General features: G+C 38.9%; 1 protein-coding gene and 1 long non-coding RNA gene across 2 annotated transcripts; one reads left to right on the top strand and one right to left on the bottom strand.

The window, feature by feature from the left end:
• The first annotated feature begins 41216 nt into the window (after positions 1-41216).
• Positions 41217-50136, top strand: LOC306659976. Its single transcript, XR_013763508.1, has 2 exons — positions 41217-41408; positions 47434-50136. It is a non-coding gene; the product is annotated as an uncharacterized lncRNA (long non-coding RNA).
• Positions 50137-74299: 24163 nt separating this feature from the next.
• On the bottom strand, positions 74300-108813 carry TNFSF11 (TNF superfamily member 11). The gene is made up of 5 exons (XM_079136125.1): positions 108425-108813; positions 101151-101318; positions 81757-81802; positions 81581-81679; positions 74300-75828 (listed from the first exon to the last, which is right to left on the bottom strand). The coding sequence occupies exons 1-5, from the start codon at positions 108653-108655 to the stop codon at positions 75407-75409; spliced, it is 966 nt and encodes a 321-aa protein (XP_078992251.1). The 5' UTR covers positions 108656-108813; the 3' UTR covers positions 74300-75406.
• Between the last annotated feature and the right edge of the window lie 35366 nt (positions 108814-144179).

Below are 144179 nucleotides of genomic sequence, written 5' to 3'. Positions count from 1 at the left end.
CTTTCCATCTCCTAAGGTTTTCTTTAATTTCTTTCTTTAGTGTTCTGTAGTTCTCATTGTAGAGGTCTTTCACCTCTTTTGTGAGATTGATTCCCAAGTATTTTATTTTTTTCGATGCTATCGTGAATGGGGTAGTTTTCCTAACTTCTCTTTCTGAAGATTCATCACTTATGTATAAAAAGGCATTGGATTTATGAGCATTGATCTTGTAACCTGCTACTTTACTGAATTCACTTATGAGTGCTGAGAGTTTTCTGGTGGAATTTCCAGGTTCCTCTAAATATATAATCATGTCATCAGCAAACAGGGATAGTTTGAATTCTTCTTTTTCTCTTTGTATCCATTTAATTTCTTTGGTTTGTCTAATTGCTCTGGCTAGAGTTTCAAGAATGATGTTGAATAGAAGTGGTGAAAGAGGGCATCCCTGCCTTGTTCCAGTTTTTAGGGGGAATGCTTTCATATTTTCACCATTTAGAATGATATTGGCCATGGGCTTAGCATTGATGGCCTTTACAATGTTAAGGAATGATCCCACTACCCCAATTTTCTCTAGTGTTTTGAGCATGAAGGGATGCTGTATTTTATCGAATGCTTTTTCTGCATCTATTGAAATAATCATGTCATACTTAACTTTAAGTCTGTTGATATGGTGAATGACATTTATTGATTTCCTGATGTTGAACCAACCTTGCATCCCTGGGATAAAACCCACTTGATCATGGTGCACTATCTTTTTAATATATTTTTGTATGCGATTTGCTAAAATTTTGTTGAGAATTTTTGCATCGATGCTCATTAAGGATATTGGTCTGAAATTTTCTTTCCTCTATGTATCTCTGTCTGGTTTAGGTATCAGGGTGATATTGACTTCATAGAATGAGTTTGGGAGGGTTCCCTCCTCTTCTATTTCATGGACTACTTTGAGGAGTATTGGAATGAGCTCTTCTTTAAAGGTTTTGTAGAACTCGGCTGAGAACCCATCTGGTCCTGGACTTTTCTTTGTTGGTAGGCTTTTGATGACCTCTTCTATTCCATTGCTTGAAATTGATTTATTTAAATTGTGTATGTCCTCCTGATTCAGTTTAGGTAATTCATATGTCTCTAGAAAACTGTTGATGTCTTTGAGATTTTCTGTTTTGTTGGAGTATAGATTTTTCCAAAATAGCTTCTAATTTTGTATTTCACTCCTGTCTGTTGTGATATTTCCTTGTTCATTCCGAATTTTAGTAATTTGAGTTTTCTCCCTTTCTCTTTGTTAGTGTGGCTAAGGGTTTATCAATTTTGTTTATTTTTTCAAAGAACCAACTACTTATTTTGTTAATTTTTCCAATTGTTTCTTTTGTTTCAATTTCATTTTTTTCGGCTCTGATTTTAACTATTTCCTGTCTTCTACTACTTTTGGTGTTGGTCTGCTCTTCTTTTTCTAGGGCTTTGAACTGGTGTGTTAGGTCGTTTATTTGTTGAGTTTAACTTCTTTTATTGAATGTGCTCCATGAAATAAATCTTCCTCTATGTACCGCTTTCATAGTGTCCCAGAGATTTTGATATGATGTGTCTTTGTTCTCGTTTACTTCTAAGAATTTTTTTATTTCCCTCCTGATGTCTTCTGTTATCCATTCATCATATAATAGCTTATTATTTAATCTCCAGGTATTGGAGAGGTTTCTGTTTTTTATTCTGTCATTTATTTCTAATATCAATCCTTTATGGTCTGATAGACTACAAGGTAGTATCTCTATCTTCTTGTATTTGCTAACAGTAGCTTTGTGGCATAAAACATGGTCTATTTTAGAGAAGGATCCATGTGCTGCTGAGAAGAAAGTGTATTCGTTCTTTGTTGGATGGTATAGTCTATATAAGTCGGTTAAGTCTAAATTGTTGATTGTGTTATTAAGATCTATGGTTTCTTTATTCAATTTTTGTTTGGAAGATCTGTCTAGTGGTGAGAGAGGTGTGTTAAAGTCACCTAGTATTATTGTGTTGTGGTCTATTTGATTTCTGGAATTGAGAAGGATTTCTTTGACGTACATGGATGAGCCACTTTTCGGGGCATAGATATTTGTGATTGTTATGTCTTGCTGATTTATGCTTCCCTTAAGCAGTATGTAATGTCCTTCTTTATCCCTTCTGACTAGTTTTGGCTTGAAGTCCACATTATCTGAAATGAGGATGGATACTCCAGCTTTTTTGTTGTGTCCGTGTGCATGGTATGTTTTTTCCCATCCTTTCACCTTTAGTCTGTGGGTATCTCTTTCTATGAGATGAGTTTCTTGCAGGCAGCATATTGTTGGATTTTTCTTTTTAATCCAATCTGCCAGTCTATGTCTTTTGATCGATAAGTTCAGGCCATTAACAATCAGGGTTATTATTGTGATATGATTTGTATTCCCAGTCATTTGACTCATTTTTGTTTTTTGACATGATTTGTTTTCTCCTTTATTTGGCTATTCCTTTAGGCTAGTTCCTCCTGTTGCTGATTTGCATCATTGTTTTCATCTCTTCCTCATGGAATATTTTGCTGAGAATGTTCTGTAATGTCCGGCTTTCTTTTTATAAAATCTTTTAGCTTTTGTTTATCATGGAAGGATTTTATTTCGTTGTCCAATGTGAAGTAAGTTTTGCTGGGTATAGATTCTTGGTTGGCATCCGTTTTCTTTCAGGGCTTGGTATATGTTGTTCCAGGCCCTTCTAGCTTTTAGGGTCTGGATTGAAAAATCTGCTGAATATTCTTATTGGTTTCCCCCTGAATGTAATTTGATTCTTTTCTCTCACAGCCTTTAAAATTGTCTTTATTTTGTGTGTGAGGTATTTCATAATAATGTGCCTTGGTGTGGGTCTGTTGTAATTTTGTATATTTGGAGTCCTATAAGCCCTCTTGTGCCTGGCTTTCCATTTCATTTTTCAGATTTGGGAAATTTTCTGATATTATTCATTGAATAGATTGTTCATATCCTTTGGTTGTTTCTCTAAGCCTTCCTCAATCCCAATATTCTTAAATTTGGCCTTTTCATGATATACCATAATTCTTGTAGATCCTGTTCTGATTTCTACTATCTTCTCTGTTTGGTTACTTTTGTTTTCAAGATTAAAATAGTTTGTTCAACGTCTGTAGGTTCTGTCTTCCAGGTGTTCTATCCAATTGGCTATGCTTTTCTATGGAGCTTTAACTTGGTTATTGTTTCCTTTATTTCAGGATCTCTGTTTGTTTTTTTTCAGTATCTCTAACTCTTTATTGAAATGATCTCTTGCTTCCTGTATTTGCTCTTTTAACTGTTGATTGTGTGCGATCATTTAATGCCTTCATTGGCTCTTTCATCTCTTCCTTCAATGCCTGCATTTCCTCCTTCATCTCCTCGTTGTTTCCCTGATTGTTTTAATTATGTACATCTGAACTCCTTTACTGACATTTCTTCTGCTGTGCTGTCATTGGGTTTATTGATATAGTATCTAGGCTTGTTTGGGACATTTTCTTCCCTTGTTTTCTCATATTGGTCAGATATCAGAGAGTCCTCTGAGATATTGCAGATTTCCTCTATTGGCTTATAGTATCCCCAGTAGATTTCCAGTATATTCACCTCCCAGCCTTCAGTAGCCTGAAATCTTGGAGTGAAGTTGACAATGCCAATGCTTCTGACGATAGCTGACCCTAGCCTTGCTACGGGGTCCAGGGCTGGGGGCTGGGTCTTTGTGGAAATCCTCTCACTGGGCGGGCCTGGTCCAAGGAGCTGGCTGTAGATCAAGCCTGCCACCAGATGGGAACAGGGCTGCTTGGGGAAGCCTCTAGCTGCCCTGCCCTGGTCCCAGAAGCCCCTGCAGGCCGGGGTCCACCTCTGGGTCTAGATTTTGGAGTTGGCTCTGTGCGGAAAAGCTCTCACTGGGCGGGCCTGCTCCTAGAAGCTGGTTGTGGATCGCGCCTGCAGCCGGAGGGAGCAGGGCTCTGATTGGGGAAGACTCTCACTGCCCTGCCCTGCTCTGAGAAACTGCCCCACTGTCCAGGCCTGGCCTGCCTGGGCCGAGCTCACCCAGTGGGGAGAGACTCACCCTGCGGCTTCCTATGTTTTGGTCCGAGTCCTCTCAATGCCTCCTCTTCTTGAATCCTGAGTTCTGGAGCAATGGGAGATGCAGTCCCACCCTCTATTCCACCATCTTCTATCTCCCCCTGTTCTTATTGATTTGATTTGACTTGATAGTAGAACAGTTAGCCTGAGATTTACCCTCTTTTTAAACATTATTTATTAATTATTTTTTACAGACTGCATTTTGATTCATTGTTCACAAATGGCCTGTGAACATCATTTCATCTCTATGGTTGTGCATGATGTAGATTCATACCATTTGTGTAACATATGGTGTACATAGGGTAATGATATCTGTCTCATTCACCAGTTTTCATACCCCCTCTCCCTCTCATTCCTTCTATATAGTCTAAAGTTTCTCCATTCTTCTTCTCACTCCCCCACCCCTCACCCCATTATATATCATCATCCACTTATCAGGGAAAACATTCAGCCTTTGTTTTTTGGGGATTGGCTTATTTCACTTAGTATGATATTCTCCAATTCCATCCATTTATTTACAGATGCCATAATATTATTCTTCTTTACAGCTGAATAATGTTCTATTGTGTATATATACCACAGTTTATTTATCCATTTATCTGTTGAAGAACATCTAGGTTAGTTCCACAATCTAGCTACTGTGAATTGAGCTGCTATGAACATTGATGTGACTGCATCACTGTAGTATGCTGATTTTAAGTCCTTTGGTTATAAACCAAGGAGTGGGATAACTAGGTCAAAAGGTGGGTCCATTCCACGTTTTCTGAGGATTCTCCACACTCCTTCCAGAGGGGCTGCACCAATTTACCCTCTTAACAATTTTTAAGTGTATAATACATTACTATTGACTATAGGTAAAATGCTGCACATAGAGTTTATTCATAGTACTTAACTGAAAATTTTTGCCCATCGATAGTAACTCCCCATTTCCCTCCTCCTCCCAGCTCCGGACAATCACCATTCTACTCCTCCAAATCCATTTAATACCTCATATAAGTGGCATTAATACAGTAGTTTCTCTCACAGTGGTTTTTGATCTTTAGCATTGCTTTTGGGTTTCTTTCTTAGAATTGCCATATATCTGAGTTACAAATTTGTTTTTGTTTACTGTCTGTGCAATAAAGCCCTTAGGCATATCAATCATGGTTGCTTCAAATTCCTATTACAGTAGTTCCAGCATTCCTGCCATATCTGAATCTGACTGTACTACTTGCTCGTCTCTTCAAGCTGTTTTTATCTTTAGTGTGCCTTGTCATTTTTTTTTCTTATTACCAGACATGAGGTACTGTATAAAGAATCAGCTATAAACAGGTCTTTTGTTATGTAGTAGTAAAGTGTGGGGGGTGGAGAAGGCCTTCTAACGTTCTATAATTAGGCCTCAATCTTTTTTCTGAGCCCGTGTCACTGGAACGTGAACTGCTCAAGTGCTTCTCAGACTCCCTCCCTTAGGAAGGACAGGATAGTTGGATGCACTGGAGTTGGGTGTTTCCTTACTCTATGTCAGGTGGGCTCTGATAAAAACCTCAGCAGATTAGGGCTCTGGTTAAACAGTTTTTCCTGAGGGTTAAGAATAGAATGCTCTCACATATTTCAAATGGTTCTTTTTCCTTTTTCTCTGCTGGAAAGCATGAGGGATTTCTTTTCTCTGATATTCACTATAGAAACCAAGTTGAGCTCCAGTAAAGTAAAATTCACAAAGTGTAGGAGTTCCCCTGTGACTGGGTTCCCCCAGTGTTTTTAATTGTCATTCTTGTCTACAGTGAGCCTCCAGCAATTTGTCAAAAATACTAGGACTTCCAACTTCAGTACAGTTTCCTGGGTTTTTTGCTCCTGGGGTCTGCTCTTGGTAAGTTGTAACTCTACCTATCATTGGTACTCTCCAGTTAGGGGTGCCAGTGGTGGTCCCTGTGACTTCAGAGATTGTTTATAGTTTTGTATCTTGAATGTCCTCAAAGGCCCATGTGCTAAAGGCTTGGACCATAGCCCAAGGCATTACTGGGATATAGTGGAAGCTTTAAGAGGTGGGGCTTAGCCAAAGGAAAATTAGTTCACTGGGACATAATTCTGGAAAAAGGATATTATGACCCTTCCTTTCTCTTTGCTTCTTGGCAGCCATGAAATGAACAGGTCTCCACTACCCCCTGCTCCCACAAAATGTACTGTGCCATCACAATGCCAGAAAAAAAAAAAAAGAGCCAAATGACCCTGGACCTGAAGACTTTAAAACTGTGGGCCAAAATAAACCTTTTCCGATATTAAGTTGATTATCTTTCGGGTATTTTGCTACAGCAATGGAAAGCTGACTAACACTCAGATCTAAGAAGAGTTGTTGATTTTTCAGTTTGACTCATTTTATTTGCTGCCTGGCGGAGAATGGCCATTTCCAAGCTTCATACGTGTTGGGCCCAAAAACTGAATTCAACTGTCAATCTCGAAGGAGTAGGAAGTTGCCCTCCTCCCACAACCTTGCTGCGAGTTTTTTGGTGGTGCATGTTTGAAAAAAAAAACCTGAAGTGTCAGTGCTCAGAATCTCATAAGGATTTTACAAAACCCCAGGTTAGCATTTGGCAGGTTTTGTGATGGCTAAATTTGTAATTAAAAAAGGGCTGAGGAACTGTGACTTTAGGCCTTATACTATAGTTGCTGTTGGAATAAAATTAAGCAAACTGAGTATGATATGAAGGATTTAATAGAGAAGGCTTGATCTTGAATCCCAACCAATGCAACTACAGACATGGCTTGCACTTTTCTCTAAACTTCAGTTTCCTCATCAATACAATGGATGACTAATGATTCCTTCACAATGTGATGGTTCATACATGAAGCCTATCATCATCATCATCATCCTTATCATCATCATCCATATCATTGTCATTAATGAAGTTTGTTAAAGCAGGAAAGAGGAAGAAATTGATAGAATGAGGACCCTTTAAGGACAGGAAGGAGTAAGAACTTTTCCCAGGGCAACAGGAAGGATACCTCTTCCTCTTGGATTTAATGACAGGTAGGTACTGAGCATACACACCTTAGGTGAAACTTATCTGGGTTAGCAGGAAAAGCTAAGTCTACTTTATCTTGGCTTAGGAGAAATTATAAGATGATATTCTGCCTGGTTTTTCTAATCATGTTCACTTAGGTGATTCTAAGCTTCATTTTCATTTTCTGATCCTTTATTATATAACTGCAGGAACAAGGATCTACAAGATTTTCACTTGTCAGGGGTAGGGGCATCCATCTCAACATGGAACATTTGTGTCCAAAGTCAATAGCTTGCTTACACACGCTGAGATAGCAATGGATGTCCCTCTTTCAAGGTCTGTATCATCATTTGGAGGTCTGTATTGTCAGTTAGTGGCATATGCTATCTTTCTGAAAAGGCAACACAAAATCCTAACTCAAAGACCATCTGAGGCAGTAAAGCTATTTAGAGGAGGCATCTGTTCTGCATATTGGCTCCATCTCCTATAGTAACCATATATAGTTGGAGCTCAGAGTATGCACAGACCAGGGCTAGGCCTGCCCCAGAAGGAATATTCTAGGGGATTTTACATTATGCATTGAATTAATCAGAGTTTTCCAGAGAAACACAACAAATGGGGGAAGGGAAAGACAGAGGGAGATGATTTGAATTGGCTCATGTGATTATAATAACTGGCCAAGTTTAAGATTTGTAGGGAAGACCAAAAAGTTGAAAACTTAGGGAGGTGTTTGTGCTTTGGTTTTGAATTAGAATTTCTTCTTCTTCAGAAAACCAGTTTTTGCTCTTAAAACCTTTAACTAACTTAAGTGAGGTCCATTCACAAATGGAAGGTAATTTTTACCACTGAGCCACATCCCCAGTCCTTTTAATTTTTTTTTTTTTTTTTTTTTTTTTTTTTTTTTTTTTTTTGAGACAGATCTCACCGAGTTTCTTAGGGTCTTGCTAAGTTGCTGAGGCTGGCTTGAACTTGTGATCCTCCTGCCTCAGCCTCCCAATCACTGGGATTGCAGGCATGTGCCACTGTGTCTGGCCCAAACTCACTTTTTAATGAGCATCTAAAATGCAGTATAGAAGGCATCAAACAGTTCTAATTTGATGTGCAGCATCAGGGAAACCAAATGCTCAACAACATCAATGTGTATATGCCCAGAACATTTTGGGTAAACAAGTCTATGCTTGTTAGTTTCACAGTTTTTCCAATATTTCTTCTGCATCTAAGCAATTTCCCGATGTCAAAGAGTCCTGTCTTTGCTTACACTCAGTTCTTCAGGAAATACAAAATGTAACCAGATAACTCTAATACAAGTTAATATACTGAAACCACTGAGAGAAGGTTGCAAAGTATTATCAATATAAAAAAGAAGCAAGACATAAAGAAAAACCTCAAACTTTCTGATATTTTCATAAAATTTCAGCCATTATTTAATATGCATAAGTGAAATCTTTATTAATTTTTTTGGTGATTATTTGCTACAAAAATCTAGCACCCCACTCCCTTGCTGCTTGCACATTTCTGGAAATAATTGACATATTTGAAATATTACCTATCATAATAAACATGTCTTAACACTGCTTTGACTGGTATCAGAAAGGGTATTTGTTCTCTGAACATTGTTTTTGCATAAAGTAGACATGCTTTCTGCTCTATAAAGTCTAATCTAGTCTTGGCTGTAAGTGATTTTGTAGGAGTTGGAATAAAAAACAGTCCCACCCAACCAGGTATGTGCATTAATCCAGTGTTATTTCCTTATGATGAGCCTTTGCCATTAGGGTAAGGTGTTTGTCAGGAATTTTATTTATCCCCGTATCTAACAATCCCTACCTCCTCCAACTTGGTGAATCCATTCACTGGCTTCTGCTTCATGGTCTATGTAAACCAAATCCTGGTTTAGGTAATAGTACTCATTATCTGAACATTTGGTTTTCCTCCTCTTACAGGAACCTGGTAGTCCTGCCTTTCCTTGACTCACTGAATTTAGGCTTGACATTTAACTTGTTTTGATCAATGAACTGTGAATGAAAGTGTCTTAATGGGGAATGTGATTTCCTAAACACATGCTGGACAGGCAAAAATATTTGTGTCCCACAATGTCAGAATAAAAGATCATCTGTCATTATTTTCCATTCTTACACAGAAGTACCCCTGGTATATCCTGAGAGTAAACAATGTTATTAGAACTGATTTGCCATTTGCCCTAATAAAGTCACCTTTTACTTCACAAGTAATTTAAAAGAACAATGCTTTTTAATATCAAATAACCTGCAACTACCAGTTGTGTGTTTCCTGTGTAGTCACACATTAAAAATCAAGTTTTCCCTTCCCCCCACCCCTCCCACCCCTCTTTTCCCTCTATACAGTCCTTCCTTCCTCCATTCTTAACACCCTCCTTATCCCTAACCCTAAACCTAACCCTAACCCTAACGCTAACCTCTCCCACCCCCCATTATATGTCCTCATCCACTTATCAGCAAGATCCTTCGTCCTTTAGTTTTTTGAGATTGGCTTATCTCACTTAGCATGATATTCTCCAATTTCATCCATCTGCCTGCAAATGCCATAATTTTATCATTCTTCATGGGAATTTACACAGTTTTAAAGTAAATTTTAATTACGTGTCCTGATTAGATTCTTGATTTTAAAAACTGAATACATTAAAATATTTATATTAAACACAAAAGCTTTATTCAAAAAAAAATCAAGGAGGACTTATATTTCCAACCTAGCCATTCAAGATTGGTGAATGTGTCAGTCACCCATCTTCTGCAGTGCATCTACAGCAATTTCAAAAGTGGATTCTATAACCCCCTTTAAAATAGAAAACAGAAACCCAAGTATTTAGTAAGTGAAAGTTTTGCTGATGATGCACTTATTAAATTTAGTAGCTTGGACATATTGCTTTCTGAGGAATAAGATGAAGAGTTTGAAAAGGCCAAAAATAATGTGGCAGCTTGATTTGTATGGAAGATGATATCTTTCCTCCATCTTAATTTATTTCATTAAATGTGCCCAGATAGTACAACATTTGCAATTAAGCATGATAGAAACACAAACAGTGCCACCTTTTGGACAATGCCTAAACTTGATGCAAATACAGAGACATACATACCTGTGTCAGGTTACATACTCAAGGGTCCACCAGCATCCATCAAAGACAGCAATAAGATCTTGCTCTTACCATTAGTAAATTTCCAGAGAAGAAAAACTTTTATTGGCACAATGGAATGCAGGCCACTGTGCCTAAAAACAGTGTATAACTTGCACTGTCTGGCTTACTTGGAATCATACAATCAGAATGGCTTTTTAACATCTCTCTGGAAATGCCACTATGGCCATGAGTTTGTTTCTTGAAGCACATGAGGACAGTTTTTCCCCCAATCTAAGTTTCTCTCTAAATCTAGGATGAAATGTATTTGGCTCAGGTGTCAGGTTTCAAAAAGTAGGTGGATGGATGTCATGTATAAAAATAGAAATGCTATTGCTATTCTGCTCATAACTGTTATTCATAACTGAAATGGGAGAATAGACAAGATAAACCTGTTTCACCAAAATTCATTTTCTGTTGAATACTGCAGATCAGGATAGTATTGGGCAATCTGTAAAAGATGACCGGTGCATAAAGATGTAAGTATTTTAAAAGAGGAATCTCAAATTGTCATTCTAGTTCAGCATTCATCTAGTTCAGCATAGCCATCTAGCACTATGCTAAAAACTGCATGAAACCACCCTCAGGCCCCAAAAATTGTTGAGGTAATTATTGCTAGAAGACTTGGTTGGAGGAAAAATGTGTCAAAGGGTGATTTTAAAGAGGTGGAGAATATAAAATTAAAATGGAAGCAATTTTGATGATGATCATGAAGGGGAGGAGAATAGCTAACATTTACTGGGCCTTTATCATGCACCAGGCACAGTTTAAACATTGTAGGTGTTTGAGCTCATTTAACTCTCCTGAAAACTTAATAAGGTAGATCATTTTATAACTGCCATTTTTCCAAAGGGGAAACTGAGACAGAGAGTCTTGATCATTTGTCCAATGTCCATAATTAGCCAGTGGCTGCTTACTAGAAAATCTCACATAGTGTCGCTGGAATCATAATGTTTGCCTTGATGAAGAAATAATGGTACAAAGCCAGAAAAAGGGCATAAATGCCAAATGCACTTATTTATTCATCCAACAAATGCATGGTTATTTGAGTACCTATTCTAGGCAGGAATCTTGTCAGAGCTGAGGACTGAAGAAAACCAACTACTGACTACATGAAACTTGCCTTGGAGCAGAGCAGACACCACACAGAAGAATACTATGATGTCTTCCAAAGAGGAGGAAAGCACAGAGGTGGGGACACTGTGCCAAACTCAGTGAATATGAGATGAGATAGTTGATTCCTGCCTCCAAGTTTCATTGAGTCTGATGGTAAGCACAGAGAGATTGAAAATAAAAATGTGGTGACTCTTGCTATGGGAGAGGTAAGCACAGAATGCATGGAAATATGCAGCCCCCCCCCCCCCACACACACACACACACACCTGGCTGGAATGGAGTTTTCAAAGGAGCCCTTTCAGAGATTGTGAGGTCTCCACTAAGAATTATAGAATGATTAGAGTTAACAAAACAGGAACTCAGGGGACACTTCCAGAAAGAATAAGCACAAAACAAAACCTGAGAATTGGGTAAGATCTAGTAACCACACAGTGGGCTTAGTAGATCTGTCAGGAAGTGGCTGAACACAGGGGTCTGGAAGGTGGAGCAGAGGTCAGCTCACACCAGACCCCGTTTGTCCTGAGATGGAGTGGGTGTTAATTGTGAGGGCCACAGAAGACACTGAGGGTCTGGTCATGGCAGATGATGCCATAGATTCCATTTTCTGCAGAGATCATTGAGGTGAAGATGTAATTCATGACTGGGAACGGACAAGGTAAAGGCAGAAATATAAGTATGGAGATGGTCACAGCTGCCTAATAGAGAGAAGAAGGCATTGGAGAAGAGCAATGCCATTTCCAAGGCTCTGAGAAAGACAGTGATTTATTGGATTTGAGGGAGGAATGGAAAAGAAGGAGAACAGGAGGGTGTGCAGGTCACTTCCCTGAGTGACTGGAAAAATGTCAGTGTCATTCACAAGAAGAGAAAACTCAAAAGGAGAAACACATGGGATTTTCAAGTGCCTTAAGATTGCTAGATATTCAGTAATGCCGAATCTCACTGTTTCTTCATCAAATATGCCATAATCAATCGCTATCACCTCCAGGCATTTGAAAAGCCTGTGGCCCCTATCTGTTCTTTCATCTTTCATGGCCTCTATACCTTAACTTTCCTTGGGTAATTCCATCTCATACCTTAGGTCCTTGCTCTGACATCATTTCCTCCCTGGGTCCAAAACCCCAGGCAGGGTGGAGCTTCTGCTGCGTGACCCAGCAGCTCCAGACTTCTCTCTCCCAGCCGTATTAGAGTTTCTCTTTACTTGTCTCTCTTCCAAACTCAACAATAAATTGTCTGGATTCTTTACTACACAGTCCCTGCTGCATGGCACACCCTCCAGAAATACACGGATGTCTACATGAATGAGTGTCCTACAAACCTATAGATATACCCATGCCAGCCTCTAAAGAGGGATCTGAAGTTAGAGATATAGATTTGGGCGTCATCAACTGGCAGAAGCAATTTCCCTTCAATTGATGATCAGACAGCCCTAGGAGAGGAAAGTGTTTTTTCAACATCATCCTGAAGGGCAATGTTAAAAAAAATATATACCATATATTTATTATGCCCAAAGCACCTTATATGTATTTTCTTTGAGCACTTTCTATCTTCACAGGAAAACTGGTGATGTTGTGCCTTCATTTTCCTTCCTTTTTTTTTTGCCTCTCTCTCCCCATAGGTTTCTTTTCAGCTCACATAAAAGCCTTTTCACGCTAACTCCAAAGATAACATAGACTCACTGGAATGATACATAAACAAAAAGGTCTCTCCCCTCAATATCAGGTAATGAGTTTTCTTCAAGGAAAATGGTAGAAACAATCTTCTTTCTTCCCCTCCCCTTTTGTCTTTGCAAAGTCTCACAGTCCTCTATATCCCACTCAGCCTTTTTTCTCTTTAGGAATAGTCACCTCAGTCCAGGTTCCTAAGCCTTAAACACTTTCCACTTGTGGAACAGGATTCAGCACAAAATTTCATAGCATCATTTTCCTACCAAGTTCCCCCACTGAGGTGGAGAGATTTTTTTTTCTTTTCTGGAAGGTTAATGGAGATGCTGTTTCTGTGCACACCTTGTGTTCGGTGCCTAATCAAGATACAACCTGGTATGCTAATGAATGCTAATCAGGGTGGGTTATGGAGTGGCCATCTGTCACATCAGTTTATATCACTGTGCCCCTCTGCTGGAAGGAATTACACTTTCTTACTCTGGCGAAGATTATTTAAATTCAATGTAGAATAAGGAGATTTTGTCCCTGGTTCATGTCTCAGTAATCATTCTCATTATTCGCATTTATTTTGTGCCTTATTCCAAAACCCTAAGGATGACTGAACATCATACTGTCTGAGGACATGAAGACTGACACAAGACTAGTTAATAAATATTAAATTCACAAAGGAATTATGAATTCTTACACAAACAAAGAATTAAGTACACAAGAGATCTTTCTGAAATACATAACTGTGGATCCTCTGAATGAAAATATGATTCTTAGTTGAATGGGTATGTCTTTCTCAAGTCTATGAAAATAAAAGTAGTATAATAGAAATTGTGAGATTTTTTTTTTTGGTAGCAGACTTTTTGTCAAAAAGAGAATTAGAGTGTAAATGTGGGTCTGTTCCAGTGGTTAGAGAAGTGACTTCAGTGTAGGTTGAAGTGATTTATCTGTTTGCCAGAATGCTAACATGGGTCTCTTCCTGGTTCAGATACTACAGTATAAGGCAGACCACTAGATGTGAAATTTCAATGTTCTTGGACACCCCTCCTCAACTTTCACATAGAAAGAGAAACGGGAAGAAACTTTTGGAAGCTATTTAATTGAAGAGAACTTTTGCTATGCTGGTTCTCTGCCAGTGCTCTCTGTCCTAACTCCCCAAGGGAACCTGGAAGGGTGCTAGTTCCCTTACATCAAGCCTGATGGGGAACTTTCTGGAAATTACATAAAGAGTATTAAGCATGAAGAGGAGACCCAATTCTGGGAAAGCTCAAGTTTCCTATGACAGAAGGATATTGGTGGCAGCATTATCATGGCCTATACTACCAGAGCTGTCAGGGCAAAGAACTTGTGAGTGTTTTCTAAGCACCAGTCTTGGGCCATGCAGAAGATAGGGTTGTTGTTAGGTCAATATTTCACAACAGTTGGTCAAATAAATTTTGGTTGGTCAAATAAATTTTAATCTTTATATAAGTTTTCTGTAAACTCTTTAGTACAATGTTGACATTTCAGAAATCCACACATTTTCTTCAACACATGTGGAAACTAAAGCCCAGTGAGTGATTTCTCCAAGTCCACACATGTGTAGTTAAGACTCAGAAATGAGAACGTCCAGCAGAACTGTAGCTAGAATCTCTGGCCAGTGCAGACCAAATTTAGATCAACACATACAATTTACCATTCACCATGCACCTCTTTGTGTGCAGAGGTCTACATGGTTGTCCTTTAGCAAAGGATAGTTCCTGAGCACAATCAAACAAAGGTGAATGTACAAAGGTAGTGCTTACCATTGGCTCACAGTATGTTCTAGTAATGGATGTGATGGGCTCATTTTGATCTCTATTTGTGTTGGAGGGGAAGAAACACTAGCTATGAGGCCTGCCTTTTAGACCTGAATGCCTGAAGCAATCTGATTGAAGTGGAATGAAATAGAAGATAGAGAATTATGACTCCTTGCTACACACAGGCATTTTTCAAGACCTTTCATTTCTGCCATGACAAAACATCCCAGGAGAGGAAGCATTTTGCTACTGCCCAGTCAATAAGAAGAAACCAGAAAAGCAAAGCCACCAGAGCCACACTGACCACTCTAAACACCCAGATCTGGGAATAAGAGGTTTTCAAAAGAAAGACAAATCATATTTTAACACCTACAGACACACACTCTTTTGCAAGCTTACTAGCATTTGAGTCAATCTCACAGAAACACCCAGGGACTCAAAAATCATACAGATTCCTTTGGTCATTTATTCCCATATTTTTACATTTTTGCCTTTTGTATCAGCATCTGTAGCTTTGAAGCACAGATCCCCAGAGGCTGTAACCCGTCCTTCTGTTCTGTAAATAGCAGGGGAGCTGTCAGAGGAAAGGGGAGATATCTGAATTTCTAAAAAATTAAAACTTTTTATTAATAGGCAACTTATAGGAAGAGTTTATTGAGTTCTAAATATTAAATATGAAGGAATTTCAAAGATGAGTAAATAGAACTTCATTTAGTGACCAGTCTGCTTTACTATATAATGAAGACTTTCCCTTTAGTCTCATTACTAAAAACTCCATTGCCTTGGAGGGAGGAGATTGCAGTTGATGTTGGTCAAAGTTTATGAAATTTCAATTGGAGAAATAGGTTCAAGAGATCTATAGTATAGCATGAAGACCATAGTTAATAGTAGTGTAATGTATACTTGAAAATTGCTCAGAGAGTAGATTGTTTAAGTATCGTCATCACAAATAAATAAGCGCGTGTTATAGTTTGGGTCTTGAATATCCCACAAATATCTTCCCTTGTGTAAAAGACTTGTTCTCCAGAGTGGCACTGTTGGAAGACTGTAGAACCTTTAAGAGGTGGAGTCTAGTGGCGCATCTTAGGTCATTGTGGGTATTTCCTCAAAGAAGAAGGTCCCTTCTTCTTCCTCCTATTTGCTTTCCAGTCAGAAGGTGAATGGCTTTGCTCCCTACCATGATGTATTGCCTCACCACAGGCCCGAAAGCACAAAGGCCAACCAAGCACTGATCAAAACATCTAAGACTATGAGCCAAAATAAACCTTTCCTCTTTATAGGTTGATTATCTCAGGTATTTATTATGGAAAACTAACACAGTATGTGAAGAAGTACATATTAATTAGATTTATTTAGTTATTCCACAATGTGTGTGTGTGTGTGTGTGTGTATATATATATATATATATATATATATTAGAATGCCAAGTAGTACGTCAGAAACATACATAATTTATTCCACATCTTTTTATATGTTCCCCAGTTTCTTTTCTTTTTTCCCCTTGATGATTGCTTTATTATCTTCTCCATAAAATTATTACATTTGTTTTCTCTTACCATTCCTCTCTATACTCCAAGATATATTTTGAGGAAAGAGGGTATGACTTTTCCACATCACTTTCTATTTGAAGGCTTCTTTGGCTCATGTTGACTTCACCTAGGGCCAGGCAGATTAACCCAGGAAATGCATGCTCCATGACCCGTTACTCATCAAGCTGTTTTTCAGACAGTCACCACATTAACCTGTATTTAAATTTTTGCAAGACCAGGCCAGGTCCCACATTGTCAAGAACAGTAATAGACATCCTGAGTTGGCTTTTGTATTGTGCTGGCCCCTAGTTTCTTTTTTCTTTCAACTCAACAGAAATCCATGCAAATCAGAAAGTGCTTGCCTGCTGCATGATTTATTACTCTATCTTTGAAGGATTCCTACATTTTATTTGAATATTTGCAATGCAGGCATGTTGTGCCCAATGCTCTCTATCTTGAATGCAGGAATCTTTATTGCACTAACTAAGACATATTATTCACTGCTCTAAAGGTAACAGAAGGATTGATTTATCCAGGTACATACTGCTTCACCCAGCAGCTGTTGGAATCAGAATCATTTGCTTAGAAAATCCATCATAATTAAAGAGCAAATTTCCAAAATAAATTGTTATTGTTTTCATCTGCAGCCTGGCTGCATACCCCCTGTGAAGTACAAAAGACCTTTTAGCCTAACCATTTCTTTGAACCCCTTCTTAGGAACAACAGTTATGAAAGCAAGGGCCTTGGGAGTTTTTTGAGCCACAACAATGTTTGACCTCCTGATGATGAGGTGGGCTTTCAACTCCATCTGACTTATGTTAACAAGCTGGTTCACCGGAATGAATCAGAACTCGAATTATCATACGTCTCCCAGTTCCAAAGAAGCAAACAACCTAGAAAAGGAAAATGGCTGCTCATCCATCCTGCTGAGTAATGACAGGAGCCTAGTTCAGTGTCCCACATAGTAAAGCTGTCCTTTTGCAAAGCATTTCCCTATGCTTGGATGTTTCTCAGTAGAAATGCTGATTTGCTTTTGTCTCCTGGTCCATTCAGCTCATATAGCTCTTCCAAAGCATCCTACAAAATAACCATGGTAATCTTACTGATTAAACTGCAGAGTATGAGATTCAAAGAGGAAGACACTTTCAGAAATATGGTCACAAATGCAAAACTAAACTTCGCTTAATGAAAACTATTGCTTTCTTGTGGTGACTCACATTGTCTCTGGCAACTTTGAATATGATTTGTGGTCCTAGGATTAATATATTGAGAGCTTGATCCCCAATGTGGTGATGTTGAGGGACGGTGGGGCCTTTAAGAGGTGGGGCCAAGTGGGAGTTTATTAGGTAACTGGGTGCACTGCCCTCAGAAGGAATTAAGGTTGGTCTCATGAAGCTCTGAGTTAATTCTCAAAGAGCAAATGGTGATGAGAGAGCCCCTCCTTTCCCTCTGGCTTCCTGTCTTGCATGTGATCTCTGCATCACACACACACCCACTCCTGTCACGATGCCATCCTCCACAAGGTGATGCCAGGGACCCTCACCAAAGCTGGACTCTGTTCAGACTTTCATCCTCCCAAACTGTGAGTAAACAAGCTCCTTTTTCTTTATAAATTATCAAGCTTCAGGTATTTATTTATATAAAAAATGGACTAATGAGAAATGGACTAATACACCATCTTAGGCTTTAAATATCTTTTCTTTGTACTGTCCTGATGTAATTTGCCTTCCATAGCTTATCAACTCCCTGCTAATCTTGACTTCATGCTTACCTTCCCTCTCTTTTAGCTAAATATAGTAAGAGCTAGGTTAAGGTCATGGGCTTGGGAGTAAGATGTCTCAGATAATTTCCACTCCACCACTTTCTAACACTATGACACATTATCAGAATAAACCATGTGAGATATGAGATTGCCATATATGTAGGTCAAAAACAGTCAAATATTAACAATTTCATATGGTTGATCTTAATTTCTCTACATTTTAGTTTCTTTTTCTGGGTAAAGAGACAAAGTAAAAGAATGGACTTTCTTCGAGTTACTTTGAAAATCAAATACTGTCAAGACAGTATAGTTCTTGGTATAGGGTGAGTGTAGCTGTTTTTATTATGGCCAGTAATCAGGAGCCATAATTTCTGCTGAGTCTGGTAAAAGAGTTATTTTGCCAAATTTTGGTGTTCCAGTACATTGTACAATCTTTCAATGTGGAAATACTCACTTGTAAAGTTTGTAACATCAAAAATCTGTAATCCAAATTACAAGCTGTACCTAGAGAGTTAAACATTGAGTTAAAATTTTAGATCAAAGTTGCCATCATTGCGAGGGCAGCCTCTACAACGAAGAACTCTATGCAGAAAGAACTTTATGTTGCTTTAATTTCCATTTATTGGGTCCTTGGCATGGTTGAGTGCTTTTCTCTATTTTTGTTGGTCATTTGCATTTAAATCAGAACTGTTTGGGACCCAAACAATTTGCAGAAGGAGGGCAGGTGAGAAGATCTCAGGTAGACATTCTGAGTGTTACCACCTTCCTTCCCCATAGGGAATGTTTCCTAGCCTTTCTCCCCAGGGTCTGAACAAGGCTCACAGTATCTAATCTTCCCTACAATACTTTGTTTTAACTGAAACCTTCTTGAATCAATATCATAGATGAGATTCAAGCTGAAAGGACAAAGTCTTGGCCCTTGCTCTTCATGGGTAGCAGACTTGGAGAACAAGAGGAAAAGACAAAAGTGGCCACATCTCAATTTAAAAATGCTAGCATGGAGCAAAAATAAATAAATAAATAAATAAATAAATAAATAAATAAATAAAAATACCAGTGTTAACATTTTGCACTAATATTCAAACTAATGTATAGTAATTCCTGTGAGGTATACCTTATAATCCAAATAAAGTAACAAGTCGATCCTGGTGTGAATTCCCAAACACAAAGGTGGGAGGTGCAGAAATCATTGTATAACCTCTTCTTCCTCTAGAAAAAACTTTCCTTCCTGGTAGGAATCTTTGAGTTGCATGACATTTGTGTTAGCCATGGCCCTGCATGTTGGTTTCATGTAATATGAGCAGTTAGTTAAACCAGTGAAAGATCAAGTGCTAAATTAGTGGTTACTGGTATGCATTGTAACTACTAAAAATGTTCAGAAAAGGAAGAGGGATTGTGTGCACCATTGAAGAGCTGGAACTCAATGTCTCTCCGCTGAGTGATCCATAATGTGCCTCTTCTCTGTTCTACTTCTGTATTTGGCTATATGCTATGATGTCTGGCCCTTTCACAGAAACCTTTAGAAATGTCTATCTTTTTTTTTGTTGTTGTTGTTATTTTCTTTTTTAAATTATTTATTTATTTTAATTAAAAATCATAAATTTACATAGGGCAATATTGTTTGATTCATTCTCTTATTTTTTCCCTCCCCCCCCCACTCCTCCCACCCCTCTTTTCCCTCTATACAGTTCTTCCTTCCTCCATTCTTACCACCCTCCTTATCCCTAACCCTAAACCTAACCCTAACCCTAATGCTAACCCTCCTACCACCCCTTATATGTCCTCATCCGCGAATCAGTGAGATCATTCATCCTTTGGTTTTTTGAGATTGGCTTATCTCACTTAGAATGATGTTCTCCAATTTCATCCATTTGCCTGCAAATGCCATAATTTTATCATTCTTTATGGCTGGGTAATATTCCATTGTATATATATACCATAGTTTCTTTCTTTTTTTTTATTTTTTTTTTATTGTAAACAAATGGGATACATGTTGTTTCTCTGCTTGTACATGGCATAAAGGCATACCATTTGTGTAATCATAAATTTACACATAGTTTCTTTATCCATTCATCAATTGAAGGACATCTAGGTTGGTTCCACAATCTGGCTATTGTGAATTGAGCAGCTATGAACATTGATGTGGCTGTATCTCTGTAGTATGCTGATTTTAAGTCCTTTGGGTATAGGCCAAGGAGTGGGATAGCTGGGTCAAATGGTGGTTCCATTCCAAGCTTTCTGAGGAATCTCCATACTGCTTTCCAGAGTGGCTGCACTAATTTGCAACTCCACCAGCAATGTATGAGTGTACCTTTTTCCCCACATCCTCGCCAACATCTGTTGTTGCTTGTATTCTTGATAATCGCCATTCTAATTGGGATGAGATGGAATCTTAGGGTAGTTTTGATTTGCATTTCTCTTATTACTAGAGATGTTGAACATTTTTTCATATATCTGTTGATTGCTTGTACATCTTCTTCTGTGAAGTGTCTGTTCAATTCCTTAGCCCATTTGTTGATTGGATTATTTGTATTCTTGGTGTAGAGTTTTTTTAATTCTTTATAGATTCTGGAAATGAGCGCTCTATCTGAAGTATGAGTGGCAAAGATATTCTCCCACTCTGTAGGATCTCTCTTCACACTACTGATTGTTTCCTTTGCTGAGAGAAAGCTTTTTAGTTTGAATCTATCCCAGTGGTTGATTCTTGCTTTTATTTCTTGGGCTATGGGAGTCCTGTTAAGGAAGTCCGATCCTAACCCAACAAGATGAAGGTTTAGACCAACTTTTTCTTCTATAAGATGCAGGGTCTCTGGTCTGATTCCGAGGTCCTTGATCCATTTTGAGTTGAGTTTTGTGCAGGCTGAGAGATAGGGATTTACTTTCATTCTGTTGCATATGGATTTCCAGTTTTCCCAGCACCATTTGTTGAAGAGGCTATCTTTTCTGCATTGCATATTTTTGGCCCCTTTGTCTAGTATGAGAAAATTGTATTTATTTGGGTTTGTGTCCATGTCTTCTATTCTGTACCATTGATCTACCTGTCCATTTTGGTACCAATACCATGCCGTTTTTGTTACTATTGCTTTGTAAAAGAGTTGAAGATCTGGTATTGCGATACCCCCTGCTTTGCTCTTTCTACTGAGGATTGCTTTAGCTATTCTGGGTTTCTTATTCTTCCAGGTGAATTTCATAATCACTTGCTCTATTTCTGTAAGGTACATCATTGGGATTTTAATTGGAATTGCATTGAATCTGTATAGCACTTTTGGTAGTATGGCCATTTTGACAATATTAATTCTGCCTATCCAAGAACATGGGAGATCTTTCCATCTCCTAAGGTTTTCTTTAATTTCTTTCTTTAGTGTTCTGTAGTTCTCATTGTAGAGGTCTTTCACCTCTTTTGTGAGATTGATTCCCAAGTGTTTTATTTTTTTGATGCTATTGTGAATGGGGTAGTTTTCCTAATTTCTCTTTCTGAAGATTCATCACTTATGTATTTATGAGCATTGATCTTGTAACCTGCTACTTTACTGAATTCACTTATGAGTTGTAAGAGTTTTCTGGTGGAATTTCCAGGTTCCTCTAAATATATAATCATGTCATAAGCGAACAGGGATAGTTTGAGTTTCTCTTTTCCAATTCTTATCCCTTTAATTTCTTTGGTTTGTCTAATTGCTCTGGCTAGAGTCTCAAGAACGATATTGAATAGAAGTGGTGAAAGAGGGCATCCCTGCCTAGTTCCAGTTTTTAGGGAAAATTCTTTCAGTTTTTCACCATTTAGAATGATATTGGCCATGGGCTTAGCGTAGATGGCCTTTACAATGTTAAGGAATGATCCCACTACCCCAATTTTTTCTAGTGTTTTGAGCATGAAGGGATGCTGTATTTTATCGAATGCTTTTTCTGCATCTATTGAAATAATCATGTGATTCTTAACTTTTAGTCTGTTGATATGGTGAATGACATTTATTGATTTCCGGATGTTGAACCTAGCTTGCATCTCTGGGATAAAACCCACTTGATCGTGGTGCAATATCTTTTTCATATATTTTCGTATGTGATTTGCTAAAATTTTGTTGAGAATTTTTGCATCGATGTTCATTAAGGATATTGGTCTGAAATTTTCTTTCCTTGATGTGTCTCTGTCTGGTTTAGGTATCAGGGTGATATTGGCTTCATAGAATGAGTTTGGGAGGGTTCCCTCCTCTTCTATTTTATGGAATACTTTGAGGAGTATTGGAATGAGCTCTTCTTTAAAGGTTTTGTAGAACTCAGCTGAGACCCCATCTGGTCCCGGACTTTTCTTTGTTCGTAGGCTTTTAATGACCTCTTCTACTTCATTGCTTGAAATTGATTTATTTAAGTTGTGTATGTCCTCCTGGTTCAGTTTAGGTAATCAATATGTCTCTAGAAACTTGCTGATGTTTTTGAGGTTTTCTGTTTTGTTGGAGTATAGATTTTCAAAATAGCTTCTAATTATGTTTTGTATTTCACTCGTGTCTATAGTGATATTTTCTTATTCATTCCGAATTTTAGTAATTTGAGTTTTCTCCCTCTTTCTCTTTGTTAGTGTGGCTAAGGGTTTATCAATTTTGTTTATTTTTTCAAACAACCAACTACTTATGTTGTTAATTTTTCCGATTGTTTCTTTTGTTTCAATTTCATTGATTTCAGCTCTGATTTTAACTATTTCCTGTCTTCTACTACTTTGGGTGTTGGTCTGCGCTTCTTTTTCTAGAGCTTTGAGCTGTAGTGTTAAGTCATTTATTTGTTGATTTCTACTTCTTTTGTTGAATGTGCCCCATGAAATAAATCTTCTCTAAGTACTGCTTTCATAGTGTCTCAGAGATTTTGATATGATGTGTCTTTGTTCTCATTTACTTCTAAAAATTTTTTTATTTCCCTCCTGATGTCTTCTGTTATCCATTCGTCATATAATAGCTTATTATTTAATCTCCAGGTATTGGAGAAGTTTCTGGTTTTTATTCTGTCATTTATTTCTAATTTCAATCCATTGTGATCTGATGGAGTATAAGTTAGTATCTCTATCTTCTTGTATTTGCTAACAGTAGCTTTGTGGCATAAAACATGGTCTATTTTAGAGAAGGATCCATGTACTGCTGAGAAGAAAGTGTATTCGTTCTTTGTTGGATGGTATATTCTATATAAGTCGGTTAAGTCTAAATTGTTGATTGTGTTACTGAGATCTATGGTTTCTTTATTCAATTTTTGTTTGGACAATCTGTCCAGCAGTGAGAGCGGTGTTTTAAAATCACCTAGTATTATTGTGTTGTGGTCTATTTGATTTCTGGAATTGAGAAGGATTTCTTTGACGTACATGGATGAGCCACTTTTCGGGGCATAGATATTTGTGATTGTATGTCTTGCTGATTTATGCTTCCCTTAAGCAGTATGTAATGTCCTTCTTTATCCCTTCTGACTAGTTTTGGCTTGAAGTCCACATTATCTGAAATGAGGATGGATACTCCAGCTTTTTTGTTGTGTCCGTGTGCATGGTATGTTTTTTCCCATCCTTTCACCTTTAGTCTGTGGGTATCTCTTTCTATGAGATGAGTTTCTTGCAGGCAGCATATTGTTGGATTTTTCTTTTTAATCCATTCTGCCAGTCTATGTCTTTTGATTGATGAGTTCAGGCCATTAACATTCAGGGTTATTATTGTGATACGATTTGTATTCCCAGTCATTTGACTCATTTTTGTTTTTTGACATGATTTGGTTTCCCCTTTTTTTGGCTATTCCTTTAGGCTAGTTCCTCCCGTTGCTGATTTGCATCGTTGTTTTTCACCTCTTCCTCATGGAATATTTTGCTGAGAATGTTCTGCAATGCTGGCTTTCTTTTTGTAAATTCCTTTAGCTTTTGTTTATCATGGAAGGATCTTATTTCATTGTCCAATCTGAAAGTAAGTTTTGCTGGGTATAAGATTCTTGGTTGGCATCCGTTTTCTTTCAGGGCTTGGTAAATGTTGTTCCAGGCCCTTCTAGCTTTTAGGGTCTGATTGAAAAATCTGCTAATATTCTTCTTGGTTTCCCCCTGAATGTAATTTGATTCTTTTGTCTTGTGGCCTTTAAATTTTGTCTTTATTTTGTATGTTAGGTATTTTCATAATAATGTGCCTTGGTGTGGGTCTATTGTAATTTTGTATATTTGGAGTCCTATAAGCCTCTTGTACTTGGTTTTCCATTTCATTCTTCAGATTTGGGAAATTTTCTGATATTATTTCATTGAATAGATTGTTCATTCCTTTGGTTTGTTTCTCTAAGCCTTCCTCAATCCCAATAATTCTTAAATTTGTCCTTTTCATGATATCCCATAATTCTTGTAGATTCTGTTCATGATTTCTTACCATCTTTTCTGTTTGGTCAACTTGGTTTTCAAGATTAAATATTTTGTCTTCAACATCTGAGGTTCTGTCTTCCAGGTGTTCTATCCTACTGGTTATGCTTTCTATGGAGTTTTTAACTTGGTTTATTGTTTCCTTCATTTCAAGGATTTCTGTTGGGTTTTTTTCAATATCTCTAACTCTTTATTGAAATGATCTCTTGCTTCCCGTATTTGCTCCTTTAACTGTTGATTGGTGTGATCATTTAATGCCTGCATTTGCTCTTTCATCTCTTCCTTCAATGCCTGCATTTGCTCTTTCCTCTCCTCGTTTGTTTCCCTGATTGTTTTAATTATGTACATTCTGAACTCCCTTTCCGACATTTCTTTTGCTGTGCTGTCATTGGGTTTTATTGATATAGTATCTAGGTTTGTTAGGGAAATTTTCTTCCCTTATTTTCTCATATGGTCAGATGTCAGTGGGACTTTGTGATATTGCAGAATTCTTCTATTGGCTTATAGTGTCCTTGTAGATTTCCAGTATATCATCTTCCTGCCTTCAGTATCCTGAAGTCTTGGAGGAACTTGATAATGCAGTGCTTCCAAGGAAAGCTGCCCCTACCCCGCTACTGGTTCCAGGACTTGGAGCTGGCTCTGTGTGGAAAGGCTCTCACTGGGGGGCCTGCTCCAAGAAGCTAGCCTGGAAAGGCGCTTTCTGCCGGAGGGGGCCGGGCTGTGGGCTGCTTGGGGAAGTCCCTGGCTGCCCTGTCCTGGTCCCTGAAGCAACCTGTGGGCAGGAACGCGCCACCCTGGCTCAGGGACTTGAAGCTTGGTTCTGTGCAGAAAGGCTCTCACTGGGGGGCCTGCTCCAAGATGCTGGAGAATCTGGCCCTGTGGGAGAAGCCCAACGCCAGAGTGCACAGAGTTGCCTGGGGAAGACTCTAGTTGCCCTACCCTACTCTAATAAGCCACCCGAATCTGGGCCTGCCGCCAGGCAGTGCTTCACCTTGTGGGGTAGACTCACCCGGTGGCTCTATTTTAGTCCGAGTCTCTCAATGCCTCCCCTTTTTGAATCCTGGGTTCTGGAGCCACTAGAGATGCAATCACCCTCTAGTCCACCATCTTGGATCCTCTAATTATCTTAAGAAAATTCAGACTTTCAATCTAGAACTTCCAGATTCTAGACTCCATAATTTACACTTCCCATGATACCAAATTGTCCTCACTCCCAGTGCTAGGCATATGGCTCAATTTAAGCAAACTTATGAAGGAAATTAATATGTATCACCCCAAATTAATGACTCTTTAACATAAATATTTGGGGGCTTAAAACAATTAAGAAGCAGCAAATGCAGGAAGACCTTTACAGTCCCACTACCTTTTCCATCTAAAAGCATTAGATAAATCCTCCTTCACTGGCCTTTAATCAGCTCAGAGAGAGGCCTAGGAAAGGGCCTGACTTTGGGGAGTCTCAGTAGATCACGTCTAGCTACTCACCCCAAAAATTAATTTGGAAAAGTAATGTTGAAGTAGGAAATAAATTTATTTAGGATAGCCATATGGGGAAAGACCAGGGGTACCAAGCGTCCTCAGCCCTGACTTTGAGGAGCTTCGGGTTAAATAAGAGAAGTATGCATAGTCCAGCAGTCTTGGTCAGACTGTGGTCTAGGTGATCATTATCAGCAATAAGAAAGTTGATTGGGTGGGGATGTTGAGGGGAGTTTCCACTGTTATCACAGAATGTTTGTTGCTTGGATTCTGGTTGTTGCTGGAATCCAAGATAACAATAGGACAGAATGACTCAGAAAAAAAAAGGACAAGTGAAAAAGGCAAGATGGAGTTAGATCCATCAGGTTTAGGGAAATGACTGAAACTTCTAGGCACCACTCTGTGGGTATGGAATGGGATATTGTAATAGCTGACGGCTGATAATCTGTTGATTATGATGTCCCTGCAAATCTCAAAAATATCATCATTACTCTTATTTTGGTGTCTTCAGTCTCGAGAGGGAAGAATTACCTGCTTTAGATGCTCAAATGGAATCTGAGCCAAAGTTTAAGGAAGCAAAGGAAACAGAAGCAGAACAAAGATGGAGATGCTAAGCTTTTACCCAGCTTTTGGTTAATGATTGGACATCTTCCAGCCAAAGTGAAGAACAGGTGCTTTTACCAAAAGCTGCCAATTCCCTATGACAGTTTTATGAACATTGCTTCTCCTTCTCCTCCTCCCCCTTCTCCTGAATCTCCACATTTCCATCCAACTCAGAATCTTTGCTCACCCAATCCCTCAAACTTGACACAGTTAACAAGTCATGAAAATGGTGGTGGCCTGGGATTTTTCTTTTGGTGTGGTGGCTTGGTTGCCTCTCTCATTTGCTTTCTCACATAGTTCGGTTGTGTGCTCCTGACTGCCCCAGTAAATTTAAAGCTCTTCAAGAACAGAAGCTGTGCCCTCTCTGTGTTCTGATGTTCCCCGTGGTGCTCCATGCTTCACACACAGTGGGTGCCCCAGAGTTGTTGCTAACTGATGGGTGTAATGAAAGTTTCAACAGCCTCACGAACCAATGGACCACAGAGTAGTGTCATCACACTGCTGTTTGTCTCAACTTTGAAACTCTGGGCAGAAAGCCAAAGCCCACCCAAGATGTTGTAATGGTCTTATAATGACACAGTATTTGTTTACAAGCCTCCTTAAGAGAAAGTCAATTTGTAGCATCAAAAGGCTCCTAGACATATTGTCTTATTAGCCCTCCTATGGTGACTTGAGAACAACATAACCCTTTACAGTAAAAAAGCAACCACAGAGGGAATGGATCCTGGGTTACATGTGTTCATTCCTTAGCCACACTGGGCACTCCTAAGACAATTGATAGGGAAACCTCTGGTTCCTCTACTCCTTGATGCTTCCTTTGATTTCCTTAGCCAGTGGTGACCATTCCATTTTTTAAAAACTCCTACAGTGTCTGTTGTCTGGTGCATGTAAATTGGTCTTGGATGTTTTCCAGCAATCAGTAAACAATGCTGGCCAATAACAATAATGATGCTGAAGAAATTAAGTAGGACATTCCTGTTAATTATCCCCTGAGGCAGAGTTCACAAAACACCTTTTTCTTTTCAGTTTTTACCTAAAATTAGATGGCATTTAGAAAACAATAATCTTGTTCTTGATCAACAACAGACTCCTGAGATGAAAGAGGTGCATTCCCTGAATTCTCCTGTGTGGAGCCACAGCTTCCCTCTCTGCCCCCAGGAAATGAAAGTTAGCTGGGCTGAAACATAAAAAGTCTGTCATTGGGTGGTGATGATATTAAGATACTTAACTTGTTTTTGCAGATCTGATATGTTTCCATGGAAATAACAGTTGGGAGCCAGTAAGTGAAAAGTAAGAATTCTGGATTGCTCTCAGCTTCTGGTTGCTGACAGAGAGCCAGATTTCCAAAGGAACGAAAGAATCTCAGAATCTTGGATCTGAAACTATGTTATTTACTTCATTAAAATAATAATCCCATAGTTCCTTTTTTTTCAAACTTTTATTAATCTGCATGACTTTTAACTAATATTTAGGTCAACTTACAGACCCAGTTGTTGGCCCACTGTGATAAAGAAAATAGCCCTGGTGTTTAGTCCACAGCATACCCAGGTTCAAATCTCACACGGTTTCAGCAACAGAAATGCGGACAAGTCATCTGGGCTCTGAGAGTCTCCATTTCTCCTTTATAAACAGTAACTTATTATTTCCAAGGTGATTATGACATTAAATGAGGGAAAATGTAAGCTACATTTGGTATAGGATACTCTGTAGGAGATCAATAAATGTACATTGGACCATAAAGAAAAGACATGAAGCACAGAATACTTACTTGTTTCTGCTTCAGTCCATTCCTGTATTCATCAATATTTTCACCAGGCTGAGAGACAAACTGCCCTTCCATATTAGATTGCAATCTCTGACTCCAAATAAACTTATGACATGTACCAGTTTCCTCTTGCTGCTGTAACAAATGACAATACACTTAGTGGCTTAACACTACACAAATTCATTAGCTCATTGCTTCTGGGGATTGGAAGTTCTGTACCTGCCTGACTGGATCCTCTGCTGAGGGTCTTATAAGGTTTAAATCAAGGCACCAGTTGGAGCTGTAGTCCACATTTGAGGTTCAGGGTTTCTCTGAAGCTCACTAGCAAAATTTAATTGCTTCTCATGTTTAGTACATAGCCCCTCTATCTTCATGCCAGTGGTGATACATCAAATCCTTGTCATAGTTGGAATTTCTCTGTCTCTGTACCAAGCTAGCAGGAAGCTCTGCTTTCAAGGGTTCATGTGACAACATTGGGTCCAAACAGAAAATTCAGGTTAATGTCCCATCTTAAGGTCACTGATTAGTAATTTAATTACATCTGAAAAGTGCCCTTTACCATATAGCATGGTACATTCATGGTTTTCACACCAGGATTGATGTTTATGGGAGCCAAAATTCTGCCAAGCACATGATGTGTTACGTAGAATGAGAATATGACATTAGGACTCTACCTGTTATAAATGGGGAACTAGAAAGCAATGTGAAGTAACTATGGTCACCCATTGTCCAGGAGCAGAACCATCACTATAATCTGATTTCTTTTTAAGTATTTCTGATATACTTGGGATCTCCATGGCAAGCACGTGACCTGCTACCCCTCCAAGTTTGATTCTTCAAACATACTTTCACTCTAAACATTAGCACCTACTTTCTCATTTTGATTCAAAGACAAGAAAAATAAAATCCAAAAAAAATCCCATCATTTTCTTAAATTTGTGTGACATTGAAAAAAAATAAAGAAAGAAATCCAAAGGTGAAGTATACTTCTCTTCAGAGAAACTCAATGGAGACAGATTTCAGTATTGTGACTGACTCCATGGCAGACAAGTTTTCCAGACCACTCTTCATGTAAATGCCTTCACACATGTTCTGGAATACTTGTCAAAAGTCACGGGGCCAGTGAAGCTCCATTCTTGATTCTCCCATCCACAAGGAACAGTGTATCATCTCTATTAAGTAAATAAGAAGGCTGGGCAGGAAGAAATTCTGTAATGGGTGAAAAAGGAAAAGTCTAGGCTAAACACGTGAAGTCAAAGAGCCTCAATACTTTGCACAAACCATCAAGATGACATGAACACTTGCATGCTGGCAGATCTTCTGAATGTGCTCACATTTAATTATTCATGAGGAGGAGAATAATGTCTCCCTTGAAGCTCTAGGCTTCTTGAGGGGAATCTCAGAGATGCTACCAAGGTTGTAGTCAAAATGGAACTTTCCCAGAAATGGTTACCTGATTCTGAACTACATTATCGCTAGGTAGGTCAGGAAACAAGACCTAAATTGAAAATGTGACCCACTTAGAGAAAACATCCCCTAAGGTCCCAACACTAAGCCCTGAACACTAGCTTTGAACACTGATACTCTGCAAGTAAGCTGTGTTGTTCCTTTAGGCAACCAGTCCAGGACTATAAATTTGCTTAATTGCTGCTTCCTGTGAAGGTGTGATTCACATCTTCCCACTCTGAGTACATCCCCATACTAATGGACAGATGTCCATGGTCCCTTTGTAAAATAATTCTTAATTGTCTTGGAAAACAAGTATCCTCCAATTCCCCCAAAGCATTTGCATTTTAGTTTATAATGTGGTCCCCCAGAGAATGCTCTTGCTTACTCTTTAAATATTACATTGATGCAGAAACACCTATCTCTAGAGAAAAACCCCTTACTCGTTGTCTATGCCTTCTTGGGGTATTATAGATAAACCAGGTCACCAAAACTGGAGACTGACTCACTTAATGCTAATTTTCCATGAGAGAGAGAAAGCAACATCCAAAGTGAAGCCAAATTTGGATTAACAAAAGCAACCCCAGTGATATTTCAAGAATATGGAAGTCGCAGGAGTCAGGGCAGACCAACTGCTGAACTAAACAACTCCTCCAAATCAGTGGAATGTCAAAGGAAAAATTTATCTCATTCCAGCCACAGACCAAAGCAGGTGTTCCTTGTTAAATGGTTCTCAGTGCCTCTCCTTCTCAGCGACCCAGGCTCCATCTGGTCTTCACAATCCCTTAAATCCTCAATGTTCTTGCCATTCAACTGGCAGATGGGAAAAAAACAAGTGAGCCATGGTTTCCAAATTGTGCACCAAGCTGCTCTGGGGTACTGCAATGAATTAATGGGTATGTTGTCAGATATTTTTAAATGCTTAGGGAAACCCAACAATATTCAACATCTGGACACTGCAAAACTACTAGCTCAAGGTAGTTTTCAATTTCATCATTAAATCATGCTACATTAATTTTGATAACATTGTATCTTTTTGAACCTGAGTTTTCAGCTATTGCTGTGATTAAAAAAACAAAACAAAACAAAACAAAACTTGTCACATGAAAATCAATGTACAACAGGAAATGAGGGCAGTGTGTCCAATCTGATTTCTAGGTTTAGGGAGTTACACATGCCTAAAGCATACACATCCCATTAATAATTGTGAGTATTTAAGAATGAAATAAATACATCATTTGGCTTTTTCTTTTGAGGGGTGACTGCTGATACCAGGGATTGAACTCAGGGGCACCTGACCACTGAACCACATCCCCAGCCCTATTTTGTAATTTATTTAGAGACAGGGTCTCACTGAGTTGCTTAGCGCCTTGCTTTTCTGAGGCTGGCTTCGATGACCCTCCTGCCTCAGCCTCCCGAGCCACTGGGATTACAGGCAGGCACCACTGTGCCCAGCTAAAAATATGATTTGGCTTTTAATTCACATGTACCATTTTTTAGAAGCACAAGTTTTGAGGCCATAAATACTTGTTCAGTTGTTTGAATCTAACCATTTTGTAATTGTAACTGTTAAGTGTACCTTAGGCTGAGGAGTACCAGGAAAAATACACTAAGTCTCTGAGAGTACTACAAACTGAGAATAGAGGATTGTGCTGAGAAATACTTAAGTGCCAAGTCCAGAAGTAGTATATGTTATGGTTTGGATGTGAGACATCCCCTAACAACTCCTATGAATGCACGAATTTTTAGAGGTAAAATTATTAGATTATGAGAGCTGTAACCTCATCAGTCCATTCTAGTTTGAATGACTGGGTGGTACTGCAGGCCGATGGGGCAAGGCTGGAGGAGGTGGGTCACTGGGGGCATGTCCTGGAAGGGTGCATCTTCCCTGCGGCCCCTTACACCCCTCCCTGCTTCTCTTGCTCTTTTTTTTTTTTTTTTTTCTTTCTATGTGCTTCCTGACCCTGCCATGAACTGAGCAGCTTCCCTTCACCTGGCCCTTCCCTGTGATGTGCTGCTTCACCTTGGGCCCAGAACAATGGCATCAGTCATCTATGGACTAAGACCTCTGAAACCATGAGACCTAAATAAACTTCTCCTCCTCTGAATTGTTCTTATTAGGTATTTTTGATCATGATAATGTTAAAAAAAAAAAAAAAAACTGACTAAAACAGCATACACCATCTTCAATCCAATTCCACTGCTCAGAATTTACCCAAATAGCTATATCTGACAGTAAGGGAGGATGGGAAATGTCTAGCTGTATGCCTAGGAGAAAAAGGAAAACAATTTAATGAAAAACTTTTCATTGTCTATTGCAGAAATGGAGAGATGGGCACAGGACTGTCCCATGCCCCGAGTCTGAAATTGCACTGAAATTGATACAGCATGTATTGAACATCTTTGAGCATCCTCATCACCCCTTCTAGAGCCCTTAGGAACTACAAAACACTTAAAAATCATAATTTAGGACTTCATAAGCTAGGCAGAGCAGAATGGTCCTCTTCTTTACTGATGAAGAGATAACTTGCATGTGCTTGCTGAATTATTTCAGGTCACCCAGATAGTATATAACAGAAAATCAGACCCATATCCAAGTCTGACACAGCCTGGGGTTCTTTCTACTACAGTCAATGACCAGGCCAGCAGGACTTCAACTTGACAGGTGTGAGGCTTGCACTTAATGACAGGAAGATGATCTCTTTGACAGAGGGCAAGCAGAAGCAGGAAAGAGGAAAAAGATGGTCAGACAAAGAACCCTTGTCCTACAAGCAGAGGATGATGGTCACATCCCAAAAGTGATAGTACTCAGGATGAGCAACCATTATCCAAGGTGTAATCTTCAGCTCCTACTCTCCTGAGCAAGTGCCCTGACTGTGCCTGACTCCCCATGCCCAGTCTTGCCACTTCCACTGGCCTTGTACAGTCTGCTCTCAAACACAGAAACCTATCAGGAGAAAGCACTGCTACTGGGCCTGGTCTACCAGTTGAATTGCTTTATGACTTTAGCAAATTTGTCTCAAGGACTTTTTTCTGATATAATTGAGACATGTAAAAAGTAGTCTCTCTCTTCTTTAAGGTTATTATTTTTAAGGGAATAAAGGAAGTTGATCAGAAGCAGAGCAAAGCTTTTCTGGGATTTGGAATCTTTATTGTGGAAAATCCCTGTATAGCATGTCCAAGCATGTGACTAACAGAGGCAGCTGCACAGCCTCTTAAATTCTCTTCTGCTCCAGTAGACAAGCGGTACAAATCTGGAAGCACTGAACCTGAAGAAGTTGCAATCTATAGTTTTCCTTCTCTGACTGGTGGGCATGTGGTGAGGGATGACTGAACTATTGAAGATAGTTGAAAAGGAATTCTCTTGCATGGCCAAACTTTATGTTACTGTATTTTCTGTTTACATTCATTTTCTTCTTACAGGCTTCAAATGAAAGTGTTTAGAATCAGAGATTTCATCACCGGGTGTGGGTCAGAGGCCAATTGACTTTCTGATATCTTCTTCTTTTTCAGCAGTCAGCTAAAACATGCCCATTTGGGAACATGTGTAAGAGATGATTTGAGACCAGGCTCTGGGAAGAAATCTGAGTTCCCCTGTGCTCATCAATGATTTATTGTTGCTTGAACCAGAGCTAGCTTGCCTCCGAAGCTATACTTACAGCCAGGCCAATTGAGTCTGACAGGGCAAAAGCTAAAATTATTGATGAAAGGATCGAGGACCACATTTGAGAAGTTTATTCCTCTGGTGTGGTTTTTAGATGTGACTTGCTCAGAACGTTTACACCCTGCAGCTTTCTCTGGTCCAAAACACAAGTCCTCTAGGTAGCTATGTGGAATACCGCATAAAGAATTCCCAGTTTTCTTTCCTGCCATTAATGAGAAATCTTGTAGACATTTTCATTCTTGAAAGGTACATTCACAGAAATTCAATATGTGTTACTAGCAATCCATTGTACTCATAAAGATTTCTGGAGAGCCAGGGAAACAGCCTGATCCTTGTTACTAATCATAGAAAAGAAAAATCCTAAAGTTTTCAGTGATTTGCATAAACTCATTTAACTGGGAAGAGAAGGGAACAAACAGAACCACTGATTTTCCAAGGCCTAAACAGTTTCCCAAGCCTGAGAGCATTGTCAGTCTTAATCCTGTTTCATTCATGCACCCACCTGATGCTCAGTATAGGGCTTGTTGGAACTGCCATAACGAGGCATCACAGACTGCAGGACTTAACACAACTGTTTTCTCCTAGTTCTGGAAGCTGCAAGTTCGAGAGCATGGTTCCAGTGGAGTTGTTGTCTCCCTGGCTTGCAGATGGTCACCTCCTCTCTATGTCCTTCCTCACATAGCCCTTCTCTGTGCACATCTCCCGGATATCTTTTCTCTTCAAATAAGGACACTGGTCCTATTAGATTAGGGTCCCACCCTTATGACTCTATAATCTTAATTACCTTTTTAAAGGCCCTACCTCCAAGGATAGTCCCATTGACAGGTTAGGGCTTCAATATATGAATGGAGGGAGGGGTGCACAGTTCAGTTCATTACACACAGCAATCAATACTTTTTAAGAACTATCATTTACTATATGGCAGTTGAGGTGCAAATGTTTTATATTCCTTGCATCACTTAATGCTCTCAACAACACGAAGGGGTGGTTGAAGCAGAAATCAATGCCGAGTGTAGGAAGTGGTTAGGGAAGAGGCAAACATGAGCTCTCTGACTCCAGCATCCACACTCCAACCCAGGGTAAGAAAAGACTCATTTTGTCCGGCTGAAACAGTATCTTGTTAATTCTTTCATGTTTGTGACATATTTTCTCAAATAACAGAACTTTTGGAGGTAACCTAAAGGGATTTTAAGATTCAAAACTGCACTGTCAGAATCATCAGATATAATCAGTATTTGATATTACACTGTGTCACAGATTTCAATAAAAACACTCACAGTGATCACACTATTCACTTGATGGCCCTTTGGCCTCAAGTCACTGTTTAAGCAGAACAGCTATTGCCTTGACCAAGAGGCCAAGTTCATATATATTCCAAAAAGCACTGAACTGATGCTGCCTGTTGTACCACACCCTGTTTCTCCCACCTGGTAATTTGTGCCCTGCATGATATCCTGCTACATAGCAGGGCCAGTTCCACTAATGGTTGTCTTTGTTACAAAACACTTCTTTAATTACAAGATTGAGTTTTCTGCACTGATAAAATTTGGCAGCCCACTTATGGATGCACCAATGTACTGCTGCAGACCAAGTGAAGATCCCTGAGCTAAAGCAGAATTGGAAATAACCCGGTTGAGCCCTGCTCCTTTGGTTTGCAAAGGAAACAACTCTGAAATATCCAACTACTTTGCATTTATAAATGGACTTCATCAAGGCAACAGCCTTACAAAGCAAATACAAAAAGCACAAATTCAATATCTGAGTTTGCTTAGTTGCAAGGAGAGACATATTTGTGCATGATTTATGTCCTTCCTCCATGTACAGGCTTATAGTATGGGTATGTGTGGCTATCACACCTTACTGACAGGCTATAGTGTGTTATTTGCATCTGACGTCTATCTATAAAACCATCTTGTCACTTCATGAAGAAGGGGGTCTTCATTTCTTCAGCATACTCCTTCTACCCTTTCATCCAAGTCATGCTTTGTAATTCTGTGATCTCTGTGAGATTCACAGTGATACTGAAGATTGAATGAAGTCATTTAGGGCAGCACAGCTTTGAAAGGTGAAGGTTTCAAAATAGTACAGACCTTTAAATTATAGGACTCTGAAATTCTTGGGACCTGGGTGGGCTTGTGAAAGTAACTTAATATCTCTAAGTTTCAGTTTCTTTATCTTAAGAAAAACTAGGGGAAATAATGTCAACCTGAGAGGATTGGGCTGGAAATTAGAGTCAAGTGCAATGACTGCCAGTTCTCCAAAAGCACAGATTACTGAGCAAGTAGATGAGTGAATGGAGTGTGGTGGGTTATTCCAGACCACATTCTCAGGCATTGAGAAGTTCTCTGTTACCACTTCTTCCCAACTAGAAGAGGTCAAGCAAATCACTGAAAACTTTAGTATTCTTCTTTATTACACTTAGAAATCAGGACCATGCTATTCCCCTGGCTCTCTAGGAATTTTTATGGGTAGAATAGATTGCTAGTAAGACACTGTGACTTCCTGAGAAGGAACAGTACCTGCCCATCATGATCTCAACAAATGATAGCAATTCTATTATTGTCATCACAGAGTAAGGATATGCCTAGGTAAGAACATCTCTGGACTTAGGATGGAATGCAGGGACAATGAAAGAACATTCGTTGAATGAACTATTCTGAGAAGAAGTCAACATTTGGAGTTAATTTTGTGTAAAGAAATGAGAGGGTTACAAAGTGCAGAAATGCATTTTATTGTCATGTATAACTAATTAGATCAAATAAAAAATGCATAAATAAAATTTTTAAAAAAGAATTGGGAGGGCACCAAGAAACCTTGGTTAGTTAGCAACATTACAGAATTCATGATGTGTACCAAGGCTCTGGATTTAGGATGGAAGAAACATAAATGAAACAAAAATCATGACGACATTTGACCCAGTATCTCACTCCTCTGTATATATCCAAAGGAGTTAAAATCAGCATATTACAGTGACACAATCACATCAATGTCTATAGCAGCTCATTTCATGATAGCTAAGCCATGGACCAACCTAAGAGCCCTTCAAGAGGATGAATGGATAAAGAAAATGTAGTTCATAAACACAATGGACTATTACTCAGTCATAAAGGAGAATAAGATTATGTCATTTGCCAGTAAATGGATGGATCTGTAGATTATCATGCTAAGTGAAATAGGACAATCCCAAAAAACCAAAGGTTGAATGTTCTCTCTGATATGTGGATGCTAACACACAACAAGTGGAGGAGGGGAAGAATAGATGTTCAGTGGATTAGACAAAAGAGAATGAAGAAAAGGGAGCAGGGACAGGACTAAGAAAGAGTGGAATGAATCTGACAGCTTTCCTTGTGCATATATGAATACACCACAGTGAATCTCCATATCACGTACAATCACAAGACTGGGATCCTAACTAGAATAAGATATACTCACATTTGTATAAATATGTCAAAATATATTCTACTGTCACAACTAAAAAGAAAAAGTAAAAAAAAAAATTTTGATGAATAAAAAAAGATTATGATGAATTCAGAATAGTCATCAAAACACATAAAACACATTAAATGGAGATTAGGCAGTACATAATAAGGGCCCTGTGGTACGTATTTGATATAGTTGATTGAGTACATCTGTGGCAGGAGCTATGCTACATTGTCACAAGGGTGACCAGGCACAACTAGTCACTGACTGTTTTAGTCAACTTAGATTAACTGTCCCAAAAGGCCTGACAAAAACAACTTACTTAGAGATGGAAAAATTCATTTTGGCTCATGGTTTCAGAGGTTCAGTCTATGTTCATTCAATCAACTCCATAGTGCTGGACCCAATGTTACATAGAACATTATGGAGGACAATTGTGGAGGAGGAAATTAGCTCAGGACAAGGCAACTAGGAAGCAGAGAGAGAGAGAGCTCCACTCACCAGGGACAAAATGTAAACCCCATAGGCAAAACCCCAGTGATCCACCTTGTGCCACCATTCCCTTCCTGCCTACAGTTACCACATGTTAATCCATACCAGCAGAGAGTTAGGTTATAACTCTCATAATCATTTCACCTCTGAATCTTCTTGCATTGCCTCACATGTGAGCTTTTGGGGGACACCTCATATCCAAACCTTAACACTGACCTCACTAAACTCAGAATCTAGTACATAACATGGAGAAATAGTCATGTCTAGTATAGGACACAGAGAAATGGACATGTGGAAGTAAGAACAACACATACTATGTGTTATGTAAGTTGCTTCCCTCTGCCACATATTTCTACCTTAATGTCCAGCCTCACTTCACTCCCCATGGAATGGATCCTGCCTTCTATGAACTAAAAGCTCTGAAACTGTGAGCCCTAAATAAACTTTTCTTCCTCTACAATTGTGCTGGTCAGGTCATTTAGTCACAGCAGTAAAACAGCTGACTATTATGATAGAAAATAGTGCTAGAGAAGTTCACAGGAGACAATTATAACCTACTGAGAACTGTTAGAAAAGACTTCCCAGAGGAAGTGATTTCTAGGCTGCACTTGATAAGTGAATAGGATCTACTGGGGTAAACAAAAATGGAACCATGTTCTAGAATGCTGGGACAACATTTGTGTTGGGTCCAAGAGATCAAGGACCCAACTAATGAACATCTGAGGAATTAAAAGGCATTTAGTGGTTGAAAATATGTCTATACAAGTCCCATTCATTGATGTTTATAGTAGCTTTACTCATAATTGTCAAACACTAACAGAGAGCAAGATGTCTTTCCATAGGGAAATAAGCACACTATGGCACACCTATATATTGGTATTAGTCAGTGATTAAAAAAAAAAAGAACCAAGCTACCTAAGCCATGGGAACCTTAAATATACATTCATAAGTGAAAGAAACATCCTGGAAATCATACATACAGTATGATTTCATTTGTGTGACATTCAGAAAGCTCAATCTGTGGTCACAGTAAAAGACCAGTACTTAACAGGGGTCGGGGAGGAGGAAGGGAAGAAGATGAATAGTTAGAACACGAGGATTAGAGCACCAGCATGATGAAAACATATGATAGCACATTTGTCACAACCCAAAGAATGTATGACACAGGGTGAACCCTAATGTAAACTATGAGCTTTAATTAATAGTAGTGAGCCAATATTAGTCCATCAGTTGGACAAGCGTGCCGCTGATACGAGATGTTACAGGAGAAACTAAAGCGGAGGCAGGTGATATATGGGAACTCTCTGTATTCTCCATTCAATTTTTCTGTAAACTTACATTGCTTTAAAAATAAAGTCTATTAATACATAAAAATTTTAGACATTCAAGGGCTGAAGCTACACTCAGTTGTAGAGGGCTCCCCTCACATACACAAGGCCCTGGATTCTATCTGCCACACTGAGGAAAAAAAAAAAAGACATTTGTATAGCTGAACCACTCTGTCCCAGATATGCTGGCATTTGCTATGGGTTAAGGTGAATAACATCTGGAGAGGAGACTGGAGAGGTAGACACTCGTTGGACCATGAATAGTCTGAGTCAGTGCACTCCACCTTAAAAGCAATAGAAAGCCATCATATACAACAGTGACAAAATCAGACATGCCTTTTTAAAAGGCAACTCTGATTGTGGGGTAGAGGCTTTTTTAAAAGGAGGAAGCATGAGAAGAAGGAAGCCAGGTGCTTTATCATCAACAGATAAAAGTGGAACAAATCATAGCAATAAGGACACAGAGAGGGGATGGAGAAAAGACATGCTTTAATCTAAAATAGATTTATTTTTTGGATGGTTGGATGTAGGTAGGAAGAGAGAAAGAGGGTTCTGAGCACATTAGAAAAATGCTTTTAAAAAACAATCATAAAAACCACATATGAAGTATAAAAAGCATGTTTGTCAGAGGCTTCTGGAGAGAAAGCAAATCCAGGCAGGTTCTTCAGTAGTCATCTGTCCTCCCTGTGATTAGCTGCCCACACTGTGATCCAGGGGACCTTAGTGGGTGTCTGAGGATCTTTGGAGAAGCTGTGAAATTATTACTCAAGTTTCACATGAACTTTGAAGTAACTCTGATAGATGTTAACCAAGTGTTGACTAGGTCTCATGGCATCAAAAGAAAAGAAAATGTACATAGAGTTTCTGCAGGAAATTTATTTATTCTAATGACCTTGACTTTGAAAAATTGTCACCATTGGAGAAAATATTGGTAGTTAAGTGCAAAGGAAAGAAATGAGGGGAGTATAGTTATTTATCTTTTTTAAATAGCATATATTGGTGCCTAATTATAAAAACAATATATGTGCAAAGTAAAAAATTGGAAAATGTGGAAAAACAAAGTGAAAATATAAAGTAGTCATAATATCACTTCCAGAAAAACGTTTTGATACTTAGCTTTTTAGGATTTTTTCTATGCATACATACCTTAACTTTAAAAAAAAAAGAAGCTTGAGATCATTATGCAAATCTTGGTTTGTTTTTTTTTTTTCTTACCTAAATAATTGAGTTATTAGGGTAGATTGATTATTGGTAGATGCCTGTCATAAAGATATAGTAGTTCCAGCAAGATATAAACCTTCTGCCCTCTCACATATGGAGCAGAGATGGCATGTGTCTCAGTTGCTCTGCACCTCTGTTCCTTCAGTGGCCTAGAGACCCAGATACATACAGTTGGCACTTCATATCCTCAGGTCCTCCATCTGTGAATTCAACCAACTGCAGATAAAGAATATTTGAATTATGTATAATATGTCCAAATACACTCTTTCTGTCATGGAAATCTAAAAAGAACAAATAAAAAGAACTGATATAGTAAGATATGCTACCAAATGTCAAATATCAGAAACTACTAGAGATGTTGAATCAAATGTCAGCTCAAAAAAATATACATTTAAGTTGAAAAACAACCTTCTTTCCATCACTTTGCCTCATTGTTTAAATTACATCCTTTTCTCATGCTGCAAGAACACTTTAGAACACATATGTGAAAATGAACAGCTGTTAAAAAAAGAATATTTGGGGGGAAATGTGTCTGACGTGTCTGCACTCAACATGTAAAGATTTTCCTTGTCATTATTTTCTAAACAAAGTAATATAATGACTAGTCACACAGCATTTACATGCTATTAAGTATTATAGTAATCTAGAGATAGTTGAAAGTATATAGGAAGATACACAGGTATATACAAATGCTATGTCATTTATATAAGGGACTTTAGCTCATTTGCAGATTTTGATATCTGAACAAGGTTCCTAGAACCAGTCCCCTGTAGATACTCAGGAACAACTATACTATCTTGTTGTTCCAAATTTCTTCAAATGTTGCCTTTGTCCACATAGTTAGAGCAAGCCAGCAGAACCCACTCACCAATCAAGCCAAAGTGGTAAGGAGACACTAAGGAAATGGACAGCAAGTTGCTTTCTCTGAAGAATGTGCCCTGGTAGTTACTCACTTATTTTCTTCTCACTTGCCATTGGCCAAAATTCATCCATTCATTCAAAATTCATCTTGTAACACTTAGTTATAGGAAAGGTTGTGAAAAGTCGATCACCCACTGCATGGTTATCTGTTGCATAACCCCAGTGTGAAAGAGTTTGTTTCTAAATGTAAGAGGGAATGAATCCTAGGGATGATGGTCAGCATCTGCCTGAAGAACATCCAGTTATGGCTTCCACTCAAAGTGCAAAATTTCTCAGGAATGCAAAGTCTTCTCCATGAGGACAGGAGGTGGCCAGATCTAGGGACTTATAAACTATAATAGGCATTAGTTTATCTTCTCCATACTTCAGTAGTGTAGTCAGACAGGATGGTTGCAATAAAAACTCCCTATTTTAGGAAAGAGTAAAGGAGAAACAGAATCATTGTTTCTTGAGAATGATGAAATCTTATTGGGAAAGAACTGGGACAAATCTCAGCCAATGCAGGACCTTCCTTAGGCTTTGATCACTGGTTTGCATCTCTGGCAGAAATGCCTTTGTCCACTGACCTCTTGGAGACTCTCTGTTTGTCCATGAACTTCTGAGGCCACAACTAAAGCAGTGTGGGAGACTATGACCTCCTTGGGGATGCACAGCTTTCCTGGGAGTTTCTTTGGGGATCAGCAAATTACAACTTCTGCAGGCCAGGTTTGTGGTTTCTTTGATCACATAATTCTTTCAAAATTCCTAGCAGTTTTCTGAACTATTTGCTTCCAATTGTTTCTATGAACATGTAAGTATAGCCAAAGGTCTTGTCTGCATAAACCTTAAGTTTCTGGACACTCATTTATTTACTCATCTCTGTATTTGGGCTCCTTTCTCTCCAGTAGCAACTTTGAGGGCATCTTAAATAATAGGCTTGCATGAGACAACAGTATGCTTAATTCTATATTTGCCGTTGGATTGGCTTCCATGATTCCATTAACAGGTCCTGGAGAAAGTCTCATAGATAAAATATTCTTTCTTTCTGCTTATGATACTGAAGCCATATAATTTTTCCAGCTCCATGACACCTAAATTACTGTACAGTTAGTAAGTTCAGATTGTAGTCCCAAATACAGCAGACATCCCTATCAAAGCTGTATTTCCTTCCATCTCTGCTTGCAAAATGGTGAATTATTGCAAGATTCATCTCCTTTATTGAAAGCAATAAGGAGCAGCCAACAGAAACCATCATTCATATTTTTGTCTCACCATTTCTTCTAGAATTCCAAGCATGGTAAGCAGGTAAACCACCTTCAAAGTTATCACAGGGACCAGTTTTATCAAATATTTTGCCATGGTTTGAGGAAGGTCACCAGCTTTCCAGACTGCAATCTCTTTTTTATTTTTTGCCAACTATCACAAAATTGTTAAATAAGAATGGTATAATTTTATGTCTCTGTTACCCCTGAAGGATACTATTTCTGATATAGATTTGTATTTAGTTACAATTCAGACTTAAGTTATTATTACAAAAGACCTCAAAATACAGTATTGCAAAATCAAGTGATTTTTCTCTCACAAAATAAGGAGTTGGGGAACTGAAAACATCTCTGTTCATGAGGTCATCCAGGGACCCAGGACTTAGAGTCTAGATGCATGAGCCAAACTTGCTCACAGATGCATTCCAGCCCAGGACAAGTGACATGAAAGTGGAGGGAAAACAGTTCCTTTCTTTAGATGATTGTTACTATCAAGTTTTTCACATCACTTCAGTCACAACTCCATTTTCAGAGAGAAGTGGAATACCATGTTCCTTTTCAGGGGTTTGTGGTGTGACCATCTACTACTAAATGTAAGAAGACTAAATAAACAGATTCTAAAAGCAATTAGAGCTCTTCCATACCAGTGCCTGATGACTATTTCTCAGTATCCTTAAGTGATTTTGCAAACAGAACTTTCATTGACTGTAAAATATTTTATCATATCCCTCTTTCATTAGTTTTTGTTTCCTGATTTATGCTGTAGTATAGGATGCCTTATTGAACATCTTTATTTAGTAGTCTTTATATACATCTCTGGATCATTTACTTAAGAGAGATAGATACTTAGATATGGAAATGTTCTGTAGGAGCACTTTAAACAACTGCCTAATTGCCATTTTGAAAGATTGTAGCAATTTGTAATTTCAGCTGCAGTATGTAAATCTACTTCCTCCCCAAATAAGCTCCAATACTTAGTATTTTCCATTTTAAAACTGTTTCTTAATTTAATACATTCTTGTCTTTGAAAGTGTTTTTACTCTAACAAGTGAAATCATCAACCTCAAATTATTTATTGACCACCTGTAAAATAGTTTCTCTAAAAGATCAAGGTTAACAAAAGGATTTTTAAAAGGCTTTTCTTGTTTTAAAGGAAATGGGTGAGGATAGAAAAGTTAGGCTGGAGCCCTTTAAATGAATTTTAAGCTGTATGTGTTTGTGTGTGTTTTCTAATTTAAAAAATAAATAGTCTCCTGGGAAATTTGGAAAAAATAGGATAATAAAAAGAAAATTAGAATCACCCCTAATTGTACTAGAATGGAAAATCACCTTTAACATTTCATTGTATGTTTTCCTATTCTTCTTCTTAACTATGTGTATCTACATTTATATTTATCTTTCACAAAATTGTTTTCTCATTGTATATATCATGTCCTAGTCTTTCTTCTTCACTTAGAAATATATCTTTCTCATGAAATCCTTCAAAAGTCTAAGTTTTAATGACTATACTATATGGTTATAATATAATAGAAGCTAGCATTATTAAACACATTAAAATAACAGCAATTGAATTTAATCCTTTTAAACACAGTATAAGGTCAATATAATAACCGCTGTGGTGACAGATTTTATTATTGTACTTAATTCTTCACACACACACACACACACACACACACACACACACACAGTAGAGTAGGGACCAGTTCTTTGCTCCTCAGGAGACATTTGGCAATGCCCAGAGATATTTTTGATTGTCACACTGCAGGGATGCTACTGACATCTAGTGTGTAGAGAGAGGCCAAGGATGTTGCTATACATCTGGTAATGTACAGGACAGCCACCCATAATAAAGAATTCTCTAGACCCAAGGTCAAGAATGCCAATGTTGAGAAACCCAACTGCAGATCATGCCCTTTACATAATTATGTGCTTTTTCTTCTTCTTTCACCCTTGGCTTGGAGATGCCAGTGTGACTTGCTTTATGCAGTATAATAAGGTGGACATTTCAAAATAACATTATTTTATTTGTTTTCACTACACTCTCTGGCTCTTCTATTACTGTGTAAAGAATATGTTCATTCTACTCTCTAGCCTAAGAGAGGAAGGTGACAGACACATGAAGCAGGGCCACCCCCACAGACATAGTTTCTCTGCAATGAGAGGCAAAGCTGTCCAACCCAATTCAGTCAACCTGCACATGTATGAGATATGATAATAACTGTTGTTTCAGGATACTGAATTTTGAAGCAGGTTTGTGCATGTGTGTGTGTGTGCATGCACACACAAAATAACTCATACATTCTATGAGAAAACCAACTTGTCCCCACATCATAAATTTAGTAACTGAAAGAGTTAGTTTTCAAACTCAGAGCTGGTTGACTTAGAGCCTACTCTTAACCTTTTGACTGTACAGTTGGCTCTATTTCCACAGGTTCTGCATTCTCAGATTCAACCAACTGCAGACTGAAAATATTCAGGGGGAAAATGTGTTTGTACTGGACATGCTCAGAATTTTTTCTCTCATCATTATTTCTTAAACAATAAAGTATATCAACTATTTACATAGCATTTTCATTGTATTAAATAACATCAATCATCTAGAGATGATTTAAAGTATACAGAACAAGTGCATAGGTTAATTGCAAATATCATGCCCTTTTCTTCCAGGGATTAAGCATCCACAATTTTTGGTACCTTAGCATCTGTTGGGGAGTGGGGATGTATCGTGGAACCAATCCTCCACAGATACCAAGGGACTACTGCTCTGCCTTTCTAACACCATTACTTAGGTAGCTCTTCTTCTGTTGAACACCTGGTTGTTTCCTGTGTTTTGTCATCACAAATAATGCTTTAGTAAACATCTTTTTATGTAAATGTTTATCTCCCATTCTGATTTCTCTAGGTTAGAATTTCTCCACCAAAGCGTATGGACTTTTTAAAAAATTCAACTGCATAATTTTTAAGAGAATTGAATCATTCAAACAGATCTATTAATTAACAAAAACTCTTATTAGTTAATTAAGAGTTTACTATGTCCTATAATTCTTATAATTTAATATAACATATATAATATATCATAAATGTGCTCTTAGGTGATGTTCAAAAACTTAAACTGCATGTGGAAATTTTCTTACAGCTAGCCAAAGGATTTTATATAAAATGCAATATTTTCATGCTTTTGTATTATTGTATAGTGTTAACTGCACTTATACCCAGTTATAAGTTGGTTCTTATGTCTTAAAGAACATAGCCCACTTCTTTAGTAATTCTTTTAGAGGAGCTATTTTTAGGAAGGAATCAGGTCCTAAAAAGTGAACCTGTCTAAACAAGAGAGTTGCTGAAGGTGACAGTGTTAGCGACCATTGTGTAGCAGTGGAGAAGTTAAAGCTGGCTGCAGCATGATGTTTTCTAGAGGCCTGTGTCTAATAAAAGGCATGTCTAACAGTGACATGTGAATAATGCTACCTCACCAGAGTAAGCCTCTGTAAAAAAGAGATGGATGCAAATGGCTCCCTAAAGCCAGCACGTGGTCCCAGAGCAGAAGTCAGGATTTATTTGCGTTGATTTTTATTTAGCATAACCACTTCAGCCCACAGAAGATCACTGTCAAAATCCTCCTCCCAGCGGGTGATGGTCAGCTGAAAACAATCCAAACACCATCTAGGTGTTCCTAAAGGGAGGGTGAAGCGGGGAGAGGTAGATCTGAGGCAAGGGACCTAACCAGGGCTTTACTGCTGGTGCTGCCCTTAAAAGAAGGCAGGGTCTGAGCTGACACCACCTCCTCTACCAAGCCCAACTAATCCTGGAGTGTCTTACACTGGGATTTTCCAGTGCAAGACAGAGACCTGAGACTAGTATGGTCCCACAGGGGCCTGCACCCAGAATGTCCCTGTGCTTGGAGCTTAAGGCCCTGTCTTAGCTGACCTAAAATTCTCAGAAATTTGATCTGGTAATTTGTGTTTTACAACTGAAGGCTGATAGGACAATGAAGCATGCAATCCATGAAGCATGGGCTGGGTGTATGCTCCGCTACTGGGACCCGTGCAGCCACAACCTGAGGTGATGGCCCCTTTTTCCTTCATTCCCATCCTTCCTTCTCCTCTTTCAAATATTCCTTGGGTAGCCCCGAGTGGGTACCATGTACACAAAGATGAATAAGACACAGTCTCCACACCAGTAAGGGAATGACAGGAAAATAAATAATTACAATACAACTGAAGAGGCTGAACCAAAGTGCCAGAGACACCCAGAGGAGGGACTGACTGACTGACATCCATGAGAGGAAGAAAAAAAATAAATCTTTAAGGGGAAGTCAATGCATGGGTGTACTTCAGATAATGAAGCAGAGAAAGAGGAAAGGCTGCCTGACCAGCATGCATAATTACAGAGGTGTGCAAATGTACATATGGTCCCTGAGGCAGCAGGTGGCCCTGTGGCTTGACTGGGCTACAGTACGCAGAACTCTGCCAGGGGACAGAAATTTCAGAAGAAAAACCTGCAAAAAGAGGCTGATGCCAGTAGACATTTTTCACTCAATCTGCTGGCATCAAGAAATGATGTGAGGCTCGGAAGAGAGTGAGTGACAGGCCGGTAACCCTGTTTTAGAAAATTGTCCTGCTGAACGCAGTGAAGACAGATTTTGGGAACCTCATAGAAGCAAGAGTCAGGTAGGAAGAGCAAACTGGGGCTTGGCCACATCAACTTGCTGACACAAAATCGACTGTTGCTCAGTTCAAACATGTTTCTCAGTCATCTTAATGACCAATTTCTGCAGCCATTTGGACCAGTTGTACAGTTGCTCTAAAGCAGTTGTTAAGTCATCTAGAAACGAAATGATTATTGATCTCGTTTTGAGCAGATCAAATAAAGGGGGGAAGCAAACCTTAAAGGGGCTCCATCAGGCTAAGAAGGGCTGATACTAAAGGAATGAAAAGTTATTATCCCAGATTCTCAGTGTATTGAATAGGGAAGAAATTGCCTGATTTTAGTACATTGTTCATGTGCCATAAATTCAGCCCTGGAGGCATTGCTGGTAAGCCAGGTATGTGTGTGGGGGGGGGGCAGGGGAAGTGGGGGTGAGGAAGGGATGGGTGAAGCTCACACCTCTGTGAGGGAATTAGTAACTAGTGGGATTTTGCTACAGAGAAACCTCTCATTTGTGTGCTGTACACTAAAGTGCCCTAAAAGTCCTTATCAGTATTGTTCTCCTTAAGCTAAGCATACAGCTCCCTGTGCTCACATTTGGCATCTGGTTGGAGGCTGGTTTGTGGGAATTGCAAAACATTATTTTTGCCACCGGGAGCCCTTCAGGGGCACTGGTCAGGCCTGGGCCTATTTGCTTATTATGGTTGAACTGCCTTAAAGGGGCAACTTCTCATGTTCGAGAAAAGAGGTAGGCTTTCTGTGTCTCTTTAGGTCAGTTCAGCTATGCTGCAATAACAAACATCTCCAAGTTAAAAACAAGAGTTTATCTTCTGCTCACTCTACAGGTCCATCAGGCATCAGCAGAAGTGTCTGCCTCACCTGGTACTCATTTTGTCTGCTGCTCAGTATGCCAAGCCCTGAAGTGATAGGTCTTGCAAATGAGAAAGTTTCATTCATGAGGGACAAAACATGAAGAGAAGCAGTCCCTGATTCATAACTGCCTTCCCAAGGACAGAGTTTAGAGGAATTTGTGGGATGAAGAAAACAAGGCAGTCTAAGGTGTGGGGAAAGGTAATTGGAAAAAAAGAAAGGAGAGTAATCAATGGTCTGAACAAACATAAACAAATTTCATGTCTCTTTATAGGATGCATGTTTTGAAAAATGGTGGTGTCAGTGTGATCTAAGCGTGGAGTTTTCAGTTCTGTGACATCTAAAGGTCACTCATCAGACAACTAAGCAGGGTGCAAGTGAAGGGTTGGTGGTTTCAACCAGTTTGAGACAGACGAAAAGCAGCTTCCAAGTTCCTGAAAAACTACTTCAACTATTGTTACCATAGTGACTGTACATCAGAGGAGTTACTAATAGCAAAGCTAATGGGAATATAATGCTAAGCAAGGTGACCTCTACCATTTGTGAAAAAAAACAAGTAAGTAAAAGCAAGTGAGGCTCAAGGGTTGATTCAGGTTTTCCCTTAGTTTTACTTACTCTAGAACCCAAGATATGGGAAGATATGCCATATATAAAGCTACTGCTTTCATAGCAAAGGAAAGAGACCAGTAGAGATTTTTGCACCAGAAATCAAATGCTCCTGCTTAGGTGTCACTTAGCCTGCAAACCATGGTCTAGAACTAGTTATGTGAGCCCATCCGGTAAAGACGTGCAATTTGCCTTTAAGTGGGAAAGAAGTTAACTGAATGCACATGAAGTCTAATAGCTGCTATCACACCTTTCAAAAACTGATGTAAGTGCCTACTGAGCTGAAGCCCTGGGAAAGCTTCTCACCGTGTCTTGCATGAAAAGAAACAGGTCTCAGAGGGGCTGGTACCCAAAGACCTTGAGTGTGACAGCTCTGCTTTGTGACCTGCACCTTCTAGCCCTCACTCACTTTCCACATGAGTATACACCTCACCTTCTGCCAACCAAATGAAGCGAATTACCCTATCGAAGTTCAAAGGAATCCCTTCTGCAGGGAAAAACATCACTGGACTATACTTTTGACTATTAGGAAGGGTGGAGAACTGCCTCCTGGGGTGGCATAGGGAATCAGGAAAACATTGCACCTGCCATTGGTCCTCATCTCTCACATCTGTTTGCACCCCTCCTTCTCCACTCCCCCTCTCTTGGGGCCCCCTTCCTCTCTTCAACTTCCCAGTGGTTTCATATTCCTTCAGTGTACATCTCATCTTGCCAAACCCATTCTATTCCCCCTGCTTCTCTCTCTGATCCTTTACCTGCTGAACTCCTGTCCTTACTTTAGGCATTACTTCAGCTGTCATCTCCTTGACATCCTCTCCAAACTTCCTGGGATGGATACCATGCCTCTCTTCTATATGCCCAAAGCCTCAAAGGCATATTTTTATATTACCCTATGTGGAAATTTAGTCTCCTCTTCAACATTTCTAGAAGTCAGGAATTCTTTGGTTCATCTTTTTTCCTCCACTGTCTGTTTGACCCTAGTAGATGTTGAATAAATACAGGACTAAATTGCCACAAAGCCTCTTGGCTCAGGATGGGGGCCCTCAGATGCCCTGCAGAGGCCTCTCTTGCTGCTTTCCTCTGGATGGAAATTTCAATCCAGAGTCAAAGTTTCAAGGCTGACAAGGTTGTGGCATTTTTGAAATATGGCAACACATCTCTAATTCCTACAAGAAGCACTATACAACAAATGGGTTTCTGCACCAGGAAGACTATTTCCATCGTGAGAGTTGAAAGTTTCCTGAGCATAGCCAACTATGTTTATCATTCCATCCCAGACCTTTGTTCTGGTGTCAACTCGTCATGTGCTAAATGAGAAGCAAAGGGTAAAGGAGCAAGAAGATCATGGGAATCTACTGTCAAAAGGGACTTGGACAGCTATGGGTTCACATGAGTCCTGCCTATGAACTGAGTAAGAAAGTAAGAAGAGGAAAAGAGATGCCTGTTCTCAGAAGAGTTGCTCTGTCAGTTTAAGGCATGCAGCTCTTGTTGAAAGAGTAAAACTAGCCAGATCCCCTGAACTCCAATTCCCAAATCACCCAATCATACTGGAGTGAAAGCTACCCCCATGAGAATTCATTCTCCTGTTTGTCAAAGCTTCCACAGTTTCTTTTATTAGCTAAGGAAGTCACTGTTGAGTATTTCAAATAAGCAATAAGCCAAATTTGTTGCTTGCCCAGATCCAAAATAACTCTTTGAAATTAGAGGGACAAGAAGAAAAGGAGTTAACTCTGTTCTGCAAAACAGGACATATGTTGACTGTTCTAAAGACAAGAATGTTTCTTACTCTATGATGAGAGAGTCTAGTTAGTCATATGGAAAGCTGATAATGTGTTCCTGTTCTTCATATTGGACTTATTCTGTATGTCCCTAATAATTAGGGCTAGGGATATAGCTTAGTTGGTAGAGTGCTTGCCTTACATGCACAAGGCCCTGGGTTCAATCCCCAGCACAAAAACAAAAACAAAAACAAAAAAACCCTAATAACTTATGTTTGTCTTTGGAAGGTGTGTGGTTGATATGTATGTATATATGCATGCGTGTGTGCGCGCACGTGTGTTATTTAATAGTTACTCACTGAAAAACTAGTAGATGACAGAAGAATGCCTGCAACTCCTACTATGAGGAGATCTTGAAGGGAACTGGACTAGGTGTTCCATACTCTGGACCTCTCTGTAGAACTCAGAATACAAAGAGCTTTCTACCCATACTCCTGCCTCCACCAACAACTCCAGACTTGGTTGAATGACTTGCAAGACCAGAGACTCAGGACTGCCTGGCATGTGTCAAAGTTAAGGAGATGTGCCACTTGTAAGCATGTGCTAAGATGGGAGATGGTGTTTTCTGATAGCGTATGTGTAGGGGGGAGGTTTGACATATAAGAACTAGACTAAGGAGACACTCACACTGAGGTATGCAGAACCTAGGACAGAGAAGTAACATTAGATGTTTGGGATGTTCATGAAAAGAACTTTAAGAAGTGCTCAACTCCTAGGTGCTTTTGCTTTAAAACACGGTGTGTTAGTAGGGTAATACTAGCTGCAATAACAAAGAATTCCCAAATTATTATTTTTATTTTTTAATTTTATTTGTTCTAATTAGTTGTACATGACAGTAGAATGCATTTATACATTTTGATAGATCATACATAAATAGAGTATAATCTCCTATTCTTCTGATTATACATAATGCAGGATCACATCAGTCATGCAGTCATACAGGTACGTGAGGTAATAATGTCTGTTTCATTCTGCCATTTTTCTTACCTCCATACCCTTTCCCCTCCATTTACTCCCCTCTACTTAATATAAAGTAGATCTACTCTTCCCTATCCCCTCCGCTTATTGTGAATTAGTTTCCACATATCAGAGAAAACATTCAGCCTTCAATGTTTGGGGTTTGGCTTATTTCACTTAGCATGATGTTCTTTAACTCTAGCCATTTACCAGCAAATGCCACAATTTCATTCTTCTTTAAAACTGAGTAATATTATCAGTGGCTTAACACAATACAAGTTTACTTCTCACTTATTTAGCAGGTGTTACTGACAAAGAACTTCATGTTTCCTCTACATGAAGATTGGGAGTTCTAGTCTCCTCCTATCTTGTTTGCCAGGTATTCCTTGGACCATCAAAGTCTGCCACTCCCAGTCTGCATAGAGAGGAAATAATGTTTCTTAACCCTCTTGGCTTGGTTGGTGGTAACATTTTACTTCTACTGGTGAGAACTTGTCATGTGGCTCTATGACATGGGCCTTAGAAAATGGAATCCCTGGCAAGGTAACCACTTCCCATAAAGAAGAAGCACACACTTTTGATGGACAGGTAGGTGTTTGCAGCCTAGGTCTGCTGGAGAAAATGTAAATATATAGTCCTTACTCAGTGCTATCAGTCTTCCAAGTGGTTTGGTAAAAGGGTTTAAGGATATCCAAATGTGGAATATGATGCCTCTGAAATCCAAATTTGGTCACCAATATTGGGACATTTTCCTAGAAATAGGGAATTTAAGATGTTGCATCTCGTCCTATATCTTGAACTCTCAGAAGTTTGAGACCTTGTACTACGTGAAATTTTAGAATGGACCATTGATCTGAACCATGGCCAATCCCTGGAAGATGACCCATGTGATGTCTGAGGGTGGGGTTTCCTTGCTCCTTAGAAAGGACTGTGAAGGGACAGTCCCTTTCTTCCTTGGAACATCATCACATCTGGTTAGGATGGATGAAACTGCTGGGATCATTTTGTTACCATCGTGAAGGTAAAGCCAACATATAAATAAAAACAGAACAGAGACAAAGATTCAGATCAGGAGCCCTGACACACTTCGCCAGTAACCACAGTTTCTGCTGGGCTTTTTATTACATGAGGAAACCAATTTACTAATTTTCTCATGATTGAAATCACTATGAGTTGGGTTTGTCTATTACTCGCAAATAAAATCAAACTAAGCTATACCTTCCAAATACCTGTGGACACCCACCCACCCACATACACACACCCTATCCACCTTCTCTAACCAATCCTTGCTGTGTGAAGTGCTACTCCATAGTGAATTATTTCTTTAACTGGGGAATTTTCTTTCTACCATAGTGCACATATCATTTGGAGAGTCTCTTGAAGTCTTTTTAAAAAAAAAAAAAAGTTAAAAAATTTGTTCAGTATTTATTGAGTCCTTACCAAACTTTCAACACTCCATGCTGGAAGAATGATAGCATAAAATACAGAATAGGGATTGTCTTTAAAGGTTTCTTTTTATGAGAATGAAGGATTATATAGGCTCCCATCTTCTTGGTCTCTTCTCACTTTCACCATGAGGCTCCCCATACACCAATCTGCTCCATCAGGCAGAGAACAAAGTATAGACAAGCTCAGCAGAGAGGGAAAGGATGAATTTGGCTCTGAGACTAATTCATTGATGCTCAGAGGACATTTTCACTTTGCCTGCAAGAGGAAGAAGGTGATACATTGCAACTGTGATATATGGGTACTTCCCTTCCACCTTCCCCCTTCTCTTCTATTTTAGAAAAGGAAAAGATGAAAGCAATAAACTAATTCTCAAGGAGGTGAATCCAGAGTTCAACAGGAGAAAAACCATTTGAAATGCCAAATCAAAGTAGAATTTATTTTATCTTATAGTTTTTTAATTAACTGGCAAAATTGCATGCATTTGTCATGTACATCACGACGTTTTGAACTATAGGTTCACTGTGGGTGGTTAAATTTAGCTAATTAACAAATGCATCAGCTCTCATAGTTATCATCATTTTGTGTGTGGTGACAAAACTTATCATCCACTCTCTTAGCATTTTTCCAGAATACAATTTTTAGCCATTAACTATTGTCACCATACTATCAATAAATCTCTTGTACTGATTCCTCCTATTTGTGATTATACATTGTTTGTACAACATTTTAATGTGAATATGTGAGACATTGGAGAGGTCAGAGCAAGAATTGACCACTCTGACTCTCTGAGTCTTCCTCGGAAATGATTGCTGATCTGGAAATTGGCACCAAATCCTCAGAAATGATTGCTGGCTCTTGGAGGATGGGGACGATGATAAGGAATGAGAAGGTGTGGGAAAGCAGCTCAGGAAAGCTGCCAGAGGTCCATCGAGTCACACAGTATTGCTTGTCTTGTTAGAGGACAGAGAGATGTGAATGGTGGGAACATAAGGTTAAGAGAATAATTCTGTAAAATGGGCTGACTCTCACATGCTTTCTTTGCCAAGAAGCAATTTACCTGAAGCCCTACCTGGCCTCTGTGGCTAGGGTATGTCACATTCCTCAACAAACTACCTGTTATCTGCAAGGAAATGCAGGCAGGAAGAAACATTGACAAGAGGAACCCAAGTTACTTTGAAGGGAGAAATTTTTGTGACCCTTTCCATAGACCAGATTCCAGAAGATAAGAATAATTCCTCCTAATCATAAAACCTGTAAAAATGATTAAGAATGCAATTAGAACATGTCAGTATGGGTCAAGATGACCCAGAGTTGTCATGGCAGTGGGGACCTGAAAGCCAGTCATCTTGCTGTCAGTCAAAAGTCAAGAGGTGAACCTGGGTAGTACTCTCTGGAAACTTCCCTGGGATCCCCAATAAAACTGGAGTGTGAAAGAGGCACATTGTCTCTCTCCTCTCTGAGAAGAACTGCTCTCTTCCTTCAGAGTGTACCCTTTCCCTTTTCCTATCCCTTCGATAAATTCATTCCCATTACTTCGAGCAATATGTCTGAAATCTCTCTGACTTGATCACAAGACCTGGGGTTTGAAGGTGGTCTTCGGGCTGCCTCCGTTTCCTGGAAAGCCTCAGCTCTGTAATAGACTGACCAGCTTCACAAATAGAGGCACTCTTCAATCCCCATCATAGTGTATTCTTGTGTGTGTATGTGTGAAATATGCAGATGGATTTAATATAACAAAGCACAAAATGTTTATCAACACAATTTTAGGATTATATATAGAGAGATAACATTAAAAAACCTAGACTGGTGTAGATTCAGAGAATATTCACAATTGTATTAAAATATTCCTCCCTTTCAAAACTACATATGTGTGTGAGGCTGAATTTTCTTCATATACTTGACTCAAATATAATAAAATGGACTGAATATAGAAGCAGATGAGAATACAGCTATCTTCTATTAATCCTATTAACACTTCCAGTCTTAAAAAAAAAGAAAAAAATCATAAAGAACACACACAACAATCTTCCCAGAAACCCACAGATAAAAATCTACATTTAAATGTGCTTAACATATTTTTAAACTAAGAGTTCTTTAAGGTTGAGAATGTAGCACAGTAGCAGAGTGCTTGCCTAACATGCTCAAAGCCCTGGGCTCAAATTCCAGTAACACACACACACACACACACACACACACACACACACACGTTTCTTTGATTAGTTTAATCAAACAAAATTTCATTCAGATCAAATATGGTATAAGAAATACATTAAAATTTAAAAGTATTGTCAATTATTTAATGCAGAAGTGGCATCACAGTTTCTTGAATGATTAGTCACAGATCTTTGGAGTTGTCTGCTAAGAATCAGGCTATAGCTGAATGATTATAGTCAAGTTGAAAGTAGAATAGAGCAGGTAGATGTGGGGAGATGGTAGAAATATGCAGATGGCAGAATTGATAATAAAAATATCACAAGATTTTCTCTAAGATCTCACTTTAACTGTTAAACTTTTTGGAATCAGAGGTCCCTGGCAATAGAGTAGGTGCTAATATAAAGCTTGTTGACTAGCTAAATAATTTTAGGTTATCATCTCATTTACTGTTACAAAACCGTATTTCCTTTTCTTTTGTCTCTCAGGCACTACTTATGTGTCTTAATAACTCCAACATTTTTAGTCTAATTACCCCTAAGTTTCTTCCTTTGAAACATTTGCATTCAGAGAAACATATTAACGGATGCTACAGGAGGTAGTCAGTGGAATCAGTAACCATGGGGTGAGGGGCAAGAATTTTAAAAATAACCTAGTTTCTTTAAAAACTAAAAAGAAAACCAAAAAAGACAAGGTTGCAAAGATTTAATAGGTGCTATCAATTAAATAGGACATATGAAACTTTTTTGTATTTAGATTGAAATAACTCCAGAAAGATAATTCTGAGATTATCAGAGAGATTCAAATACTGATTAGACATTAGATAAAACAAAGAAATTATTAATTGTTCAACATACTCAAATAGTAATAATTCTTTAAAAGTCCTTATCTTTTAATAATACATACTAATGTTTTATAGCTAAAATTACAATGTCTTGAATTTGGTTTTTTTTAAAACATCCAATAGGTACCTGCATGAAAGTAGAGCAAAGGGGTGGAAATTAAACTTGACTTGTCATGTGCTAACAACTGTTACAATTGGGTGATAGGTACACAAGAAGGGCTCTGTTTTTCTACTTTTTACCCATTACATGATTACATGGTATTTTTTTTTTTTTTTTTAGTGAAAGTACTTCCTAATTTATGACTTTTATTGAATTAGTTCAGAATTCGGTATTCTTGTTTGATTTTATCTTAGTGATTTGACATTGAAGAATCTAAGATTAGGGAATAATCTTAGTCTTTAAATTCAATTTGATGAACTTTTGAAGAATTCCTACAACAAATACAGCATTGGTACATGGTGTTCTTTATGACATATGTGCACATTTATTATTTTACTTGAACTCTCCACAACTCAAAAAGTAGGCGATGTGGCTATTATTATTTCAATTTTATGGAAAAAAAAGAATTGGAGTTACAGAATAATTAAGTGTTTTATACGAAGTTATGAAATGATTATTGAAGAGATAGGACTATATTTCTGATCTCCCAATGTAAAAATGACTTCCCTGTCATGAGATTATGGATAAGACACTACACCTGAGAAAGTTCTCAATGCAAAAATGGCCCCCTGGTCTCCATCCTTTCCCTGACCTCTCATCCAATTTTATGTAGCTCCAGTAAGAAATTGGGATGAGAATTCCAAGGTGTCATACCACAAAGAATGGGCTGTGTTTGCTCATGATTGACAATGGTGAATTCACCAATCATGTATTCAAGGAGTCTGTACTGTGTTCCTCTCATTTGGAACTCAGCTCCTTTGGGAACACAAAAGAAGTACAGAGAATAGACTCTCCCAGTACTAAAGTAGTTCTTACTTCTCTTGAAAGCAAGAGGAAGACTCAGGGAGTAGAGATAAGACATGCCTTATGATTAAAACACGAAACACAATGGGAACTCTCAGAAGGAATGGATCACTGCTGGATTCATGGGAGAGGTGGAGCTAACTCAAGCATTATGGTGAGAACCTGGCCAGGTGAGAAGTGGGAGGACATTTCAGATAGACCGACACCAATCATATTGTCTGTGACAGCAGGACTGCAGAAGAAAGCCCTATAGTCTTATATTCACACTTCCACACACATTCCAGATGTCACTTAACTTTTATGAGTCTATGAAATGGTATAATAACAGTTGCTGCATAGAAATATAGTGAGAACTCAGAGAGATTATGTCTGAGAAGAACCATAATGGAATGCTCAGTGCATAGGAGTAGCATGTCTTACTATTACCCAATTCCCAATGTTTAACCACAGACACATGCTAGCACTGATCTCCAAAATGGAAAGAAACAAGTCCAGATGTCTTAACTGTTGATCCAGGCAAGTGAAAATACATTAATAGACTATTGATAATTTTTGACAATTTAATGTAATGTAGTACATAAGTCCTTTATAGTAATAAGAAGAGAAATTGGGGGGTTTTCGTGTGTGTGTGTGTGTGTGTGTGTGTGTGTGTGTGTGTGTGTGTGCGCACGTGTAAATGAAACCAAAATTTTGAGATGAGACTAGATTCCCTGCTTTGTCAACTTCCTTCTGGGTTCTTGACTCACATATTTTGGAAAATAAAATCCACAATCACAGAAGGGAAGAGTAAACGCAGTAGGATTTATTTAAGCAAGAAGAGTGAGAACTCACACCACGCAGGAGGGTGCCTGATAACAGAAAAACCCATTTTGGTTTGCTAGCTTGGGAGCTCTTATAGTTCTGGGTAGAACTTGGAGCAAAGTCTGCATTAAACAGGCTTTGAAAACAGGACCAAAATCATTGATCACAATCATGTAAAACAGGCATTGAAAATAGCAACAAGACGATGACTTTAGAGTTTTAATTCTTCTTCTCAACTTCCCTTTGGGTTCACCTCCATTTTCTGTTCACTTCCATTCCCATTTTTCTGCCTCCACATTTGGTTTCTGCATTTGAACAAGACCTCAATTGGGGTTCATCATTTTTGATTGCTGACCTCTGATTATTCTTATTAAGACAGATGACAACATTGCTACCTTTAACAGGGCAAAATTGAGTGGTCCAAAGGGACAGGCCCAGGCACTCAAAATGTAAGAAGCTGGAGATGGAGAAAATAGATGTACTTCTCAGTATGCTGGGAAGGAATTCATTTTTGGCCCTGAGGGGCACCCATAGGGGTCAAGTTCCTGAAGGGAATCATTGAGGAGAAATAATGAACTCCATAGATTCTTAGTTGAAATGAATCCAACTAAAAAATGATTAACAAGAGAAAAATAAAAAGAAGTTCATTAACTTGTTTATTTTATATATACAAAGGAGACAATTTGAGAACAAGTAGCTCTCAAAAAGATGACTCTGAATTCCAGCTTACAAAGTATCTTCCACTACTACATAAAAACAGTAAATTTTCAGAGAAATGACAAGGCAAAAGCTTTTCTCCATCTTCTTCACTACCACTTTCAACTCAACAATCCCTCATATTTTGGGAAGTCATATTTTGATCTCTCAGAGCATTTTCTCTAAATGAAAGGGAGATACTCAACTATGTAGAGGGATTCTGATGAACTTCAGGAATCTTTTTACTGACTGATATGCAAGTGTGGACTAGATCTGAACTGTTCATGACAGTCAATAGGAGGCTTAATTCTGCCACCAGCAAATTTTTCTCTGCCCTTTCATATACATCATTCTCTTCTCTGCTAAATACATCTTGGACAGATTTTTAAAATACTTATTTAAAGTAGATTAAGCTGGTCTGCCCCAGGCGTTTCAGGACCCACAGGCTGGTAGACTCAGGACATTGAATGAGTCTTTCCTTCCAGGGAAGGAAACTCCCTAAGTCCCCAGTTAAGATTATGTCAGAAAAATTGCTTGATTTAATGACATTCTAACAGATAATGAATTCAAAGGATTTTATTGTAAGTCACAAATAAGAAAGGCTTTCTATTTTTTTCTCATTTCTTTATTTATTTATTTTATTCTATTCTATTCTTTTATTGTTTTTTCTATTTAGTTTTCTAAACCATGTTTGTTTCCTTCCCTGTGATGGTTAATTTTTGGTGTCAATTTGACTGGATTAAGAAATACCCACCTGGAACTGGTAAGGCATTATCTTGGAGTATGTCTGTGAGCATGTTTCCTAGGTAAGTCTGAGTGGACTAAGCAGAGAGGATCCACCCTCAATATGGGAGGGCATAGTCCAATTGGCTAGACTCTAAGATGGAACAAAAACAGGAAAGGCAGACTTGTCTCTCTCTCTTGGAGCTAAGATACACTCTTTTTCTCCTGCCCTTAGACATCAGAACTCCAGGGTCTTCAACCTTTGGACTGCAGGACTTCACCTAGTAGTCTCCCAGGTTCTCAGGTCTTCAGGCTTGGATTGAGCCACACTATTGGCAACCCAGGGTCTTCAGTTTACAAATTACTGGTCTTGGGCCTTCTCAGCTTCCACAATGGCATAAACCAATTCCTTTAATAAATCCCCTCTCAGGTACATAGATAAATCCTATTAGTCTCTCTCTCTGGAAAACCCTAATACATTCCCTTTAACCATCTTTTTCTAATTTAAAAAAATTAAAATCAAATTCTTGCTGTCCTGTTGGACCTGAATCTTTACCATTTCTCAGGCCAGTAGATACACTACAGACATTAGCAGCCTGCAGGTCTGGGCTTCTCAGGGACAATATTTCAGACTTTCATTGGAATTCTTAGGTTATTATACTGTACATGCACACACACACACACACACACACACACACACACTCAAATATATCTGACTTTGAATTCCTTTCAACAATCCATTAAAAACACCCATAGCTGGTTAAACAGCCATGCTGCAAGGATATCATCTTCACCTAAGCAGTTCCATGCTCAGGGGACATTTCAATTAATTATCTCTGCTTACTCTCTTGTCGATGGCAGAAAACAAGTTGTCAAGCCATTTTTAAAAAATTAACTCTGAGACTCTTTGTAAGCTCATGACCCACAAATGACAGAGACAGGAGATGGGAAGCAAACCCAGATCAGTAAGCTTTCCTTTATTCTGCAGCAAAGTCAATCGATCAGGCATGGGAGGGCTCATTTTCTGGGTATGGAGATGGCCTCCAGGTTACAGAAGGAGTCTGGGTTTTATAGTTTCATTGGAGACTGGTGCAGTTTGGACAGTCAGGGACCTAGTTCTGCAGGTTAAAATTCTAACTCAGGAAGATTGTTGTAAAAAGGTTGAAACCTCATCACTGGGAAAAGCTCACAATTCAGTGTTCACTGCTTATCTCCCTTCCTCTGGGATCCATTGTTACCTAGAGCTTCACTATTTGTTTTTCTCCTTCCTAGACTCATCTGCAGTGGGGAAGGAGAAAAGTCCAGGGCCCAGCATTTTCAATATTTGCCTCTTTCCTTCAAGATCCACTGGAGTCGGGAAGGGATAAATGTTTGCTTTTGGTGGAGATGCTGGGGATGGACCTGGGAAGGGATGGAAGTTTGCTTTTTCCCCTCAGGGCCCATTGTTATTGGGAAAGGATGTACTAGGAGAGGTTTAATGTTTGGCTAATTTCCCCTCCCTCCTCCAGAGCCACACTGTCTCTCTGTTTTTCTTGGGGAGCTGTCTTGTAGGAATATTATTTTCCATGGCCCTTCACTCTTTGCTTTGTTTAAGGTGTGCCTTTCAAACTGTATTGCTTCTTCATCTTATTTTCTAAAATCTGGAAGAATGGTGAGATGTCAAGGGTTAGGAGGGAGTGGCAGATATTAGATACTGAATGGGCCAGAGAGGCAGATAGCCTCCCCTGTGGGGCAGATTCTGGAAGCCTCTTTGCGATCCTGTCCTTGAAACTGAAAAGCTTTTACACTCCATGTTAATTTGCTATGGGTGCCATAACAAATTACCACAAAATCGGTGGCTTGGAAAAACAGAAATACGTTCTCTCAGTTTTGGAGTCTGAAGTCAAGGCATTGGCAGGATCATGCTTTCTCTGGAGGTTCCTGCAGGTTGCAATCTAAGACACAGGCTATGAACAGCAAAAGGCAGCTCACGGGGGAGAAGTCACTTCTCCCCACTCTGAAAAGCTGGTGCCTCATTCCTTCAGCCGATGTGCTTTTCCCAAGCCCCTAGGGCATTTTGTTTCAAAAGCACATAGGCCCACTGCCCAGAGCTCAGATTCATTCAGTTCCAAAAGCTGCAATCTCTTTTCTTCATTAACAAGATCAGTTTCAATGTGCTTTATTATTGAATTCAATGGCAATGTAGCAACAGTAGGAAAATTTTGAAAAGCAGAAAACATTCATAATCCCACCTCCCTAATACAACAACATACTCATGTTTATCTGCTCGCTCTGGGATTGTCTCCATGTGTTCACACTTTTAGAAATTTGCAGATCAAGGAATTTGCATCATTCTGTATTTTACTTGTTCATTGTTTTCCCAATCTCCAACTCTTCCTAGTAGGTTCTCTGCCCCTCCCCAGAAGCTATGGCCCCAAAAAGTTGGATAGCAAGGTGACTGGCCCAACAAGTTAGGACTTAGACAATATCTCTTGGAAAGTATAGTACACAAACTGGAGACTGCCCCCCACCAAGGTACCTCCATGTCCTGAACCCCAGAACCTGTGAACACTTAGAAAAAGTTCTTTGTAGATATAATTCAGAATCTTGAAAAATCATCCTGGATTATCAGGAGGACCCTAAATTTAATGACAAGGATCTTTATAAGAAATAAAAGCAGAAAATAGACAGGGAGAAGTGAAGAAGGGCAGGTAAGATAGAAGCAGACATTGGAGAGGCACAGCTACAAAGAACTTCGAGAGCCACTAGAGCCTGCAGGAGGCAAAGGACTCTGCTCAAGAGCCTCCAGAGAAAGCATGACCCTGCCAATGCCTTGACTCCAGACTCCAGACTCCAAAACTGAGAGAACGTGTTTCTGTTTTTCCAAGCCACTGATTTTGTGGTAATTTGTTATGGCACCCATAGCAAATTAACATGGAGTGTAAAAGCTTTTTAGTTTCAAGGACAGGATCGCAAAGAAGTTTCCAGAATCTGCCCCACAGGGGAGGCTATCTGCCTCTCTGGCCCATTCAGTCAAGGATCATTAGCACCTGAGGTTTCTTCTTACACTCAGGGCTCCCTGGTATGTTGGCCTGTATCCCCAGCCACCTGAAGTTCTGGTTCATTTTTGAGGATCCTATCAGTCTCCATCCAGAGCTGAATCCCAGTTTTTGAGCTGTTGTTTACATACTAAAATCAAATCCACATTAATGGCCTTCAGACCTGAATAGACCTTGAGCCTCACACCTAAGCTGCACTCCTATCTCATTTCCACGCGCACTCCCTACCACTCCTATTCTATTGATCTGACCCTGAACTTAGATGAGACTCACATTTTGGATTGTGAGTCACCTGTGTTGACGATGTAGAAATTAGGGGAATTGAATGTGCCGCACTTGTACCTTGTACATATCTGGTATTCTCTGGGGGTATTTTCACCCCAGCTGTTCTAGATGTCTTCCTGAACTTTGGATAAACTCATCTAAACTCCTATCCCCATTTCAAGATTCAATTCCTCATTTAGGTATTTTCAGTAAGTCTTATTTATTATTTGTGTTTCTCATGAAGTTGCATGTGAACTTTTCTCCTTTCATCTATTAGGGTTTAGGATATGTTCCTTCTAAACTTGAACAAGCTACTTCATAACTGACCCAGGTATCCCAGCACAGTATGATGATTACTTTTATGTCAACTTGACCAAGCTAAGGGATGCCCAGATAGCTGGTAAAACATCATTTCTGAGCATGCCTTATGAAGGTGTTTCCAGAAGAAATTAGCATTTGAATCACCCTTACCAATGTAGGTGGGCATCATCCAAGTCATGGAAAGGTCTAAATCATACAAAAAGATGTGTAAGACCTAACTCACACTCTTTGCTTAAGCTGGGGCATCCATCTTCCCCTGTCCTTGGACATCAGCACTCCTGGTTTTGTCCATATCTAATAATATCATATTGTTCCTACAAATATCCAGAACACAAGATGCAATAACAGCAAGCTTCTGCAAAGAAAATGTTCCAACATAAAAGAGGAGAAGGGAGGGTAATGACTAAAAAACAGAATTTTTAAATTACAAAAATAGAGAAGTAAGAAGTATCATAAAAATCTTATTAATCAAAAAGGTAGTTTTCTGTTTTATAGCTAAAACCCAACATTCACTGTGTATACATTTTATTATATAAAAAGTGACACAAGGCTAAATCATCATAATGTGAATCAATAACTAATTAGCATTTATAAATGCAGCTACTGGGAAACATATTTCAATTTCATCGCAAGGAAGCTTGAGAATCAATTAATAAAGCTGGAGTGGAAGTAAGGACATATGTTGCCTGCCTCTGCTGACTCCACAGGCATGGTTGGTTTGCAAGTTAAGTCAAAACTGTGCCCCCAACATACAAGTATAACCTGATGCCACTATCCCAAGCCAAAACAACAAAATACACACACAGAGAAAAGACAAGGTCCAAGACACTCAGCTTCCCACCAGAGTCAATGAGGAAATGGTCATTTGCTCTGGATATTTTTCAAGATGGCTTCAAGGAGATGGAGACAAAAGGAGAGGGAGGAAAGAGGGAAAGCAAGGACACTACACAAAACTGCTGCACACAGACAGAAGCAGCGCAGCCAGCTCCGGCCCACCCCGCTGCCAGCTCCGGCCCGCCCGCAGGTTGCTTCAGTGACCAGCACAGGGTGCCAGGGACTCCCCCAAGCAGCCCAGCCCCCTCCGGCAGGAAGCGCCTATCTAGGCTAGCTTCCCGGGGCAGACCGCCCAGTGAGAGCCTCTCGACGCAGAGCCAGCCACAAGTCCCCAAGCCAGTGGAGATATTCGACACACAAGTGGCTTCTGGGACCAGGGCTGGGCAGCCAGAGACCTCTCCAGGCAGCATTGTCCCCCTCCAGCTGCAGGCTTTTTCCACGGGGCGATCCAAGATGGCGGACTAGAGGGTGACTGCATCTCCAGTCGCCCCAGAATGCAGGATTCAAGAAGGGGAGGCATTGAGAGACTTGGACTAAGATAGAACCATGGGGTGAGTCTCCCCCACCCAGCGAAGCTCAGCTGGGCGGCAGGCCCGGATTCAAGTGGCTTAGTAGAGTGGGACAGGGCAGATAGCGTCTCCCCCAGGCAGCTCGGTGCAGTCTGGTGGTGGGCTCCACCCACAGGGACAGATCCTCCAGCCTCTCGGAACAGGCCCCCCAGTGAGAGCCCTTCTGCACAGAAGCAGCGAGGCCAGCTCCGGCCCGCCCCAGCCAGCTCCAGCCCCCCCCCCCCACTGCCAGCTACAGCCCGCCCACAGGTTGCTTCAGTGACCAGCACAGGGCGCCAGGGACTTCCCCAAGCAGCCCAGCCCCCCTCCAGCAGGAAGCGCCTCTCTAGGCTAGCTTCTCGGAGCAAATCACCCAGTGAGAGCCTGTCTACACAGAGCCAGCCACAAGTCCCCAAGCCAGTGGAGACCTCCAACCTACAACCAGCCTCTGGAACCAGGGCTGTGCAACAAGAGACCTCTCCAGGTCTCTCTCCCTGGAACCGGTAGCGGGCTAGGGGCAGCATTCTTCGGAAGCACTGCATTATCAAATTAATCCAAGACCTCTGGCTACTGAAGGCTGGTAGGTGATACACTGGAAATCTACAGGGTCACTATAAGCCAATAGAGGAAATCTACAATATCACAGAGTCCCATTGACATCTGACCAATATGAGAAAACAAGGGAAGAAAATGTCCGAAACAAACCTAGATACTATATCAATAAAACCCAATGACAGCACAGCAGAAGAAATGTCCGAAAGGGAATTCAGAATGTACATAATTAAAACAATCAGGGAAGCAAACGAGGAGAAGAAAGAACAAATGCAGGCAGTAAATGAACGCACTAATCAACAGTTAACAGAAGCAAAAGAGCATTTCAATAAAGAGTTAGAGATACTGAAAAAAAACCAAACAGAAATCCTTGAAATGAAGGAAACAATAAACCAAGTCAAAAACGCCATAGAAAGCATAAACAATAGGATAGATCACCTGGAAGACAGAACTTCAGATATTGAAGACAAAATATTTAATCTTGAAAACAAATTTGACCAAACAGAGAAGATGGTAAGAAATCATGAACAGAATCTACAAGAATTATGGGATATCATGAAGAGGCCAAATTTAAGAATAATTGGGATTGAGGAAGGCTTAGAGAAACAAACCAAAGGAATGAACACTCTATTCAATGAAATAATATCAGAAAATTTCCCAAATCTGAAGAATGAAATGGAAAACCAAGTACAAGAGGCTTATAGGACTCCAAATATGCAAAATTACAACAGACCTACACCAAGGCACATTATTATGAAAATACCTAACATTCAAAATAAAGACAGAATTTTAAAGGCCACGAGAGAAAAGAATCAGATTACATTCAGGGGAAAACCAATAAGAATATCAGCAGATTTTTCAGTCCAGACCCTAAAAGCTAGAAGGGCCTGGAACAACATTTACCAAGCCCTGAAAGAAAATGGATGCCAACCAAGAATTTTATACCCAGCAAAACTTACTTTCAGATTGGACAACGAAATAAAATCCTTCCACGATAAAGAAAAGCTAAAGGAATTTACTAAAAGAAAGTCGGCATTACAGAACATTCTCAGCAAAATATTCCATGAGGAAGAGATGAAAAACAACGATGTAAATCAGCAACGGGAGGAACTAGCCTAAAGGAATAGCCAAATAAAGGAGAAACCAAATCATGTCAGAAAACAAAAATGAGTCCAATGAATAGGAATACAAATCATATCACAATAATAACTGTGAATGTTAATGGCCTGAACTCATCAATCAAAAGACATAGACTGGCAGAATGGATTGCAAAGAAAAATCCAACAATATGCTGCCTGCAAGAGACCCATCTCATAGAAAGAGATACCCATAGACTGAAGGTGAAAGGATGGGAAAAAACATACCATGCACACGGACACAGCAAAAAAGCTGGAGTATCCATCCTCATTTCAGATAATGTGGACTTTAAGCCAAAACTAGTCAGAAGGGATAAAGAAGGACATTACATACTGCTTAAGGGAAGCATAAATCAGCAAGACATAACAATCATAAATATCTATGCCCCGAACATTGGCTCATCCATGTACATCAAACAAATCCTTCTCAAATCCAGAAATCAAATAGACCACAACACAATAATACTAGGCGATTTTAACACCTCTCTCACCGCTGGATAGATCGTCCAAACAAAAATTGAATAAAGAAACCATAGATCTCAATAACACAATCAACAATTTAGACTTAACCGACTTATATAGAATATACCATCCAACAAAGAACGAATACACTTTCTTCTCAGCAGCACATGGATCCTTCTCTAAAATAGACCACGTTTTATGCCACAAAGCTACTGTTAGCAAATACAAGAAGATAGAGATACTACCTTGTACTCTATCATATCATAATGGACTGAAATTAGAAATAAATGACAGAATAAAAAACAGAAACTTCTCCAATACTTGGAGATTAAATAATACACTATTATACGATGAATGGATAACAGAAGACATCAGGAGGGAAATTAAAAAATTCTTAGAAGTAAATGAGAACAAAGACACATCATATCAAAATCTCTGGGACACTATGAAAGCAGTACTGAGAGGAAGATTTATTTCATGGGGTGCATTCAACAAAAGAAGTAGAAATCAACAAATAAACGACTTAACACTACAGCTCAAAGCCCTAGAAAAAGAAGAGCAGACCAACACCAAAAGTAGTAGAAGACAGGAAATAGTTAAAATCAGAGCTGAAATCAATGAAATTGAAACAAAAGAAACAATCGGAAAAATTAACAAAATAAATAGTTGGTTCTTTGAAAAAATAAACAAAATTGATAAACCCTTAGCCATGCTAACAAAGAGAAAAAGGGAGAAAACTCAAATTACTAAAATTCGGAACGAACAAGGAAATATCACAACAGACACGAGTGAAATACAAAACATAATTAGAAGCTATTTTGAAAATCTATACTCCAACAAAACAGAAAACCTCGAAGACATCAACAAGTTTCTAGAGACATATGAATTGCCTAAACTGAACGAGGAAGATATACACAACTTAAATAAATCAATTTCAAGCAATGAAATAGAAGAGGTCATCAAAAGCCTACCAACAAAGAAAAGTCCGGGACGAGATGGGTTCTCAGCCGAGTTCTACAAAACCTTTAAAGAAGAGCTCATTCCAATACTTCTCAAAGTATTCCATAAAATAGAAGAGGAGGGAACCCTCCCAAACTCATTCTATGAAGCCAATATCACCCTGATACCTAAACCAGACAGAGATACATCGAGGAAAGAAAATTTCAGACCAATATCCTTAATGAACATCGACGCAAAAATTCTCAACAAAATTTTAGCAAATCGCATACAAAAATATATTAAAAAGATAGTGCATCACGATCAAGTGGGTTTTATCCCAGGATGCAAGCTTGGTTCAACATCCGGAAATCAATAAATGTCATTCACCATATCAACAGACTAAAAGTTAAGAATCACATGATTATTTCAATAGATGCAGAAAAAGCATTCGATAAAATACAGCATCCCTTCATGCTCAAAACACTAGAAAAAATTGGGGTAGTGGGATCATTCCTTAACATTGTGAAGGCCATCTATGCTAAGCCCATGGCCAATATCATTCTAAATGGTGAAAAACTGAAAGCATTCCCCCTAAAAACTGGAACTAGGCAGGGATGCCCTCTTTCACCACTTTTATTCAACATTGTTCTTGAGACTCTAGCCATAGCAATTAGACAAACCAAAGAAATTAAAGGGATACGAATTGGAAAAGAAGAACTCAAACTATCCCTGTTCTGCTGATGACATGATTATATATTTAGAGGAACCTGGAAATTCCACCAGAAAACTCTTAGAACTCATAAGTGAATTCAGTAAAGTAGCAGGTTACAAGATCAATGCTCTAAATCCAATGCATTTTTATACATAAGTGATGAATCTTCAGAAAGAGAAATTAGGAAAACTACCCCATTCACAATAGCATCAAAAAAAATAAAATACTTGGGAATCAGTCTCACAAAAGAGGTGAAAGACCTCTACAATGAGAACTACAGAACACTAAAGAAAGAAATTAAAGAAAACCTTAGAAGATGGAAAGATCTCCCATGTTCATGGATAGGAAGAATTAATATTGTCAAAATGGCCATACTACCAAAAGTGCTATATAGATTCAATGCAATTCCAATTAAAATCCCAATGATGTACCTTACAGAAATAGAGCAAGCAATTATGAAATTCATCTGGAAGAATAAGAAACCCAGAATAGCTAAAGCAATCCTCAGTAGAAAGAGCGAAGCAGGTGGTATCGCAATACCAGTTCTTCAACTCTATTACAAAGCAATAGTAACAAAAACGGCATGGTATTGGTACCAAAATAGACAGGTAGATCAATGGTACAAAATAGAGGACACGGACACAAACCCAAATAAATACAATTTTCTCATACTAGACAAAGGGGCTAAAAATATGCAATGGAGAAAAGATAGCCTTTTCAACAAATGGTGCTGGGAAAACTGGGAAACCATATGCAACAGAATGAAATTAAACCCTTATCTCTCACCCTGCACAAAACTCAACTCAAAATGGATCAAGGACCTCGGAATCAGACCAGAGACCCTGCATCTTATAGAAGAAAAAGTAGGCCCAAACCTTCAACTTGTTGGCTTAGGAGCAGACTTCCTTAACAGGACTCCCATAGCCCAAGAAATAAAAGCAAGAATCAACAACTGGGATAGATTCAAACTAAAAAGCTTTCTCTCAGCAAAGGAAACAATCAGTAATGTGAAGAGAGAGCCTACAGAGTGGGAGAATATCTTTGCCAATCATACTTCAGATAGAGCGCTAATATCCCGAATCTATAAAGAACTCAAAAAACTCTACACCAAGAGTACAAATAATCCAATCAACAAATGGGCTAAGGAAATGAACAGACACTTCACAGAAGAAGATGTACAAGCAATCAACAGATATATGAAAAAATATTCAACATCTCTAGTAATACGAGAAATGCAAATCAAAACTACCCTAAGATTTCATCTCACCCCAATTAGAATGGCGATTATCAAGAACATAAGCAACAATAGGTGTTGGTGAGGATGTGGGGAAAAAGGTACACTCATACATTGCTGGTGGGGTTGCAAACTAGTGCAGCCACTCTGGAAAGCAGTATGGAGATTCCTCAGAAATCTTGGAATGGACCCACCATTTGACCCAGCTATCCCACTCCTTGGCCTATACCCAAAGGACTTAAAATCAGCATACTACAGAGATACAGCCACATCAATGTTCATAGCTGCTCAATTCACTATAGCCAGATTGTGGAACGAACCCAGATGCCCTTCAGTTGATGAATGGATAAAGAAACTGTGGCATATATATACAATGGAATATTACTCTGCCATGAGGAATGACAAAATATGGCATTCACAGGCAAATGGATGAAATTGGAGGGTATCATGCTAAGTGAGATAAGCCAATCTCAAAAAACTAAAGGACAAATGATCTCGCTGATAAGTGGATGAGGACATCCGGGGGTGGGGGGTAGGAGGGGTTAGTGTTAGGGTTAGGGTTAGGTTTAGGGTTAGGGATAAGGAGGGTGGTAAGAATGAGGAAGAAAGGAATGTATAGAGGGAAAAGAGGGGTTGGAGGGGAGGGGGGAAGGGGAAAAAATAACAAAATGAATCAAACAACATTGCCCTATGTAAATTAATGATTTTTAATTAAAATTAAAAATTAAAAAAAAAAAAAACTTAGATCCATCATGGGTGGATGTGGCACATCTGTGAAGCCCAAGGAAGGGCCCTAGTGTAGGCCTCTGGCCACTGGCTTTGAGTCCGATTCTCTCTCTGATTGGAATTTGCTGTTAGGAAAGGGGTTTGTGCTTGAGAAGGCTGCCTTCTGGCTCTGTAACTGTGGGCATCCTGTAGCTACTAAGAACATGACCTAGAAGTCACATAAGTGGGAATATCCTGGCCCTGTGTTACTTTCTGCCCCTGCATAGTTGCTTTCCGTTCATTTGTAGCATGCATGTGTATGTATGTTAGGTGTCTTCAGCATGTCCTTGGCAGAAAGAAGAGAAAGACCTCTTAGCTTGAAGTTCCCCACAGCTAATTAAAACATGCACATTAGTTAGAACAAAGCATTTTTCAAAAAATAAAAGAAAGAAAGAAAGATCTCATCCTTCAAGAATTCTCATGAAAAGCATCAGAATTACTAATTTGAAACCATTTTCTACTGAGCCATTATGGAAGGAGTGAGGAACCCAAGATAACTGGAAAAACTAAATATTCTCATTATTTCTAACTGAGTAACAGAAATTTGCTTAATTGGATTAATGAATTGGCATTTTTATCTTCCACTGCTATTTATTTTGCAGGGCTAAAATTTTTCAAGTATGGACTTTAATGATACTAAATGTTGTGCATGCAATAATGTAATTCTCATAATAACCTTGGAATTGGTGAAATTGTCTCCCTTATTTTAGATATAAGAAAACCAAAATCTAAATAAGTTTAGAGAAGAACTTCCCCAAAGTTCTGCAGCCATTGGTGTGAAAAGTCTGAATCTGAAATTCTTTCTCCTGATCACTACAATGAATAGTTACATTGAAAGCTCTGGATGCAGGCCACAGGAGTTCTAATTTTGACTCCCTTTCTTACTGGCTGGATAGCAATGGACACGTTTCTTAAACCATCTTACCTCAGTTTCCTTGTCTATAAATTTGGAAATGACAAAATGTAACTCACATGGCTGGTAAGAAGCCTTGGCGATAGTAAATGCTTCACAAATGGTAGATATTTCAATTTGAATTCATTAAACAGAGCATTTACTAAATTAAGACAAATTAAGCACTTCTGGGAAGACAATGCTATGGCCTCTATATTCAGAGATCATACTTGGAAAGAAGAGAGATATGTGACCCAATAATTCAATATCAGGCAGACAATGAGAGAGATGCAAAATTCTATGGGTACATCTAACTGGAGGAATTCAAGATACTTTAATGGAAGAAATGACACTAGAATTGGACTCAAAATGTATGCAGCATCTAAATAGCTGGGCATAATTCTAGAAATGGGGATCAAAGGAGAAATCTCACTGTCTAGTGGTGTTTTATGTTTACAAATTAGATTACAAAACCATAGAAAACAGACTGCTCATTTCTTCCTGAATACTCCAAAACAAACATGGGGACTGTTTTAAGTGTTCAGAACACCGCACTCAACCATCAGCTCGGTCTCAATCTTGGCAGTATCCTGTACCCAGTACTCTCAACCCCACTCCCTACCAAGCCTCCAGAAACTAAAAAGTCATTTGCATCTGTGGGCAATGGAAAGTGGAGACAACATTGTAAGGACAAAGGCCCGTATGGAAAGTCAGAGAGGTCTACATATACCATAGTGAATGTTAAGAGGTCTACAAAAAGAAATGCTTTCTCCTTAGATTCAAAACAATATAATAATTTTACATTTCAGTAGTTCCGAAAGATTGAGCACTTGATTTTCTATCTGCTCCTTCCACTCGAGCCTCTCCTAAGCCAGATGTGTATTTCCAATTGTTTAATGTGACAAATGAGACTTGCATGTCTCACTGTGAGCTAAGGTGTTAAACTCTCGAGTTGATGAGCTCTCTCCCTTATTCCTTCCTGGTCTTCCTTTTCTAATGCACCATGGTTCCAGTTGTCTAGAATCTAAACATGTGTGGTCCAACAGAAATATAATGAACCACATATATATGAACTTGTATTTTCTAATATCCATATAAAATTTTTTAAGAAACAGATTATGTTTATATTTGTTTTAACCCAATGTATACTAAATATTAGCATTTCAACATGTAATCAATATAAAAATAATGCAATATTTGCATTCTTTACTATAGCATTCTTAGAAGTTCAGAAGTTCATAAATTTACACTTATGTTATACCTCATCTTGGACTAACTGAATAGCTAGCTCTAAGTGGCTACTAGCTATGATATTAGACAATGCCTTGGTGCACACCTCAGAGTTACCTACCTTCACTTTCCCTCTTGCCTGCCACTTCCAAACAGTTACAATGTTTCTTCAGTGTCTCTCATAACTATCCTGCTATTCCAATGCACTGCTTTACTTTTTTTTTTTTTTTTCTACCAAGTACCCTAATTACCTCATAGTTCCCCCCTTTGTTTCTTTGGCCAATCCAAATAAACTATTGCAAGACTATAAAAAAAAAAAAAAAAAAAAAAAAAAAAAAAACTGCTGCACACACTGTTTTGAAAGGAGGCAACAGTGCAGGGTCTGGTGCAGTCATAAAAAACCGTTTCAAGAAGACAGATGGCTTTGAATTTGGCCTGCTTTTCTTCTTTCTTATTTGACATGAAGATTGAAATGGAGGAGTTAAAATGAGCAACAATTCAGTTCGCCATTGCATCCAGTATTCGTTGGTTTCCTGGCATGATTTTGTCACCACTCAACACATTTACTCAGCTGTGGCTGAGTGGTGACTTGATCTAGTTCCATCTCAATCAAATGCAGCAGCCTCTTTATACCCTAAAGGCCACCAGAGAAACTAATTGGTCCTCCAGGCAAGAGCCAAGCATAAGGGGGAAAAGAAAAAGATTGAAACACACACAGAAGAGTAATATGGAAAACAGGAATGAGTGAAAAGAAAGAGCAGAAATGAGAGTGGCTTAAGAGTGGGAAAAGCAGGGTATTTCTTCCTGCATTTTATATCTTACTGCTCAGAGCCTGCCGTGTCTTTTCCATACCTCTGCCATATCCAATTGTTATAGCTGACTCCTTCCAGACATAGGCTAATTCACACCAATATTTCATTAGTCATTATTCCACCAAAGCTCTAAAACCCTCACCTACCATGGTGATAATGTACATAAAATCCACAATAGATTCTGGCTGAATTCTCAAGGTCTACTTTCCAGCTCTCTTAGTATTGCAGACCATCTGCCATGCTGACTCCCTGTTTGGCTGGTGCTCCATATACCCTGGGTGCTTTCTATTCCTAGACCTTGGGTTTAGCTCATCCTTGAGAGATTGCAAGTCGGTTGCCTCTAAGTACAAAAAAAAAAAAAAAAAATGGTAATTTGTCGCTGCCCACCACAACAACTGCGTGGGTATTTATCGGAGGTAGACTGGAAATAAACTACTTTTCCTATATTCACTAATTTATAGAGGAAAAGAGACTTTGAGAAGAAGAGATGCTTTGCTTAGAGGTTAGAGGAAGAGAAACTTTGCTTATCAGGAAGAGAGACTTAGCTTAGAGGAAGTTTTTAGAGAAGAGAGGCTTGCTACGCTTATCAGAGATCTATTTCTTCTTATAGTTCTGTTGCTTCTTCTGAGAGGTGCGTCCCGCATCCTGTAAACTAGGTACTATCTATCTGAGGGCTAGCTGCTTCTTCTAGCTGCTTCTTCTCTCTGCTAGCTTCTTGTTTTCACTGCCAGCTGCTGCTTACTGCCGCTTCTGCTTACTGCTGCTTCTTGCTTGCTGCTTATATTCCCTCCAGGAGGCGGAGGGCGGGGCCACAGCAGTTGAGTTCAGGCGAGGAGCCAGCTGCCCTATCAAGGCAAAGGTTAAAACGAGCAGGCCTGAGCAGGAGCACTCGGGAACACCTGTGCACGCATTGTGTGCATGGACTTAATTGAATACGGCCAATGGTAAAACACCTGAGTGTGCTTATGTTAATCAACCTCCTCACTGCCGATGTGATCAAAACAATCTCTGGCTGGCTGCCAGGCGCCATCGGCACAGCCCACATGGCACAGCCCCCAACAGTAATTGATATTCCATGTCCACTTTTGAAGCTTTTCATCTCACTTCCTATCCAACCTGATTTTATTTTCAGACCTTCCAATTCCCAAGATTGAATTCAAGAGCCTCCATGCAGCCCACACCCTGTAGCTTACTATGCCTTCCTAGTCTGGTACCTCACTGGAATGGAAATTCAGGTGTCAGGAGAGTGCCAAGGTGTCCACAGTGCCTGGTACCCAGCATATAGTTTATAGTCAATAAATGAGACAAATAAATGGATGGATATTATCCACCTTTAGAAATGACAAATGAATATAAGAGGTAGTTAGCTAATGAGGTCATAAGAAAATTCTGTCCATGGGAAGCAGAGAAACTGTGATTGCAGCTCATCAAAATTAATTTTTTCTGAAGCCAGGAAGCAGCAACCAGATGTGCAACACAGAAGACATCCTTTGCACCCATCTACTACAGATTTACTAACAATCTTAAAGTAATAGGAGTATTTTGGCTAATGATTGAGTCCCACCATTATAGCTCTGCCTTTTAAAATTTATAATTTCTATATTGCAGTATCTGCTGTACTTCTCAGCTTCTATTGTCATAACCATCAAGAAACATTGTACCTTCTCCAGCAGCTCTTTTTCTCTTTTCTCTCTTACACGAGTAGCCACCCTGGTTTAGACAGCTCACCCACATACATTTCCATGAGGACAAGTGTCCAGGTCACCATTCTTTACTGTGTCAAGGTAGAAAATGTTCAGCTGTTCCTCTGGTTAAACAGTTATTTTTCCAGGATGTTATGAACTTGTATAAAACACCGTATTTTTCTCCTGATGTAAACATAACATAAATTTTTTTCTTTTTTTAGTGAAGTGTTTTCTATCTGGTTACATCCTTGCATACAAATCCCTTGCAAATTAATTTTCAAATTCTAAGGTTCATTAATTTAATTGAATCTGTTCCTAGTTTTTAATTAAATCTGCATTTCTCCCAGTAACCTTCAGAAAAAGATAGGAGCCACATTATCATAGTGGAGAGAACAGGATCACAGAGCAAGACAGACATAAAAGAAAAATACAAAATCACAAGGCAGGTTTCATATAAATTTATTTTTGTACCAAAAAATTAACATTCAAAGGCAATGTTTTATTGTACAGTATAAAATAATTCCCACTAACTTAAAACTTGGGTTATTCTTTGCTGATAAACCACTAGTAACTTTTCTATTTAAAAAACATTTACAATTTGCAGCACTTGTAGAAAAAGACACCTGTTCAATAATTACATAAATACTCTTGACAGATTTCAGTAGCCTATTATGTATCCTTTTTGGCAATGTCAGCTTTCTAAAGTCAATTAGCTTCTAAATTTGAAAGGCACATGGTAGCCAACATCCCGCTTGTTATTCAAGGCATCCATTTTAATTTTTTTACACAGGTTTGACAAGTCTGAAAAATCTATTAAGTTAAAAAAAATGAAGAAATATACTACATTTGATATTAGGAAACAGTATTTTTCCCCCTTAGCTGCAAGTTTTCCCCAAGGGATTTACAAAGTGCACCAGTTAAATATGTCTGTACATTTAAAACATTAAATATGTCAACAGTGAGACATTATTTTTAAATATTTTGAATCAAATACTATAGCACAAATATAATTTACAATACTTTGCACAGAAAACAGAAAACATTACATCTGAAATATAACTTTAGATATTATATAAAAATACATATATTTTCTCTCCTCACTAGAAAAAGTATTGTTTGCAGGTTCCAGCATGATGTAACAATTCAAAAGAACTTAACCCTTCAGATGGTCATCTGTTTACAATGAGATGATACCCTCTCTACTTGAGGTTTACAGTGGCCCATAAATTGTGAGTTTGATCCAGAAAGCTCACCCCTCTTCTAGCCCAAATGCAGTTGTTCCCAAGAGCAACCATACTTGCTACAATCTGGTTTAATTCTAGGAATTCATTACAAAATTGTAAAACCATTGTGTAACACACCACAAGTCCAATCTCACCCATTGGCTGTACATATGCATATTGTCTACAGGGTTGAGAGCATGGATAATGAGTTTGTGCCATTGTGGGCCATGCCTCTTAGTAGTCTTACACACCTATATACATATTTCTTGGCTTATTTAAGAAAAGTTTCCAAATATCTACGAAATATGTGATAATGCTCCACAAAATGGATCTCAATCTATATCTCGAACTTTAAAAGCCCCAAAGTACGTTGCATCTTGATCTGGATCCAGCAGGGAAGGGTTAGACACTTCAATGCTTATTTCTTCACCAGACCGTAGCTTAAAAAATCCTCCAACATTTATGGAATAAAAATGGAATTCCGAATTCCCTGACCAATATTTGGTGCTGCCACCTTTCATCAGGGTGTGAGAACTCGGGATTTTGATGCTGGTTTTAGTGACATACACCATCAGCTGAAGATACTCTGTTGCTAGGTCTCCGGAGGTTTCATGATGTCGAAAGCAAATGTTGGCATACAAGTAATAGAAGCCATCTTGGTTAACCATTAGTTTTCCATTGCTCAAAGTCATGTTGGAGATCTTGGCCCAACCCCGGTCATGGTACCAAGAGGACAGACTCACTTTGTGGGAACCTGTGGAGAGAGAGGCACTTGATTTACAATTCACCCCTTGAATGAAAAAGACAGTCTCACAATTCCATGAAGTTAGAACAGAATGCAGTCTGTCATTGTTCCTAGGGGAGAATAACTTCCTGAAATTTATTTTCTATATGGGGAGAAATACATTCAGATGGAGGCACATCAGATGATACAAAGACCCCAAATCCCACTTTTTCTGCCTCAAGGAATCTACAGTACACTAGGGTTAAGTATGAAATGGGTTCAGACAAGAAGCAAGGTGTTAGAACTGAAAGGAGAGGTGCAGATAATTGCTACGGAAATTCAAAGGGGAGTGAGAGATTATTTCCACCCAAAGGGATGAAAACTGAATTTGTAGAGTTGCTGACTGAAACTGGAAACTTAAAAAGAGGAACAGGATTAAGCACCACAGACAAGAGCAGAAAGGTCATTCCAGACTGAAGGAAGAGGATTAGTCAAAGCCAACCACAACAGGAAAGCAAGAAACTAGCAGAGAAGAATCCTCCCACCTCACGTTTCAACCTTTTCTTTTATTCCATAGTGAGGGATATGTAGGAGATGAAAATCTGGGTCACAGTAACTTTGAACAAATGGCCAAACTCCTTAAATCTATTCTTATCACCATCTATTTTCCCCACCTCTAAAAACCCATATGTCTCTCAGGCTCACACAACTAAAAAGTTATTCCCAGAGCAACTGGGAAGAAAAAAAAAAAAAAAAAAAACCACAATCCATTGTGACTGAAGTATAGTAAAATCTCTCCCCAATGGCCAAATGGTCCTTTAGTCCCTGCTCATTCCTGGAATGAGGGGACAACTGATCCTCATGCTTTTACCAGAACAGAGAAAAGTTTCCAAAGAATTTTCTAAATCAGCAGCATATCCAGTGCTTTTCATATTACAAGTCTCTAATGTATTTTACTGGCTTTAAAAATTGGTAATACCTTGGGGCTGGGATTGTGGCTTAGTGGTGGAGCACACACTTAGCATGTGTGAGGCAATGGGTTTTCAATTCTCAGCACCACATTAAAAATAAATAAATAAAGATACTGTGTCCATCTGCAGTTGAAAAATTTTCTTAAAAATATTGACAATACCTCTATGATATAACTAATTAATCAAAGATCTGAATTTATGTGGACACCTATTATTCTACTGGAAAAGGTGATAACTAATGGGACGTAAGTAGAAATATTATAGAAAGTCTAGAAACATTTTTTTTTTTCCTTCAGGGAATTTTGTTCATACTTAGGCTAACTGAAGGTCGTCATCTCTCTGACATCAAAAAGACAAAACAGAGCTGAATCTCTGCCTGGGGTTGGGATTAGTTTCTGCAGCTCTGAGTTCTTGGCTACTTATTATGATCACCCATAACTTAAGTCAGGTCTTGAGACAGTGAGGTAGAGAAATCAGCCCAGAGTCTTAGTAGATTCCCAGGGTTCATCAAAGCTGACAACTCTCTGATTAGATAAGTCTAGGAGATCCCTGTAAACTAAGACACCCACTCTAGATACGTTCCCAGACTTGCTGAGTCCTGGAGAATGTTGAACACCTGAACCTTTCCCAAGAGAGCCACAAGTTGGTGAATGTTCTACTGTTTCTAGAGTATAGTCTGGGACCTCAAAAGAAGACTGCTCCGAAAGTCAAGCAAGAAGTGAGACAAATTGGGGGGGGGGATGTGACAGTGGCCAGTCTATGGTGGGGCAACCCATCATGAGAAGACCAAGAATCCAATGATTACAATCCCCCTATGCAGAAACAGAAGAGTTCCTGAGCTCTGCAGCTATCCACAGTGGAACCATCACAGTCACTGTGGCTTCCAGGGCCTTCCGCAGCAAGCTGCCTTCTTTTTTCACAGGAGGTCTTATTTCATGGTTCACTCTAGATTCAAGACCCCAAATGTACATACCATCCTATAGTCCCTATAGGGAGTCAACATGAGACAACATGACTATATTCACCACATTGTCAGGAACACTAGTCAAGCAATGCTTCCAGTTTGGTAAATAGCTGCCTAATTCATGAACATAGTTAATGAAATTCAAGATGTTTCCCACCTCAAATTATCCCATACTGCCTCCTTCCTACCCAACTCCTGTATTGTATTCAATTCTTCAGTTCATTATCTTTTATCTCAAATCAGAGAGAAACAATCACTGACATGAAGTTTACCTATCCAATGAGATGGATTGGTTCACATTAAAGTGGGATATGATCAGAGAAGGCAAGGAAGGAATCTAAAATAAGAACTTTAACAGAATACCACTCCTATGGTTAGGGAGGTCAAATAAAATAAGTGTCCTTATTTTCTATGAAACATTTCTGTTTTTAAGCATTCATTGACTCATGTATTCACTGATTCATTCTGTTGATTTGTCACGAAATAACAGTGTGGTGCTTTCTATAGACATTCATTCTGTCCATAATAATTATATCAAGTAGTATACCCTCAAGACACCACTAATCATAGAGGAAATGAAAAATGAGCATACAAAACATGACATTTTCATTTCTGCTGTTGTATAGCACATGGTTGACATTCAGTGAGAAGAAACTGCCAAGCAATAGCTGCAGAAATTCATGGTGATTGGGAAAGTTGAGCTCAGTGGGAGGTAGAAGAGCCAGACAACAGGGAGGATTTGGGTCAAATCTGGACAGGCTGAGAAAAGGGAGTATATTGTTGGCAAGGGAAGGTGTTTGAGTGTGCCTAGCATCCACAGGAGAAAGGCAGGGAAGCCAAACAGTGAGAAGAGAGGACTCACATGTGGACAACAGTGGGAAAAATCATGAGAAAAATGTGCTGTGATTTGGTTGGAGGGCCTTCATGTCAATCAGGGTTTCTGACACCCACAAGGTGTGCTATCGGCCTCCTACCCCAGGCTCCCTAGCCTCTCCAGCCCTATGCTATGATCCTTGCTGGTTGATGTTACAGAAGAGACTTCTGCAAATAGTTAGCCTGAGCAGCCTAAGGAAAGCCACATATTCGGACCCCACAAAATACTTCCCAATGCATCTTGTTCAAGAAGCTTTGAAAATGCACAGTCCATGTAAGGCAGATTCTAATTTCATATATGTAAACAAATGTAAAACAAAGCCACAAAATTAAAATGCAAAACTAAACCACCTGGCTGTGAGGCATCCAGTATTGGTCAACACTGGGAGATCAATGGACTCAAGGGGTTGTTGACCCAACCAGGGCATCAAATTCTATTTTCTTACACAGAAGCATATACTGACTCATTTCCCTCAGTCACAAACCCAATAAGTGTCGGAAAATAACCAGGAGTTCTTTCTTGTATTTTTGGCAATGATTTGATTCTAGGTGCCTGCAGAGAGAGAGCTTTGCAACTAAAACATGCTTGCTATTGCCAAACAGTCTTTGGCACACAGTCTAATGCAATATTTATCATATGCCATTTAAATGAACTGAAAAGATAAATGTAGGGTACATTCATAGCACACACAGTCGATGCATAAGTATTAATTTGATTGCCTTGCTAACGTGCAAAATAGTTTTCCACTCAGGGAAAATTAGTGTAGCTCTGCCATGAGGGACACACAGACAAAGAGAGAAAATTTGTTTATGAAGCAAATATCTGGGACAGGAATAGGTAGTATAGAAAATCCTCTAAAACCCAAGAGTTAGTTTCTTACTTTCTAATGTCTCCAATCAGGAAATATACCTCCATGGCCCATGCTATGATAATGGCTTCAAAATCATTTACTAAAATCTGGTACTTTTTTAATTAAAGAAAAAAAAAAAAAAAAGAACTTGTCTTAAGTCATTTGTGCAATGAAGTGGAATAAGTATGATTATTTAAGTAAACTCAAATAACAAATCACATTCACAGAGTGCTTTCCATATGTTACAATCGTCACAACCACCCCATGAGGTAGGCACTACCCCATGCCCAATTTAGACATGATAGAACTGAGTCTAGTAATTTGTACATAGTCACAGATCCAGTAAGTTGTCCAGTTGCAGTCAGATTTTAGAGTTCCTGTCCTTAGACACTCCACTAATCTAATTCTTACAGGAAAAGAGAACGTAAGGGTTTTGAATTATTTTCCTGTGACAAAGCCAACTTGCCACAAGTATTATGTAGCCTGCTTATAGGATAGTATAGCATTAAAAGCATAGATTTAGGGATTAACTGAGTGGAACTCAACTTCTAATCCTGCTACCACTGTGGCCTTGAGCAAATGACAAAGTATATGAACCTGTTTCCCTGTCTGCAGACTCTGAATCACAATCACTGTGCTGCAGCGTTGGAGTAAGGACTACAGATAATGAACACAGATCAAAACATCTGATCCATAAGTGGATCAGATGTGTTCAACGTGTGTTCAATGAGTATACAATAAGTGGCACTGAATAACTGACAATGGTATTCAATTATCACTCTATCTAGCATCCCTGGTAACCCTTTGTCCTTACCTAGCACAAGGTGAGTAAGCAGTGGGGTTGGATGATGGAATGCCTGGGCATTCAGGTAGCTGCAAGCACAAAGCTCTGGGTTTCCCCTCACTTTCAGAAGGTAATCAGGTCTCTGGGCTATTGAGCTAAACCCTCACCCAGAGGAAATGACAGGCCCCTAAAGAAGGGGGAGAAGGTCTCATTTTTCCAGAGGACTAGTGTCTCTTAAAGACCATGCTGTTGAGCTCCTCTGTGTAACTCTGCAGCAGATGGTTGAGTATCTAACCACCTGGAGGAACTCATCCACCTCAGAGGTCAGAAATGGGGCTTTGCTCTTTAGTATGGGCAAAAATAGATGAGCCTATCAAGGGATTGTCCCTCCCAGTTATGTGTTCTCAATCAGCAGTCATTTAAAGTAACTACATCGGGGCTGGGGTTGTGGCTCAGTGGTAGAGCGCTTGCCTAGCATGCACGAGGCACTGAGTTTGATACTCAGCACCACATATAAATAAAAATAAAGGTCCATGGACAACTAAAAAATTTTTAAATAAAATAAAATAAACACATAGTCTGATTATCTGAAAATGAAGTCTCCTGCTCCAGAATGAGAAGGGCTAGCTCTGGGGAGAGGGGAGAGCAGGGGCTCTGGGGTGTGGTGATACTCTGAGAGATTCTCTCTTAGCTGGCAGTCAAGGCCAGAGGGGAGAGAGCCATTGCATGGCCAGACTTCTCCCACAAGTCTCAAAACGACAGGTGTCAAGCCAACGACAATCTCACTCAGTTCCTTAGAATCTCTGGCTTAGGACTTTTCTTGAATGGAAACTCTGGGGTAATGCAGTCAACAGAGTCTGTCTTCAAGACAAGGGCAAGGGCAGATACTCCCCTCCAGCTGTGGGGACTTCAAAGTGCTGGTCTCAAAGGCCCTGTCTACAGATACCAGGTGGGCCAAGGCTGCCTCCAAGGGCACAGAGGGAAGACCTGTTTCCTGGGTGCTGGCAAACAGCATAGGACACAGTGGTTCTGCCACATCATGTCTGCCACAAGGTCACCTGGCCCAGACATGGGCATCTGGCAGCTGCCCTCTAAAGGTTGAGGAATCCTCCTCTCCCACTTGTCCAAGGGAGTTCTCACTTGTCCTCATCCTCTGGTCTCTCTGGGAAATGATAATGTCCATTGCCAGGACATGGAACAACTGAAGACTAATGATCATTTTTTTTCTTTTTTTGACTCTTAAATTTTTCAGTAACAGGCTAATAATACTTTTGAATGTGTGAATGAACTCGTAAGTGATTCTTGAATAGTTTTCAGGCTAGATGTAATTAAAACTTACCTGATGGGATGTTGGTGGCATTAATAGTAAGATGCGCAAAAGGCTGAGTTTCAGGCTTGCCCCTCTTGGCCAAATCAAACCAGGAACCTTCCATCATAGCTGGAGATGACAGAAAGCACATTAGCCCAAGACCAGTGACCCTATGAGATCTCAAATATTCATAAATTCATGATTACCTTTCTCTGCTCTGATGTGTTGTGACCCGACAATATGTTGTAATTCCTGAAATAAAAAGGAAAAAGTGATTCATTTATAAGCTCATCCTTTCTGTAATGCAGTAGGACTATTTAGGAGTGTGAGATATGAGATAAATTAACCCTCCTTTCCTTCAAAAGATGCCAGACATGTAGAGGCAGTGAAATTTCTGGATTATCTCATTAGCTGTCAGAAGAGATTCACCCCAAAGAATTGGACGTCAATGTGCTTAAAAAGTCAACCACACACACCATCCAACAAAATCCTTTGGACAATAAGAGGAAATAAAAGACAATGTAAATTAGAAAACACAAAATAATTGAACATAATTAAAAACTTGTAGCAGGTACACAAATGGAGATGAAGTTAACTAGGAACGTAACAATTACACAGAATATATGACCCTCTTAAATCCTCAGGGAGGCTCTATTTATGTCTATTTCATTAGTGAATTCCTGTTACAATGCTGAAGCTCAGCCCACAGGAAAGAGAATGATGCCTGGCTCCCAGTGGTTAATTTTTTATTTTAAAGTCGCAGTGTATTTAAAGTACTATATGGAAGTCTAAGAGCTTTTAGAGTACCAATAATTAACTTAAAATATTGCTCCAAATAGAGGTCTAGAAGCACAAGCCAGAAAATGAACGAACACGAGTGCATAAAGAGTTTAGGTAATTGCATATCTCAATTTGAGCCCTGAGAATGAAGGTTCCGATAGGTAACACATGCCCACCTGGAGCTACGCATTAGCTAGCATTAAATGTGCCATCATGGGATATAATAAGGTGGAGTGGATGAGAGCCCAGGCTTTCACATGGTTCAAATCCTGCATAAACTAGGATATTAACAGCACTTCTATCAGGTGGTTAAGAAGATTAAAGGAGATAATGCAGGTAGGCACTTAGTTGAGTGCCCAGTAAATTCAGATATATAAGTACTAGAAATGATAGTGAGATTCCTAACTTCTGTTACCAGGATAACCATTCATGCTTCCCCCTACCATGATGTTGAAAAGATAGGCCATATATATAGCTTGAGTTCTTTGAGTGTTTGGATAGGAAGGTTTTGAATAGATCAGGCAGATAGGCAGACAAATTTCGATAGATGGATGCACATAGATGTAACAATACAACTTCAATTGTTATAAGCTGGAAGTGTAATGGAGATAAGATAATATTCATTCCTTTCTGTACCTTCAGGACCTGTCCCCCACTGGGACATGAGAATCTATTCCTTTTATTTGGGGGGCAGGTACTGGGCCATTCAACCACTGAACCACATCCCCAGGTCTATTTTGTATTTTATTTAGAGACAGGGTCTCCCTGAATTGCTTAGCACCTCACCATTGCTGAGACTGGCTTTGAACTCACGATCCTTCTGTCACAGCCTCCTGAGACTCTGAGATTACAGGAGTGCACCATCACACCTGGCTTCTATTCCATTTTTAATGGCCACTGGAGGACACAGCTCAACTGTCTTCACTTACCTATTTGAAAGTCCTAAAGTCATTCTGTGCCTGACTTTTAGAAAGGAACCCTAAGGTTTATCTAAAGTCATCTTCTGCCCTGTCCTAAACCCAGGACACTGCACAGCCCTGAGGGTACCATTTGCAGGGTATTCTATAAGAAAGTAGTTTTGAGTTGAACAATGCAGTGGCTTCTTTCTCCTGCTCACCTCCAGCCTCCCAAGTCCCTTCTCAAGATCTCTCGATTCCCAATAGTCCCCCAATGTTTGGAATTTTCTGGTTTGGGCTCCTCAACATTCACAATGGAGATTAAGATTTCACACACATACTGAATATTTTCACACATTTAAATACACGGTGTACTTGTATACATTGTATATATTTTTACACATTTATATAGATGCAGTGTATCTTTATTCTGTATAAATTTATGCATTTTTGTATACAATATATCTTTATGTATTCAATCTCATATATATATATGGTGTCTTTGTACATTGTATCTCATTATACATTTATATATACACACAATGTATCTTTATCCATTGTGTATATCTTTACACATTCATAAATACACAATGCTTCTTTCTACCTGATTACTAGCTTTTCAAGGTTGGAATAGGAACCTTGGAGATTTAAAGCTACCCTCTCATTTTCCTGCTAGCACTGATCTGCCTCACCATCAGAGAAGAAAGGAAGGAGTACCAAATGAAGCAGAGCTAAGTATGGCATATGCCTGCAAATGCCAGTTTCGTGATTTTCTCTACAAACACCCTTATTACCTAGACAAACAAGGAAAGATCCTTGGTTCCTGCTCAGTGGTTTCCAAACTTGAATGTGCTTGACCACCTCGGGGAGGACATTGGAAAACAGACTGCAGGGCCAGCCCAGGGTTTCTGATCCAGGTCTGAGCTGGGACCTGAGAACTGCCTTTCTAGCAGATGAGCTGGTGCTGTTGGCCTGGGACCTCATTTGAGTATGACAACCCCTTTCACATTCCCAAAGATTCACAGATGAGCAAATGAAGAGATTATCTTGAAGTTTTGGGACTTGGGCAGAAGCAGCAGCAGATTCAAGCCACTGATTAAACAGGCAGGGAATATGTTCGTTCTCACCTGGGAATGAACCCTTCTCACCCATATAATCAGTGACTTCTAGGTCAGAGCTACCACAGACACATTTAGTTACAAAAAAAAAAAAAAAAAAATGATAACTAGCACCTCTCAGAAGTACTTTCAATGCCTGCTTTAAGAAAAAAAAAGACTCCATGCTCTCTAGGATGAAGTCTCTAGAGACTCAAAGGGTAATGCTGTTATATCACTCAGGTATCCAAGAACTGCAATTCCTTTCAGAATTCTAAAGGAAAATTTCAATTGAAAAGAAAAGAAAAGGGGGGGGGGCTTATATGTCTACAACTTCAGGTTACAAAAAAATGTAGTCCCAAGTCGGGGTGTATCACCACCCTGACCTTTTGGGTTCTAAGATCATTGTTATTTATGTACAATCATAATATAGCATCCTGTAAGAGAACACTTTTAGGGTGTTTGGGGTTTGGACACTGTAAAAAAAAAAAATGTTAAAAGTTAACACAGGTAGAACTCAAGAATACCAGCGAGGAAACTGGTCATACTTTAAGGGAAGTTTTGGGTTGCCTTGGCCCCACCCACAGTCGGTCTAACTCAATAGTCTGATATAACGTGATATTTTTAAAAAGATGCTCCCAGGTGATTCTATTATGCAGCAGGTGTTAGGAAACATTATTGCTAATTGAGTGTTCCCAAGAAGAGCTGTTTGGTGACACCTCTATTTAGTCAAAGGTTTATTATAATCTCACAAATTATTTTTCTATTCCATGTACTGAAAGTTAAATAACTTCTTACATTTCTAGCCGACCAAATGTTTCCTTGTAGGATCATATTTTACTCTTATGAGAATCAGAGCCTGGGTAACTATTATTAACCTCATTTTTCAGACTGAGAAATGGAGCTAGAAAGAGATTAAAGTCTCAACCAACAAAACTGGGACTTGAACCTCTGTCTTCCAGAGCTACACCCATGCCCCTTCCTAAGGCGTCATCACATATGCTCTTGAGAGTTGCAACCTCAGAGCATGGTTGTTTCTCGGCACCAGTTAACTGTGAGAAGGAGGCACACCTTGACTGGGCATCTGGTTGCTGGGTTCCTGAGTGCTACAGGGCAGAGACCTGCCACAAAACTGAAGCAGCCGCAGAAGTCCCCTCTTCAAACTCTGATTCTTGCAATCGTGCCAGGAAGATTTCAGACAAGTTGCTCAGAGTAATAGGCATGGGTTTATTAGAAGGGATTATAAAAACAAAAGGGGGACACTCTCAAGGGAGAAAGTGGGTCCTCTCAGAGAGAAGGAGGATGGTGTGTGCCCCTCCTGCCCTCCAGTTTTATTGGGGGGTCCCAGGAATGTTTCTAGAGAGTCCCACCCAGGTTCACTTTTAGACTTTTTTTAAATATTATTTTTAATCTTTTTTATTTTCAGTTGTAGATGGACACAGTACCTTTATTTTATTTACTTATGTGGTGCTAAGGATCAAACCCAGTGCCCCATACATGGAAGACAAGCACTCTGCCACCGAGCCACAATCCCAGCCCCACTTTTTCACTTTTGACTGACAGGAGGATGACATCAGACTTTCAAGTCCCCACTATACATGACAACTCTAGGTCATTTGGTCCATGCTGACCAGTTCTAATTGAACCTAGTTTTTACAGATTTTATGGTTAGGGGGAATTATCCTTATCTCCCTGAGTTCTAGTCTGTGTGAGGGTCACAAAAGTGGATAACTTATCATTATTTCAAGTCTTTGCAACATTGCAGATAACTGGTTGTTTGCTGAGGAATGTGATGTGTCTGTGGACCTGAGCCAGGCAGGGCTGCAGGTAAATTGCTTAAAAAAAGGAAGGAAGGAAGGAAGGAAGGAAGGAAGGAAGGAAGGAAGGAAGGAAGGAAGGAAGGAAGGAAGGAAAGAAGGAAGGAAGGTAGGTAGGTGGGGGTAGTCACAGTAGACCAAGATTATAGAATTATTCCCTTAACCCTATGTCCCCCACTTGCATCTATCAGTTCCCTATCATTGGAGACTGACAAAAGGAGCCTAAACACCAAGAAACATGATCCCAGAATTTCCAGAATCTTCAGAACATAACTGACTCAGAACTGGTCAAATATGTTCTGGGCTAGAATGATGAATCTCCCAAACTAAGGCCTGTGGGTCCTACAGATAAGGAGCAGGAAACCTGCAAACATGACGGTGTCAAGTTCATTCCATAGAGTATAACCACTCTGCTTGGTCACCTCTTCAAGGATCAGATACTTTGCTACATCTATCCCAAGCACAGATCTTTCTTGAATGTTCCCCAATATTTTTAATTGTCAAGATTATAGAAACCCTCCCAAAAAGGTACACAAACTTTGCCCCAACTAATAATTCCATTTATTTTCTAAGTTTCACATGTACACTGATTTTCATCCACATTAGTCCGGTACATCTCAAGTTAATTAGAGTGTTTTTAAATGTGTAGAGTTCTTTATTCCTAAATCTTATTCAGACATTGCTTCTGGTTTCTTTGAATTCACAAAGTTCTGATAATCTAATTTGGGGAAAACACTACAAAGAGCATCCTAATTCCTTTTCTTCTGAACAAATAATTCAGATGAAAGAGATCTTTTAAAAATGTATATTTGTTTTATCTTACTTGAAACCAACTATAAATTAACAAAACCAGTTAACTGTGAATAAACATCCAATGCAATCACATTACCTTCACTAACAGAATGCCCACAGATTTGCATAAAGACGTGCAGGTGGCTTTGACACAACTCCCAGAAAATAGGACAAGAGCAGAAGCTCTACAGAAACAGCTTTCAGTATGAGCAAGCTGGACAAAGGGCACTCCCAGCCTTCTTTTGGCCTCCAGCCACATTGAGTTATCTTCAAGAGACCTTAACGTTCTGCACCTCCGCCCTTTTCAAAGCTCAGTGATCTGCTTTCTCAGAATGCAGCATAGTTATTATCTGCTACTTGCAAAAAGCAAAAAGAATTGGCTCTTGATTACTATAAACTATCCATGACAACTAGGATCATTACCTACAATAAGTTACTAAGAAAGTTCCCATGAATGAATGAATTTATTTGCGGCTACTGTAAAAACTAGCCTTTTCAGACAATTTATTCATTATTAAGTGAACATAATTTGGGCTTAAATATTTATGATAGCTTCCTTTCACCCTTCAAAACAGGGCCACAAGAGGAAAACTCAACTACTGCAGGAAGCCAAAGAAATCAGCTGCCAATTCAAGGATAAAAGAAAGCCTCTGACACACTGCCACCTAGTGGACACTGTCAAAAATGACAAGCCTGGCACAACACGGGTCTAAAAACAATAAAGAGAAAGTTTCTGGATGTTTAAAAAATCTTTTCATTGTGGTATCTTCTCTTTAGACTGCATAACTTTTCATCTTTGCTGTCAAAGTATATTTGAACAGACAGGAAAACAACCAATATGATTTTTTTTTTTTTTTCTTTTAAATCTCAACTTTCACTTAACTCAAAGAAAAAAATGTTGGAATTTCACAATTTCTCCTCCAGGAAACAAAGTACACAAGAGATCAATGTGATTGTGTAACTGTGGTCTCCAGTGCTGCCTCTCTTCAACTCTTCTTGAACTCAACATCCAAGAAACACAAACCCTGTGAGTGTAATAGTAAAACTTACTCCAGTCTGTTAGGACTGGGCTTTCTTCAGAACCTTGAACATCTTTTAATATATTTTTAGGATCTCTTGCTAAACACAGGGAGGAAGGAGACATTCCAAAGCTGGCCCTATCTTGATTAAGTTGGGCCCCCTTAGGGGAGGTTCTACTCTATAAGAATAAATATAAACACTTATGAGTACTTTTAAGTCCTTGGAGTAGTTATGGGAATTTTGCTCCAGGTAATGTAAACATTTACTACAAACACTAAGCCTGCTTTGCAAACTCATCTGAATAACTGCCCCAAACAAGACTTGTCAACATTTCAATTCAGGAGTGAATATTATTAAATTGGTCTTAAGTTTGTTTGACTGCAATTTTTTTCATCCTATGAAATAATATAAACAGATTTAAGTTTGAACTGAAGACATTCCCAGCTGCAAAGATTCCCTGAAAAGGTCAAGTTGCTGAAGTTTAGGTGTATCAGACTAAAAACCCCACCTGTGCAATGTGATATAAACTCTGTGTTCCGTGTGGTATCTGTCAATCAGAGCACAGAAGAAGCAATTTGTAAAACCAGATGCTTTGGAAACCACTGGTTCCAGCCCATAGCTGGGGTCTCAGGTGGCTGCTTCCCTCTGCAGTACCGGTAGCAGCTGCAGGGACATCTGGCTGGTTGAACAAGGATTTAACATCCCGTTTGCCAGATATAATGCAGGGTTCATACACTTGTTAACATATGTAATGCATTCATTTTAATATCTTAATGATACCCTTCATGTAATTCTTCTCCAACCTAGTTACAAGAATAGTGCATTCATCAGCGAGTTAGCACATGAATACCACACATGGGTTGTTTCTGAAAATGAATAGCCAGTTTCCTATTCCTGCAGAGGAGCCCTGCAGTCTTCCACCTTGTAAGTAGTTCAGAAATTCATCCCCTCCTCTCCAGCTACCACTGCTTTCAAGCTTCAAGCTTTCATCACGTCTTAAATTACAATAACAGCCTCCTACCTCTTTGCCCTGTCTCCTGCCCTCCTCACACTGATCCATTGCTACTAGAATGAGCATCCTAAAGTACAAGTAGAAGGAAGTTGCTTCTCTTCTTAAAATCATCCAGGAACAGTTGCACACCTCAGGAATAAGTCCATGTCCCTTACTGGGGCTTATGAGGCTGTGAATGACTGAGCCTGTGCGACATTGGGATATAAAAAGAAATATATCATTGGTCTTCATCCCAGGTTCCTAGCACAGAGTTCCTAAAATTATTGGAGTTTCCTAATGGGTAGAAGTGATGAAAGCATCTTTTGTTGTTTATAAGCATCTTCCAACTAGATCTGAATTTATTCTAATGAGGTGACTTATAGAAACCAACTACAGGATTAAAGGACTGGAGCTTTAGCCCCATCCTCTGACCTCCAGGGAGGGAGAGGGGCTGGAGATTGAGTTCAGTCACAAATGGCCAAAGATTTAATCAATCATGCCTACCTAACATCGCCTCCACAAAAATGTTATGTAATAGGATCGTGTTCTTTATAATAAATTGGTATTAGTGAATAAAGCACTTCCCTGAAATTTGCAAACTGTTCAAGCAAATTACTGTACCTGAGAAAGAGGTCACTTGAAAACTCCCCCACAACACACACATTTGTAACTAGTTGGTCAGAAGCACAGGTAACAGCCAGTCTCAGATGTGGTGGCTCAGGCCTATAATTCCAGCAACTGTGGAGGCTGAGGCAGGAGGATCACAAGTTTGAGGTCAGCCTCAGCAACTTAGCAAGACCTTCAGCAAATTTAGTGAGAGCCTGCCTCAAAATAAAAAGGACTGGGGTTGTAGCTCACTGGTAAAGTGCTCTGGGGTTCGATTCCCAGTACCAAAAAAAAAAAAAAAAAAAAAAAAAAGAAGAAGAAGAAGAAGAAAGAGAAGGAGTTGGAGGAGGAGGAGAAAGAGGAGCAGCAGCAGCACAGGTAACAACCTGGGACTTGTTGCTGGGGTCATAATTAAATTATAGAACATGCAGCTATTGCCTAGAGAATTAGAAAATTAGAAGCCACTTAAGGTAAGGAAAAACCTCAAATATTTAGTGTCAAGAGTATTGTGTATCCAGAGAATGCAGCAGCTTTTCCTTTAGCTAGGTCACACTCTGGGCTCTCCTGCTATTCCTCCCCTGCACCATCATCCTCAAGGACTCTCTGGGACGCCATGGGTTCCAGCCTCCAGGAACTACTGACAGTTCTACCTGTGAGAAGCTTGGCTCCAGCTCATGCAGACCTTCACACACTGCTGTCATCGCCAGCTCTTCCTTAATCACAGAGCTGCCGTCTACCCGCGTTCTCGGTCTGCAAAGCACAGGAAGAGCGGCCACCACGTGAAGGGGAGCAACTAAAGAGACAGGATTTGGAATCTCTATCTCAGCTTTCCTCCCTTCCCCTAAAACTCATACTGACCTTTTAATCCATAGGGCCTGGGTGGAGGGAGGATATGATGTATGATCTGGAAGGAGGAGGTGACCCCCCAGGTCCGTATGAAGTCAGTGGAGACCGTTCAAAAACATCATGAAGCAAAGAACTTTTAAGAGGAGAGTCCATTGAGTAGTGAGCTGCCTAAACACAAGCAGGCTGCAAACCGTGCTTCTAACCTTAGAGCACAGACCACAGGATAACTGGAAGTGGGGAGCCAGGAGCGTGGAGGAAGGAGTCAGGGATGTAAGGTGGGTGAAGGTTCCAGCAGTCCAGGAAGAAGAGGGGAGGGGAGAAGGTAGATGGGGTGTAGATTCCACTAATCCCGAAGGTAAGAAACATCTCCCACCTAAATTTCTAACTTATTGATCTCTAAAATTCTTTCTTTTTCAATATAAAACTACTGACTACCAAAATAATTCTCTCAAAGCCATTATCTCAACACGGATTCTACCCACCCTCCATCTTAACTTCTTAATCTCTCTACCTCCTACCTGATCAGACACTGCCATCCGACAGCTGTCTACGAAAATTCTCAGTGAAGAACTTGACCAAGATATGGGCTGAGCTCCTCCCCCAGCCCAAATACAGTCACCAGGGCATCATTTCTGCCAAGAGAAGTCTGCAGAGTAGAAGAGACACGTCTTCACAAACTGATAATGAACCCTATCCACTGAAGGGCTGAGGAATAGTGTGTCCTTGTTTTCATAAAGCAGAGCGATGCTTTTCCTGGCAGTGCGATGGGTATGCTGGGAATAGAAAATTAGTTTTTATTGTTTAACCTTCATGGTTTAAATGAGGAAGATTCTGCTACAGTTAAAGTTCCCCTTGGGTATTCATAAAGGAGCCGTATGACAGCAATATTAGTCTTCATAAAGAGCCCAATTTTAAAATGTCTGACATCATGCTACTTGTTTAAGAAGTTTAATCAAGGGGTTTGGCAGAGTAACTGCAATGTGGCATCTTAGGCTAACTGCACTATTTACCACATCTCTGCTTTTTCTTTGCCAATCAAAAAATAACAACGCCACCCTTACCTTGGCAGTGCTTTCTACACTTACAAAGCTTCATCTCCTTTGAAAAAAAGGCTTCATCTCATACACACTCTCCCCCAAAAAAGTGTTTCTCACCACTAGGAAGCAAAGTCAAAGGGGTACAGAGAAGTTGAGTCACCCATTAGAGACAGAGAGGCCAGAAAGGGAAGAGGCCATGGCCACCGGGGAAGAAGAGTCCTAGCCTCAAGGTCCCTAATGTGTAGAAGCCACAAGGAGGTAGAGAGCTCCCCTCTCAAAGAAGCAGGACAGCACTGTACTTGGGAGTGACCTCCAGCCCTCCAGGAATCTTATGATTTACAGTGTGGCTGGCTTATGATAACAGCAAGCAATTAGATACCCAGGATACCTGCAGCAGGGGTGGGCATAGACTATTCATTCATTAAATTTGTTCTTTAAACTTTCATTGGGCATCTATTATATGCCTGCCACTGGGTCAGAAATGAAACATTACATGGTCCCTGTCCTTGGAATGCCCACACTCCTGTAAGTCAGAGCAAGCCCCGGCTCAGATGGTTAGTGAACCCCAAGATGTGCCCAGGAGGGGCTACTAGCCCACAAGCAGGTGGGCAGGTGTCAGTGGGAGCCTCCTTTGGAAAATAAGGCTTAAGTTGAGAGATAGGTAAAGAGATGATCACACAAAAAGGGCCCTGGGTTCAATCCTTGGTACCAAACAAAACACAAAAGGGGTGGGAGAGGGCTGGAATGGAATTTAAAGACCAGGCTCAGGGCTCCTAATTCATTCATTCATACATCGATTCAACAGAGGTTGGCGATGGCTCTAAAAGGTCAGCCTCCTGTGAGTCGTAGGAAAACTGTGATCAGAGGACAGATACCCTCTTCATCCTTGCGGTGCTTAGGAGCAGAGCAGAAAGGTGGAGAGGTGAAAGAATGCAGCCAGGTGAGGAAGGGTCAAGCACATTAGTATGGTGGAGACACCGGGCACAAGTTGAGGTGCAACTGATGAGATGGAGGAATCAAGGTCATGAGCCCAGGGCAGCAGAGGTCGGATAAGGGTTTTCAGAACGCGAAGTACTGGTTCAGCAGCTCAGATTTTCATCCTGACTACAAGGATTCACTGAAGAGTATTTTAACCAGGAAGGTAAGTGATATGTTCAGACGCATTTTAGAAGTCACTCGGCTATGGAGAGGACGGACTAAGGCAATGAGGACATGCACAGGGAGGTTATTTGCAATGATCCAGGAAGAAATGATAATGGCCTATGTTTATGTGACTATAGTAAGAAAGAGGATAGAGAGAAGAACATGAAAGCTGTGTACAGAGGTAAAAATCACAGGATGGGGGAGGAAAGACTTAGTGGGTAAAAGCATAAGACCACCTTCTGGCTCCTGGTGTGGGTGATGGAGATGATGGGAAGTCCTTCAACATGGAAGGGTGAAGCAGATGAGCAGCAGCTGTGGGCATGAGGACAAGGGTTCCAATTCACCCAATCATTGGCGAATATGAGCTTTTGAGGGTATAATTTGGTATTTTCACTACTGTCACTGCTGCCCCCAATCTCTAGTGTTCTCAAAGGTCAAATATTGTAGGCTGGGGTAGCACCCCAAGAAGTTCCACAGGAATGCCCAGAAGGCAACTCTAGACTTCAAACAGTTCCAGCAAACATTATTCATCTGATCGTCTCAGATACAGACAGCTCTCTACCACTTCCAAGACCACCCTTCCTATACAGCGCAGCCTTGGTTCAACTTCACAGCAGTCACTTCATTCACAAACGGCCAGTCTGTCCAGTGGCTCTCACCCCTTTTTAGGATGCTTCGAAGAAGTGACAGGGGCCATCCCCAACCAACCAAGTCAGAATCCCCAGTGATGCATTCAAGAGCTCTTTTATGATATTATTAATATTAACATGGGCCTCAAATAAATCTTCAGATCCAGCAAGCTAGGGAAACTCTGCTGTGGGAGACTGCTTTTTCCCTAACTGCAGAGACTTTCCCTCTCCTAGGATGCTCCATGCCTGGCAAAACAATCCAATCTGTCCCTCACCAGTGAAGTACCCTCAGTCCCATTTACTTCTAGAATCAGCCCAAGATCTCAGGTCATATAATGAATGCTCCCCTTTCAGGCATATTCTTCCAATTCTCTGTTTCTTTAAATATGTCTATATGGACTGCCTTTTCTTCTCCCCTGGGGTACATGTAGCACAAACATAAGCCCATCTCTGACAATGTCATTCACTGGTTATCTCCCTCTTGCAAACCTCTTACCTCCTGCCTTCTTCCCTGGGTCTCTCCGGAGAATGAGCACACTGCCAAGTCTATTGTTGCCCAAAAGGCAGTAGATGGCCTTGGTTTTATAGGAAAATTCTGTGGGCCTGACTTCAAATTTCCCATAAAGACAGCTTTTATAAATGCTAAATATGATTGGGGTTGAATTGCACTTCCCAAAACTGTATGGCAAACAGAGACAAAATCCTATTGGAAAACCACTACATGACTAACATCTTGATTTGGGAACACCAGTGCCCCAAAACTCAAGTTTCCTTGTGGGTTTATGAGAAAATTTCTTGGGCACATGATCTTATATACAAAGGCAAAGAGACAATGAATAGGGTTTAATAGGTTTTCTCTTTGTCTTTCTTTTTGTTAACCAAAAAGCAAATGAGAAATAATGACTATAAAATAAGTCTATGAATTACAATTTTATAAGCAGATACAATCTATTTAAATTTTAATTGATTTCTTATTTACTTTGTTTTAAAGTTAGAAATGGCTTCTTATAATAATCATGACTAAAATTCTAAGGAATCCACATTACATATGGAGAAAACACAATCACTTCATCTGATGAACTTTTTGGTTTTAAATTAGTGTTCTTGAATTCACAAAACCTAGCAAAAATTGTTCAAGTGACATTAAGGTTTATTCAACATCATAAATGCATATATCTAAATGCATATATCCATAAAACTTCCTCAAAAAGATAAAGGGTGTTACATTTTCTAAATTCCTTCCGCTTGTAATGCAAACAATTCTACTATATTTTAACATTTAGAAAATAAAACCTTGCTGGGCTCAGTGGTGGCACACCTGCAATTCCAGCAACTTGGGAAGATGAGGCAAGAGGATCACAAGTTCAAAGCCAGCCTCTGCATCTTAGTGAGGCCCTAAGCAACTTATCGAGACCCTGAGTCTCAAAATAAAAACAGTTTTTTAAAAAGGGCTATGGATGTGCTCAGTGGTTGAGTGTCCCTGGGTTAAATCCCCAGTAGGAGAGAGAGAGAGAGAGAGAGAGAGAGAGAGAAGGGAGGGAGGGAAGGAAGGAAGGAAGAAAGGAAAGAAGAAAGGAAAGAAGGAAAGAGAGAAAGAAAGAGAGAGAAAAAGGGAAGGAAGGAAGGAAGGAAGGAAGGAAGGAAGGAAGGAAGGAAGGAAGGAAGGAAGGAAGGAAGGAAGGGAGAGAGAGAGAGAGAGAGAGAGAGAGAAGGGAGGGAGGGAAGGAAGGAAGAAAGGAAAGAAGAAAGGAAAGAAGGAAAGAGAGAAAGAAAGAGAGAGAAAAAGGGAAGGAAGGAAGGAAGGAAGGAAGGAAGGAAGGAAGGAAGGAAGGAAGGAAGGAAGGAAGGAAGGAAGGAAGAAAGGAAGGAAGGAAGGAAGGAAGGAAGGAAGGAAGAGAGAGAGAGAGAGAGAGAGAGAAGGGAGGGAGGGAAGGAAGGAAGGAAGAAAGGAAAGAAGAAAGGAAAGAAGGAAAGAGAGAAAGAAAGAGAGAGAAAAAAGGAAGGAAGGAAGGAAGGAAGGAAGGAAGGAAGGAAGGAAGGAAGGAAGGAAGGAAGGAAGGAAGGAAGGAAGAAAGAAAGAAAGAGAAAGAAAGAAAGAAAGAAAGAAAGAAAGAAAGAAAGAAAGAAAGAAAGAAAGAAAGAAAGAAAGAAAGAAAGAAAGAAAGAAAGAAAATCAAAGCAAAGCAAATCTTGACCACGGAAACTTTAAGACCTGTGTCTTCAGAGTCCACTCTTGCTCATGTAATGAGTCCACTTTCCAACCTACCCAGGGCTTAGTGAATGTCAGAGACTCCTCAATCTCCTCCATGTTCCCCTACACTCATGCCCTCCTTTTCTCTATTAGTTACAGGCGATCTGCTTCCTCAAGTTTTATGGGCAAATTAGCTATCTGCTGGAGTCAACATTGTCCAGCCTCCCCTGCAGCAAGGTGTGGTCTTATGAGTAACTTCCAGCCAATAGGATGTTATTAGTAGTAGCATCAACTCTCAGGTACCACCCTCACATTTTCTTTAATCCATTCCCTATCTAGAAATGACAACAAATGGAAACACAAATTTGGACACACAATGAAGGGACATATTGAGGATGGAGAGGCATCCCTACTAACCCTGGGGGGCTCCCCTCTGGATTCTTCAGGGGATACTGTGCATTTACAATCTTGAAGGAGAGAAGGCCAAATACATACCAATGCCCCAGGAATCAAGAAAGAACTCCAGGTAAGAATAACTTGTTCAATAACTATGGCTACCTAGTCATTCTCCAGCAAGTTGTTCATTAGAGATTCAGAGGCTTACTCTCCAGGAAATGCCAATGAGATGACCAATTGGTAGTCATTATCATCATTGGCTTTTCCTATTCTGGAGTGCAGTTACAAAGCTTGATAAAACCCTACCTATATGAGAAGCCAGAGTCAAGTTTTTAAGTTCCCATTGTAGACCTGCCTCTGCATTGTGAGCAGGCCAAGGAGAGGTGAGCAGACCTGAGGACAATGTGGCCCAAGTGAGAAGTCTAGCTGGAGACAGCATCTAACAAAAACTAACCTGTGTTATGACTGTATGAAGCATTATTGCCTTGGCCCATATAACATTCAAAATTATCAGTTTTAGCTCTGAAGAACTATCACATAAGAACCAGGCTTATATATTCTTGAATGGCTTTATGAGTTGATGAGTTGGTGGATGTCCAGCTTCATTTAAAAATACATTTCTGGAGTTCAATAAGTCATTCATCACTTACTTTTCTTTTTTAAGTTAATTCCTGAGAATAAATTAGGTACAGCATATCCAAATGTGTGCAAATTGACTACAGTCCTTGTCCTGATGGATCTTGCAGTTTTGTTCCATAGTCACTAAACATTTCTGATGATTTAGCTCTACCAGAGAAAATATTTTAATGCTCCCAAATGTACATATATATTTACTTAAAATAGTAAATAAAAACACTCCTGGGTATTATGCACACCACAAAATATTCACAATCTAAGACATATCTTTTAAAAGCTAGTACCAAAAAATAAATATACTGGTAGGTACTTATGCTTCCTCTCTTCCTCCTAGGGGATAATCTTGAATTCTCAGGACATCCCATTTCGGTGATTTGTGTCATCTGTATATTGATCTTCTATACATCATTCTTTCAAATATCTTTGCAAGTAAGTTTCAGAGAGTGTTTCAAAAACAATAAGCCAACGTGCAATCAACAACCTGGCACACTAAAGTCAGGCAGAGTCAGGGTCTCACCCTGAGGGCACAGAATGTATAGTTAGCACATAAACAGATGGCTCTCCATTGAGACTGGGCAGGAGGGGTGCCCTCCCTGCCACGCAGGGCTGTCCTCATTAAGGCCTGAGCTCACCACTCTCCCCACCCCGACCCTGGCTAGCAGAAGCCAAGGAGGCTGCCAAAACTGAAAACAAGAATCACTTTACAAATCAGACACTATTATTTATACCAGTGTTTTCTTTATTGTCATAGACTGTTATGACAGACTTTATAAACTGTGGTTGGTAGAGTTGGATAACTGAGAGGCTCTCCGAGCTCTGCGCTAAATGGGCAGGAAAAGCCAGAAAACCCAGCCACAAACAAAAAAAGAGGGGAAAAAAAACTGCATTACTTGTCTGACCAGAGACAGGCTGGGTAAACACCACTTTTTGCACACATATAATGCGATATTGTGCTTATGTCTGGTATTCGTTACCACTGGATGGGTTGATCTCTCAATAATGATTGCAGCCACACATGTAATTTTGCTTTATGGGTTCACTTGATATCTATGTTAGAACTAAAACTAAGTTACAAACCTACTAATGAATGCCTAATACATCATACTATTTTTAGCAGTGGCAAGAGAAATAAGAAATCTGATTATATTGGAAAAGTTGTGCAGAATGTCATATTAACCAATAATCCCCATCAAAGGATAATACATTTGGCATATCATGAATTTGGCTAAGATAAGAGAAAAGTAAATCCTTGAATATATATAAGAAAAGGTGTGGCATCATGCCTAGGGCAGTATATATACTTAACAGAAGCTGGTTGACTCTAATGATAAGATATGGATATCACTCATCTCCCTGGTCTAGGGAAAAGAAATGGTATCTTATATCCAGTACATGTTGGTTTATTATAATTGGCATATTTCACCAATGCACATTAGTATATTATAGCAGATCTTTGTTTTTAAAAGGATTACTGCATATATTAGTATCTACATGAAAAAGTTAAAATCCTATGGCACAACAAAAACAAATATGAAATAATTGAAATAAAGTTCTACTCATCCTGTTAACCATAATAACCTATTACTATAATTAAAACTATAACAAAAGAAGTTGATTATTCTCGCCTGTCCCAAAATCTTTGTCCTTCTAGTTTTCCAGGTACTGAATCTCTCATAATTAGTATTACTCATTTGGAATACAGAAACATATCTCCAAAAGTCTCCCCAAATAGTCAAAATTCTGCCATTTTTGCTTATCAACACCTTTAAGTACAAATTGGTTTTTATACTATTTAAGCAGTCACTCAGAAATCTTGAAGGAAATGGAGGGGGAGGGGATAGGAAGGATAGTAGAGTGAATAGACATTATTACTTCATGTACATATGGACTGTATGACCAATGTGATCTTACAATATGTACAATCAGAAAAATGAGATTACACTCCATTTTATGTAAGATTTATCAAAATGTATAAATGCATTCTACTGTCATGTACAACTAATTAGAACAAATTAAAAAAAAATTTTTTTAAAGAAAAAAGAAATCCTGAAGAAAATGGGTAAGTTCTGATGGGGCAGGTAGTAGAAGAAAAGTTGTATGAACAACAGAGAGTGTTGGAGGGCCATCAGATGGTCTGGATTTGCTTTCCCTCAGAACATGATGGAAGGTCATGACTTTTTTAAAAAAGTAAACAATTTGTTCCAATCCCCTTTTTAATATCTAATATGTTCACTTATTTAAAATAATTATATATTAAGTTATATACACACCAACACTCACATATAGAGACACACACAATAAGATCGACATGAAGCTATTTGTTCCTTTGTGTGAATTTGTCTTCTACCCTTTGCCCAAGTTATATTGCTGTAATTATTATGTCTGTACATAGTTATATGTGTACATTATGCAATTCTATTTTAAATGCCTCTGTAGAGTTTTCTAGTTTTATTCCTATATACCCTGTACATTTCTTGTTAAATTTATTTTTAGGACATTTTTTACATATTATATGTGGAATCTTTCATTCATATTTTCTAATTATTGATGGAAATGGGACAACTAGTGATTATTACTTATTAATTCTTATAAACAGATTTGTTTTGCTTTGCCTGTAGCCTTTCAGTTTCATTTGAATTTTTCTAAGTACATAATCATGCCACATGCAAATTATGCCTTCTACTCTTCTCTCTATATTTTTCTTATTTCACTGTTTGGCGTAATTATATTTGCTAGCACTTCCAGAACAATGTTAAATAATGTGGGGACAGTGGATCTCTTTCCTGTGTCCCTTACTTTAAGAGAAATACTCCTAATTTTCATCCTTAGCTAACTTGCAGCTTGAGATGTTTATGAAACATCAAGAATTCATCTAATTATGTGTTCTAATGGATTTTAAACATCAGAAATAGATACAAAATGTTTTCAGTCACTTCTCAGGCTCTAGGAAATAATGTGGTTTTCTTCTTTGACCTGTAAAGATGCATTCTTGGATTCTTACAGTAATGCTAATGGTATCTACTCTTAATATTATTTATTTTCAAAATTATCTTGGCTGATCTTGAATAATATTTCTTTGATAAGAAACTCAACGAACACTTTTCAGGAACAAAGGCATCAAGGAAATTAAGTTTATCTCTTCATTTTAAGGAGATTAAATATGGATTGATCCAAACAGAAAAGTGACACAATAATTTACTTAACCAAAATTATTTGAACAAGGGATTCAGCTTTCAGTTAAAGATTATTCCTAGTACATGTAAACAGTTGTTTGTAGATCGATTACCCAGTTTTTGAGAGAGGAGTTTCACAGATGGAGTAAAAGATAAACTACTGACATGAAACAGAACAATGAAAATGAATAGATTAGCAGAATTGCTGTTGCTATAGCTCAAAAATTATAATGTGAAACAAAAACAACAATGAATTTAAACCCACATTTTACACATCTACTGCATAAAGCTAAGCATTTACTAATTATAATGAAAAACTAATTTTCATAAGTAACATGTTTTCTTATACATATCACAATATGTACTTTGATTCTAAGATACACATTGTTTACAGTATAATATCTCTGAAATTAGGATGTAATTAGAATCTATGATGATCATGTTTAACTTTTTCTTTCTTAGTGATGAATAAAATAATGAAGAAGCTGAAACTAGGTGATGTCTTAAATTTAACCAAGTCTAGCAAACCTCAACTCTACATGGGTTACAGATATTTACCTCTATTAGTTTTACCAAAAACAGCTTCATCTCCCTACCTCTACCTCTGACTGATAGATACACTCATAAAAATATGCTATTCCTCTAGGTGGAGTTTTTAAAAAGTAAACTAAAATTAAATTTAGATTTAATGGTTTTGAGGACTCCAGGACTTACTCTAAGATGACAAGAGATAATCCAGGCAGTTTCAAAATAGAAGTTGGATGTATAGATGGATGCATGAATGTATGCAGATATGATGCAGAAAAGCAATACACACTGTTTGTTTGTTTGTTTGTTTGTTTTGTATTGGAGTCACGGTTTGGGTTCTATCCAGTTTGGTAGAGCCAATAGGCAAAATAATTCTAAGCTACAGAATTCTCAGGTGACTTTCTTCAGGAAATAGAACAGGCAGTTATGACAGTGTTTCTCAATTGAAGCTGTTGGTGTAATAGAAGCCATTGGTCTTCTCTGTGCCCATCTTTCTTGTCGTCCATCGGTTCCATAAAATGAAGAAACAGACAGAATTTCCATCCCCACCACCACTACATTTTCTGCTGTGCATGCTCCTCACATTCATGACAATAAAGGCCCAGTTACAATTGGGTCTCATCAAGCCCTGGATCTCAGATGTGGAAGAGGGGATGCTACCATTTAAAAACAAATGGAAAGGAAATAGCTACCAGAAAGTCCTGTGAATCTGGGGAATGGTTTCTATCTTCCGGAATTCAAACTAGCAACCACAGGGCACCTTTGTGCTCTTTCCAAGTATGAATTTAAATCCCTCATCTTAAAAAGAAAGGAAAAAGAATTTTGTATGAATGTCTCTGGATGCCATAATTAACCACTACCAACTTTGAAAGAATTCTGCTAATCTCTTTAAAACATTCTCTTTAACTCTTTTACAAATCACTAAAATAAAAAGAACAGAGTCAATAGCACTTGGCAAGTTTTAATATTTGCTAATTGTAGAATCGGCAAGGGCCCTTAACTTATTCACCTCAGTGTGGGCTTACCTTTTGCACAGCTCCTTGAAAGGCCTGTTTAATTCTCCTACATGAATCAGGTATTAATTTTGTGTCTTCGTTCTCCAAAGTTGTGTCTTGCAAATCTGCATTTTCATGGAGTCTCAAAATTCTATAAATGCAGTGAGTGCCATCTTCTGATATTCTATTAGGATCCATCTGAGCAGGGAGAAAGGAAGGACATTGGGGGGGGTTACTGTTAATTATTCTTCTGTTTAATAAAGTGTGACTCGAGAACAAAAAGGTTCATTCTTGCAAGAGTTTTTATGTCCCCGATGATTAACAGTTAATACAATTACCCTCCAGTTGATGAAAACATTGACTTCTAATTCATTTTGATGAGTATCTAACTATCATCCTCAACCAAGTGAAGTTCGGTGGTAGATTTTCAACATCAGAAATGTGTGATTCACAAGGTGCTTCTCAAGGTTGCCTAATAACCTGAAAGTCCTCAGAGGGAGGGCATCAAGGAAATCACCTGTGACCAGTGCAGGTAGAAAAAGGTTTTGTCTCTAAGACATATGCAGCAGGCTAGACGGGATCTTGAAGCCCACTTGGCTATTCAAAGCATACATAAATCAGGGGAAATTAACATCAACAATAACCCCTGTGTCTGCCTGGTCTTTTCCTTTAATCAGTGAATATTTTAATCATCCAAAGGGAGAGATAAATCTATTTCCTAGCTATAAACCAAACCTGAAGCCATAAGTATAATTCTTCATTTGAACTGAAACTCTCATCAGTATTTCTCAACCTGAATTAGTACATCAGAGGGTGTTTGGAAATATGGGTGAGATGTGGTGTCACATTAGGGTGGGAGGGCTGTATGAGCATAACCTTGTAACAAGGTATATACTGGAGAATGCTAAAATTCTTGTAATGTAAGGGATTGTGACACCCACAATATATTCCCCTGGGTTCATTAGCTGATCACCTGGTTAGAACAGGTATCCAGCACAAAGCACTTCTTTGAGCACTGCTATACATTGCTTGCTAGTGTTTTCTGCAAAGGGCTCTGGCAAGCTTTTGCAGTGGTTTCAACCACTAAATAAAGAGTAGTGATAATTAGCCACAAATATTTTAATAATAATAGTTTAATTTATCCTTTCTTTTAAAAAATTCAAGGTGCTTCATGTGCATTTGCTTATTAGTAGATACAAACTAGACCCCAAAAAATGAAAAAAAGGAAGAGCTATATATGTTTACATTAACCAAAGGTACCATAGCTCAATCAGAATTAATACTAAGTCACTCTCCCTGATTTATTTTTTAAAAAGTATTCAGAAATATATGCAGGTTTATTAACCAACCACCAGAAATAAACTGGAAAGTATCCCATCCATATCTGAAATTCCAAAATGTGAAATGACAGCCTTTTAAAAATACGCACTCAGGACAAATTTTATTATCCCAGTCTTGCAAATATAAGAATGACCTATAATCAGAAAATGAGAGGGAGGAGGGGATGAAAAATGGTGGAATGAGACAGACATCATTGCCCTATGTATGTGTATGATTACACAAATGGTATAAATCTACATTGTGTACAACCATAGAAACGAAATTATGTACCCCATTTGTGTACAATGAATCAAAATGCAGTCTGTAAAAAATTAAAAGCTAAATATAAATAAATAAATAAATAAATAAATAAATAGAAAAGAAGTACCACCATACGCACACCTATAATCCCAAGAAGCGGCTCTGGAGGCTGAGGCAGGAGGATCACAAGTTCAAAACCAGCTTCAGCAAAAGTGAGGTGCTAAGCAACTCAGTGAGACCCTGTCTCTAAATAAAATATAAAATAGGGCTGGAGATGTGGTACAGTGGTTGAGTGCTCCTGAGTTCAATCCCTGGTATCAAAAAAAAAAAAAAAAAAAGAAGTACCACCATAAAGCAAAACTATTTGCAAACTATATTTCTCATATTTTCTTTAGAATAATTCATTTGAATCAGAATTATGATTGTTTATAGAAGGACAGCTCTCAATCACATCCTTTTTTTTTTTTTTTTTTTTTAAGGCTCATGTTACGGTTTAGATATGAGGTATTTCCCAAAAGCTTTTGTGTGAGACAATACAAGAACATTCAGAGGTGAAATGACTGGGTTATTGGTTATGGGTTATGTTATGAGCATCATCGGTGCATTAATCCACATGAATGGATTAACGATGTAGTAACTGTGGCCGAAGGAGATGGGTCCCTGGGGGCATGCTTTTGGGGTATGTACTGTGTCCTTGTTGAGCAGAGCCTCTTTCTGCTTCCTGATTGTGATTTACTGAGCGTTTTCCCTGTGATATGTCCTTCTATCATGATGTCATGCCTCACCTCCAGCACACAGCAACAGAATTGTCCACCTCTGGGCTAAGCCCTCTGAAACCCTGAGCCCCAGATAAAGTTTTCCTCCTCTAAAGTTGTTATTGTCAGGTCTTTCAGTCACAGCAGCAAAAAAAAGCTGACTAAAACAGCTCATTTATGCCGATAAGTATCTACAAAATCAGAAAAACTTGGGCAACCCATATGAAGGGTCAACTGCGTTCAGACCTCAGAAAAGAAAGCAGAATCATTCGAAGACCTCAGTTGGCTCAACACCAGAAAAGTGTGGAGCTGAAGGAACAATGTGTCATTCATAGGGCATTGCCTGGGAACCCTAGAGTTGGTTAAGCTTGAGTCTTGCTGACTAACTAAGCTGTCTCACAGGAGCAGCAGTCCCCTGCCTTCTCAGTACTCTGTAAGTGAAGTCCAAATAGCAATAGCAGCCTGGGCTCACTAGAAACTTGTCAGAAATGTAGAATCTCAGGCTCCACTCTGGCACACTACCACAGAATGTGCATTTTAACAAGGTCCCAGGTGATTTTTACACATATTAAAGTTAGAGAAGTGACGTCTTAAAATGTCAAATATACAAGCATATACAGATTTTCTGCTTTTAATATGACTCCAAATTCCCCTGGACACTGATTTTTAAAATTAGTATCACTAATTAGTAAGAAAATACTGACTCATCAATAGTGGTTGATGATTCAATACTATTAAATAGAATGCAAAGATCTTCCCCTTTATCTCTTAAAAAATGCCTGAGCCCAGATCCTACCCCACCCCCAGGCCAATTTCATCAACATTCCTAAGAGTAGAGTCCAATCGTTGAATCTTTTCCCCAAGTACTTTGAAAATGCAGTTGAGATTCACTGTTTGGAATTTAAGTACGTTTAAAATCTCAATTGTTTTTCCCAAAAGAAATCATGATTGCATGGCATAATTAATTTTGATAGACTCATTTATTTTGTTTACTTAAGGATCACTTGTTAGAAATCTATTTTTAACTTACAACTAAATATCTTTCTCCTTCCAGTGTACAGGAAAAAAGAGGTGAACAGAAGTTTGGGGCATATGAGGTCAAGCACATACACAGGCTAAGGATAACCTCTATGTGAAGGAAATGCTAAGCAGGGAACAGAGTTGCAGGATTAGTGGCGGAGACACAGCAAACACTCTTTGAGCAACTGAATGAAGGTATCTCCTACCCAAACCCTATATCTTGGCACACAGCAGTCTAGACAGAGGATTTGAATGACTGAAAATCTGTACTATTTTAGCTACTAATTAGATAATATGCACATTATAAATTAGAAATGAACATATGGGTAGTGTTGCAAATCACTGAAGGCATCTTAAATAAATTATATATGCCAGGTACTATGCTAGGTACTACAAAAAAGGCAGTGAGCAAAACAGGTAGTGTCTATCTTCATGAAAATTACACTCAACTGAAGAACACAGCAATTCCACAAATGATCTGAGTAAACTGAGTTACAAATAAAGTCACTGTACCTAGGCATGTCTGAAAACACCAAATCTTGAACATCTGATTTTAAAAAGGAATTTTAAAAAGCACTTATCAGATAAAGTAGTACCTATGAAATGAACTTTTTAAAATATAAACTTCTTTGAGACTTAATCATTCGTCAGGTTCAACGAGGCAGGATGCTTGACATTTGTGCTACTTCGTTATCTGTTTCTGTCAACAGGCAGCTACCACATCGCCACACCAGATTTTCAGTGGGGAGGGCTGTCCTGGGTAAAAAGCAGCCAGAGAGGTTAATATGTGCATCTTGGGAGGTTAAGGGGAGGAGTTAAAAGGGCCAAAGAGCTTGAGTTTTCTGAAAAACTTATCTTACAGTTAAACTCTAAACTTTGAATTGGTTATACAGATGTTAAAAAAAAAAGTACAAATATTATAAGCAACTTTTTAGAAAGTTGTTTTTTTTCTTTGTAAACCAAAGTATGAATACTATGTGGTAAATATATAGCACAAGCCACATGCTATTTTCTCTTTGGCAAGGTCTGTAGGGGGAAAAGCCAATCTACACTGGATCTAGTACATATATTTAAAAAAAGAAAAACTAGGCATAGGCAATATGAAACAGTCGGGGGACTAATTCATTGCTTACAACTGAAACATGAACTGAGAATGGGGAGATTTTTTTTTTTAAGTTGCTAAGTTTTATACTATTCTGAGAGTCCTTCTAATGCATCTAAAGCTAAAATTAAAAAAAAAAAAAAAAAAAAACCCTGCATTTTTCTTAAGAGTTTGCATACCTTCTTTCCCCTACCTTTATACTAAAACAATCAAACTGAATTATTTTATCATTTTTAACTGTAATCTATAAACATGTTCCCTGATACTAGATGATATTATTCTCTTCAAATTAATTCAGAAATCCCAAGTACTTGGTCCATAGCTTTCAAAACCCTCCTGTCATTTGGCACCAAGTTCTAATTAAAAGGAACTGATAAAAACAACATTTTGCTTCTTAGTCAGAACTGTGACAGAAGATCTTCAAAATAAACAAAGGTGGGAAAAACTGTAGCTTGAACCCCTATTCACCCATAACCCAGTTACTACAATTACAGCACATGGCCAATCTTATTTCATCTACAAGCAATCACTTCCCTACCTCTTCCCAATCAATTATTTTGAAACAAATTCCAGACATCAAAGTATTTCATTTGTAACTATTTCAGAATGTATCTCTAAATGATTAGGATTTCTTTAGGAATCAAATGTAGATACTAAACTCAATAAAATGCAATCAGAACTGGTGGTATATTCATATGAACACATTACTTCTAATACCAGTTCTTTACTAAAGGAGATGACCTTTTAAAACTGCAGTACAGAACTGGGTGCAGAATAATAACTAAAATGTTTTGCATAAGTCTTAGAGAAACCCAATCTTCGTGGCAGTTAGGGAAATTGTACTCAGAAATCTGATGACATTAAATTCTCCTAAAGAAAAACTTACAGCTAAGCTTACTAACTCACACGTGTGCTTTGGGAAAAGGTTTTGAATATTTCACTATTATTCCTGTGCTATCCAGTTGATGAGAGGTAACCATCAGGACAGACCTCTCAGCCCACTCCACCACTGGAATTCCTTTGGGAAAGTTGAACAACTGTAACAAGAACTCAGCTGGTCACTCTTTCCTACAGGGCCAAGCCAATTTCCATGGTTCCTGCCAAGCTAAGCTGTCATGATCCCTAGAATTCATCCATTGCCCATTGCTCTTTCTATGTTGAACGCTCACTTCACTATTACAGCTGGGGAAATGTCATGACCCTAAGGTGTTAGAAAAGATTAGAGAAGAGTGATATCATTATTGGAGAGCTCCTCCAGTATATGGCACCATGTGCACACACTGTGTATTGAAATAATTGATTCCTAAGTCACGTTCCATAGCACTTAGACTCTCGATACCAAACATTAAATGGAGGTTGTTAAGGTAAAAATGGTAAACCATTCACTTGTTTTTACCTTTATTTTATTTATTTATTTTTATGTGGTGCTGAAGATGGAACCCTGTGCCTTACATGTGCTAGGCAAGTACTCTACTACTGAGCCACAACCCCAGCCCAAAAACCATTCATTCTTGACTGCAAAGCATTCCAATGGGGGGGCGGGGGGGGTAGTTTAGTCACTTTCATATGGATTTGTGTAATCCATGTTTCAAGCCACTCCAAAAATTGACTTTTAGAAAAAGTTCTCAACAGGGAAAAATTGTTTATTAACACATAATTACAAATTTTCTGAAGTATTGTTAATAGCACTTCTATTTTTGTTTTAGTAGATAATTACACTAGTGCTATAAAATGCATACTAGTGGATAATGAATGCTTAACAGAAAACCTGTGAATTCAAGTAGGAGTTCAAGATCCTGGTACATGTCAAAAACCCATACAATGCAAGCAATGCCATGTTTTGATGCATTCAATTTGGTTTAGTAATCACCTTTGAGTCTGAAAACCAATGAAGTCCAAACCCAACTTTCTTTTCCCATAAAAAAAAAAAATGCACAGTCAGCCCCCCACTTCCTCTGAGAAAGAGTTCACAGCACCAGACAAGAATATTTGAATGAATCCAACCAACTGCACTGCAATTTCCAAGAAAACACAGAGCATAAACCACCAGAAAGCATAATATTACAAATTTACCCCTTCCTTTCTACTATCTCCCTGCAGTTCTGAGCCCTCCTCCACAGCCTCTTCATCTTTTAAAGGTTGGTTACCCACTAGATTGAAGCGAGGCTGTGCCAGCACACACACCTTGCTTCCTTCCTCCGCCCACCTCACTGGCAGCACGTGGGGCTGTCCCTCTTCCTTCACCCTTCAGAGCCCAGCCTCATACACAGGACAGCTCAGCAGCAGCAGAGTCCCTGTCTAGGCGACTCAGGCAGCGCTGTCATTCTGCCCATCTGATGCCCTGGGTTTCGCCCCTGACCCAGTACTTCAAAGGCTGAGGGCACCGCGCGGCCCTCCAGCGCTGTGGCTGGAGGATACCTGCAAAGCAACCAGTACCAGGAACAGAAAGTCACTGGGTGGTGGGCGGGAAGCAAAAGTGTCAATGCCTACCTGAAAGCGCTCATTTTTCTTTTCCTAAGTGAACTTAAGTAGCTCCTTAACGCCAAGTGAGAAATGGAAGGGACAGTGTGTGATCACGTCCAAGAGAGATGAAAGGCCCGTGCTATTTCCGGGAGGCGAAATTCAAACCCATCATCTGGCCCGACACGCCCAGCCTCCGGGGTGCGGATAAGTAAAACCGGGCAGGTGCGCCCGAAGTCTTTAGCCCGACCCTCCCTTTCTTGGAGTCACTTTCCCCTTCTAATATCTGGGGAGCCCAGCCCTGCCGCCAGACTGTTTCCCTCCAGTGCTGGACGGACGAGGTGGGAGCATCCCGCCGCACGTCCCTCGGGAAGGCGGTCACTCACCTGAGCTCTGAAGTACAGGAACAGAGCGACGCTGCAGACCACCTGGCCCAATCCCAGCCCCAAGAGAGCCACGAACATGGAGCGTGAGGCCGCGGGGGGCGAGTGCGGCGCGGCGGTCGCCGGCGGGGAAGGGGCGTGCAGGGGGCCCTCGTGCGGAGCGCCGGAGCCGCCGCTGCCCATCTCCTCCGAGCCGCGCAGGTACTTGGTGTAGTCTCGGCTGGCGCGGCGCATGGCGCTCGGCCCGCTAGCTCGGGCGCTCTCCTTGCTCTACGGCTCCCTCCCTTTCTCTTCTGCCCACCGCCAACTCCAAAGGCAGCCGCGAAGCAGGCTCAGCGCCAGGCAGGACCTCGACGTGGAGGCTCTTTGGGAGCCCGGCGGTGGCTCCTGGCGCGCGAAGAGCCGGCGGGGCGCCCTGGGCAGCCCCAACTCTTATAAACCGCATGGAGAGGGCTGGCCTCCGGAGCCAATCAGCCCTGGCGAAGCTGCCTCTTCCACTCCCACCTCTGGCTCCCCTTCCTTCCTCTTGCCCTCCCTCTCTTCCTCACTCTGTCACTAGAAGGCCTCCTCCCCATCTGGGCCCATAGAAGAGGCTGTGGGTGGGTCCAGGGGTTACTGACTTAATCCTCAGCTGCCCATCCTCTGCTGCCCTTTTGGAGATCCAAAAGATGGTCGGGGAAGATGTAGATGAATCCTTCGGGTAAAGAAGGAGGGGCACATCATGGATATTCCTCAGAGCAGTTCATACCTTTTGGGCCTTGGTTTCCTCCATAGGATTTAGAAGGTTAAATTTGGTAATCTCCCAAGACCCTTGCTGGACCCTTCTCAAAAATTCGGCAAGGAACACTCTCAAGGATCTTAACTATTTGGCCTCTATCGTGGTTCTAAATATAGCTATAGATTCCCAGAGTTTTGGAAACACTTAGAAAATTCCAGAACTCCCTTCCCGAATTCCCGTTTGTGCATCTTCAAAGTAGCATTGAGAGAGACAGGTTGTGTGGACTGTGGCAGCAGCGAGCCTATATATACCAACACAGAAGAAAGAAAGAAAGAAAGAAAGAAAGAAAGAAAGAAAGAAAGAAAGAAAGAAAGAAAGAAAGAAAGAAAGAAAGAAAGAAAGAAAGAAAGAAAGAAAGAAAGAAAGAAAGAGGTGGAGGGAGGGAGGAAGGAAGGAAGGAGGAAGGAAGGAGGGAAAGAAAGAGGGAAAGAGAAGGAAAGAAAAAATGCAAAGGATAGTGCAAAGGGGTGCTGTGCACATCCAGAAGCAGGCAACCCAGGAGGGCTGGCGCTACAGGAAGAAGTGTTACACAATGCTGGTTATAGAGTTAAATGTTATCATTGTTAAAGAAGAGTTGATCCCATTGTTGAAAAAATGAAAATATTAGCATGGCTCACAAATTATTTCTGATACATATTCAAAGGGAAGAAGGGAGGTAGACCATTTAAACACCTATAAAACTTAGGATGTTTCCACTTTTAAAATGATTCTTGTTTTGCATTTTTTTTTTGCCTTGTCTAATGGGCATTTCTATTATGCAATATTTATCACAGATAGCACATCACTGAGTTATTAAAACAACTCTTTTAAATTGAACACTTAGAGCTCAGTATTTGTTAAAGAAGAGTGACTGAGTTGTCTTTAAAAACAAAAAAGCCTATACAAATGAAATGATTACGTGTCTGTATATCTAAATACCTCTAACATTTAGTGTGTATGTTTGATAGGGAAAGGAAAAAAATTTTAACTCCAACAGAGAAACAATTAACATCAATCTTCTATTCCATACAATTTTGGTTTCTTTCTATGTCTCATTTAATAAATTTGGGAAGGAGGTTTGTTTCCTCCTTATCCTCCTTCTTCCTCTATTTATCTTCCTTATTTGGAAAACAATTCTTTATTTCAATCTTCTTATAAGTCTTTATTAAGATCAAAGATTTTTCAGATATTGTAACAACTAAATCCATAATGATACTCTTCCATTATTGAAGATGAAAAACTTGTTTCTTAAAAAAAAAAGTTTTAATGTAGCAATGTTTTTTTTTTTTTTTTTTTGTACATTTTTTTTTATTCCTTTAAATCTTGATCTTCAGGTTAAAAGAAGGTCCTTCAGGACTCACAGTGACAGCATTAGCACTCCAGGCGGCTGCTCAGAGGAGAAGGCGAGTGGTGAGTTGTTTGGACTTAAAGTGACAGCGCCTGAACACAGGGAGGCTGCCTGGAGGAGAAGCGTGGTGGGTTGCTTGGTCTTGAGTGGCCGCACCAGAGCTCCGGGCGGTTGCCCAGAGGACCCGTGCAGCGGGTCACGTGGATTCAGAGCCACTCAGAGCGACCACTCCTGAACACTCGGGGGGTTATCTGGAGAAGGAGGAGGAACGGGGAGGGTCACTTCAACTCGGAGTGATTGATTGCCCAGGGCTACAGGTGGTTGGTGGGAGGTGGAGGCATGCAGTGAGTTTCTTGGACTCCTAGTGACCGCACCGGAATACTGGGCGGCTGTCTGGAGGAAGAGGCATGTGGCGGGTCTCTGGGACTCAGAGCGATTGTACAGGGCCCCAGGTGGCTGCTCAGAGGAGGGGCCGCATAGCCAGGCGATTAGGTGCAGAGCAGGGTCCCAGGATCTAGGAGGCTTCTTGGTGGAAGAGCCGCACAGAGACAGACTTAGGGCAGAGCGAAGGTTCCAGGCCTGCGGGCAGATTCTCTGAGGAGGGGCAGCCTAAGGAGATTCATCTGCGAAGGGTGAGGCTCCCAGGCCCAGGAGGTAGGGCCGGGTCCCTGGGAACTTTGCAGAGGAAGGCAGTCCAGCCCAGGCAGTAGCTGTAAATTGAGGGGAACCTCTAGGAGGGTACTGACCAGCGAGACCTCCCCACCGGGTGAGTCTTCCCTGCTGGGTGAGGTTTCCCCACAAGGACGGTAAAACCAGAGACTCAGGCTCAAACAGGCCTTGCCTCAGCCCGCAGCCTAGGTCCCCTTTGGATGACCATTGGTCAACAAGTGGAGGCACCTCTGCCAACTAGCAGGGATTATACCCCACCTGAAGGCCACCACTCCTAGAGAGGCAGCTTCCTATGGAGCACCGCATTATCAACTTCCTCCAAGACTTCAGGCTACTGAAGGCTAAGGGGGGATATATATAGAAATCTTCAGGGACATTATAAGTCAATAGAGGAAATCTGCAATATCTCAGCAGTCCACTGATACCTGAACAATATGAGAAAACAGGGAAAGAAAATGCTGCAAACAAATCTACATGTTACATCAATAAAACTCAATGACAGCATGGCAGAAGAAATGACAGAAAAGGAGTTCAGAATGTACATAATTAAAATGATCAGAGAAGCAAACGATGAGATGAAAGAGCAAATGCAAGCATTGAATGATCGCACCAATCGACAGTTAAAAGAGCAAATACAGGAAGCAAAAGATCATTTCAATAAAGAGTTAGAGATATTGAAAAAAAACCAAACAGAAATCCTTGACATGAAGGAAACAATAAACCAAATTAAGAACTCCATAGAAAGCATATCCAGTAGGATAGAACACCTGGAAGACAGAACCTCAGACATTGAAGACAAAATATTTAACCTTGAAAACAAAGTTGAACAAACAGAGAAGATGGTAAGAAATCATGAACAGAATCTACAAGAACTATGGGATATCATGAAAAGGCCAAATTTAAGAATTATTGGGATTGAGGAAGGCCTAGAGAAACAAGCCAAAGGAATGAACAATTTATTCAATGAAATAATATCAGAAAATTTCCCAAATCTGAAGAATGAAATGGAAAATCAAGTTCAAGAGGCTTATAGGACTCCAAATATACAAAATTACAACAGACCCACACCAAGGCACATTATAATGAAAATACCTAACATACAAAATAAAGACAGAATTTTAAAGGCTGTGAGAGAAAAGAACCAAATTACATTCAGGGGGAAACCATAAGGATATCAGCAGACTTTTCAATCCAGACCCTAAAAGCTAGAAGGGCCTGGAACAACATTTTTCAAGCCCTGAAAGAAAATGGATGCCAACCAAGAATCTTATACCCAGCAAAACTTACCTTCAAATTTGACGATGAAATAAAATCCTTCCATGATAAACAAAAGCTAAAAGAATTTACAAAAAGAAAGCCAGCATTACAGAACATTCTCAGCAAAATATTCCATGAGGAAGAGATGAAAAACAAAGAAGCAAATCAGCAAAGGGAGGAATTATCCTAAAGGAATTGTCAAATAAAGGAGGAAAAAAGTTATGTCAAACAAATAAATAAATAAAATTTAAAAAATGAGCCAAATGACCGGGAAACCAAATCATATCTCAATAATAACCCTGAATGTTAATGGCCTGAATTCATCAATCAAAAGACATAGACTGGCAGATTGGATTAAAAAGAAAGATCCAACAATATGTTGCCTGCATGAGACTCACCTCATAGAAAAAGATACCCATAGACTAAAGGTGAAAGGATGGGGAAAAACATACCATGCGCATGGACTCAGCAAAAAAGATGGAGTATCCATCCTCATTTCCGATAATGTGGACTTCAAGCCAAAGTTAGTCAGAAGGGATAAAGAAGGTCATTTCATACTGCTTAAGGGAAGCATAAATCAGCAAGATATAACAATCATAAACATCTATGCCCCAAACAGTGGCTCATCCATGTATGTCAAACAAATCCTTCTCAATTTCAGAAACCAAATAGACCGTAACACAATAATACTAGGTGATTTTAACATGCCTCTCTCACCATTGGACAGATCTTCCAGACAAAAATTGAACAAAGAAACCATAGATCTCAATAACACAATCAATAATTTAGACTTAACGGACATTTATAGAATATACCATCCAACCAAGAGCGAATACACTTTCTTCTCAGCAGCACATGGATCCTTCTCTAAAATAGACCATATATTATGCCACAAAGCTAATGTTAGCAAATACAAGAAGATAGAGACACTAGCATGTATTCTATCAGATCATAATGGATTGAAATTAGAAATAAATGAAAGAGTAAAACACAGAAACTATTCCAACATCTGGAGATTAAACAATATGCTATTATATGATGAATGGATAACAGAAGATATTAGGAAGGAAATTAAAATATTCTTAGAGGTAAATGACAACAAAGAAACATCATATCAAAATCTCTGGGACACTATGAAAGCAGTACTTAGAGGGAAATTTATTTCATGGAGTGCATTTAATAAAAGAAGTAAAACTCAACAACTAAACGACCTAACACTACAGCTCAAAGACCTAGAAAAAGAAGAACAGAACAGCACCAAAAGTAGTAGAAGACAGGAAATAGTTAAACTCAGAACTGAAATCAATGAAATTGAAACGAAAGAAACAATACAAAAAATTGACAAAATAAATATTTGGTTCTTCGAAAAAATAAACAAAATTGATAAACCTTTAGCCACACTAACAAAGAGAAGACGAGAGAAAACCCAAATCACTAAAATTCGGAATGAACAAGGAAATATCACAACAGACAGGATTGAAATACAAAACATAATTAGAAGCTATTTTGAAAATCTATACTCCAACAAAATAGAAAATTTCGAAGACATCAACAAGTTTCTAGAGACATATGAATTGCCTAAACTGAACAAGGAGGACATAAACAATTTAAATAGACCAATTTCAAGTACTGAAATAGAAGAAGTCATCAAAAGCCTACCAACAAAGAAAAGTCCGGGACCAGATGGGTTCTCAGCCGAGTTCTACAAAACCTTTAAAGAAGAGCTCATTCCAATACTTCTCAAAGTATTCCATAAAATAGAAGAGGAGGGAACCCTCCCAAACTCATTCTATGAAGCCAATATCACACTGATACCTAAACCAGACAGAGACTCATCAAGGAAAGAAAATTTCAGACCAATATCCTTAATGAACATTGATGCAAAAATTCTCAACAAAATTTTAGCAAATCGCATACAAAAACATATTAAAAAGATAGTGCACCATGATCAAGTGGGCTTCATCCCAGGTATGCAAGGTTGGTTCAACATCAGGAAATCAATAAACGTAATTCACCATATTAAGAGACTTAAAGTCAAGAATCACATGATTATTTCAATAGATGCAGAAAAAGCATTTGATAAAATACAGCACCCCTTCATGCTCAAAACACTAGAAAAAATAGGGATAGTGGGAACATTACTTAACATTGTAAAGGCCATTTATGCTAAGCCCATGGCTAATATCATTCTAAATGGTGAAAAACTGAAAGCATTCCCCCTAAAAACTGGAACAAGGCAGGGATGCCCTCTTTCACCACTTCTATTCAACATCGTTCTTGAGACTCTGGCCAGAGCAATTAGACAAACCAAAGAAATTAAAGGGATACGAATTGGAAAAGAAGAACTCAAACTATCCCTGTTCGCTGATGACATGATTATATATTTAGAGGAACCTGGAAATTCCACCAGAAAACTCTTAGAACTCATAAGTGAATTCAGTAAAGTAGCAGGTTACAAGATCAATGCCCATAAATCCAACGCATTTTTATACATAAGTGATGAATCTTCAGAAAGAGAAATTAGGAAAACTACCCCATTCACTATAGCCTCGAAAAAAATAAAATACTTGGGAATCAATCTCACAAAAGAGGTGAAAGACCTCTACAATGAGAACTATACAACACTAAAGAAAGAAATTAAAGAACACCTTAGAAGATGGAAAGATCTTCCATGTTCTTGGATAGGAAGAATTAATATTGTCAAAATGGCCATACTACCTAAAGTGCTATACAAATTCAATGCAATTCCAATTAAAATCCCAATGACGTACCTTACAGAAATAGAGCAAGCAATTATGAAATTCATCTGGAAGAATAAGAAACCCAGAATAGCTAAAGCAATCCTTAGCAGGAAGAGTGAAACAGGGGGTATCGCAATACCAGATCTTCAACTCTATTACAAAGCAATAGTAACAAAAACGGCATGGTATTGGTACCAAAATAGAAAGGTAGATCAATGGTACAGAATAGAGGACACGGACACAAACCCAAATAAATACAATTTTCTCATACTAGACAAAGGGGCCAAAAATATGCAATGGAGAAAAGATAGCCTCTTCAACAAATGGTGCTGGGAGAATTGGAAATCCATATGCAACAGAATGAAACTAAACCCATATCTCTCACCATGCACGAAACTAAACTCAAAATGGATTAAGGACCTCGGAATCAGACCAGAGACCCTGCAGATTATAGAAGAAAAAGTAGGTCCAAATCTTCACCTTGTTGGTCTAGGATCAGACTTCCTTAACAGGACTCCCATAGCACAAGAAATAAAAGCTAGAATCAACCACTGAGATAGATTCAAACTAAAAAGCTTTCTCTCAGCAAAGGAAACTATCAGCAATGCGAAGAAAGAGCCTACAGAGTGGGAGAATATCTTTGCCAATCGTACTTCAGATAGAGCACTAATCTCCAGAATCTATAAAGAACTCAAAAAACTCTACACGAAGAATACAAATAACCCAATCAACAAATGGGCTAAGGAAATGAATAGACACTTCACAGAAGAAGATCTACAAGCAATCAACAAACATATGGAAAAATGTTCAACATCTCTAGTAATAAGAGAAATGCAAATCAAAACCACCCGAAGATTCCATCTCACCCCAATTAGAATGGCGATTATCAAGAATACGAGCAACGACAGGTGTTGGCGAGGATGTGGGGAGAAAGGTACACTCATACATTGCTGGTGGGGCTGCAAATTAGTGCAGCCACTCTGGAAAGCAGTGTGGAGATTCCTTAGAAAACTCGGAATGGACCCTCCATTTGACCCAGCTATCCCACTCCTTGGCCTATACCCAAAGGACTTAAAATCAGCATACTACAGAGATACAGCCACATCAATGTTCATAGCTGCTCAATTCACAATAGCCAGACTGTGGAACCAACCTAGATGCCCTTCAATTGATGAGTGGATAAAGAAACTGTGGTATATATATATACAATGGAATATTACTCAGCCATAAAGAATGATAAAATTATGGCATTTGCAGGCAAATGGATGAAATTGGAGAATATCATGCTAAGTGAGATAAGCCAATCTCAAAAAGCCAAAGGACGAATGATATCACTAATAAGTGGAGGATGACACATAATGGGGGGGAGGGAAGGGTTAGTGTTAGGATTAGAGTTAGGGTTAGGGAGGGGGGCAAGTATGGAGGAAGGAAGGACTGTATAGAGGGTAAAGAGGGGTGGGAGGGGTGGGGGGAAGGGAAAAAATAACAGAATGAATCAAACAACATTACTGTATGTAAATTTATGATTACACAAATAGTATGCCTTTGCGCCATGTACAAATAGGGAAACAACATGTATCCCATTTGTTTACAATAAAAAAAAAATCTAAAAAAAAAAAAAAATGAAGGTCCTTCAGATTTCTGATTCATGTTAGGTGTTGTTTGGCCAAGGATTTTTATTTCTGGGACATGTTACATCCCTAAGATTTCTTCATATATCATTCCTATTGCTTGGCAATTATTTTCCATTATTATTCAAAAGATGTCTTCCCATTGTAGTCTGGCTTCCAGAGGCTGGACTGGAAATTCTACTGTCAATCTACTGACTGCTCTTTCCAAAGTAATGTATCTTTCTTGGCTATTTATTTATTCATTTGTCAATATTTCCTCCCCAGTGATTATGTCAACCCCAAATGTTCAAAGATTTTTATTGTTCACCTGTATAACATTCATCATTTCCTAGAATATTGTCTCATACAGTAGGTACACAGTAAATACTTGTTGGATTAAAAATGAATGTAGGAAACCTCAAAGCCTTTGCCAATCTCCACTTTCAATCACACCATTTCTCCCAGAATTAATCTCATCTCCTCATTGATCCCACTGTCTTCATTCATTGCTTGCCCTGAACAGTTCTATGCATCCTGATAAGGACTCCCTTTTAAAGGCAAAAATATGTATCATTTCCATATTCATAATAGCTTCTGTTACTTGTGTAAAGTCTTGAGATTAAAATCCATAAATCGCACTTCCTAAACTGAATCAAGACTCAGCTTCAAAAGCTTCCCCAAGTTGGGGTCTACTCTCCATCCCCCACTTCTGATGACCCTTCTGCTCACTCATCCTCTCACTCAAGTTTCACTTTTCCAGGAGTCCTCCTCTGCTCCCTTAACCCAAGGTGATACCCTCTGGTTTTTGCTCCTGAGCACCCTTTATTTCTCCTATCATGACACTTGTGCTTTCTTTTATTCACTCCATAGTTATGTTAGTGAGAACCCACTATATTCAGGCATTGAGCTGGATCCTGGAAACCTGGTCATCAAGATAGAACATGAGACTTGCACTCTGGTGAGAAAAAAATACTGAACAAATGATCACACAGATAATTAGAAAAACCCTGTTGAATACTTCAAAAGCAAAGTGCAAGTACAATGACAACCTCAAAATTACAATGGGGTCTAAATATATTCTGGAGAGCCCAAGAAGGCTGATAGGTAAAGATGATCCTAGAGTAACAGCCTAGAAAGAAAGCGATCAGGGGCCTATTTTAGGCATTGGGAGACTGTATTGTTACAATTACTTGTTTAGTATGTCTTCCCAGTTGCACATGCCTGTCTTATTTAGCATAGATTTGTTAACATTTGTTAACATATGAATATTTCAACTAATTAATTTATTATGAGGCTGTAAGTGATTAAGTCAAAGCCTAGTGAAATGATAGGCATTAAGAGATGCCAGGACCCAGAACATAATTTGAAGATTCAAAGTTTACATCAGTGCTGAACTATAAACAACCAATGATTGAATTAACATTTCTCAAGCTCTATTTCCTGGTAGCTTAGAATAGTAAGACAGGATTCTTATGGACTTAACTGACAATTTGTTGGTTTATATAGTTGAAAAATGTAGGGTTTGGTCTATATTTCAGGCATGGTTGGATATAGGACTGAATCAAATACTTTTTCCTGAGTCAGAGGATTACATCAAACCAATGCAGATCTCATAGGCTAATAAGGAAAATGAAAGTGCAGATGTGGGAAAGGTAAGGAATTGATGCTACACCACCAGTCAAAAAAAAGGTTACAGTTGTTCACAGTCAGAAATTCTGCTAGATCAACAATTTTCAACCTTTTTGATCTCAGCACCTCTACATTCTTAAAATTACTGAGGACCGCAAGGAGCTTTAATTTATGTGAGTTATGATTACAAATATTTGATATTTTAGAAATCCAGACAATTTTAACATGTTGGCATGTTAATATAATGTCACTTTATTTTTAGAAACTCAGGCTTGAAATAAAAAGAGTGACATTGTTTTCCATCTTTTCAGATTTCTTCTCTATTTAACTTCTGTACATTTCTGTACTTACTCTGTTCAAATGTTGCACATTATTTTTGTTAGATTTTGAGTTTCTGTGAACAAAATATCCCATAAGAACAACTTAGAGAAGAAAGGGTTTATTTGGGGATCAAGGTTTCAGAGGTCTCAGTCTACAGATGAACAACTCCATTGCTCTAGGCCCAAGTTGAGGCAGCACATCATGGGGGAAGGGCCAGTGGAGGAAAACTGCTCAGCTCATGGCAGAGTCAGAAAGCAGAGGGAGAGCAGGGGAAACAGTTCACAGGGCACATGCATCCATCCAGGGCACACCCCCAGTGACCCACCTCCTCCAACTACACCTCATCTCCCAATAGTTATCACACAGCCAGTCCATTAAAATTAGGATGGACTGATTAGGTTACAGCTCTCATAATGTAATCATTTCATTTCTGAATATTCCTGAATATTAACAGGAGCCATTGTAAGATACCTCATATCCAAACCATACCATTTCTTCCCTGGTCCCCAAAAGCCCATGTCCATCTCACAATGCAAAATGCATTTAGTCCATCCCTAACAGGTCTGTATTTCTAACAGCTTCAGCATTATCCAAAAGTCTAAGTTCAAAGTCTTTTCTGAGATTCAAGGCAAAAAAAAAAAAAAAAAACACCCCAAAACTCTCCACTGTGAACCCCTGTAAAAAAAAAAAAAGCAAATTACATATATCCAATATAAAATGGTACAGAGCAAACATTCCTATTCCAAGAATTAGGAATCAAAGCAAGACCAGATCCCAGCCAGACGAAGAGGTCCTGTAACTCTGTGTGCGATATCTATGACACGTGACGGTGCAATGTGCTCTCTGAAGGATTTGGGCAGTGCCACCACTTGGTCTTGCTATTTGCAGCCCACGTGGCCTCTCTGTTATCCTAGTTCTCTTTTCAACCAACAACTTTACTCAGCAGACAATCCATATTACTGTCATCTCTTAAATTCTTGGGGTCTCCATGCCAGCTTTGGTTTTACCTTCATGGCTTCATATATCACCCTCTCAGGAGCAACCACCAAGGACTCCAACCCTGCTGCACTTTGCATGGCCTCCAAGACCCTCCTTTGAAATCTCAGTGGAAGCCTCCATGACACCTTAACTTAAGCATCCTGCATTCCTGCAGAACCAGCACCACATAGATGACACCAAGGTCCGCTGCTATATCTGAGTGTATAATACCTGAACTCCCTGTGATCACAACTGCAGAGGTCTCTGAGTGCCTGCATGACTGAGCATAGTGAAACAACTTTTTAGGCCATCCCCCATGCAAGCACCCCATGTTCTCTTCTTGAAGAATTTTCCCTTCTATATCTTGGTGCCTATGGTCTTACAAATTCCTGAGATGCCTTCAAGCATCTGTGTTAGCCAGCTTTTTCTTTTTGCTATGACTAAAAGAACTGAGCACCACAAATATACAGGAGGAAAGGTTTATTTAGGACTCACAGTTTCAGAGGTCTTAGTCCATAGGAGGTCAGCTCCATTCCTTGGGGCTTGAAGTGAGGATGAACAATATGGTGGAAGAATGTGGCAGAGGGAAGAAGTTCACATGGTGATCAGAAAGCAGAGAGAGAGTCTCCACTTGCCAGATACAAAATATATACCCCAAAGCCATGCCCCCCAATGAACCACTTCTTCCAGTCACACCCTACCTGCCTTCACTTACCACTAGATTAATCCCATCAGAATTAATTCACTGACTTGGTTAAGGTTATAACCCAATCATTTCTCCTCCAAACCTTGCATTGTCTCTGTACACTGACTGACAGCAAGGTGACATCAGATTTTCAAATCCTCCCGCTGTCATAGTTACTCTGGATGTGAGCTTTTGAAGGACACCTCTTATCCAAATCATAATACCATTTCTCAATATCTGTGTGCAAACTGCTTAGCATCTCTTTAGGGTCTATAATCTCTTCAAAGAGCACAACTTCCTTGACCCCAGCTTAAATGTACTTTTCTGGTCAAACTGCAAATTTTTAAAATCCTTTGGCTCTATTTTCTGTTCCTATTTCTCAAAGAAAACCTGGCTAAAAGTGGCCAGCAATCTCCATGCCACTGACTGAATGCCATACTGCCTGTAAATTTTCTCTGCCAGATTAATTAGTCCTTCTCTTATGGAGCTATGGCCTTCTGAGAAACGGAGGCAGCATGAAAATCCCCTCTTCAAACCCCAATTCTAGGGATCACGTTAGAAAGATTTCAGAAGTGTTGTTCAGAGTAACAGGAATGAGTTTATTGAAAGGGTAGGAAAGGGGAAAGGGACTCTCTGAAGAGCGAGAGAGTGGGTTCTCTCAGAGAGGAAAGATACAGTGTGCCTCTTCTGCACTCCAGTTTTATTGAAAAGTTTCCAGAGAGTCTTGCCCAGGTTGACCTCTTGTCTTTTTATTGACAGCAAAGTGGCATCAGACTTTCAAGTCTCCACTGTCATAGCAACTCTAGGTCACCTTGGTCCATGCTGACTGGTTCTAATTGGATTCTTAACAGTACATTCTTACAGATTTTATGGTTAGGAGGAACTATCCTTATCTCCCAGAGTTTCAGGATCTGGTCAAAAAAGTCTCCTTCAGGGTAACTTGGGTTCCTCTTATTAACATTATTCTGAGCCTGCATTTCTCCTGCAGTGAACAGGTAGTTTGCTGAGAAATGTGAGCTTTCCTGTCCACTTAGGCCAGGCAGGGCTGCAGGTAAATTGCTTCTTGGAAAAGAAAGCATGTGGGGGTCAACAGAGTTGGCCCATTTTGTAGAATTATTCTCTTAACCTCTAGTTCCCACCATCCTCATCTGTCTGTTCCCTAACACTTTTAAATTCAGCTACACACCAAGTTTCAAGGCACACATAAAAGGTATCCAAGTTCTCTACCAGACTATAACACCAGTAGCCTCCATTCCAAGTCCCCAAAGGGTCCTCATTTCCTGTTGAAACCTAATTTGTGGCATTAATGTACAAACGTAAATTTTTAGAAAAAATGTTTAGTGTTCAGTATTCAAAAAATCTTTTAATACTATTTCTTCATATATCAAGGGTTTAAGGGAAAAGATTTGGCTAAAAAAAAAAAGAACCTAAATGACAGAGACCTGTTGGACATGAATGGACAGTCAACACAAGTGGCCTAAGTGTCAGCATAATTATCAGTCGTCAGAAGACATGCAGGATGAAGGATCAGGAAGAGGAGAGACAAGCCATGAAGAATTGCATTTGGAGGAAAGCATTTGAAATCCATTCTAAAGTATCATGCTGGCCATGTCAAACATTTCCATAGACCTGGTTTACTGCCTTCCAGTGCTTTCATGAGCCTCTTAAACCACACTGGCCCATTGGATGACTCTAAAGCTCCATTATGTAGTGTATGTCATTTTCTAATTCCTATCTCCTTTATCACCTCATTTTTCTTCTCCAGCCTCAACTTTTTGACCTACCAACACAGAACTCACACCCTCCCATTTCTTACCTCTATATCTTTGCTTATTAGGTCTCTTTTATCAAGGTTGATCTTCCCTGACTTTTTTGTGTCCTTACTGGCTTATCTTCAAACATTCGGTTAAGGCCTTTTATCTTTAAGAAGCTTTTCTTGATAACCTTTCCTAGGTTGAGTATAACTTTTCTATGATTCTTCATTATACTACATACATATGTTTATCCTATCTCTGAAGCCTTATTTTATCTTCTTTAATTTACTCCTCTATCTAACCTATTAGGCTGTAAGCTCTTTGAGGACAGAGCTTACTTGTTTTCTGAAGGCCCATGTGTTTAACACTTGATTCCCAGCGTGTGGCACTGTTGGGAGCTGGTGCAACCAATAGGAGCTGGGGCCTAGTAAGAGGAAGTAAGTCATGGGCAAGGGTGAGCTTGTAACAGGAATATTAGACATCATTCTCTTCTTCTCTTTCTTTTTCTTTTTTCACTTCCCAGCTCCCATAAGCAGTTTTACTCCACCACGTGGGTCTACTGTGATGTTCTGCCTCACCACAGGCACAGAAGCAATGGAGCCAACCAACCATGGACTGAAACCATGAGCCAAAATAAACTTTTCTTCGTTTAGATTGATTTACCTCAGGAATTTTGTCACAGTGATAGAAACCTAACACAGACTGTGATTATCTTTGTATTACTACTGCATTAATATAGTGCTTAGTGAGTTTTGGTAAAATGAATGAACAAGTTAAAAAAAAAACTTACAAAATTTTTCCACGTTCCAATAACAAAGGACTAGACTGGTGAAACACAAAGTATTTGAGTGCCAAATATTGATAGCCTAACTTAAGGAGGAAAGAATATAGCAAACTTATAGACACAATATGCCTATGTCTAGATAATAAAAATTAATCCATGTATTTTGAATCGAGTTTTGTAAAATTTTAACACCAGGCTTTATAAAACTTAAAAAAACATGAACTTGAGTGATTTTTAGATTTTATGTAATTACCTATTTTTTTCTAATTTATTATTTTTTTTAATTTTTATTGTAAACAAATGGGATACATGTTGTTTCTCTGTACATGGAGTAAAGGCATATCATTTGTGTAATCATAAATTTACATAGAGTAATGTTGTTTGATTCATTCTGTTATGTTTTCCCTTCCCCCCAACCCCTCCCACCCCTCTTTTCCCTCTATACAGTCCTTCCTTCCTCCATTCTTGCCCCCCTCCCTAACCCTAACTCTAACCCTAACACTAACCCCTCCCTCCCCCCATTATGTGTCATCATCCACTTATTAGCAATATGATTCGACCTTTGGTTTTTTGAGATTGGCTTATCTCACTTAGCATGATATTCTCCAATTCCATCCATTTGCCTGCAAATGCCATAATTTTATCATTCTTTATGGTGGAGTAATATTCCATTGTATATATATACCACAGTTTCTTTATCCATTCATCAATTGAAGGGCATCTAGGTTGGTTCCACAATCTGGCTATAGTGAATTGAGCAGCTATGAACATTGATGTGGCTATATCTCTGTAGTATGCTGATTTTGAGTCCTTTGGATATAGGTCAAGGAGTGAGATAGCTGGGTCAAATGGTGGTTCCATTCCAAGTTTTCTAAGGAATCTCCACACTGCCTTCCAGAGTGGCAATGTATGAGTGTACCTTTCTCCCCACATCCTCGCCAACACCTGTTGCTTGTATTCTTGATAATCGCCATTCTAATTGGGATGAGATGGAATCTTAGGGTGGTTTTGATTTGCATTTCTCTTATTACTAGAGATGTTGAACATTTTTTCATATGTTTGTTGATTGCTTGTAGATCTTCTGTGAAGTGTCTGTTCATTTCCTTAGCCCATTTGTCGATTGGGTTATTTGCATTCTTGGTGTAGAGTTTTTTGAGTTCTTTATAGATTCTGGAGATCAGTGCTCTATTTGAAGTATGATTGGCAAAGATTTTCTCCCACTCTGTAGGCTCTTTCTTCGCATTTTTGATAGTTTCCTTTGCTGAGAGAAAGCTTTTCAGTTTGAATCTATCCCAGTTATTGATTCTTGCTTTTATTTCTTGTGCTATGGGAGTCCTGTTGAGGAAGTCTGGTCCTAAGCCGACATGTTGAAGATCTGGACCTACTTTTTCTTCTATAATCTGCAAGGTCTCTGGTCTGATTCCGAGGTCCTTAATCCATTTTGAGTTTAGTTTTGTGCACGGTGAGAGATAGGGGTTTAGTTTCATTCTGTTGCATATGGATTTCCAATTCTCCCAGCACCATTTGTTGAAGAGGCTATCTTTTCTCCATTGCATATTTTTGGCACCTTTGTCTAATATGAGAAAATTGTATTTATTTGGGTTTGTGTCTGTGTCCTCTATTCTGTACCATTGATCTACCTTTCTATTTTGGTACCAATACCATGCCGTTTTTGTTACTATTGCTTTGTATTATAGTTCAAGATTTGGTATTGCGATACCCCCTGCTTTGCTCTTTCTGCTAAGGATTGCTTTAGCTATTCTGGGTTTCTTATTCTTCCAGATGAATTTCATAATTGCTTGCTCTATTTCTGTAAGGTACGTCATTGGGATTTTAATTGGAATTGCATTGAATCTGTATAGCACTTTTGGTAGTATGGCCATTTTGACAATATTAATTCTTCCTATCCAAGAACATGGGAGATCTTTCCATCTTAAAAGGTTTTCTTTAATTTTTTTCTTTAGTGTTCTGTAGTTCTCATTGTAGAGGTCTTTCACCTCTTTTGTAATTACCTATTGCAGCAGCTCTCAAACATTTTAGTCTTAGGATTAAAATGTTTAAAAAGTGGAGACCTCTAAAAGCTTTTAAAATATGGGTTGTATCTATTGATATTTGCCTTGTTAGAAATTCAAGCAGAACTGTTTTCATTTGGAGTAATATGTAATATATTTTAAGAAAATAGCTACATTTTGAAAAACAAATGAGTGAAAAGATCACATCATTTATGTTTTGCAAACCCCTTTGTTAGGGGACACTCTGTTCTCTCATCTGCTTCAATACTCTATTGTGATTCATTGTTTTTCTTGAAGTATGTGATGAAAATATAGCCTCACATAATATATATAGTTAGAAAAGAAAGGAATACTTATTGTATTTTCTACTACATCAAAACTCAACAGTATCATTTATTAACACTAGTTGCACTGTGAAATCTAAATTCATTGGTGATATTTTTCTAATCTGTTATAAGGGTATCCATTGTTCTCTCCTTCTCTTTGATTCAATCTTTTATCCAGGGATGATTTTGAACATCAGACATTGGTTACTCAGAAAATATTGATTTGTTGAGTTCCACAGATCTTCTAAATGCTAACATGTTACAGTACACACTATCAAAAACCTGAATTCACTGATATCATCACTGACTTCATCAGGAAATTTTCAGTATAGGAAAGCCAAGTTCACAGAGGCAGAAGTTTTCCAAAGTTCTAATTTTTTCTTGAAAGTTAGAATTGTATTACTGACAACCAATACTGTCTGTTGTTTTTCCAAGTTGAAGGGTTCATTATGTTCATTTTCCTGACAGTACCTTCTATGTACCTAAGACTAAAAAGCATAGTTTATCTGTCTATTTTCAGTTTGCAACTCAATCACAAGGGCTTACCTATGATACCATCACACTCATGTGGCAGAAGTCCTTTAATGCATACTTCACCCTTGTGCCTCAAAAAATATTCTTTAAATGTGTATTTGAATGTCAAAGTATAACAAAAACTAATTTTCCCTGCTCCATCAAGGATATTCTTATGTGAAACTGGCATTTTCTTTTGATATGGTGGAATATTACTCAGCTTTAAAGAAGAATGAAGGTATGGCATTTGTTGGTAAATGGATGAAATTAGAGAATATCATGCTTAGTGAAGTAAAGTGAAATAAACCAAACTCAAAAAACCAAAGACCATATGTTTTCTCTGATATGCAGATGCTAATTCACAGTAAGGGGGGAGGTGATAGGGAAGAACAGAGTTTCTTTGTTAAGTACAAAGTATGAACCAGTTATGAACACAATGACTATGAATATAGTTCTCATGTCAGTTATACTTGATTTGTAACATGACTCCAGTGTTTTATCATCAGTACAAATATGTACGTAGTTTTGAAAATAAAGCAAATCATGATCTTGGTATTACTATAAAGATATCTTTGATCTTGAGGCTCTCTGAATGGGTCTCAAGGATGCTGACGGTGGAGGACCACACTTGGAGAACCATTGTTCTAGTGGATGGAGATACCTTTTAGTAAAAAGCTGTGCACAGTACAGGCTAGTTCTAGTAAATATGGTAAATACACAATCAAAAAAAATCTTGGAGTCATTAAAATCTGCCTATCTGCAGCAAGAAAGAAAATTCTATCTTTCAGAAAGCAAACAGGTAAAGGGAAAAGGAAGCCTTTTGAGGTAAGAAACACTAAGCAACGGGCTTCTGCTGGGGCAGTGCTATGTACTTTAGCAATCAGTTGTGTCAATCATCCCCTCATGCCTCCAGTATGACTTCTCACATGTCTAGCTCATACAAGGACTAGTAACCTAACTTTCTTACATACCATTTACACTACTTTCAACTCTCCACTGAGGAATTCATCACAGTCCCTTGTTCAAACCATGGGACTATCATAAGATAAGGTTACTATTTATACTCTTGCTTCAATCTGAGCCAGCCAAGTTCCATCTTTTATACATTGTGCTACTTATTAAACTTTCATATGAAGAAAAGTTTCTGTGACCAAAATAAACCAGCACTCAAACAAGCATGCTATTTTCAGCAAAACCAAAATTAAAAACAATTTGAAATAAGAAACTACTGTTGGGTGTGAAGTATGAAAGTTGTATTGGATAGACAATTTAAATATATCACTCTGGGGGCTGAATTGAGGTTGGATTTGAGAGGCGACTGCCTGGAGGTGGGTAGAACTGCTACATGAAGGTGTAGGCCTCTGCTAAGGAATGGTATTAATTGGGATAGAGAGGGAAGAACCCTATTATGTGGCCCATGGCCCATGGCCTGAGGAAAGACAGTCAAATACAACATTAAACTGAGCAACTAAACCCAGTCTGCTTAGGCTTGAAATGCAGCTCCATTACTTCTCATCTGTCCAACCAGGGATAATTTACTTAGATTCTCTGAGTCCTCACTGATAAAAATAGAGATGGAGCTAAAATTATCCACATCATAAGATTATTATAAGAACTAAGTAAGTGGATCTAGATAAAGTGCTTTGAATAGTGCCTAGCACAGAGTCGGTAAAATTGGTGGTCATTATTTTTAAAACAGGCAGAACTTGATGAGTGAACAAGGAAGGCAGCAGATGGGAGGGTTAACATTTAGACCTTTGATTTGGGTGACGAGTTGGATTATGACACCATAAATCAAGACAAAGCACAGAAAGTTTTGGTAATGCTAACAGGATGAAGTCAGTCATGAAAGATCACACTTTACTTACCATTTCAAATGTTGACTTACTTCTATCCAATCCATTCATCTCAACACTTCCACACATTTCCTCAATTTACAAGTCTTTGACATTCCATCTTTTCATTGAATTATTTGAATGAACACACATACGATCTTTGCAGTAAAGAGTAAACAAATATTTTATACAAACACAAATGTAGAGAGAGAGAGAGAAAGAGAGAGAGAGAGATTATAAATCTTTGGCTCACATAATTATGGAGACTGACAAATTCTATGATGTGCTGTCTGCAAGCTGAAGACCAACAGGAGCCAGTGATATAGTTTGAAGGTCTAAGAGCCACAGAAGTGTACAGATTTCCATCTGAAGTTCTGAGAACTGGGAGCACCAAGGACAGAAGAAGACAGATGTCCCAGCTCAGGCTGTAAAGCAGAGTGTGAATCTACCTTCCTCCACCTTTTGGGTCTATCCCATCCTCAATGGGTTGGATGACATCCACCCACATTGGGGAGGTTCTGCTTTTCTCAGTTCCCCAATTCAAAGGCTAATCTCTTCTAGGAATACCCTTACAGACACACACAGAAAAATGTTTAGCCAGATATCTGGGTACCCCTAGCCCAGTCCTCTTGACACATAAAATTAACTATCATTCTTTCTTTACAGAAAAGAGTAAATAAAAATTTTATGGTCTTAATCTGCTGATATAAAAAGTCTATCATTCATGATATTCTCAATATTCTCCTAATAGACAACTTAAACAAAATGTTCCATAACTATTTGGTCATTACTTTACAAATCTTCCCTTTCTGTATTTCTACCTATTCAGTTGATTTAAGAGCCCCTTTTCTCCTTCAGAGGTGAAGTTATTTTGGCTGGATGACAAGGATTTTCCTGTCATTACATCTTACTAGAAATCCAGAAGTAGCTTCCCATATCTTGCCACTTTACTTTCCTCTGAATATGTACAGGATAAGTCTTACCTTCACTGAAAAGACAATACTCCTCTAATTTTTGGTACCAGGGAACCCAGGGGCACTTAAGCACTGAGCCATATAGCCAGCCCCTTTTTATTTTTTATTTTTAGACATGGTCTCATTAAGTTCCTTACGGCCTTGCCAAGTTGCCGAGACTGGCTTTGAACTTGTGATCCTCCTGCCTCAGCCTCCTGAGCCTCTGGGATTATAAACCACAGCACCTGGCAAATTTTTTCCAACTTCTGAGTCTGAAAATTCACATTGTCATTCTTTCCATAGTACATTCACCCTTACTAGTCACATCTTTATGGAAAAGGCTTCTGTGAGAAACTTTCAATTTGGATTCAATATTTTCAAACTTAACATATTTGACACAGAATTTAAATCATATTCTCTAACTTTTTGGTTAGTTATGACATTTTATGAGAGGGATGTCCAGGCTTACAATTCTATGACAACTAAAACTTCTTGGAAGCCTCCAAAAGACACATTGTGCAATGAGTTTGGTACTCTAGAAATAATGTGATCACACCATTCAAAATTATGACCTCTGTATATATCTATTTTTTTATTTTGTTGATGCTGCAATAGTAATTTCTGATCAAAGAAGAAAAAGAAAAATAATAATGATATCCCAAACTCTAATAAAGGGTGGCAATACGTTGCAATACAAGCTTTTTCATATGATGCCTTAATTAGGATTATTATAATGACAAGGATGGCATATTTCAAGAATCTTGCTTTTCTCTTTATTCTCCTTTCCTCAGTTCCTCTCTCCTCACTGATTTATGCTCTGTCCCTCTATTCTTCTCTGTGCCTAAGAGGCTTCATTGCCTGCACCACGTGAGCTCTCTTGTTCTATGATCTAGCAAGTTCATCTGGTGGGAGGCATGGGCAGTGATCTATTGATCAAAGGCAGAAGAGAGAAACCAAGGTCCTGGTTCTCCCCCATCCCAACCCCCACGTTCATTGAGATTTCAGTCATGACTGCACACTGTGGTCACAGTTCCTACCTGGCCCTCCCTTTAGATCCAGCTTTTTCTAGTCTCTGTTAACGCCTTCCTCTCACTTTGGACCAAGGAATATCTATTAGCTTCTTGTTGCTGCTATAACAAATGTCACAAATCTAGTGGATTAAAAGAGAACAAATACATTATCTTACAGTTTTGGAGGTTAGAAGTCTAAAATGTGTCTATAGAGCTATTCTTTTGGAGAGTTGTTGTTGTTTTGGAGTCCCTAGGGGAGTTTATGTTCCCTTGTATTTTACAGATTCTAGAACATTAGTTTGCTTGCAGCTCCTTCATCTTCAAAACTTATCACTCCAATCTCTGACCTCTGTTTCTGTCTGAATATCTTATCTCTGACTCTCACTCTAATAACTCTTCTCATAAGAAGGCTTGTGAGGGCATAGGTCCCATTCAGATAATCCAGGATCATCTCTTCTTCTCAAGATCCTTAACTTGACTGAGGACAGGTGCCGGTGCTGAGCTCGCCCCCCAACACCAATGTCGGACGCTGGCACTGAGCCCCCCAGCCCGCCCCCCTACTGTTGAGGGACACTGCGCCTGCCTTTGTGCTGACTCACCACACCCTTGCCGGGACTCTCCAGCTTCTTTGGAGGCTGGTGTAGGCATTTTAAAATATTCCTGAGGGTGTTATCATCATCATTGGAAGGGCACATCCCTTCCTGAGACACCTACAGGAGACTGGAGGCCCTTTGACAGGTACTTCTATTTACTCACTTACATCCTACACCCTTCTTCATCCTCTTGTTCACAACTAGAAATACGGTAAATAGTAATAGAACTCATCCTGTTCATTACAATAATGTTAAAGTCTTTATAGGAGCTATCTGGTTCAGGGCTACATTTTCTCTGTATCGGGTGCTACTGGTATTGATCTCCCCTTCAAAGGAGAGGTAGTGGAAAACTGCAGGGTCATAATAAGCCTGCAGCAGGGAGACTTCAGTATCTATTATCTTCACTGCTAGAGGGGAATATATAGAAACAATATGAAAAAACAGGGAAGAAAGTGTCCCTAATGAGCCAAGATGCTATTGTGATAGAATCTAATGACAGCATGGCAGTAGAAATGACAGAAAAAGAGTTTAGAGTCTGCAAAATTAAAATGATCCATGAAACAAAAGATGAGATAAGAGAACAAATGTAGGCAATGCATGACCATTCTGGTAAACAGTTAAAAGAGCAAATGTAGGAAGCAAAAGAACACTTCAATAAAGAGATAGAAATTCTGGAAAAAAAAAATACTTGAAATGAAAGAAACAATAAACCAAAGTAAAAACAATAGAAAGCATCACCAATAGAATAGATCTCATGGAAGACAGAATCTCAGACAATGAAGACAAAATATTTAATCTTAAAAATAAAGTTGAACAAACTGAGAAGATGTCGAGAAGTCATGAACGGAACCGCCAAGAATTATGGGATATAATGAAAAGACCAAATTTAAGAATTACTGGGATTGAGGAAAACACACAGATACAAACCAAAGACATGAACAACCTGTTCAATGAAATAATATCAGAAAATTTCCAAAACCTGACAAATGAAATGGAAAATCAAATACAAGAGGCTACAGAACACCAAGTGCACAAAATGACAACAGATCCACATCAAGACACATTATAATGATAATACCTCACATACAAAATAAAGATAGGATTTTAAAGACTACAAGAGAAAAGCATCAGATTACATATAAGGGGAAACCAATACAGATATCAGCAGATTTCTCAGCCCAGACTCTAAAAGCAAGAAGGGCCTGGAACAATATATTTCAAGCTCTGAAAGAACATGGATGCCAACCAAGAATCCTATACCAGCAAAACTAACCTTCAGATTTGACGATGAAATAAAATCTTTGCATGATAAACAAAAGTTAAAAGAATTTACAAATAGAAAGCCTGCACTACAGAACATTCTCAGCAAAATATTTCATGAGGAGGAAATGAAAAGCAACAATACAAGTCAGCATAGGGAGGAACTACCCTAAAGGAAAAGACAATCAAAGGAGAAACCAAGTCAAGTTAAAAATCAAAAATAAGCCAAAATGAACAGGGATACAAATAATATCACAATAATAACCCTGAATATCAATGGCCTAAACTCAATAATCAAAAGACATAGACTGGCAGATTGAATTAAAAAGAAGGACCCAACAATATGCTGCCTTCAAGAGACTCATTTCATAAAAAAAGACATCCACAGACTAAAGGTGAAAGGATGGGGAAAAGCATACCATGAACACGGACTCAGCAAAAAAGCAGGGGTCTCCATCCTCATATCAGATAAAGTGGACTTCAAACCTAAGTTAGTCAAAAGGGATAAAGAAGGACATTTCATACTGCTTAAGGGAAGCATAAAACAGCAAGATATAAAAATTATAAATATTTATGCCCCATATATGTACATCAAACAAACTCTTCCCAATTTTAAGAATCAAATAGACCAAAACACATTAAAAGTGGGAGACTTCAACACGCTGCTCTCATCACTGGATAGATCCTCCAAACTAAAACTGAACAAAGAAACTATAGAACTAAATAATACAATCAATGATATAGACTTAATGGATATTTACAGAGTATTTCATCCATCATTGAGTGAATATACTTTCTTCTCAGCAGCTCGTGGATCCTTCTTCAAAATAGACCATATGCTATGCCACAAAAAAGCCGTTAGTAAATACAAAAATATAGAGATCCTACCCTGTATCCTATCAGACCATAATGGAATGCAATTAGAAATGAACGATAAAATAACAAACAAAAACTACTCATACGCCTGGAGACTAAATAATATGCTATTGAATGATGCAATGATAACAGAAGACATCAGGGAAGAAATAAAAAAATTCTTAGAGGTAAATGAGAAAAATGACACAACATATCAAAATCTCTGCGACACTATGAAAGCAGTACTAAGAGGAAAGTTCATTGCATTGAGTTCATACATTAAAAAAATAAAAAGTCAACAACTAAATGACCTAACATTACATCTCAAAGCCCTTGAAAAAGAAGAACAGATTAACACCAAAAATAGTAGAAGAGAGAAAATAATTAAAACCAGAGCTGAAATTGATGAAATTGAAACAAGAAAAACAGTTCAAAACATTGACAAAACAAAAAGTTGGTTCTTTGAAAATGTAAACAAAACTGATAAACCCCTCGCCCCACTAATGAAGAGGAGAGAGAAAACTCAAATTACTAGAATTTGTGATGAAAAAGGAAAGATCATGACAGACACCATTGAAATACATAACATAATTAGAAGCTACTTTGAAAATCTATACTCCAACAAAATAGAAAATATCAAAGACACTGACAAATTTTTAGAGACATATGATCCTCCCAAACTGAATCAGGAAGATGTACACAATCTAAACAGATCAATTTTAAGCACCAAAATAGAAGCCATCAAAAGCCTACCAACCAAGGAAAGCTCAGGACCAGATGGATTCTCAGCCAAATTCTACAAGACCTTTAAAGAAGAACTGACACCAATACTCCTCAAAGTATTCCAAGAAATACAAAAAGAGGGAACCCTTCCAAATTCATTCTGTGAGGCTAGTATCACTCTGATTCCTAAACCAGACAAAGACACATCAAGGAAAGAAAAATTTAGACCAATATCCCTGATGAACAAAGATGCAAAAATCCTTAACAAAATACTGGCAAATAGCATGCAAAAAAACATTAAAAAGATAGTGCACCATGATCAAGTGGGATTTATCCCAGGGATGCAAAGTTGGTTCAACATTCAGAAATCAATGAATGTAATTCATCACATCAGTAGGCTTAAAGTTAAGAATCATATGATTATTTCAATAGATGCTGAGAAAGCATTTGATAAAATACAGCACCCTTTCATACTTAAAACACTAGAAAAAATAGGAATAGTAGGAACATACCTCAACATTGTAAAGGCTATCTATGCTAAGCCCATGGCCAACATCATTCTTAATGGAGAAAAACTGAAAACATTCCCTCTAAAAACTGGAACAAGACAGGGATGCCCTTTTTCACCACTTATATTCAACATCGTCCTTGAAACACTTGCCAGAGCAGTTAGACAGACCAAAGAAATTCAAGTGATGCAAATAGGAAAAGAAGAACTTAAGCTGTCACTATTTGCTGATGACATGATCCTATATTTAGAAGATCAAGAAAACTCCACTAGAAAACTTCTAGATCTAATAAATGAATTCAGCAAAGCAGCATGATATAAAATCAATATGCATAAATCTAATGTGTTTCTATTAAAAAGTGATGAATCCTCTGAAAGAGAAATTAGGAAAATCACTCCATTTATAGTGATTTTCCTCAAAAAAATAAAATAAAATACTTGGGACTTAATCTAACAAAAGAGGTGAAAGACCTCTACAATGAAAACTACAGAAAACCAAAGAAAGAAATTGAAGAAAACTTAGAAGATGGAAAGATCTCCCATGTTCTTGGATAGGCAGAATTAACATTGTCAAAATGGCCATTCTACCAAAAGCACTATACAGATTCAATGCAATTCCGATTAAAATCCCAATGACATTCCTCATAAAAATAGAGAAAGCAATCATGAACTTCATCTGGAAGAATAAGAGACCTCGAATAGCCAAAACAATCCTGAGTAGAAAAAGTGAAACAGGAGGTATCCCAATACCAGGCATTAAACTATACTACAGAGCAATAGTAACAAAAACAGCATGGTATTGCCACCAAAATAGATGGGCAGACCAATGGTACAGAATAGAAGACACAGAGACAAAATCACATAAATATAGTCACCTCATACTAAAAGGCAAAGGAGCCAAAAACATACAATGGAAAAAAGATAGCCTGTTCAACAAATGGTGCTGGCAAAACTGGAAATCCATATGTAGTAAAATGAAATTAAACCTCTATCTCTCACCCTGCACAAAACTCAACTCAAAATGGATCAAAGACATAGGAATTAGACCAGAGACCCTGAGCCTACGAGAAGACAAAGTAGGCCCAAATCTTCATCATTTTGGCTTAGGATCAGACTTCCTCAACAAGACTCCCAAAGCACAAGAAATCTAAGCAAGAATCAATAAATGGGGTGGATTCAAAATAAAAAGCTTTTTCTCAGCAAAGGATACAATCAAGAATGTGAAGAGAGAGCCTACAGAGTGGGAGAAAATCTTTTCCACACGCACTTCAAATAGAGTACTTATCTCCAAAATTTATAAAGAACTTACAAAACTTTACACCAAAAATACAAAGAACCCAGTCAATAAATGGGCCAAGGAACTGGACAGACACTTTACAGAAGAAGACATACAGGCAAATAATAAATATATGAAAATGTGTTCAACATCTCTAGTAATTAGAGAAATGCAAATTAAAACAACTCTAAGATTTCGTCTTACTCCAATTAGAATAACTATTATCAAAAACACAAACAATAATAGATGTTGGCGTGGATGTGGAGAAAAAGGCACACTTTTACATTGCTGGTGGAATTGCAAATTGGTGCAGCCACTCTGGAAAGCAGTGTGGAGAATCCTCAGAAAACTTGGAATATACCCACCTTTTGACCCAGTTATCCCACTCCTTGGTTTATACCCAAAGGACTTAAAATAAGCATACTACAGTAACACAGCCACATCAGTATTTATAGCGGCTCAGTTCACAATAGCTAGATTGTGGAACCAACCTAGATGCCCTTCAACAGATGAATGGATAAAGAAACTGTGGTATATATACACAATGGAATATTATTCAGCCATAAAGTAGAATAATATTATGGCATTTGCAAATAAATGGATGGAATTGGAGAATATCATGCTAAGTGAAAGAAGCCAATCCCAAAAAACAAAAGGCCAAATGTTTTCCCTCATAAATGGAGAATAATATATAATGGGGGTGGAGGGTGGGGAGGGAAAGAAGAATGGGGGACTTTAAATTATGTAGAAGGAAATGAGAGGGAGGCAGGTATAAAAAGTGGTGGAATGAGACAGACATCATTACCCGATGTACATGTATGATTACATGAATGGTATGAATCTACATCGTGTACAACTGAAGAAACTAAATAATGTACCCCATTTGTGTACAATGAATCAAAAGGCAGTCTGTAAAATTTAAAAGATAAATAAAATTAAAAATAGAAAAAATCCTTACCTTTATCACATATGCAAAGTCCTTTTTGCCATATAGGGTAGCAGATTTGCAGGTTCTGGTGTTTAGGGCATAAACAGATTTGGGAGGGCATTAGTCAGCCTTCTACACTCTGGGAAAGCATTATATTTTTTCTAGTCCCAGAGTTTTTCATCATTTCTTATTAATTTGCCTAACCCTGACCACAACTCTTCAAAGTCTCTTTGGTTATATCCCTTGGATTTGTCACTTATTTCCTGCCAGGATCCTGTGTAATGTACAGTCATCTCTCTGTATGGGTTCTGTGTGCATTCAACCAAACATGGATGGAAATATTCAGGAAAAAAAATTGCAGAAAGTTCCAAAAATCAAAAATTAATTTGCCGTGCACCAAATACTATGCAAATAAAGTGATTTGTATACACTGTATTTGGTCTTATAGGTAATCTAGAGATGATTTAAAGTATACAGAAATACGTGCATAGGTTATATGCAAATACCATACCATTTTATATGAGGGACTTGAATATCCCTGAATACTGAAGGCAGACTGTACTTGCCAAATCTGAAACAAATTATAAATATTTATGTATCGCTTCATGCCAGTGACCATTTTTAAACTTGTATTACTGAACTAAGTAATAAGTACATGAAAATGTCTTGCCCTGGAGATGGAGTCAACCCAAATAACCCTACACAGTTGGTGTGCTTTTTCTTTTGTACTTTGATCACTTTTTATCCTCTGTGTTTCTACCTCTTCTGATTTCAGGTCAAGGCTGGTTTTGTTCTCTGAGAACCCAATGAAATCTCTCACCCAAATCCAGCTTCCTTGAAAATCTAACCCAGCATGCCTGTTACCCTTTTTACAAGCAACCTGTTCTCATCACATTCACATAAGCTCACAAATTAATAAATAAACTATTATAAGTTAACATTGACTTGTGTTAGTGAACAATTGAAGGAAAGTTTTATGTTGGCAGTCTCTGGAAATATACTGACTTGTGCATAAAGGGGTGCATTTCTAATGGTAAATTACTGGACATCAGGAAAATCTTGATGGGAGATAGATGAAGAAAAAATATCCTTGTCATATTTGAAAGAAATGTACCTGTCCATAGCTGTTTCTCTCTTTTGTGCATAATGCTGGAAATACTTATAGTAATTTTTACATCTACTTTTCTAGGAAACAACTTTGATAGGTTTTTAATTACTTAGTATTAACTCAAACTTTTCCCCAAAATAAAGTTATATAAAGTATTATATCTTTGAAATAAACTTTTGGGAAATGCAGAAATTAATCCAAGAGATTATAGTTGTTTCTGAAAACATAATCAAATGATATTAGAGGGACTTGGATTCATATTCTAAATGATCTTGAATCTGTCACCACTTCCATTTTGCTTAGGAAAATTTTTTTTTTATTATTTCTCCTTTCCTCTTTATTGAAACTTCTAGTTTCATCATATATGGCCTCCCATAACCCTTATCATTTAACTCGTCAATTTCATTGGAGGTGGGATTACCAGGGATTGAACTCAGGGGCACTCGACCACTGAGTCATTTCCCCAACCCTATTTTTTGTATTTTATTTAGAGACAGGATCTCAATGAGTTGCTTAGCAACCTTGCTTTTGCCGACCCTAGCTTTGAATTCTCCTGACTCAACCTCCCTAGCCACTGGGATTACAGGTATGCACCACTGCACTTGGCCTTCATTTATTTTTATTTATGCTTTCCATCATGAGTATGTCCCTTTGGTTGATCTTCTGGATCTTTATTTAATTTTTCATCAGCTTCCATTCCATTACTTTTGTCATCTGATGGATTTTTTAAAACTTTTAAAATCGGATTAGTTATATATGACAATTATGGAAAGCAGTATGGAGATTCCTCAGAAAACTTGGAATGGGCCCACCATTTGATCCAGTTATCCCACTACTCAGTTTACACCTAAAGGACTTAAAGTCAGCATATTACAGTGATGCAACCACATCAATGTTTACAGCAGCTCATCTGATAGATTTTTAAGTCCAAAATTAAATTTTATCATCAAGACATCTTTTTTTTTTTCCTCTCCAATTGATCGTTTAGGATACCTTCCCAGATGTCTTTTAGAAATGTCCTTATAACAATTTTGAACTTCATCTCTGCTTCTTTATTAATCCCTCTCTATAAACATTTGCTCTGTTTATTTGTCATGGGTTCTTTCAAACTTCTTAGACCCTTTAAATGACATTTGACCTTTCAATGAAGACAAGACTAAAACTCCGAGTTCATCCTAGAAAAATTTTTCCTAGGTTAGGAATGATTAATATAGTCATTTCCCTCTCTGGGAGCTCTTGTCAAGCACAAACAAGCAGGTATAGTTTTGAGCTTGCTATAGTCAGAGAGCTTACTACTAGAGAGGATGTGGCAGATTAAAATCTTTATCAACTGCAAATGCCTATTGAACTTTCTCCAACTACTGATTTTCTTCCCCCATAGGACTGCTAAGAGGCTTGGGGGATGGGTTGGGAAGTTAAAGTTCTCTCGGTGTATATGAGATGATCTTACAGGAGAGAGAGAGAGAAAGATCTGAAGTAAACACAGAACAGGCATAACCTTTAAGATATTTGAAACAAAGCTGAGAATGATGGTACATTCCTGTAATCTCACCTACTCAGGAGGCTAAGACAGGAAGATTGCAAATTAAAAGCCAGTTTGGGCAAGTTAGCAGGACCTTGTTTCAAAATAAAATAAAATGAAAGGCTGAGGATACAATTCAGTGATGGAGTGTTTTTGTCTACCATGTGCAAGAAACTAGGTTCAATGCCTAGCTCATTTATTCCGCCTCCAATTTTTTTTTTTTAAATAAGAGTTGCACTGATACTAATTAAAGTTACAATCCAGATTAAATCTTGATTGAATTAAAGTCCTCATAGTCAGTCTTAGCTGCAAAATAATTATCTACATTAGTTTTTTTATATACAATGGCTGGTACCCAATTTTAAATATTACATGACGTAATAGGAAGCTGAATTATGTAATTCATATGAAGACAGAGAAAATCATCCAATAGAAACAGACCAACAGATGATACAAATAGTGGAAATTGTAGACAATGATTTTTAAATATCTGTTAGAACTATGGTAAAGAAAATAGAGAACAGGGTAAACAAAGTGGATAGAAAGAGAATTTCAGTCAAAAAATTTCAATTTAAAAAATGTGAATATTTTAAAACAGAAAAATTAAATATAGTCTTCTTCATTATCTCTAGGGAATATGTCCCAAGACTCTCAGTAGATGCCTAAAACCTCAGATAGTACTAAGCCCTGTATGTATACCATGTTGTTTTTCTACACACACATACCTATTAAGTTTAATTTATAAATTAAGCACAGTATGAGATTAGCAATTACTACTAATAAAATATAACAATTATAAGAATATACTGTAATAAAAATTATGTGAAAGTTCTTTATCTCAAAATAGTTTATTTAACCTTCTTCTTGTAATGATGAGAGATAAAATGTCTATGTAAAAAAATAAAGTGAGGTGAATGACATAGGCATCGAGACATAGTATTAGGCTACTATGTAAGGGTCTCAAATAGAAGCACTGTGACAGTCAATCCCATGACCAAAATGGTTACTAAGTGGCTAATGGGTGGGTAGCATATTCAGCATGGATATGCTGAACAAAGGGATGGTTCACGTCCTGGCAAGTCAAGATTTTGTTATGATATTCAGAAGAGTGTGTAATTTTAAAATTATGAGTTATTTATTTCTGAAATTTTCCACTTAACATTTTTAGACCATCTTTGACTACAGGTAACTGAAATTGTGGAAAGCAAAACCATGAGTAAGAGGACTATTATATCTGAAATTAAAAATTCACTAAATAATATCAGATTGGGTCTCATTTAAAAAAATCAGTGAATTCAAAGGAAGTTCAAGAGAAAACTTCAAAATTGAGGCATGAAAAGGAAAAATAATTAGAAAATAAATCAGAAGAGAACATGAGAAATGTGTACAACATGATCATATCGTCTAATGTGTGTGTAATTAGAGTTCCAGAAGGAAAGGAAAAGATGGAAAAGAAACAACATCTGAGTAGATTACAGTGAGAATTTTCCAAACTGATTAGAGACCTGAACTCATGGGTTCAAAGGTCAGAACCTCCCAAGCAGGGATTCCACTTAGGTGCATCTTAATCAAACTCCCAAAATCCAAAGACCAAGACCTTAAAACTACTGAACAATCCTTATTTCTTGGTTCCTTTAACTGGAAATCTCAAGCAGGTCTCATAATTTCTTTGTTCACACTGGACATTTTTAGTCTTAAAAACACATTCAGTTCAATAATTCAAAAACAGAATCCAGTTTAGGAATAAAAACATTATTCCACTTAAAGTTAAAAGTCCTTCCCTCCTCCAGTTCAGAATTATCAGTCTGGAAACTTTTCAGTGGTGAGAGGGGCTGCTGTGGGCCGGCTAGGGTAAGGAATAACAATGGGCAAATGGTATTTTATTTGACTGATAAAACTATAATCTGAGTCGATGCTCCCTGGGCTTGGTGAAGTGTTCAGAGCTAATTCTTTTAAAGGGTACTTTCATGCTTTCCTTGAAGCTTTTCCTTCTGGAAACATCTGGCTGAAGCTCCCTTTCCCTGGCCAACTCTTATTCCTTTCCCACTCCTCAATTTCAGCAACTACTAGTACACCTTATTCTTTTCTTTCTGGACAGCCTGTTGCAGAAGGAAGGCAGCCTACCTCACAGGAAGGCTTCTTGGATAGGGTCCCTCAGACTGTCCCCTCCCTGGTTGCCCACATCATGTCCCTGGTACACATTTTGGCCCTGTTGTCAGTGAAAACATAGTTTGTTTTCACTATGTGAAGCTTCATCTTAGCTCTGCCAGCGGACAGGCAGCTCCAGCCACAACCATGTACTTTTAGACTTCTTAGACATGGGATGAATTCCACTCTTTCACCTCGAACTTCACAACAAATTCCAACTTCCAACTGCCTATATTAAAGCCCCTCTCAAACTATTTCCTGATTCCTTCAAGTCCAAGCATATACATCTTTAACTTTACTTCTGGCTTCCTTCTCTGTAAGCATCTTTCTTTGAAATATGGGAGTTTTTACCACCTAGTCTTTGGTTCTCACTTTAACATGCTGTTACTCAAGCAAACAGCCACTTACCGTACAGTGTAATCAGTGAGATGTGTCTTGGGAGCACATAAGAGAAGAAATTCTTAAGCTGGACTGGAGACTCAGGAGTCCAGAAAAGACTTCTTGGAGGAAACCATATTTAAAATGAGACTTGTGGGATGAGTAATAGTTATCCAAGCAAAGTGGGAAAACACACATATCAAGGTCAAGGAGCAAAATGGGATGTATTCAAGGAACTGAAAATTTAGTATAACTCAACTGAGTGTGAGAGGAAGGAATGGGAGAAGATGAGACCGGAAAAAAAAAAAAGCAGGGATCGAGTCATATAAAGCCTTTGTCTCTTTTGATAAAAATTTGCATTTTATTCTAAGAGCAATGGAGAGGCATTGAAAGTACTCCCTGCCCCTCAGAAGAACATCATGTTGGGCTGGGGATATAGCTCAGTGAGTAGAATGCTTGCCTTGCAAGCACAAGGCTCTGAGTTCAATCCCCGGCACAGGGAGAAGGAGAAGGAGAAGGAGAAGGAGAAGATCATGTTCTGGTTTGCAACTTAGAACGTGCTTTGGTTGCAATGTGGAGAATGGATCAGAGGAAGGTGGTGGTAAGAGATGGGCAGAGCAAACCTGGAGTAGTCAGTTACTAGGTCACTGCCAAATCAGGCATGGAATGCCTGGTGGGAGAGGTGGTGGAGAGCTATGATGGGTCTCAGAGTCACTTCTGTGCAGAATCCATTAGGTTCTGGCCATGGGAAGGTGGGGAAAAAAGAAGGAATCAAAGATAGTGCACAGGTTGCTGCCATTCCCTGCATGAGAACCCAGGAAGAAAAGTAGGCTGGACAAGCACCACCTCACATTTGCAGGGGTGAGAAGTTTCCTGCTTCTGTTGATGGAATCACCTCCTACTCTTCAATGCTCAGGTCTCAGCCCAGGTCCTTCCTACCTTCTTTTGGCTTTTCCCAAATCCCTGGACTTTTCCAAGAGCCCTTTCCCTTTGTCCTTTCCTTACCTTTACCCTATTACTTTCTTCCTAACAGTGACTTTATTTATAGAGGCATCTTCCCCAGTAGACTTGGATAAGATTCATTAAGATATGGAATCTACACTATTCATTATTTGTACATTCATCACTTAGCAAAATTCCTGGCACATAGTGGGCACTTAAATCAATGTCGTTGAATAAAGTGGATCCTTCTTTTCTTAAAATACTGAAGCAGCAATGCAGATGTCAAAATACTCATGAGATATTTCTGAGTAAACACATTTCAAAAATAACCAGTGTGGCAGATATTATCATCACAAAAAAACATGTATCAGGTACTTACACACAAACAAGGCACTGTTAGCCTTCTAAGAAAGGTAGAAGAAAAGACCAAAATTGAGATATTCAAATGGAACTTTGTTCAAATAGGATGCATTTGTTGTCTGAGCAGATACCCTCTCATTGTTGTCTGACTACAGATCATATGTTCTTTCTGCAATTAGAGCTGCCTCTCATAAAACAGAACACAGGTTGTGTACTAGAAATCCCTGGGCAAAAGAGAGAATAGAAAGAAAGGGATTGTTTTAAGCTTGCATATATTCAAACTCTATTACAGAATGAAAACTTTGGAAATCTGCCCTTTTTAGGACAAAAAGAGGTTAAAAATGGGGACTGTGAGGCTACATGTTCTGTGATCACATCCAGACTATGCTGGACTCTATTGGCTGGGTACACTCTCTGCAAGTTCTTTCATGCAGCCAGTGTGTTTCAGTGGTGGGATGAAACACACAGGGTTGTTATGAGTTTAATATAAGCTAAGATATATGAACTCCTTAGTCAGATTTTCTTTCTAAAAGGAGGTGGAGTCTCCCTCTTTCCCAGGGTGGCTATGAACTCCTGGGTTCAAGGAATTCTCTTGCCTCAATTTCTCAAGTAACGGGGACAACTGGTGCACACCCCCGTGCTAACATCACTCAGTACTGATGACACTGAGAAAAGAAGCTATCACAAAGTCTATGTAGTTTACTTAATGACAGTAATTACAAGTCCGAGTAGAAGAGTCCTCCAGCTTCTTATCTTTGAAATTAAAGCCAATGTATATTAAAAGAGAAAAGGGTTGAAGCAATGAGATGGACCTCCCAGAACTGAAGGATACACAGTCAAGGGCAGTTAGAAATGGTAGGGGAAGCAGAGGAGAAGCCAGGAGAGTTACCAAGGAAAGTAAGGAGCACACAGAGGGTGGTGACTGGGTCACAAGCCAGTACGCCTCAGTGGGGCAATGCTGAGATCTAGCACATAAAGCCCACAGTGACATACCTTGAGAAAAGCCTGGAGTATATCAGTATACCTACTTTCTATAGCACAGACATTCTATAAGGATATTTATGTCATGACTGAGAAGAATCCTCAAGACACAAAAGTTAAGTTTAATTTTTGTTTGGAAAATTCATTTTTCAATTGTAAAATATTTTTGAAGTGAAAATTTTAAAATCTTCAAGAAATACCTAAGATCAGTGTTAGTAGTCAACTAATGTTGTTAATATATCAGAACTTATTTTTTCATTATTATCAGCATATGTGAGGAAAGCACAGGACAAGTGGGCAGACAACCACATCACTTAACTTTATTTTTGACATTTGCATTCACATTTGACATTTACTCTTCCCATATGTGATTTTGATGGAAATTGTGTGACTCATCTGTAAAGGTATTTGTAAGACTATGGAATTTCTTCATATTTTCAAAGAAAAAAAATGAGTATTTCTCAGAGCTCTGTACTGAATTATTCCTACCATTCGAGACCATAGGGAGTACCCTGATAAAAAAAACTGACTTGGAAGCCATATCTGTTGTTGGAATTGTAAAACCCATCACAGACAAAGGCCTTGTGGAAATGGTATAGAGTGGGTTAATCATTAGATGGGCAGTTAATCTGGGTAATCTGTGAAGTTGTTTCCAGTCCCAACATATAAACTGCCCACCTTAATTGTCCCTCAGGTGTCACAGAAGTTTGCAAAATGTTTTAAAGTGAAAAAAAAATTTTTTTTTCAGGGATTCAATCCAGGGGTGCTCTACCACTGAGCTACATCCACAGCTCTTTTTATTTTTTATTTTGAGTCAGGTTCTTGCTAAATTGCCCAGGCTGACCTTGCACATGATCCTCCTGCTCAGCCTTCAGAGTAGCTGAGATTATAAGTGTTTGCTACCACAGCTAGTTTTGAAAAATATTCTTAAGAGTTCCTATTCAGATCTTCCTATTAGTCTGTTTGTTCATTATTTGTATCCACTAGAACATTC

This window comes from Sciurus vulgaris, assembly GCF_902686455.1.
Source record: "Sciurus vulgaris genome assembly, chromosome: 4".
NCBI lineage: Eukaryota > Metazoa > Chordata > Mammalia > Rodentia > Sciuridae > Sciurus > Sciurus vulgaris.
This window is presented reverse-complemented; position numbering and strand designations above follow the sequence as displayed.

Coding starts and splice junctions, on each gene's coding strand:
- TNFSF11 (XM_079136125.1), bottom strand. CDS start 108,655: ATGCGCCGCGCCAGCCGAGACTACACCAAGTACCTGCGCGGCTCGGAG. Junction 101,319..108,424: donor TCCTGTACTTCAGAGCTCAG/GTGAGTGACCGC, acceptor CTCCCTGCTCAG/ATGGATCCTAATAGAATATC. Junction 81,680..81,756: donor ACACATCAGAGCAGAGAAAG/GTAATCATGAAT, acceptor TGTCATCTCCAG/CTATGATGGAAGGTTCCTGG.